The sequence below is a fragment of the Hyla sarda genome, chromosome 2 (genome assembly GCF_029499605.1).
Source record: "Hyla sarda isolate aHylSar1 chromosome 2, aHylSar1.hap1, whole genome shotgun sequence".
Taxonomy (NCBI): Eukaryota; Metazoa; Chordata; class Amphibia; order Anura; family Hylidae; genus Hyla; species Hyla sarda.
In genome coordinates this window covers 398,893,625-399,037,803 of record NC_079190.1, presented here as the reverse complement: position 1 = coordinate 399,037,803, position 144,179 = coordinate 398,893,625, and the positions used below count along the sequence as shown (strand labels likewise).

The following is a 144,179-nucleotide window of genomic DNA, read 5'->3' as shown; positions in this document are numbered from 1 at the left end:
ACAGTATATTACAGTTTAACCCCTTAATGATACTGGGCGTAAATTTCTGTCCTGGAGCCCTTGTACTTAACGCACAAGGATGTATCTTTACATCAAAAGAGGCATTCTGACTATGAAGTAAGCGCAGGAGCTGCACTCGCTTCATAGACGGCAGATTCCAGCTGCTATCCGTAAGGGTGGACATCGGCTGATGTCCATCATTAATCCATTAAATGCTGATCACGGCATCTGAAACAATTATGGACCTTACATTTACTCATCGGACCACCCGCAGCACAATCGCAGGGGTCCGATAAGTGAAAAATGTGACTGGACGTATCCTTACTTGCCTCCTGCTGCTTCAGGGATCTTCTTGTATAGACCGCCCACAAAGGCAGACTATACAAGTGTCAGGATTCGGCAGGCTGGAGGTGGATCCTCAGTGTCAGAGAGGGATTGGCATGGACCGTACCGGTGGACCGGCTCTAAGTTGCTACTGGTATTCATCAGAGCCCGCCGCAAAGCGGGATGGTCTTGCTGCGGCGGTAGCAACCAGGTCGTGTCCACCGGTAACGGCTCAACCTCACTGACTGCTGAGAGTGGCGTGGGACAGGAGGACTAGACAGAGGCGAGGTCAGACGTAGCAGAAGGTCAGGGCAGGCGGCAAGGTTCGTAGTCAAGGGCAACGGCAGTAGGTCTGGTAACACTGGTAAGGCAAACACAGAAACGCTTTCACTAGGCACTGAGGCAACAAGATCCGGCAATGCTGGGAAGGGGAAGTGAGGTTTTATAGGCATGGAGCAGATGGGAGCTAATTACACTGATTGGGCCAGGCACCAATTAATGGTGCACTGGCCCTTTAAATCTTAGAGAGCCGGCACGCGCGCGCCCTAGAGAGCAGAGCCGCGCGCGCCAGGACGTGACAGCCGGGGAACGGGATGGGTAAGTAGATTGGGATGCGACCCGCGAGCGGGCGCGTCCCGCTATGCGAATCGCATGCCCCCAGTGTAATCTGCCATTAGCCAGGACCCCCATAGATTAAAGCTAAGTCATATGGATCATTTAAGTCAAATGGGTCATTAGCAATCTCATTTAGAGTTGGAAGTGTTGTTAAAGTTTCAGTGCCCTCATGCCCTGTATTACTGGGCCCCTATGCAGCTGCACTTATATGTCCAAGCTGTACAAGTGGATCTATACTATAAAAATTATTTTTAATGATTATTCTATGTATGCAGTTGATTTCTAATAATGTTATATATTTTTTTTTCATTTTTCAAAATAAAATAATCTACTAAAATGAGTATTATTCTAAGATAATACAATATAATAGATATTTTTAATGTAATCATGATTGTAAAGAGGAGGATTGTATGTTTATATGTTTTCAGGTTTTGCACGGAATTTATCTGAAGGCAGCAATGCCAATTACACGGAATACGTGGCCACCCGATGGTATCGGTCTCCTGAGCTGCTCCTGGGGTGAGGATTATACTTAGTTTTGATCTTGAAATGCTTACAGAGAATCTGTCAAAGGAGAACAATTTCACTTTATGTGGTGGTCTATTCTTCTGGTACAGCACTGGTTTGGAGACAAAATCAGCAGGAATGCAAAGTGGCGGCATATAAAAATGCTCCTAAACTGCACATGTGATGGAGCGGAGGTGTTAGATTCCTTATCCTACATATATTAATATAGTAGTTATGCAATCAGTTTGGTTCACATATTTCAGTGTAGTGCAGAATTAATCTGTATATGTTAGGTTACAGCAAGGTGGAGTGGTCAGCTATGTTTGGCCCAAACCACATGCAGTAGTCATGGCTCTAAACTGGATTGTTGACAGCTGTGTGATTTTGTAGAAAGGAACAATTTCACCTCCAAACCTTGGACCAAATCAGTTTTGAAGGGGGATTCCCGTTTGCACATTATGGCATATCCTCTGGGACCTGCAACTATCTTGAAATCAAGGACCCCCAGCCCCCTTCGGCCTGCTTGCAACCACTGAAGGTCATTAATAAGTGGAAATTAGCTTTTTTATGCAGTTTGTGTAATTCCCCATGATGTGGATTGGATTTGCGCAAGCAGCAAACCAAAGCGAGCTACCCTGTTTTTGTAACTCCGATGTTACGAAGATGGTGGAACTGTGCTGTTTATGCAACCCCTATTAACCTGAAACGGAGTTACATAAGCTGTGTGAAGCAGCCTGTTCAGTTGTTTTCAGCTTCTTAAAGGGGTACTCCGGCTCCAAGACATCTTATCCCCTATCCAAAGTATAGGGATAAGATGTCTGATCGCGGGGGTCCCGCTGCTTGGGACCCCCACAATCTAGCATGCAGCACCCACCTGTAAGCACTGCTGGAAGGGCTGGAAGCTCTCAGTGTTTTGCCTCCCGACCACGGGGACGGAGTATCGTGACGTCACGACTCCGCCCCCGTGTGACATCACGCCCCGCCCCCTCAATGCAAGCCTATGGGAGGGGGCGTGACGGCCGTCACGCCCCCTCCCATAGACTTGCATTGAGGGGGCAGGGTGTGACGTCACACGGAGGCCGGTCGTGACATCACGATACTCTGTCCCCCTGGTTGGAAGGCAAAACACTGAGAGCTTCCAGCAGTGCTTACAGGTGGGTGCTGCATGCTAGAGATGTCTTGGGGCCGGAGTACCCCTTTAACCACTTCCAGCACCTGGCAAGAAGACCTAGACAGAGATTCTCTATCTCAACATACATGTATGTAGGTCCCAGAGGTAGGACCTGCATCTATCAGACATCCTCTGAATATGCTATTAATGTCCAGATGGGAATACCAGTTGAACACTAATTTGGCAGTGGGGCCTGTTTTTATGGCATATTCGTGGATATGCCATAAATGTTCAGGGTGGAATGCCCCTATAAAAGTTACGTGGTTTTGTGGGTAAAACTATTGTTTATATGTAAAATCATGTCAATTTACCAACTAGGTAAAATCCATGCCCACTGCTTATTGCTTTATGGTTTTACCTGAGGGTCAGTGAAGTGCACGTACCATGATGTTGTGACCTCTTTTAACCAGTGCCCTGCACCCTTCTATTGAACTTGCTTTTGCCTGTGGCCTCAGCATAACCAGTGATAAATATTTGCAGCATCACATAGATTCCCTGTGCCCACCTAGGGAAATGACTCTGATGCCTCCCTCCTTCCATCCATACAGAACATGTACATTTTTTATTAAATTGAAATCTTGGATGTTGTCACATGGAACATATCATCAATAATGTCTAATACGTTATAAATCAGCTTATGAGAATTAGACCCAAGTGGCGCGTTATGGCCCCAAATTCAGCTCCAAAGGTGCTTTTCTTCTGCTTGACTTTCTGAACCCTATTTCATTAGATGCTCGTTATTGTGGCAGAGCCCAGGCCCACTGGTCCAACCCTGAACGCTTGTTAGCCCATTTATTTAATTAAAAACACATCTGGTAGATTGGAGAATTGCCGGGGCATTGATGCAAATGAGGCCTTGTGAATGAATCGCAAAGAACCCCTAGTTATATTCATGGTTAGTGTAACATTTCCCTTTGCTCCATATACAGTGGTGTTGCTTCAGACTATTAAACAAAACCTTTTTACCAGATTTTCTGAGGTCTGCTCCCTTTCTGCCGTCCGAGAATCATTCTATCAAAGAGAATATTAAAATTCCCCAAAATAATTGGCACGTTCTATAGAGCCTGGAATTCTGCCAGCATTGTTCATTTCAGCCTGGGAATTATTCCAAGGAATAGCAAATTAATAAGCATTTTCTCTATCTCCGTATTACATCATTTCCAGGGTGATGGACTGTGTTTGTTTTCAAGGTGATTTTATGTTAATCATATTAAAAGAGTAACAATGAAATAAAGGCCCTTTTGCCATTGTCTTTTGCTGCGTAAACGTATAAAGATTGTCCTAATAAGGATAAAAGTGGAGACTTCCTGTTGAGCTCTAGTGGTTATACAGTAAGTAAAGGGACAGATAAAATAGTACACTACATATCGTACAAAGAAAAAGCATCTATTGGGATAATAGCTGACAAAGGCTGTGAAACAGCAGGTAACATGTATCTACTGTATGTCCCGTTCACAATGAATAGCCGATCCCTGTTTGGCTCCTTTTTTTTAGCACAAATAGGTTTCACCCCATTATCTTTATGGCCGCTTTAGTAGCTCAGATCAGTAATGGTAGAGATGCGGGGAGAGTTGTCACCTGTATACTGTCCTTATGGGGATAGAACAAGTTCTTCGGAAACTAGAGCAAGCCTTTGCTTCAAGCAGGAATAGGCTAATTTAATTAACCCAGATTTGCTTCAGTTTGTTACGGACTGTATATTCGCACCTTTTAAGAACCTTTGAAAGTAAGGCTGAAGTCACAGAACTCCGCCACAACATTGACGCTCGGTTCTGCTATACATGTGTGAAGTTTCACAAGCTGTGTTACAGCGGTTGCCGTAAATAACTTTTTTTTAAAGTTGGGGGAAAATTAAACATCTGGTTGAAACGTTTAAAAAAACAATAGGGACATTTATTAAGCTGCGCCAGTGGGGCAAATCCTCTAAGGCCACATAGTTTTACGCTGAACTGGCAGGATGCTTAAAAATCATCAATTCTGCATAAAAAATGTGTAACTTTAGAGGATTTATGCCCCTTGAGCCATGAAGGAGACATGAAGAAGGCTGGAAGAGGGCTTGGCAGAAAGTCACAGAAATATATGCCACCTGAATAAGTTGTATATATTTGTGAGCCAGGTACAACCACAGCCACATAGCCGCCGGATTTAGTAAGAGGTGTGCACCACTTACTAAATCCATGGAACTAAAAATAGATTATGTGTGGTGTACCAAAACTCCACAGACGATACATCTCCCCCACTCTCTGTACCTGCTTACAGTTTGCACCAGAAAACTGGCACACATGCTGTGCACAACGTGTGTTATGTGCTTTTTCTTGCAGCATCCCCTTAAGGGTCATAGCTGTGAAATAAAAGGGACGTGGCTTTGCCAGAACAAAGTGTGGCCCTTATGCAATTTGTATAACTCCCTTTGACGTTAATGGGAGTTGTGTAAATAGCAACGGGAGCTATGCTGCTCCAGTAGTGACCTTAAACGGGTACTCCGCTGCTCAGCGTTTGGAACAAACTGTTCCGAATGCTGGAGCCGGCGCCGGGAGCTTGTGATGTCATAGCCCTGCCCCCTCATGATGTCACGCCCCACCCCCTCAATGCAACGGCTGTCGCACTCCCTCCCATAGACTTGCATTGAGGGGGCGGGGGCTATGACATCACGAGCTCCAGGTGCCGGCTCCAGCATTCGGAACAGTTTGTTCCAAACATTGAGCAGCGGATTACCCCTTTAAGAGCATAACTTACGAGACCACGCCATTAATGCAACCTCTATGAATGTCAATAGGACTTCTGGTAGCCGCATGGCAGCTGGAGAAAACCTGGAAGCCATGTTTTAGAGAGATGGGAATAGATGGAATTTTCTGGATAAATATTTTTATATTTCAAAATGTTCATGGTGGTGAGGGGGAAGGGGGGAAATAGAAACACTATTATCCACATTCCACTGATACCCCAGCCCTCCCACTGACATGCAGGAAATGCTTACACAGCCAATCACTGGCCACAATGGTAACCCCCCCCCCCCCCCCCCCACACTCCCATCCAGCCAATGATTGTCTGAGTGGAAATTTGCTGAGTTGTAAGCAGTTCTCCAAAGCAGGGACCAGCATCAGCAACTGTACCAGCGGAGGATTGGCAGCAGGTAAGTAAAAAATGTTTCTGCACACACATACACACGTACACACACACACACACACACACAGACACTCACACGCACACTTTGAGCACTTTTAAGTAAAAAATGTTTCATCCAGAAAACCCTTTTAATCTTAATAATGTATCTTCTTGTCTTTATATAGGGCTCCATATGGGAAGGCTGTTGACATGTGGTCTGTAGGCTGTATCCTTGGAGAACTGAGTGATGGCCAGCCACTTTTTCCTGGAGAAAGTGAAATTGATCAACTTTTCACCATCCAGAAGGTGTTAGGGCCTCTTCCATCTGAGCAAATGAAGCTGTTTTACAGCAACCCTCGTTTCCATGGGATGCGGGTAAGTAGTACAGAAATGTCAATGGACATTTATCTGTACTCCCTATAACTGTGTATTTTTGTTGTCTTCTTATGTTCTTACTTAGACTCTAATATAGTAGACAAAAATATACTATGCTCTGGACTAGGGATCGACCGTTATTGATTTTTTAGGGCCGATACCGATAATCTGTAAACTTTCAGGCCGATAGCCGATAACTTATACTGATATTCTGGTATAAGTTATTGCCTATTTCTCTCTCCCCACGCCCCCCACCCACCCCCCGGCCCCGCAGAAGCCGCTGCAGATCATTGATTTAAAGCAGGCACCGCCGCCGCTGCCCCCCCCCCCCCCCCCCCCCACTGCCTATCCTCTGGCCAGAGACCGCGGCCGCCCACTTCTCTCCCCCTACCGGTCCTGAGTCCAACCACCGCCGCTGCCCCATTGCCTCCCCCATCCCCGGTTTTATAATTAAACTGTTCTTTTTAATGTTGAATGTGGCTACAAGTATAGCAAAGGATTGACATCACATTCTCAGGATTGACTTTTTAATGAAATATGTAATTTTCAACATTTTGTAAACCTGACATTAGCATTTTGAAAGGTAATATTAAGGTTCTGCAACCATCGTCTCCTTGCTAGTACACCCCGGCAATACACAATTTTTCCATTTCCTTGCCTTCGAAACCTATTATTTTTGGATGAGCCATAAATTACATGTTATGACACAGAACCGAGGAACAATCGTACCAGTTTCTCTGATTTATTGTACAATAACTGTACAGAAAGTCCTTCTTTATGTTTGTTCCAAAATTTTGTACACGGTCATACAAGTTAACTTTTTTACCTTTTTTATTTGAAAGGTTTGAGGTTAAGACACTTACTTTTATATGTGATTGTATTCGTTTTCTTATTAAACTAGAGTTGTAAATTAAATATACACTGCTCAAAAAAATGGAAAGGGAAGACTAAGATAACACATCCTAGATCTGAATGAATGAACTAATCGTATGAAATACTTTCGTCTTTACATAGTTGAATGTGCTGACAGCAAAATAACACAGAAATTATCAATGGAAATCAAATTTATCAACCCATGGAGGTCTGGATATGGAGTCACACTCAAAATGAAAGTGGAAAACCACACTACAGGCTGATCCAACTTTGATGTAATGTCCTTAAAACAAGTCAAAATGAGGCTCAGTAGTGTGTGTGGCCTCCACGTGCCTGTATGACCTCCCTACAATGCCTGGGCATGCTCCTAATGAGGTGGCGGATGGTCTCTTGAGGGATGTCCTCCCAGACCTGGACTTAAGCATCCACCAACTCCTGGACAGTCTGTGGTGCAACGTGGCGTTGGTGAATGGAGAGAGACATGATGTCCCAGATGTGCTCAATCTGATTCAGGTCTGGGGAAGGGGCGGCCAGTCCATAGCATCAATGTCTTCCTCTTGTAGGAACTGCTGACACACTCCAGCCACATGAGGTCTAGCATTGTCTTGCATTAGGAGGAACCCAGGGCCAACCGCACCAGCATATGGTCTCACAAGGGGTCTGAGAATCTCATCTTGGTACCTAATGGCGGTCAGGGCCCAAACATTGCATGGCAAAAACTATATGTGTTTAGTTCAGATTACCATGGGTTTATTACATGGTTATTGGCTGCATGTTTTTTGGGTTGCACAGTACACTACTGCAACATGTGAATCCAGCCCTACAGATCTCCAAATGCTCTGTTTTCCAAGTGGTTGAATAAGACAGAGACTGTCATTGAGATGGGGACATGATGTGTAAATTAAAAAAAGAAAAACATTTTTTCAACCAGTGTTAGGGGAGTAATACATGATGAAAGATTCAAAAGGTGATAGTAATGAATCATTGATGCAGAGACTAAGGCCTTGTTTACATGGTGGAAATTGCTTTCAATGGGATTCTGCTGCACAGTGCCCATGGCGGAATGTCTGCAGTGGAAACATCTGCTGCGTAAATTCCAATTCCAGTGTCCACAGAAAGAATTGACATGGCATTTCTTACTACAGAATCTGACGCATTGCCAAGTGGTCCAATCGGTCTGCAGAATGTCCGCCAGAAATTTTCCATAAAAAAATATGCTTTGTAAATGGGGTGAGGGTGCAATGAAAGGGCAGATGTTATTACCTTAGGGGCAGAGGGTATTAACCCCTTGTGTTTGTGACGTGTTTATTCTCTACACCACCCGAGGTATCGCCGCTGGTTCCTAGACCAAGCGCGGGGCAAATAATCACTCCTAAGCAAGGTTATGGAACAACGGCAGCTTTACTGAGGCAGACAGGTTATAGTCTTTACAGCTCAGTTAGGCCCAAGGAGATAACCAGTGACTTTGGAGACTTGCGGGCTCGCTGGGACTTGTAGTGGACTTGGACTTAATTATGCAATCCCACGCTGACTTTAGCAGGCTTGATAAACTTGACTATGATTGACTAGACTTCACCCCTGTGACTGCTTACCAGGTTTTGACTTTCACCTGAAGGGGTACACGGTGGCTGCGTGGTTAGTCCTTGGTCTCCCTTAGGACACCAGACACTCTCAGGTCTTGACTGTACTGCACCTCAGAACAGAACTCAACTACCTAGCTCCTCCCTGGTATATAAGGGAGAAATTTGGAGGACTCCCATAGGTCACCCACAAGTCACCTGGTCACTGACACCTTCCCTGGTGACTTTACAACAGGACTTAAAGACATATTCATTTAAATACAACACATTAACCCTTTATATGAACCATAGTGGGATGAGAGTCCTGAGGAGTGTGGGGCCAGGGGACTGGGACTGAGTCCACCTGAAAGGACCAAAAAGTGCACAGAAGGGTCACTTCTGTACTGGGCCACCACATAAATATACAGGCTGATAGAGCATATTTTAAAACCACTGTCATTTGCACCAGTAGAATTTTTTTCTGTCTCTTCTCCTTTACATAACCATAGAGTTATGTATTAAAATCCTTGCTGTTTGTTGCCTTACTAATGGATCTTATGTAAACAAGCACCACCAATTAAAAGTAGCTACCCTATTAGTATGTTAACACTGAGAAATCTTCGGCAAACATTCTATAGACAGCAAGTGCTGGCAGAACATGCTGGCGCTAGGACTGCATGGAAATGTGCTATATCAATAGACTTACCGTAAATGCCTTTCCGAGCAGATTCTGCAGAGGCCGGAATTAGAAATTTGACCATGTGCACAGTGCAGCAGAATCCCACTGAAAATAATAGGACTCTGCTACAACAGAATTTCCAAGTGGAATTTTTCTGAAATTCTGCCATGTGAACTAGGCCTGTAAGTCACTGTTTGACCCTGGGAACCTATCATGAATTACTTTCTACCTGATCCACCATGGGCAGCTTAAACAGGGACAGGCTCTTCTTTTTAACAGCATTCTGTGATTTACCCTAAAATTCTGTGGCATTTCAAATTATTTGTGGACTGAGACTGCAATTCTACAACTTTTAAGGAAATTCATTTGTATCTCATGTTAACATTGTAAATAAATACATGTATTCCCTATGAAATAACTATTCTGGGGCATCTTAGCTCTTTCTTGTTGTGTCTCTGTTATTCTGGCTAGAATTGTATGACCAAATAACCTACTGGATGTTGCCAGTTAACGGACCTTTCCCTACAATATCTAGCACCATCAGCTTTCATTGGATAGTGTCATACATTGTAAGAACACTACCCCCAGCAGGTAACACACAGTTGGCTATTTATTCATTAAAGAAGAACTCAGTCGAAAATTAACTTTTTCTCTATCCACAGGATGAAGGATAGGTGGCTGATCACGGGGTCACGTTCCTCGGGAGGAGACCCAGGCTCTCTAAATGAGCAGCGTGTGTCGTCTACTGGTAGATGGAACACGCTCCATGATGACTGAGTGCTGTACTTGGGTTGTTTAGGTGCTTCCATAGAAATGAATGGAGTGTGTGCCGGCTGCAGCACGCATTCCTCACTGAGCGCTGGTTCCCATCCCGGAGATCGCGAGAGGTCCCAGCGGTTGGACCTACCGTGATCAGCTGCCTATCCCCTATCTTGTGGATAAGAGATAAGTAAATTTTTGCCAAAGATCTCCTTTAATTTCTAGTAAGAATAACAGAGGAACAGAGTTATTTTGCAAGTGTTTATTAAAACAGGCAGGTCAGGAGAGGCCACATGTCCTTCCTAAGTGATGTTTCCTGTTTTCAGTTAGGAACCCTAGAAAATTAGAGGAACACCCCAGTAAAAATGGATACACTGTGCCACGACTAGTGCAGTGTCTGGGGAGTGTTCTTCATGACCTCTGTATATGCAAATATCTTTAGACCCTGCACTACACATAACATGGGTGTCCAGTGTTCCTGGATCCCCTTCCTGTATAGTATGTACAAGCCGAAGCACAGGCATGGACAAAGTCCAGTAAGTGAGGGTGGGCTAGCACTCCTCTGTGCTCTCTCCTGTCTGATAGCACTCCTCTGTGCTCTCTCCTGCCTGATAGTACTCCTCTGTGCTCTCTCATGTCTGATAGGACTCTTCTGTGCTCTCTCCTGTCTGATAGCACTCCTCTGTGCTCTCTCCTGTCTGATAGTACTCCTCTGTGCTCTCTCCTTTCTGATAGCACTCTTATGTGCTCTCTCCTGTCTGATAGGACTTCTCTGTGCTGTCTCCTGTCTGATAGTACTCCTCTGTGCTCTCTCCTGTTGGATAGGACTCCTCTGTGCTCTCTCCTGTCCTATCTAACAGGAATGTACACAGAGGAGTGCTATCAGGCAGGAGAGAGCACAGAGGAGTGCTATCAGACAGGAGAAAGCACAGAGGAATGCAAGCCCACCCTCACTTACTGGGCTTCAGCTTGGACAAAGCCATGATTTTATAAGCCATGATTTCTATAAAAAGGAACTAAAATGTTCTTATGAAGTAAATTAGAGAGGTTAATATATTGCCAAAATGTCCAACATATAAAACTATTTTGTATCTGACAGTGCCCATTTAAGTTCTTGCTCTTCCATCATTATATCACAAATTTAAAAACATGCTAGCTGGTGTCAGAATTTATCCTTAGAATGTTTATGAACAATAAAGGGATATCCCCTGTCCAGAGAATAGGGGGGAATATGTCTTCTTGCAGTGGCACAGAGTGCAGGGTGGACATGCCTCCTTCATGCATACTGTATGACAGTCTTGGAGATATACAAGTGTGGTGAGGGTGTGATGAGGGCAGATGTTATTTCCTTAGGGGCAGATGACATTAACCCCTTGTATTTGTGATGCCAGGTCGTGGTTTAACCTCTGCACCACCCGAAGTTATGCCGCTGGATCCTGGGCTAGGCACGGGGCAAATAATGACTCTGATGCCAAGTTACGGAACAACAGCAGCTTTACTGAGGTAGACAGGTGTAATAGTCTTGACAGCTCAGTTAGGCCCAAGGAGGTGATCAGTGACTTCAGAGACTCTAGGGCTTGCTGGGACTTATAGTGGATTTGGACAATTTGCTGCAGGACCACGCTGACTTGGTACAAACTGATCTAGACTGACTTGACTAGGACTGACTTGACCCCGTATGTAGCTTACCAGGTTTTGACGTTCACCTGTGGGGCACTGGATTAGTGGAAGCCTGGCTGCGTGGTTGGCCTTGGGTCTCCTCAGGACACCAGATACTCTCCCCAGGTCTTGACTTTACTGTAGCTCAGGTAAGACTAACTAGCTAGCTCCTCTCAGGGTTTAAATGGGGGAGACTCTGGAGGGGTCTTATAGGTCACCCACAATTCATCTGATCACTGGTACCTTCCTTGGTTACAAGACTTGGCAACAACATTTAAAGGCACATAACCTTATATATACATTATAATAGATAACACAAGGTATAATTAACCATTTACATTACATAGATTAAAGAGGGACTCAGAAGACACTGCAATAGAGTTCGCTTGACAGGACAGCAAGGGTTCAGGGGTGCAACTCCTGTACTGGGCCACCTCACAAGCATAGTACTTGGCTATCTCTGGCGCTCCCATAGAGAATTCATGAAGGAGTCCATGTTTGTCTACTCTGCACTCCAAACACAGGAAGATTTGGGTGCCGTTCTGGAGGTCCTAGGAGTCCCACTGGTCTGACCCCCTGCAATCAGACACACGTACCCTATTCTGTGGATAAGTGGATCATTTTTTAAATGCTTTTTTAAATTAACCTGCATTTTTGCATGTAAGTATTTTATGTTGCTCACTGTTGTCTGTTGACTCAGCATCTTGGGTCTTCCTTTCTTTCCCTTCCGGCAGTCTTCTCCTCCTCTTCACAGACACAGTCCTTCTAGCTCTAGATACAATGCTGACAGCCTGCCAGAGACTCAGCAGTGAGGCGCAAGACTAAGCATACCAGGGAGCCAAGGCAGTCCCTCCCCTTGTAAATAAAATGCTACCTTTTTCACAGCTCTTAAAGCGCCAATTCCAAGCCCTGCCCAATCTCCAGCATCAGCATAGGGGGGATGCAGGCTACAATAAACGAGACAATTGCTGCGCCATAAAAAAAAAACTGTCTTACATGACTTGGTTAGATAAAGGGGTGTGGTCTTGGTAATAACAGGATGGCTTCAGCCAAATGGACATAGTCTACATGCGCCATCGAAATGCACCAAAATTATGGCACTTGATTCTGGTTTGAAATAAGCCAACTAATAATTGATCAAAATTTTGATTAGACAGTCTTCAGATATGCCAGAATTATCAATAAAACCGATACACTTTTTAAAGCACATTTGAAGACTGGCCATCTAAATTAGACAGTTTTAATAAATTCGGGCTACTGTATCGAAATCAAAATATGTTTTCAACTATACTGCAAATCTGAAAACACCTTCCAATTCCTTTAAAGCAACCCCCCCCCCCCCAAGTCCTGTACCATCTTTAAAGCCAAAGAGGGCACTTACCTTGTTAATTAGTGTTTAAGATAATTGAATTGAAGCCTACAGGTGTTATTCTAGCTTTTAGCTAACGTGTTGCTAATGGGGATTTTTCTTGTACATTTGGGTGCTTGGTAACCTGTATGTTGCAGTCACATTTTTATAGAATCTGGAATCCTTTGAATTGTACCCAAAATCTCATCATCAAAGAACATTAACTCACACAGCATTAAACATTATTCAGCCTTGATCTTCAGAAATAAAAATGCTCGGTATCTTATAAAATAACGATCAAAACGAATAATCATAAGCCCTGGAGTTCCATTTTTTCGGGCGTTGCCTGGTATTCCTTTGTTTTATATATATATATATATATATATATATATATATATATATATATGTGTGTGTAAGTGTGTGTAGCCCCCACAGTATTTAGCACTGTCCTCCTGAGGCTGCCCTATTGAGATGTAGAGCTGTTATTATGATGTAAAATGTCTAGAAATAAAAACAGCTCAACCAATAACTAGGAGGCTGCACAATGTCACAGAAAAAAAGCTTCTGATGGCTGTTCTGGTTGTAAATTTATTGTAGTAATCACTAGCACGTTCCAAAGCCCCCTAAAAGCAATGTCAAAAACGCCCTCCAAATCCTGATTTGGCGTTTATATCGGGAAAATCTTGGCGTTTTCCTTCCATAGAAGTCTAAAGAAGTGAAAAAACGCCAAGAAAAACACCATGTGGGTTTCAACTTTGGCGTTTTTTGCCGGCGGTTTTTATTCTTTTTTTTACTTGATCGAAAAAAGTGATGGCGATACCTTTTTTTTTTTAAATAAAATTTCGTAGGGTACCATTAAAAAAAAATTCTAAAAAAGATACAGTAGCGATGGAAACATTTTTATTTAACAAAATGTATCTTTTTTAGAACTTCATTTTTATTAATTTTTAAACAGAGATCAATTCATGTGTGCAGACAGGGCACTAAAAATGTAGCTGACAATAATAAAAATGTAGTGTGTATGTGTTTTTCACTTTTTTTCTTATTTTTTAAAATTTTTTAGGTAGTACTACTACTCCCATGATGGGAGTAGTACCTGTACTAATGGACAGATCGCCCTGGGTCGGTTGCGATCCTTCTGTATAATTTATAGATGCGGGCGGCGGCTCTTCTATGGTCCCCTGCACTGCTGTATATATGCACCTATTCATATTTCCCGCAGAGAGCTGTGATTGGCCAGATGGTTCCAGCCAATCACAGCTCTCTGTGGGAAATATGAATATGTATATATATATACGTCAGTGCAGGGGACCATAGAAGAGCTGCCGGCCGTATCTATACATTATACATGAGGATCACAGCGGGTGTTAGGAGTGACATCCGCTGTGATCTTTCCTTAACTGCAGGTACTACTGATCCCAACATGGAGCACATTCTGCTCCATGCTGGGAGCTGTAGTACCTGCATTAATAGACAGATCGCAACAGGTGTCAGAAGTTAAACTCGCTGCCATCTGTCTATTAATGCAGATACTACAGCTCCCAGCATGGAGCAGAGTGTGCTCCATGTTGGGAGTACTAGTACCTTAAGTTAAGGACAGATCACAGTGGGTGTCACTCCTGACACCCGATGCGATTGTCCTATCTATTGCAGAGATGCGGAGCGGCTCTATACAGCGCTCGCATCTCTGCTCTATACTCCGGCCGACCAGTGATATGAATAGAACATCACTCATTCATATTTCCCGCTGAGAGCGGGGATTGGCTGCCACCATCTGGCCAATCACCACTCTTTGTCAGGAGTGACACCCAGGGCGATATGTCTATTAGTACAGGTACTACTACTCCCATCATGGAACAGTCTGTTATATGCTGGTAGTAGTAGTACTACTGAAAAAATGTAAAAAATAGAGGGGAAAAAAGTGAAACATACACACACACACTTTATTAAAAATTAATAAAAATTTCATTATAAAAAATAAAAATGTCATTAAATAATTTTTTTTGCATCCCTACTGCATCCTTTTTTTTTTATTTAAATTTTTTTTTTTTATGGTACCCAACAAATTTTTTTTAAAGAATGCCAAAGTGGCAAAAAAAAGGCAAATTCCACATAAAGGTAAAAATGCAAGAAAAAACGCAATGCAAAAACCTCCTAGCCAAAAACAGTTTTTTGATGCAAGGTTCTGCTAGCAAGATTACTCTTGCTGTAGTAAATCTTGGCCTATGTAAACGTAGATCTAGCAAGGAATTCACATAGTTGCTGGATTTCATATGTAGATAATGTGTAAACTGATAAAAGATGATGTCCATAGCTAAAAATATACTCCTATGTTTTCAGTGCTGTTTTTTTATTTTTTATTACTCTGGTGTACAGCCTTAAAGGGGTACTCCGGTGGAAAACTTTATTTTTTTTTTTAAATCAACTGTTGCCTGAAAGTTAAACAGATTAGTAAATGACTAATCTTTATCCTTCCAGTACTTATTAGCTGCTGAATACTACAGAGGAAATACTTTTCTTTTTGGAACACAGAGCTCTCTGCTGACATCATGACCACGGTGCTCTCTGCTGACATCTCTGTTCATTTTAGGAACTGTCCAGAACTGCATATGTTTTCTATGGGGATTTTCTTCTACTCTGGACAGTTCTTAAAATGGACAGAGGTGTCAGCAAAGAGGACTGTGCTCATGATGTCAGCATAGAGCTCTGTGTTCCAAAAAGAAAATAAATGTCCTCTGTAGTATTCAGCAGCTAATAAGTACTGGAAGGATTAAGATTTTTTAATAGAAGTAATTTACAAATCTGTTTAACTTTCTGGCACCAGTTGATTTAAAAAAAAAAAAAAAAAAAAAAAAAGGTTTTCCGCAGGAGTACCCCTTTAAATGACAACCTTATGCAGATTGCTTTAGTTAAATAGATTCTATTATGTAATGTTATTTTGTGAACATGTTTTAATGCTTCTTATTCGCTTCTAATTTCCTCCAGTTTCCAGCTGTCAATCATCCTCAGTCTCTAGAAAGACGATACTTGGGAATCATAAGTAGTGTTTTACTTGACCTCATGAAGGTAAAAATATATACTCCACAGTGTGAAAACTGTGGCATGTAGATATAGAAAGAAATGAACATTTTAGCATAAAAATAAAAAAAATGAAGTTTGAAACAAAACTTGTAAAGTAAACTGTAAATGCTGGATGCAGAATAGATGCTATGTAATGTTTATTAGAGGTGTCGCCGCTACTTTACTTGTCTACTATATTTCTAAGTTGAACTAGGTACAAACTCTCATGTAATAGATGGATAATACCAGCACTTCTAATGGAGAGGGAAAAATGGTGGATTTTATTTGGCACGTAAGTTTACAGCAGCGACGCTTCGGTTGCCTCACACAACCATTTTGAAGTTTTTTTGACACTCCATTAGAAGTGCTGCTGAATCTTTCCCTATTATCTATGTGGAAAGTCCGTGGCCTGGATTTCATCATCTTGCACCCGTCACCCTTTTCCTTTTTTGTGCTGCTCTCCTTAAGTGTTTGTAGATAAGAGGATTGTCTGATTATTATTATTTTTTTTTTATCTTTAAAGGGGTACTCCACTGCCCCAGGGTGCGGAACATTTAGTTCCGAACGCTGGGTACGGGCTGCGGGGGTTATGACGTCACACCACGCCCCCTCAATGCAAGTCTATGGGAGGGGGCGTGACGTACGTCACGCCCCCTCCCATAGACTTGCATTGAGGGGGTGTGACATCACAAGGGGTGTGGTCGTGACGTCATGACCCCCGCACATAGCGTTCTTAACTAAACGTTCTGGACGCTGGGGCAGTGGAGTACCCCTTTAAGAGCCAAGCTGGGCATAAAAATAACAATGTAGAACCCACCTTCTGTTATCCCCTGCCACCATCAACAGTGCCCTGTCCCGGCCTCTATCCACTTTCTGGTGAGGACTCACACAAGAAAATAGCCATAAAGCCAGTCAATGGCCACAATGGTGACCCACCTCAGGCAGTGATTGGCTGAGCCAGAAGCTGGGACTGTGTTTCATCAGAATGGTGGTGACAGGGGATTTTGGCAAGTGAGTACTGCTTTTTTACTTTTTTAACCCAGCTTGACCACTATTAAATATATTCTTTTTTTAAAAATTTCAATAAATCACCAGACAACGCCTTTAAAGAGGCCCCTAGACATCTTATCCCCTATCCAAGGGACCCCCGCGATCTCCCTGCTGTACCCGGTGTTCGTTTAGCATCGGGTGCAGTGCCGGAGGCTCATGACGTCACGCCCCCTCCCATAGACTTGCATTGAGGGGGCATGTCCGTGACATCACGAACGGGCGTGACTCTGTTCACCGGATGCCTGGGGTGCTGCAGCCGAGATCGCGGGTGTCGCCTTTGGATAGGGTCTAGGGGCGGAGTACCCCTTTAAATAGATACATATGTAGATAGCTAAACTAAATGAAAACATAGATATCAGATACATAATAGATAGATAATTACACTGAGAGAGACACATATTAGATATTTTCTCCATTCGCTCAAAAATTTAAAAGGGTACTCCGGTGGAAAACTTTTTTTTTTTTTTAATCAACTGGTGCCAGAAAGTTAAACAGATTTGTAAATGACTTCTATTAAAAAATCTTAATCCTTCCAGTACCTATTAGCTGCTGAATACTACAGAGGAAATTATTTTCTTTTTGGAACACAGTGCTCTCTGCTAACATCATGAGCCCAGTGCTCTCTGCTGACATCTCTGTCCATTTTAGGAACTGTCCAGAGCAGCAAATGTTTGCTATGGGGATTTTCTCCTACTCTGGACAGTTCTTAAAATGGACAGAGGTGTCAGCAGAAAGCTCTGTGTTCCAAAAAGAAAATAATTTCCTCTGTAGTATTCAGCAGCTAATAAGTACTGGAAGGATTGAGATTTTTTAATAGAAGTAATTTACACATCTGTTTAACTATCTGGCACCAATTGATTAAAATATATATATATATATATTTCACCGGAGTACCCCTTTAAGGTTGGAAACGACCTCAGTAATTATAGGGGTTATCCAGGAAAAAACTTTTTTATATATATATAAACTGACTCCAGAAAGTTAAACAGATTTGTAAATTACTTCTATTAAAAAATCTTAATCCTTTCAGTACTTATGAGCTTCTGAATTAAGGTTGTTCTTTTCTGTCTAAGTGCTCTCTGATGACACATGTCTAGGAAACCGCCCAGTTTAGAAGCAACTCCCCATAGCAAATCTCTTCTAAACTGGGCGTTTCCCGAGACAGGTGTCATCAGAGAGCACTTAGACAGAAAAGAACAACCTTAACTTCAGAAGCTCATAAGTACTGAAAGGATTAAGATTTTTTTAATAGAAGTAATTTACATCTGTTTAACTTTCTGGAGCCAGTTGATATATATAAAAAAGTTTTTTCCTGGAATACTCCTTTCATTTTTTTTTTTAGCTTTTTACAAATTTTCTGCTATGTAAAACTGAATGTGACACATAATGTTTCATTAATAAATGAAAAGATTTCAGGAATTTTTGAGCAGACGGAGATGTAGATAATGAGTATGCGCAGCAGGTAACCTCACATTTCATGCAACTGAGTTTTGTTTTTAATTGAACTTAACAGGTACCTCTCATAAAATAAACTTTTGATATATTTTAGAGTAATGAATGTTGAATAACTTTCCAATAGCATGTTAATGAAAAATATGCTTCTTTCTATTGTATTTTTCCCGATCAGTCCTGTCAGCAAGCATTTCTGACTCATGCTGGAGTCCTAAACACTCAGAGCTGCCAGCCTGCTTTGTTCACAGCCAAATAGGCTGGGAACAAAGCAGGCTGGCAGCTCTGAGTGTTCTCCTCTGTGAACAAAGCAGACTGGCAGCTCGTAGTATTTAGGACTCCAGCATGAGTCTGAAATGCTTGCTGCCAGGACTGGTAGGGAGACCCCTAGTGGTCATTTCTTCAAAGTGGAAAATTAAATAGAAAGAAGCATATTTTTTAATAACATGCAATTGTAAAGTTATTCTGCATACATTAATCTATAATATATCAAAAGTTTTTTTGATGAGAGGTACCCTTTAAGGAGGACATATCATAATTATTCAAATTGTCCAATCAGAATAAAACTACTTTGCTATAACATCTGGTTGTTCGTCAGTTGGCATTTCATACCACAGACTTCAGGTTATGGTGAAGAAAAATACAGTACATATCAGATAAAGGCCATATTTACTAATACAATGGCAAGTTAAACGCCAGACTCCAAAGTCCCATAGATAATGAACTGAACAGCATTACACATACTCAACCTCCAGTCCATTTTGGTGGGAGTTTTAGGAGTCTCATTCATTAGGTCACGATGGGTCAGTTGGACCTTCCATGATCATACACTTATCCCCTATCCTGTGGACAGGGAATAAGTCTTAAAGGGTGGGAAAAAAAAATCATATCAACTGGCTCCAGAAAGTTACAGATTTTTAAATTGTTTCTATTAAAAAAATCTTAATCCTTCCAGTACTTATCAGCTGCTGTATACAACAGAGGAAGTTGAGTTGTTCTTTTCAGTCTGACCACAGTGCTCTCTGCTGACATCTCTGTTTGTGTCAGGAACTGTCCAGAGCAGGAGCAAATCCCCATAGCAAGCCTCTCCTGCTTTGAACAGTTCCTGACACAGACAGAGATGTCAGCAGAGAGCACTGTGGTCAGACAGAAAAGAACCATACAACTTCCATTGGAGCATACAGTAGCTGATAAGTACTGGAAGGATTAAGATTTTTAAATAGAAGTAATATACAAATCTGTTTAACTTATTTAGCCAGTTGATATGAAAAAAAATTTTTTTTCCCGTCACCCTTTTCCTTTTTTGTGGTGCTCTCCTGAAGTGTTTGTAGATAAGAGGGTTGTCTTATTTTTATTTTTTTTTATCTTTAAAGGAGTACTCCACTGCCCCAGGGTCTGGAACATTTAGTTTCGGATGCTGGGTACGGGCTGCGGGGGTCGTGACGTCACACCACGCCCCCTCAATGCAAGTCTATGGGAGGGGGCGTGACGTACGTCACGCCCCCTCCCATAGACTTGCATTGAGGGGGTGTGACATCACGAGGGGCGTGTCCATTTTCCACCGGAGTACCACTTTAATGATGGAAAACCCCCTTTAAATGTACAGCATGCTGACAAGCAGCACATTGGCCACACTATATATAAGATTAAAGGGGTTATCCAGGAAAAAGCTTTTTCTTATATATCAACTGGCTCCAGAAAGTTAAACAGATCTGTAAATTACTTCTATTAAAAAAATCTTAATCCTTTCAGTACTTACGAGCTTCTGAAGTTAAGGTTGTTCTTTTCTGTCCAAGTGCTCTCTGATGACACGTGTCTCGGGAACCGCCCAGTTTAGAAGCAAATCCCCATAGCAAACCTCTTCTAAACTGGGCGGTTCCTCGAGACAGGTGTCATCAGAGAGCGCTTAGACAGAAAAGAACATCCTTAACTTCAGAAGCTTGTAAGTACTGAAAGGATTAAGATTTTTTAATAGAAGTAATTTACAGATCTGTTTAACTTTCTGGAGCCAGTTGATATATAAAAAAAAGTTTTTTCCTGGAATACCCCTTTAAGCAAAGTACTGGAACTCCAGTCGTTGTACAGGGGGGATTTTTCTGCAGCCTGAACATTTCTCTCTACATTTGAAAGAAGCACCGCAAGGTCAAACTGTGTTCTACACAATTAATAAGCAGCAGCCTGTGGGACCCTTTGTATAAAACATTTTGGATTGCTTGTATTCTTCTGGGAACTGGTATTTAACCTGCCCAAGTATCAGGTAATATGTCCTTTTGATCCCACTTTATTTTGCTTTTTACAAAAATCCAATATGACAGAGCAAAACTTTTACAAAAGAGAAGAAGTCCACTTAATGGTCATTGGAGATGGTATCCATCCAGGATTACAAAAACAGAGCTGATTTCTTCCAAATACTGCACCATGCCTGTCCTCATGCTGTGTGTGGTTCTGCAGCACAGTTCAGTCGAAGTGAATAGAGCCAAGTTGTCATACCACACCGAACCTGAGGACTGGTGTGGTGCTGTTTTTAGAAGAAATCAACTCTGTTTTTCTATTCCTGGATAATCTTTTTAAGCTGGAAAACTGTTAAAGATGTTATCCAGCTTTTATATATATATATATTATTATTATTATTATTATTTATTATTATATATATATATATATATATATATATATATATATATTTTTTTTTTAAAGACCCCAAGTGCATTAAAATACCAAACCAGCAGTTTCTCGCCTCTCAGGTCTCATGCTTATCCTCTCCCCAACCACCCCCCAATCAGTCTCTGGTCAACATCCCTACCTTCCTTTCAGAGTGGACATCATGAGACCGTCGCAGCCAATCAGTGGCCTCAGCAGTAACAAGCCAGACTCCAGACATCACCGTCCAATGATGAGAGCCATGTTGCCTGGAGTATGACATGTGAACACTGAGGATATGCTGGTTGGCTGAGGAGGTCATGTGACATCTCATCCAAAAGGAAGACCAGGGTGCTGACTGGAGCCTGAATGGGGGATCAGTACTGGATGGGAGAGGTAAGTAACTGCTGGTTTGTTATGGATGGGAGAGGTAGGTAACACCCCTTCAATGCAAGTCTATGGGAGGGGGCGTGACGTCCGTCACGCCCCCTCCCATAGACTTGCATTGAGGGGGCGTGGCCGTGACATCACAAGCAGGGGTGAACGTGATGTGACAAGCCTCCGCCCCGCATTGCCAGTCATCCGGCATGGAGCGAAGTTTGCTCCGTGCACCGGATGTCTGGGGTGCCGCTCCGAGATTGCGGGGGTCCCCAGCGGCAGGACCCATGCGATCAGACATCTTATCCCCTATCCTTTGGATAGGGGATAAGATGTCTAGGGGAGTAGTACCCCTTTAAACTCCAAGCATTGCTATGCTGCTTTAGAGTTCAAACCATGCTGCAGTCTTAGGTTATATTTCCACACATATTCAGCCCTTTTTGTGCTTTCGGTCTGTGTTTTGATCTGTTAACCATTTTGGGTCTCAAAATAGCTGTTTTATTATGAGGGAAACAAATGTGCCCGCAAATGATACTTTCTCTGAATACTTTCCCCCCTTTCACATCCAGGTCTTTCTTTTCATGATTGTAAATGAAACTTTGTTTTATCTAGAACTTATTGAAGTTAAACCCATCTGATAGATATTTGACGGAACAGTGCTTGAACCACCCAGCATTTCAGACTCAGAGACTCTTGGACCGTGGTGGGAGCTCTCCATCCAGATCATCCAAGAGAAAAACTCATCACACAGACACCAACTCTTCAAGCAGGTCATTGTCTCTTTTAGTAAAATGATTTATTTCCTACAAGATAAAGAATTGATCTGGCACTTTAAAAATATTACCTATAAAACAGGACAAAAATAAGGGAAGTTGGTAAAATCACTTGAGTAATGTTTTGAACTAATCTCAGAAATGTGTTTCCAAAGATTGTTTTAGAAGTGACATACCGGTAGTCATCGAGGGAAGGGATACTGTGTTTATTGTGCGGGAATCATGAGTAAGTTACTGATAGGTTCACATTAGATAATAATGCTTTATTTAAAGGGGTACTCCAGTGGAACACAATTTTTTTTAATCAACTCGTGCCAAAAAGTTAAACAAATTTGTAAATTACTTCTATTTAAAAATCTTAATCCTGCCAGTACTTATCAGCTGTTGTATGCTACAGAGGAAGTTGTATAGTTCTTTTCTGTCTGACCACAGTCTATGTCAGGAGCTGGAACAAATCACCATAGTAAACCTATCTTGCTCTGGACCTAAAACAGACAGAGGTGTCAGCACTGGGGTCAGACTGAAAAGAACTTCACAACTTCCTCTAGAGCATACAGCAGCTGATAAGTACTGAAAGGATTTATAAATAGAAGTGATTTACAAATCTAAGCAGAAAGGAAAGGTGCAATGTCCGGCACTGCTGCTGATACCAAGGTATTGGGACGTGTTGGAGTTTTCCCCGAAGTTATGGTTATTTACAAATCTGTTTAACTTTCTGACACCAAGTGATTAGAAAAAAAATGTTTTCCACCCGCGTACCCCTTTTAGGCACTTCTCAGTTTGAGGGTAGGTTAGGAGATATTGGCTCTCCAACATCAAATGGAGAATCTGAGTGCAGCGCGGTGGGAAAAGGGAATCCCACCCTAAAGAGATATTAGTTTTTTTGTCCCCTCCCCTTGTATATGATTATCAAAACTGTATTGGAGAACAGATCTCGCGAACATGTTACAGCGCAGTTCATTCTGCTTATAGGATTTTATTTTTAGCGGTAAATTTTTCAAAAGGGTAACACATCTGTATTCATCTAATAGTTGCAGTGTAGTTTTTTTTCTTCTCTTATTTACTTTGTAAATTTTATTCTTCAGGAAGCCGTCAACTAAAAGCTCTCAGTCACACCACAGATCAAACAGTAAAGATGTACAATCTCTTTCTGTTGGACCAAAAAGAAGTGAGGAATCTCACCCACCAAATGAAACTTTTATCAATGGAAGTCACCCAGCAGGATCTCACAGTCCAACAGTTCACCCAAAAAAGAGCAACCAAAGTGGGTCTGGTAACAAGGATTTATCCAATAACAATTTGCCACACCTCCTTAGCCCAAAGGATGCAAAGTCTAAGAATGAGTTTGATTTTGGTGCTGAGCCAAAGACCATTGAAGGGCCAGGAACAAAGTACATGAAATCGAGTTCACGTTCCCAGCACAACAGGCATTCATTCATGGAAGGTAAAACTGGCAGCTTACAACCAGGTGAAAAGCATGCCCGCCATAGTTACATTGATACCATCCCACAGTCTTCAAGGAAAAGTGGTTCTTATATGAGCTATTCAAAAAGTCATGGCGTTCTCACTGATTCAAAGTCAGTGGGAAATCTTAGTGAAAATAGAGGACAAGGACTGGAACCCAACAGTAGATATTTTCCGTCTAGCTGTCATGACTTAAATTCTCCCACTAGCCCTGCTGGACCTAGGCATGGGGACAATAGAGCTATGTTAAGCCCCTCTGGAAGGACTGCTAGGAAAGAAGGAACTTTGGAGTCAAGGAGACCTACCACAAGACATTCCAGAACTATGGAGGAGCTAAAGCTTCCCGATCAGATCGATGGTACTCACACTCACTCATTGTCAGCTCCACATGAATCCTTTTCTTATGGCCTAGGTTACACTAGTCCTTTCTCCTCTCAGCAACGCCCTCACAGACACTCCATGTATGTGAGTCGAGACAGAGTGAGGGTCAAAGGAAATGACCAAGGACTAAGTGTCGGGCAAGGCATGGCATCTAGAGCGAACAGTCTACAGTTGTTATCTCCTCAGGTACAACATCGAACATTGACCAGATCTGTTGGTTCGTCACGTGAAGATTGCACAGAAGATACTGCTAGGGTTGGTTACTTTTTCGTGCATGCATGTTTTTAAGTTTGATTTTATAGTATAACTATACAGTGCATCAAGCTTTTTGGTTATCTGATGTTAAACCTATAAGTTGTCCACATTTCTTAAGAGGAGGCAGTAGTAGCAATACCGAGTATCTTCTAAGTTCAGTTCAAATATTTAAACCATATACATATGTATAATTATTTTAATGGTACCATAAATGGAGACAGAAAGTAGAGTCTGGCTGACATATTTCTCATGTGTATGTAAAATGTAGAATTCAGTAAATATAACACTGGCTTGATGGGTATAGTTGGAAATTCTAGTTTTATAGTTTGTTTATTTATTGGCTACTTATATACTCCATGTGTATGGGTAGGAAGGGTCATCAGTTGCATTTTGGCATTCTGGGCCATTTATTCATAAGGATCAGTTATCCCCATTGGCTAGTATTTAATATCTAATTCAATTCACCATTAACATAATATGATAAATATTGCCCAACTTACCTTCCCCCATCACCTACAGCTTCTGTCCGGACAACAAGAAATGCCTGCTCAGCCAATCAATGGTGGCAGCAGTGAACCACCTTAGCCACAGTTTGGCTGGACAGGCATTAAAGGGGTTTTCTCTGAAGCATTATAATTGTGTGTGCTATATGCGAATGAGTATAGAGGTATCTGCTGGGAGTTCCTTGACCAAGGAAGTGTCCTAAGTTCTGGGTGGTGGATGGAGACCAGGATACTGCAAACTCCCCTCTCCCCAAACCCCTTGCTTTTCATGATTGACATATCAAGGAGTGGAAGGAAAGGGTTTTGGGGGGTTTGCTGCTAAGAAACAGTATACTTTCTGGGTAGAGGAAGAGACAGAGGAGACCTGTATACTTATTGCTTATAGCAGCTGAGATCAGCAATACAGTAATATTTAAACTTCACCAGGACCTATTTAAAGCAGACTTTTCATCACGAAAACATGATTTTAATTAAAGTAGTCATTAGGATTCCGGGCATATCTTTTATATTGCTTTACCCCTTCCTACCCCCAAGATATAAACCTTTTTATCACCACCCACAAGTCCGCTTGCATCTGCCTACTCTGTTTGACTGACATGGGCTGGACTTCCCTGGGCACTTTTGCTGTGCCTCATTTACATATGAACAAAAAGGCTTATATCTCGGCAGTTTAAAAATGTATGGAGATAGAAAAAGGTATTTCTATAATATTGATGACTAGGACTATGCATACATATGCTTATTTACACCCCTGTTTTCCTGCTGACAGGTCTGCTTTAAAGGGGTACTCCGCCCCTAGACATCTTATCCCCTATCTAAAGGATAGGCGATAACATGACCGATCGCAGGGGTCCTGCAGCTGGGACCCCCGCAATCTATGTGCAGCAATCGGCATTCGTTTAGAATGCTGGGTGCAGGTGGTGAGGGTTGTGACATCACAGCCACGCCCCATCGGGACATCACATCACGCCCCTCCATGCAAGTCTATGGGAGTTGCGTGATGGCCGTCATGCCCCCTCTCATACACTTGTATTGAGGAGGCGTGGCGTGACGTCACAAGGGGGCGTGGCCGTGATGTCAAAACCCTCACCACCTGCACCCAGCATTCTAAACGAACGCCGAGTGCTGCACCAAGCCTTCGGAACAAAATGTTCCGAACGCTTGGGGAGTGGAGTACCCCTTTAAAGAAAAATCAAATGATTTGGGCTAATAGAGCAGAGGAGACGGATTTACAATGTACCTATATTATCCCTCTCCTCTGGGCTGTTTTTGGTAAGATTCACTTTTATTAATATGCTACTAAGAGCATAAGGTGCACTGGGGCCATTACTGTACCATTAGGTGCACTGATCCGCCTGCCATCTTCTATAACCACGCCTTCTCATGAATATTGATCCGGCCCTCTGCTGTGACAAAACCAGATGAATATTCATGAAAAGCCGCTATTACAGCAGTAGGCGGGCAGATCGATGCACGTCGACGTACATTAACACTATTAATGTTGCACAAAAATGGCGCAGCTGAAAGGGATATTACAGGTACGTTGTTAAAAACTGCCCCTTCCCTATTAGCCCATATTAAAAGGTTCGATTCTATTCTGCTGTCAGTTTCACTTTAATGTTAACCGCAAAACCTCAGATTTTCTTTAACAATCAATGTGTAAGGTTCTAAGATGTATAAGATCAGAAGACAAATCTTACGTTTTACCTATTATATTTTCTTTACATCTTAACAAATTGTAGCGTTACGTCTTTAGTATTTGTTAAACACATTTTCTTTTTTAGGAACTACCTTCCCTTTAAAGGTCACTAATTTTCAGGGAGTGTAAAAATTTTAGAATATAGCAAACTTTGTTTCTGCAAAACATCTCTATTATCTTGCACGACTGAGCATACTATGTATTTCTGTGGAATTAGTTTATAATGGAGCTCCAGCCTAGTTTTCGACAAGCATGCTTTTGTATTCTCTGTTTCAATGTGCGCTTTGCTTTGCCATTCTATATTTGTTCCATTTGTAATGCAGTTTCTTAAAACAGAAACAAATGTATTATGGTAATAAGCAACACTCTTAGTGTTTGGTGTGTGAGGGAGTAGGTGTTAGCGTGTGGGTTTGTGCAGATATTTTCCAATTACTTGTACAAATTGTATGGCATTTTAAGTAGTCTCTCCCAATGACAAAATGCTTGAGATTGGCTTTCAATAAAAATACTTTAGTTTTACATTAAAACATTGTTATTTTCAAGAATGTTCTAGTTTTCCAAGAAAATCAAGGGTATTATTCCCCTTTTGTGAAGTTGTAGAAGGTTTGAGGTTGTCTTACACTAAAGACATTTATTTAGGAGGGATCTATAGGTAACTAAGTTGCTGAGTTGGGCAGTAGAATGACCAAGTATTGAGACAGATCTTAATGGGTAACTGCCCTATAGGTCAGTAAGTAGTGCAGATCATTAATGCCCTCTACACTACACTATGAAGTGCCATTTACTCCCCTGTAGATGCACCATCAAAAGAGTTAGCTCTAGGATTTTTGTTAGCTTTAGAGGGGTACTCCCAAGGAAAACTTTTTTTTTTTTAATCAACTGGTGCCAGAAAGTTAAACAGATTTGTAAATTACTTCTATTAAAAAATCTTAATCCTTCCAGTACTTTTTAGGGGCTATATACTACAGAGGAAATGCTTTACTTTTTAGATTTCTCTGATGTCATGACCACAGTGCTCTCTACTGACCTCTGCTGTCCATTTTAGTAACTGTCCAGAGCAGCATATATTTGCTATGAGGATTTTCTCCTGCTCTGGACAGTTCCTAAAATGGACAGCAGAGGTCAGCAGAGAGCACTGTGGTCATGACATCAAAAAAACCTAAAAAGTAAAGCGTTTTCTCTGTAGTATATAGCTCCTAAAAAGTACTGGAAGGATTAAGATTTTTTAATAGAAGTAATTTACAAATCTGTTTACCTTTCTGGCACCAGTTGATTTAAAAAAAAAAAGGTTTTCCACGGGAGTACCCATTTAATAAATAAATAGGTAATAGTCCTTTTGAAATCCCACACAAGTCATTGTTGTGGATTGCAGCATAGTGGCTGTGCAGGGTTCGGCATCGACTTCACTTTCTCACCACAGTCCACAACAATGGCGCTTGCACAGGATTTCAACATTACGTACTCTATGACCATTTTGATGTTTACCATACCCTTTTACAGGTGACTTTACTTCCTATCTATCATACTTAAATATATTTCTCTTCTAAGATAAAATTGCAGACTTCATTATAAGGACGGAGAACTCTATTTCTGCCAAATGTTTTTTTTTTTTAACCAGTGACTAAAACTCTGTCTTGTGTGTCGTTGTGCAGTATGCTTTTGTGTATTATGTTTTATTTAAGCTAAACATGTTCCCCAGGTAACTTTTGTGCTGTCTTGCTTCTCCAATTGTATGAACCATTTGTTTTATTTGCTGTTAGCAGGCTGACCCAGCTCCACCAGAAGGGACCATCCACTCAAGACCTCTAGCTAAAGAGCCCAACAGAGATGGCGCAGCTTCATTTCATACGCGACAAAAGTCTGAGGTCTGAATCACGTAACAGGGATATCAACAACCAACCTAAAATTTAAGCTTTGCCAAATATGGGTATATCAGGAATAATCACCAATTATCTGTATATTTAGCAACAAAGTTTTGTAAATTCAGGCCTCAGTGCTTCACAGTAATACCAAAGAGTACTTTGTCCTCATTATGTCTTAAAGTAGTAATATGTGGGTGGGCACTGTTAAATCACTAATAGAAAAAAGTGTTGATGGCAGGAGTAGTTGTCCAGTTAGCCAGAAGAAGTGTGTGTAGTTCCTGCAGCTCAGAGCACATTTTTCGCTAAACCATCTAGCCCACACAGTGAACGGTGCCAGCAGTGGACCCATGTGGGAAGCAGTCAGTAAAATAGATTCCAGATCCAAGTGCCTAAAGTTAAAGAGTACCTGTCACTAAACTAAACTTTTAATATATTGTTCCTTATGTAATTATAAGACACTTTGCTATTTACTTGCTGTTAAAATTCTCAACCTTTATATGTTTTTAATTTGATTGAAAAAACGGCCACTAGGTGGCTCTGTTCTGTGTTCTGCGCAAGTCAAACAGTTAGTTTGGTCTCCTCCCGGCCTGGCAGGAGACCAAACTCAGGTAGTGTGTGCAGGGCATGGTGGGGCACATCTCTCACAGGCTTCAGGCACATGGTGACTGCTGGGAAACACCCACTTTCTCCCGCCAGGAGCTCACACAATGTGAGCAAGGGGAAAGGTTTGATACACATTTTTTTAAAGCTTGGAAAAAAAAATGTAAGGGCAAAAGGGGTGTTAGGAGTAGTTAGGGAATGTAATCTGAGTTTTTTTTTAAATACGGTTTGATGGCAGGTCCTCTTTAAAGAAGTTTTATACTAAAATGTAGTTATAATACCAGAGCCAAAGATAAAGAATGACATGACCTATCTGCATCCCCTTTCTCTTCTGTCAAAATGACTAACAACCACATTGTTTTGAGACAGCATTTCCCTAGTGATTATTCAGTTCAAGGTTGAATCGTCACTAAATTAAGAACAGAGGGGAGAAAGTGGCTTACTGTCTCATTACCACATTTTCTTAATAGTACATTTGGATGGAGAAACTATTAACATCACTAAGCCCCTAAGTAAGGTCCGCCCCTGAGGGGTAAAAATTAATTAGGAAAATTAGTTTGTTAAAAGTAGAGTAAGCAGAATTAGCAGTACAGTAGCTTGTCTTTTTGATGTCCCTCATTTGCATGAAAAATAATCAAAGCCTGCTTGCTTTGCAAGATATTTGTGCCTTTGTAATATGTTACTGTGCTTCTGTCTTTTTACTGGAGAACAATAGCCCTGCTTTAAATGTTGTCTAATCTAGCTTTTCTGTATAATCTAGCTTTTCTACCTGATATTCGGTAGGCACTCTGAAGCCATTGTTATTTCTCCCTTTTGCTGCACCCTTCCCCCACTCAGTCACGCTTGATTAACTAGTATAAAGCCAACATACCCTAGGCCTGGATGTATGGTATTTTTTATTTTTTTTTTTATTTATGAATGAAATGGCCCCAAAAAAACTTTCTTGCAATCCCACTGTAAAACTGTACCTGCCATTATAAAAACAATTTTGACATGCCCTAGAGACGTGTCAAAGTTTTTAAATCAGTCGGGGTCTGTGTGTTTTCAGATCCCAACTGATCACTAGAATGAGGGAGAAGAGAAGTAAGCAGTCACTCGCTTCTATCTCTGCCTTCAATGTGAGCGGGTGGTCTCATCGACTTACATTATGCGACCATCTTGGTCATGTGACGCAGAGCCAGGAGAGAACACACTAAGGGAGAGATTTATGATAATGTTGCTGAGTTGCCCATAGCAACCAATCAGATCGCTTCTTTCATTTTTCAGAGGCCTTTTCAGAAATGAAAGAAGTGATCTGATTGGTTGCTATGTGCAATTCAGTACAATTCAGTAACTTTTCCTCTAGACAGGTTTTGAAAAATCTCCCCCTAAGTGTGCATTTCTCCCTGCTCCATCTACTAATGTGCCCAGACCCCATACAAAACCGTTTAAATGTCCCAACAAAATAATGACAGTGCCCATTTAAAGGACATCTGCAGCCCAAATACACTTATCCCCTATCCACAGGATAGGGGATAAGTGTTTGATTGCAGGAAGTCCGACCACTGGGACCCCCATGATCTCCCAAACAGGGCCTAGGCATTGCTGTGCTGTGCTGCAGCTGATGCGAGTAGCGTTGACCTCACTGGGGTTGACGGTACGCCTCCTCCAGGCCCCCTCCCCATACATCTCTATGGGAGAGACAGGAAGGCATGAACGCTGCATCCCCGCCTCTCCCATAGAACAACATGGAGGAGGCGTGTCGGCCGCAACGTCATGCTGCGGCCGGCACACCTCCTGCACGGGAGAGCCATGGCCCGTGCGGGAGATCGCGGGGGGTCCCAGTGTTCAGACCCCCTGCGATCAAACACTTATCCCCTATCCTGTGAATAGGGGATAAGTGTATTTAGGCTGCAGATGTCCTTTAACTTTTATTTTTGTTTATTAACAGTAAATACCACTAAGCGTGGAGTGTATATACATGTGTACCAGAATTTAAAAGCAACCATATCATCAGTGCTGGTAAGGGGCCACCATACATTGTGGAAAGACACCATAAGTTCCATCAATTTATATGGAAACTGCCATCATATGGTCCGTAAAACAGATGTACCTAGGACTGACTGTGTACAACACACTGTAATTTACACACTATTTTAATAGGAGCATCATTTGAAGTCAGGGGCACATGGTAGGTACTGACATTCCTGCCATTTGTCCCAGATTTCCTTTAATAGTCAGGAGAAATTGTGACAGTGATCCAGAACAACTGTGGTGAACATTGGCTTCCTTGCTATGTTTTGCCCAGCTAATTTTATGACCATCAGCAACTCTGCAAAGTTATTGTATTATGTTACTGAACATTGAAGGCCCAAAATGGGGAACTTCTGTTGCTCCTGGCTACTTCTCTTTACAGCCTTGCAGGTGTTGTGAGTAGAATGGCATAACTCCTACACTGGATTTGGCATGTTCCTGGGCTGACAAGAGCTATTACTCTTTTCTTTTGTTTTGGAGACTCTAAGGTCCTTGCAGTCGCACCTAATGATCATGCAACAATGGACATTTTTATTGATATGCCATCCTTTAGAAGAATGAGAGCAATGCAGTAGCTCCTGAGCAGAGCTGTAGCTAGTTCCTTTTGCGCCAGAAGAGAAAGCAGAAGATTATGCCCCAAATGTCTCAAGCCTTCCCCACATACAATGGCTCAAGCCTTCCCCACATACAATGGCTCAAGCCTTCCCCACATACAATGCCTCAAGCCTTCCCCACATACAATGCCTCAAGCCTTCCCTACATACAATGCCTCAAGCCTTCCCCACATACAATGCCTCAAGCCTCCCACACACACAATGCCTCCAGCCTCACCCACACACAATGCCTCCAGCCTCACCCACACACAGTGCCTCCTGTCTCACCCACACACACAGGGTTGTACATGGGTGACAGAGGGGTGTATAGGGGAGACATGGGTGTACAGGGGTGTAGAGAGGTGACAGAGGGGTGTACACGGGAGACATGGGTGTACAGGGGTGACGGGGGTGTACTTGCGTGACACAGGTGTCTACAGGGGTGACATAGGGGTAATGAGGGGTGAGAGAGGAGTAATGATGGGTGTAGAGGGGTGACAGAGGCGTGTACAGGGGTGACAGAAGGGTTTAGAGGTGTGACAGAGGGGTAACAAGGGATGTAGAAGGTTGACAGAGGGATGACAGAGGGTTGGTGCAGTACCTGAAGCCAGTTGCAGATCCAGAGTCTAGTCTCGGGAGGGGCAGTATCAGAGTATTTTGCAGAAAATAAGGCGTTGCTAACAGAACCCAGAGGATACTGAGTTTGAGCAGTGGCAATGCTAGGGTTGGTGTCTCCTGGTGCGGTAGAAAAGGGTGTGTCATCTTTAACCACTGGGGTGTCCCAGCACCCCTGCTGGGGCACCCTGATTGAGATTCATTGACCAGTGTAATGTGTGCTGGACATCTTTGGCCAATGTGCCCCCTTGCAGCAGCGCGCCTGAGGCGATTGCCTTATTTGCCTTATGGGAGCTACAGCCCTGCTTCTGAGGCCTAGCCTTACTTTGAAGCCTATGCAGAATGTAGCACTTCATTAAATCAATAGGTTGTCTATATAAATTAAACAAGACTGGACCGAGCCATTAATTATAAGAATCTTTTGGTGCATTTCTAGGTTGAATTTACGAATATTTGGTTTATTTGGCAGCATAGGTTTACTGCTTAGCTGTCTAATTGATCAGCTCTATTAATCTGATCCCAATGTAAAATAGCTGTTGTGTATAGGTGACAGGTGCACTATTAAATGTGCATTAGTTTTTCTGTAAAAATGGGTCACATCTGTATTTCCAACGGGAAAGCTGTTTGTCTTTGAAACTGGTACATTGTGTCAGAAAAGAACAGATGTATTGAGTTGTTCTGGTGCGCTGTTCAGTAAGTATAGTGTTAGACATTTATTAGACTGCATACTGTACACTATTGGCCTTCATAAAGTGACTTTAGTATAATGGAAAACTTTATTTAGCACAGTAGCACTCTGTTTATAGTGGGCCAAATATGGATTATACCAGCAGACTACACAGTCCTTGGATAATTATGTCCCCCATGCCTCCTTTGTGATAGCCTGCCCTATAAGCCAGAGCTGCACGCACAATTCTGCAGGTATCTGACCTTAGTATTACTTGCTTCTTCTGAGTCTGTACAGAATTTGCTTTGATCAAAAAAATAGTATTTGCAATTATAACAACCACTTGACATTTGCCTGTCCAGGTTTATGTTGGCTTACTTTAACACCAAAAATGTGTGGCAAAATGTATTGCATCTTTGGTGCATTGTAGCACATTTAAGCCACGCCTTGTTTCAGTGAAGCCACTCCCACATTCTGCCATGCACCCTTATTGAACAAGCCAGGAAAGTATCTAAAAAATGTTCAAAACACAAAAAATTTGGTGCAGGTGATTTTTTTCGCCACAAATCGTACCACATCTTTGCACACACTTTCTGTATGCATTTTCTGTACATTATTATGGAGGCAACCTTACTTGAGGAGTTACTCAGCTCTGTTTATAACATTTCAGAGATATACTTTACAGCTGCCACATGGAACATAGAAACCATAGACACACTGTCCTTTGTGGGAGGGTATACTAGGCATGCTCTGTGACCTGTGCAGAGGTCATTGTGTAGGTAGGAGGAGGGTAGGAACTGTAAAATGTAGTCATGGGTGGACCCTGTGTTATCTGCCTCCAGACAGGGGAGCAGTTTCCTATAGCAACCTACAAGATTTCCACTTTCACTTTTTAAAAGGGCCTCTTAAAAATTAAAGAAGCGATCTGATTGGTTGCTCTAGGCAACTACTCCACTTTTCCTATGCATAGGTTTTTATAAATCTCCTTCATGGTTTGGTAATACTCTCCCAGGAGATGTTTATGCTTTACAGTATGTGTCCACCCAGTGGTTGCCATCTGAATTCCAGGCCGGTTTTGCTATTATACCAGGATACAATATTGAATTTGTATAATCAGAAACTGATTAAAACTTATTAAAATGTGCTGAAATGTAAGGGTTGGACTTGGACACATCTGTATGTCATATATTCTATGATGGGACCTCAGAAATCAATTAACAATCATAATAATTGTGTTTGTGATTTTAAGGGAGGACCATATCATGACACACATCCAGATGATCCATCCTCCAAAGAAAACCGCCATATATACAGTGATACAGTCTCTAGACGGGTCGGCAGCTTCTACAGAGGTAAATATATAGTCGTAAATTTATATACTCTATTGTCGTCTAGTTCTGTGTCAGAGCCTTCATAGTTACTCAAAATGTATTTTCCCAGTAAAAAGCCTCTCAAAAAGTAATATTGTTAAATCCAGAAAAAGTAGTTGCCATCAAATAAGACTTATTTTCATTGTTTCATTTGCCCTTCGCTGCTCTGCTACCAGTAACTTCCACATGAAATATTTTTAACCACAGAAAGTGGAGTGAATGAGATTTGGATGTTTTATTATGCATTATGGGCATCTTGACTATGAGTGTCAATCAGTATACTTGGGAGCATTAAAAGCTCTAGTGACTACACAAATGTGTATATATATATATATATATATATATATATATACAGATCTGGTCTTAAAATGTGATAACTACAGTGGCCATGGTATCTTACACCTATAGACTGTGAAACATCAGTAGTCTGTATTTGAGAGAAAGAGGGCAAATTAATTTGGAAGTTTTTTCTGACTTTTGATGCACATAACAGTTTTTTCATCTACAGTTCCATCACCTCGGCCAGAGGGAACTTTCCATGAAAGTAGTGTGTCAAACCGAAGTTCTTCACATCCAGTCGACAGCACCGCAGCAACAAATCACTCGAAGAGACAGACTACTTTTGATCACTGGTGAGAACTCCTGCTCATTCTTTTCTCTTTATACTTACTGAAGACGCATCAATACAAATACAACTACACTATTGTCCAATATAGTATATATGTGTAATCATTTTGTTCAATTTAAATTTTTATCAGTTTTGTAAAAAAAAATATACCAAACCTTTAAGTGTATCTGTTAAAGGTGTACTCTGCCCCTAGACATCTTATCCCCTATCCTTTGGATAGGGGATAAGATGTCTAGGGGCAGAGTACTCCTTGAAGTTATATGAAAAATGATTATAGTTCAGCAGTGTCCACAATAATCATTTTTCTAAATGCTTTTAATGTTCAATTCAGTGTCTACATACTAAATAAAGCAGCAGTTGTCCATTCTCTCCGCCGCTCATTACTGTGCACTAGGAGATGGAGCCTCCTGCTTCCTCTCTATAGCACCGTAACCTTGAGAGACACGTTTGTTATGTGATTCTACGGCACTTGGTCTCGTGCTGCCTACAGATTCTATGATGGAGATGGAGTTTATATGAGTGGCCTAAAAAAAACAAACAGAAAAATATGAGTGGCCTAATGCACAGTTATCAGCATTTGGGGGAGGGGACTGCAGTCGCTTTATACAGGTATTAAGACCTCAATTTGAAAATTGAAATCATTTAGAAAAATATTATTATGCATACTGCTGCACTACAATAATTTTTTAAGAAAAAGAAGGGTCATCCAGCACTCGGGATTGCAGTTAAAATAAATTTAGCTTTATTTGGAAATCTTCAGACAATGGTCACAACAGAGCAAAGTGACTGACGCATTTTGCACTTGCGTGCTTAATCGTAGACTAAGTCTACGATTAAGCACACAAGTGCGAAACGCGTCAGACGCTTTGCTCTGTTGTGACCATTGTCTGAAGATTTCCAAATGAAGCAACATTTCTTTTAACTGCAATCCCGAGTGCTGGACGATCCTTCTTTTTCCTATACTATTATCTGGCCGAGGGCGGGACCGGCACGTCCGCACACAGATGGTGCAGTAATTCAGAGAGGTGGTTAGCGGTGTGCAAATCTACACAGGCACTATAATAATTTTTTATGTAATTTAATAGGTACACTTTAAAGTTGTAACCTTATTTAAACAAGTACCCATACAATATGTTGGTAAAAGGAAATGTCTTAGTCATCTTGTAATAAAATGCTTAACATACAGTTCAACTCAACCAGGGTCCAATGTTTTACAACAGGTCATGTTTAAAAAAGTTCCACTCCACAGGACTGAGATGGAAGAGGAGGCTGTGTCCATGTTTTATTATGACGCTTATGTTCTATGGATATTAATAACCATACAATAATTATTTTTAACTATGTCTGGGTTCAGAAACTGTGCTTGTGCCATGTCCACTCCTTTTTTCCGTTGACCTCTGAGAGAAGAGACATTCTAGGTGTTTGATAGACTCAGCTGGAGATATCCTATTATCTTTGATCCTGTAGACTGGAATGTTTTAAAAAATCTCCTACAGTAACATATTGGGTCCTGGTTGAGGATGAAATGTGTCTTCATTTTACAGTGTCCAGTAATTGCTTCTGTTCATATCACTATTCTGACTTGTAGCACTTTTTATAGTTTGATATAGTTTTCTATTGTGTCTGTAAAAAAAATCGGCTTTCTATGTTTTTTTGAAAAATTACTGATATATTGATATTTTACGACCACTGACAGGGTTCATCATTTAGCCCAGTCATTACTGCCAATGGGACACAATAACCCATACTCAGAAATTTGGTTGAATAAAAATGATAGGTAAAATCAAACATGAAGATTGATGACCCCTAATAATGGTAATATTTGCCCATTCTTCTCAAAGAAGAATTCTTTTCAATTATTGATAAGCAAGATAAGCAAAACTTAAAGGGGTATTCCGCCCCTAGACATCTTATCTCCTATCCAAAGGATAGGGGATAAGATATCTGATCGTGGTTGTCCTGCCACTGGGGACCCCTGCGATCGTACCACGGACATCCGATGCACGGAGTAAACTTCACTTTTTGACACATGACTAGCGATGCGGGGCGGAGGCTCGTAACGTCACTGTAACGCCCAGCTCATGACGTCATGGCTATGTTCCCTCAATGCAAGCCTGTGGAGGGGGCGTGGCCATGTCCTCAAGAGCGGGGCACGGCTGTGATGTCATGAGCCTCCGGCGCTGCCCCCGACACTCTAAACAAACACTAGGACCCCCAGTCAGACATCTTATCCCCTATCCTTTGGATAGGGGATAAGATGTCTTGGGGCAGAGTACCCCTTTAAAGGGGTTATCCACCATAAGGTGATTTTAGTACGTACCTGGCAGGCAGTAATGGACATGCTTAGGAAGGATCTGCGCTTGTCTTGGGGCTAAATGGCTATGTTGTGAGATTACATAATACTGTGGCTAGCATTTTGTGAACTAGTATTTCCTGTTTGTTTTCTTTTTTACCTACAAATCCCATAATTCCATTTTCCTCCCTCCCACTTATCAGCCACCCCACCCATTGAAACATAAATGAGCTGCATCCATTCACAAGACCTGTGATTTTCAATCAGGGTGCCTACAGCTGTTGTATTAGTTGCAGATTGATCTCTCCCACCAAGCGATCGCTCCACCCATTGAAGCAGACAGGCTCCCTGTCATCAGCTGACTAGTGAGTCAGGTCTCGGGCTCATTGCAACCTGGGAAAAATCTGAGACAACAGTCATTTTGTATGCTGTTAAAAATAAATATTGGCGTGAAAATCACAGAAGAATTGTGAGAAAACCGTCACACACAGGTACAGACACTATATTATGGACTACACTAACTTTACAGCCCCTGTAGCATAGTCAAATAAAAAAAATCCTGGAATACCCCTTTACATTTTCAAGTATGAGAATTTTATACTCTAGCCAAACAAAGGCCATGGGAATATCTGGACCTTTGAATGTTAGATGTTAAATCCATTGTTCCCCTTTCATGGTTTTGAATCTAATAAATGTTTAGGATTGCAGTCCTCCAATAACTGATGAACTAGAGCATCCTGTTTAGAATGAGATGACTCCCTGGAAATCTTGCACATTTCCATGTTCCCTTATACAGTACTTCTCCTCCACATTTCCCTTCTTTTAGTGTTGACTTAGATATACAGTGGTCCATCAAGGTTACAGTATTTTCAACATACAATGGTCTTTTCTGAATCATTGTACCTTGAAACCAGACTCAACATACAATGCTATGGACAGTCCAGAGCTGTGAAATGTGTCAATGGCTGAAAGAACTGAACAATCAGAATGGGCATTTTACTGGTAAAACACCTGTATTACTGAAGTGCCTTCTGCTCTACTGTTTACCTTTACCAGGGATCGCTGCTCCTTTGGAGCTCCTGGCAGCTCCATTTTACTTTTTTGGGACACTGTGTACTGTACAGGACCATGAAGAAGCTACTGTTCTCTACATAGTGATTTACAGTTTCCCTTAGCTATTTCTTTCTTTAAAGTAGATGTCCGGCGCAGACTTTTTCTTTTCCGTCCTGCCCGGGCTGCAACCTCCATATGTTCCCCCGGAGCTCCGCAACAGCTGATCGTTCGGCTGGGCTGTCTTCTTCCTACTTCCTTTAGCCCAGTATGTCACACAGCGCTTCAGCCTATCACCGGCCTCAGCGATGTCCCGCCTCAGCCGGTGATAGGCTGAAGCGCTGTGTGGCGTACCGGGCTAAAGGAAGTAGAAAATAAACAGCCCGGCCGACCGATCAGCTGTTGCGGAGCTCCGAGGCAACATATGGAGGTAAGTGAAAGTTTGTTTGGTCTGTTTTTTGCAGCCCGGGCAGGACGAAAAAGAAAAAGTCTGAGCCGGACATCTCCTTTAATTTGTAAGGACTTGCTTTATCTGTATTAGTTATCTACTTATTTTTCTTTATTCCTCACTTTTTTCCCATTTTTGGATGGCATTTTGTGGCTTCAGAACCAATAACTGTAAGTGCCTTTATCACTGGTCATAGTAGGAGTGTTTTTCCATCTTGCTATATAATAATAGGGCACAGATACCAACTATTAAATATAGTTTGCAGGGAAATGTTGCTCCTTTTGATATTCTGTTGCATTTGTTACACTCATATTTAGTTTCCCAAGAAATAAGATATCCCTTACGATCTACTGTAACCTGTAGGACAACCTGCCTGCAAGTATTTTATTTCCCCAGAGCACCACAACTGGAGAACCAAAGCATTACATGGTGCCTAATGAAATCAATTGGCCGTGAATGCAATACACCGACGTGCTTGGTTCTCCATGGAGAGACATTCTTTGTAGCTAATTTCTGCTCTGATTAATAAAGGGCGGTCCTGGACCCGGAACTTGCTTCTCTTGATGTAGAAGCCTTTGTGATGCATTTTTTCTAGGTCAGACAACCCCTTTAATGTATTGGACTTTTTTTAGGTGATGTGTTTTTGAATAACTAGTCTTCTTTTATGACAATATTATCCAACACACAACAGATTGTTAACTGAGATTTCAAGTAAAATCGCTGTCCATTAGTTAAAGCGTTACTGTCATTAAAAACCACTATTGACCTGTCGATCAGACATGTCAAAAGTTTTTGGTTGCACCAGTCTTCTGAGAATCACTGCGATCATGAGTTATTAGCTGGGAAAATGGGAGGCATTGCGCTATGTTCCCCAACTGGCAGAGAGATCAGTACATAGACTTCTATGGGCTACGGTGTGTGATGCACATTCACAAGCTGCGTCCTTAGGCTTTAAGTACATCATGGTTACTGTCATGAAGAGGAAGCAGCTGAAGAAGTTGTGTAATGCTAGAATTATTAACATTATCTTTTCCAAAGCTATATTTGCCATTGATGCAGAAGAGCAAAACAAGATCAGTACCGGGCACAGCCTTTGTGGGAACCCAGGGTTGGAGTCTATAGTTTTTGGATTATGACACTTTTTATTGATCTCAAATGTATGAGGCACTTTGAGGTATACTACTTTTCATTAGACAAATGAAGATTGTATCCATAATTTTGTTCCCACAAGAGCTTTACAGGTTCCTGGTCTTGTTATTCCTTTTTTAAATCTGAAATCCCAGTCGGTAATCCTAGTCCAAGTATGACTGTGCCACTGATATGATTCTACATGCTTCATAGGTTGTTGTGTCATTTGCACAACCATAATTGGTCTACAGCACTTTGTCTTTGTTATTTTTGGTACAAGTCTTCATGTGACTACTGTAGGGCTCAACTATTCCCCACTGTGTTAGTGGCTACATATATAGCTCGCTGTGAGTCCACTACTCGATGTGAAAATCCATATGCAGTTAGATTAACCCTAGTGGTGGCTGCATGCAGTTAAAATCAGATAAATTCTAATAAAATAAGGCAAACATTGCTCCCCTATGCAAATAATATAGTAATTCTAATACTGTATTATAAAAATAGAGCTGCACAGAATCTTGACCAGACAGGGAAATGACTGACAGAATTTTTCAATTTCTTAGAACTTTCATTGGAGGTTGTGACCATTCAGAATTTTACTATCTAGCTCTATGATCTTTGAATGCACTCTTGCCTTTTTTTATTAAACATTAGAATTCTTAAATACTAGTTTTTTTTTATGTTTAAAGGGGTACTCCACCCCCAAGACATCTTATCCGCTATCCGATCTCAGCTGCGGCACCCCAGACATCCGGTGCATGGAGTGAACTTCGCTCCGTGCTGGATGACTGGCGATGCGGGGTGCGGCTGTGATGTCACAAACCTCCGGCGTTGCAGCTGAAGCTCTAAACAAATGCCGGGTGCAGCAGGGAGATCACAGGGGTCCCCATCGGCGGAACCCCTGTGATCAGACATCTTATCCCCTCTCCTTTGAATAGGGGATAAGATGTCTAGCGGCAGAGTAGCCCTGTAAAGATATAAGAGGTATAAGCAGGTAACTAAATGACACATCATTTAATAATAGTAAATTGCCCTGGTAACATAGTTACTATACATATTGATAATTGTAGCACATTTACGTCCATAAATTCTATATTTCCACAGATATGTTTTGAAATGATATTCTGAGTTCAGAGTGTCCTAAAAATAATTGGAAAGGAGCAGTGTTAGGAAATGTGATCAAGTCTTCACTGTCAGCACCAATATTATCTACGTTACAAATAACAAGTCGTAATAGCAGTTCCCTGTAGAGTTGGACAGAAAGGTGCACTACGAACATCTGCTCTCCGTTGTATTATTTATTGGCACATGGCTATGCCCAGTGCACTCGCCTGATGAATTTAAACAAGTGGAGCTAAGATAATCAGTGTATTTCCCTGTGTTAGGAAGGGAAGCTTCAAAATGAGGTCACTGGTTGGGACTCTTAGCAGTCATTACTCTTGGGATTCCTGCTATAGCTGCTGAGTTAATGCTGTGAATAATTGAACATGCTATCATTTCTGAAACTCTGGTATATTTCTAGTCAAGTTGTTAAACTGCTTAAAGGTGCAGTCACGTAGACCCCTAACAATTCCTGTTTTTACTTCACAAGCCAAATGTCTTTATATTTTATTACTGCAGTGTAAGCAAAATAAGCTTCTGCAGAATAGTAGGGTCAAAATAAAGTGGCATAGAATACAGCCACAACTGTATACAGTACATCAAAGCCAACCAAAAAGAAAGCCATAAAGAAATTAAATTTTTTTTTGCAAAATAATACAACTCTTTATTAAAACATAGAATAAAAAGGACATAATGGGAGGATAAAACACAAGAGCTACAGGCACAGAAAGAGAGGTGATGGTAACCTAAAACATCATGGTAAAATACAGTTACAAAGAGTATAAAAACAGATAAAAGTATCCAAGAAGTCACAGCAGAAAGTACATATGCAGGGGAATCCTGCAAACAAAAGATAGCTGGACCAAAACAGTAATGATAGTAAAGATGACTACCACAGTGCCCCACTATCAAGGTAAAAAGAGCACATACACAAACTGTTTACCTGCCATGTGTGTTGCCAGAAACTACGCACCTCCGTATCCCAACGTGCATTTTGCACTAGGTCTTCATCAGGGGTGAAGAGAGTCCAGTCCCATATGATGAGTCACTTAGACCAGATCTGTCACTTTCTTCCTCTTACTCTAATAAGATATACAGTATCTGTAATTTTTACCAACATTTTTTACCAAAGTTTGTGTATAAGAATTAAATCATTTTACACCATGTATACGGTCTATGTTTGCCATGTGCATCATTTTTCAACAATGCTGTCTATGAATATTGGAGCCACTAAGTTACATCTGTCAGAGTTGTTTGTAGGGGAGTACCCTGATGTAACTTGCATAAAATGCAGTGTAAAAAGAGCCTAACAACATTGAATGCTGCACAAGGGACATGTCCTATACACATGACAGGATAAATGGTAGAAAGGAATATGCGATCACTTTCAATGATAAAGGCATTAAACCATTACTGCACATCATTTATACCCGACAAGACACAGATATGGTAAGAAAATAGTTCTAGTTTTATGTATTATTTTTTTCTTTTAGGAAACCAACAGAAAAAAGCCATTCAGAACAAGTTAAAGAGAAAGAAAAGCAAAGTTTTTTTCGAGTCATAAAAAAGAAAAAGAAGTCCCAAGCAGTGAGTCTATTGTTTTGTATTACTAATGTTTTCTTTTTTATATAAAGAATTGTTTGTGGCTGAGACTAGCTGTAGGGAGGTCTTCATGCTAAAGCTTTGAGTAAATGATGTGATGTGGAAGAAATCGGTAAATTCTGAATCCTATAAAGATAGGATTCACATGAAAAATGTTTGGAATGTTTTCATAATGGTAGCCTGGGCCTCAAGCACACATTAGAGCCACATGCTGGAGGTTCTGTTATGGCATATTGAGTTCCCAGGAACACTGTTTGCTACCATATTGTAAGCTATGTGGCACCAGATGCCAGCGATATTCTTCCCTAGAAGATATCCTGCTGGAGGAGAATATCACCATAATAATGCCCCATGCACATGGCAGTCCATGCTGAGTGTGTGACCGTATGGGTCCATAAGCCATTGTATTTCATCTTATGCTGCTGTGTGTGGCACTGTATGTTTCCCTTCGAAGCAATGCATCTAGAGGGGCATCTCCAAGAAAACCTAGAAAACATTCGCTCTAAAAGAGTAATCTTCCATAAAAGATTTCAACTGCAAACAGAGGGTTTTGTGTAATAATGCTGACATTTCTATTAGGTTAAAGGAGTACTGTAGCGCATAGTTTTTTTAATCCCATTGTGCCCAGGCTGCAAAAAGTGAAAAAAACTAACTTTAACTCACCTTACGCCTCTCCCCTCAGCTCTTCTGCCTGCGATCCCGGTCTTCCTCCATCCTCACGGATTGTCACAATACGGCCAGCAATGTCCCTGTGCCTTTGATAGGCTAAGAGCAGTGTCATGTACGGAGCCTTGCCCTGCCTTCTCCCTGCTGCCCGGGCTCCTTACATGACACAGTGCTTAGCCTATCACCGTCTAATGCGGGACATCGCTGCGGCTGGTGATATGCTGATCGCAGTGTGACGATCCATGTGACGATCCAAGCAGGAAGAAGACCAGTGGACAGAAGAGCTATATCTGCTCAACTGGGGAGCGGTGGAAGGTGATTTAAAGTTTTTTTTTTTTTACTTTTTCTTTAATATAGTATATATATAGTATTAACATTTTTGTATATTTGCACAATAAAAACATATTTATTGGGGGGGGGGGGTAAAAAAAAATCTTAATTTTTTATTTTTCAAACATTTTATGGAGAACACATGGTGTCAAATAAAAAAAAAAATCATAAATAAATAAAAAGAAAAACAGTTAATGGTGTAATGGTCAATATGCTTTTGGCTGCTGAGTCCAGTGGGCGGTCCTAATCAGTGAGCAACATCCATCTTTGTAGACATGCTCATACAGAGAACTTTGTACTTCATTGAGGGACAATGTCCACTGGACTCCAAAACTCTGAATGAGAAATGGTGATACAGTTGCTATTGACCATAGCATCAAATGGGGTAAGTTGCTTGGTTTGTGCTGTGGTATACTGGACAGTTGCCCTGAGATCACAGTGGGGGATATACAGATGTGTCCTTCCTTACCAATTCCTTAAAGAGTTCTCCACTGCCCTGTCTTCCGGAGCTCCGCTTGCAGCGTCCGGAAGTTTATTACTCAGGACGCTGTGTGCGGGCTTCCGTGTTCGAGGCCGCCCCCTCGTGACGTCACGCCCGCCCCCTCAATGAAAGTCTATGGGAAGGGGGCACGACCGCTGTCTCGCCCCCTTCCCATAGATTTTCGTTGAGGGGGCGGCCGTGACATTACGAGGGGGGCGGCCTCGAACACGGAAGTCTGCACACAGTGTCCGGAGTAATAAACTTCCGGACGCTGCGAGCAGAGCCCTGGAAGACAGGGCAGTGGAGAACCCCTTTAATATATCCCAACATGTGTTTGTCAAAATGAAAAAAACATGATATCATGATACTCTGTCAGAAGATGTATAAGCTATTTATCTACTAATGGCCACCCAATTATATAATCTTTAACTAAATTCATGGACAGGTAAGGGTGGACACATCTCTACCCATCATCCTTGAGATTAAGTACCTGCCAGCAAGGGTGATATGCAAGTGGGCATTAAGAGGTTAATGCGTCCCTGTCATTTGAAATAAACTTATGATATGTCACAGAAACATGTCAAAAGTTTTAATCTGCCGGGGTCTATGTTTTCAGACCCCCACGATATTTAGGTTTAGCTGGGAGAAGCGTGCAGCTGATTGCTCCTTTCCCTCGTTCGTTGCTCTTCCTGTCTCTTTGCAGGTGCAGTGCTCAGCCACCACACTTCATCCAACTCAGTCCAACAATCGGTGAGGGTCTGAACACCCAGACTCTGGCTGATCAAAACTTTTGACATGTCTCTGTGACATTTTTCAAATGACAGGGACACATTAACCCCTAATGCCCAATGATGTCATTACAACTTCTATCTTGCTAAATCTTTTTTTCACCCTACCCAATCAATCTATGATGTTGTATCCTTTAGGACAGCTTAATTTTCCTGGTCATTTTATTGTAAAAAAATAACTGGAGAAATTTTAAATTCTGATACTGATACAGTGTGCTTCAAGAAGGCCTGAAAACATTTAGCATTGGTATTAATGCTGCATCCTTGCATTTAGTGTATTTGTATCTTATATTGCAGACAGAATCAACAGATCCTGAAAAACCGAACATCAAGAAAAGCCTCTTCCCACTTTTTAGTTCAAAGAACAATTTAAAACGTAGCTCTTCTTTGAAAAAGCTCCCTGTAGTCAATCTGCCAATGGTATTATTTTCATTAAATACGCTGGCAATAAAACATTAATACCTCTCCCATCACATGAAAAAGCATTGGTTTGGGCTGTCAAGAGGGTTTCTATCTTTTTCCAACTTCCTGATCTTACCAGACTTTGAAAGAACTTTTATCGAAACAGATGGAGCAAAATGTTCTAATTAACAAAAAAAATGCCCATCTCCGTGGCATAGCCTCAATTGGCAGCTTACTTCCTCTACCCTGCCATTAAGCACATTACATTGTTTTTTACATTACATCCCTAAAATATTAACATGCTGCAGTACAAAAAGTTCAAACCTGGTCAGCGCTTGCAATAAATTAACTCTTTGCATTAGTTTAATGCTTTTTATTGGAATTGCCTAACTGTAGCGGGATGTTGAACACTGATTGTTCAGCTTCTTGTTTCCTACCTGCTCTTATCATAGCATTGAGAGCAGAGAGGGCTTTGAGTAGATCGTGCCTCTGTTATTGTGCAGCCAAGCAGTACTCTCTATAGTCAGGCAGAGCACTTTACAAACTCTTAGTCCTACCTCTTAAAGGGGTATTCCGGGGTTAACTAACTTTCAACTATCCTGCCCATTATGAATAATGATGTTAGTTTTACATTTACTTGCTATACTGCTCTGCCGTGAATCGTCTTCTTTTTCTTCATTATATGGTCCCCCCAGGTCTATCGTTTCCTTTCAGGTCCTGATGACATTCGTCTCACAATCCTTTGCGGCTCAAGGCGGCAGCTGGTATCAGGGGGCTTGGCTATTTCTTGTATTTCCTCACAAGCTAGCTCCCTGATGACATTTGCGGTTCCTCTGTACGTTCTGACATGCTGGTGTTCCCTACGCAGATTGCCGAGATCACGGGACGCCAGGACGTACAGATGGACCGCCAACGTCATCAGGGGGCTGGCTTGTGAGGAAATACAAGAAATTGCCAAGCCCCCTGATACCAGCTGCCACCTCGAGCCGCAAAGGATTGTGAGACGAACCTCATCAGGACCTGAAAGGAAACGGTAGACCTGGGGGGAGAATATAATGAACAAAAAGAAGACGATCCACAGCAAAGCGGTAAATAAAGTAATTGTAAAACTCGCATAATTATTCATAATGGGCAGGATAGTTAAAAGTTAGTTAACCCCGAGATAGCCCTTTAAGTAGGAGTGCAGGGAGGCTGCACAGGAAAATGCTTTCCCTACGCAGGGGATGTTTTAAGGTGTAGGCTTGTGCTGCTGCACAGCTTAAAGCTTAACAGTGTTTCTAGATACCCCACACTGTCTCAATGATCTTCACAATTGCTTTAACTCTCTAGTGCAGTTATGTAATATATTGTTCAATAATGGACTATATTCTTTGTAATGCAGCATGGGCATATGTCGTACATATCCATTAAAAAGAGTGCATGTAGAAAGAGAAACATTTGTCATGACATTTTTGATAAAGGAATATATATATATGGCCAGCTGTATCATACAATACAGTTTTTAACTTAAATGGTACTTATGCATACACAATTGGAATTAAATATATTAGTCCTAAAGAGTTCATCTGGATTGGAGGCACATATGCTAATATAAAAAGATGTATTGTCTGGTGCCTGAGATAAATTCTTCTTCTGTGCTTATATGTATTTACTTCCATGGGAAGAGTGGAATAAGTTACTTTAATACCCTTTGTAACAGTTATTTGTTTTCTCTGAAAATATAGGATTATGCCCATTATAATACGATGTATATTGTATTCAGACCACTGTTGAGGGTGGACAGTCAGGAGGCCCACATACACATGAAATCATTGAGAAATCCCAATCGACAGGTTCTTGCAACTTTTATCTCAAGTATTTAGTAGTAGTTTGCCTAGAGAGAGCAAGCTGAAGGCTATCTGCACCCAGTTGATGGGCCGTAGGGCATTTTAATTCCAATTATACCTTTAGATTACTCCTGCTTTCAATAGGAGTGAGACTATATAATGGAATTGCAATTCTTTAACATGCTAGCGTGTGCACCCCCAATGCTTACTGTATATACACTGTAATTCCTGTATGACAAACAACATGCATTTACACATTAAGCAAAAAAAAAATTGTAAGAATAATGCAAAACTACAACTCCCAGCATGCCCGGACAGCCACCGGCTGTCTGGGCATGCTGGGAGTTGTAGTTTTGAAACCTCTGGAGGTCCGCAGGTTGAAGACCACTGCAGCCTTATTCATCATCCAGCCCCCCCCCCCCCCTTTTGTTTTGTACTCACCTCCCCTCGGCGGGAAGTTCGGGTGAGCTGGTCCATGCCATCTCTTCTGCAGGGTCCGGTGGGGATGGTTAGTCATTGCGGGCTGTCCATTTTCACCGGGGGGCCCTCTTCTCCACTCCGGGCCCGGCCCGGACTAGTGACATTGCCTTGACAACGATGCGCATGAACGTCCCTGTGCGTCGTCGTCATGGCAACGTCACTAGTCCGGGGCAGGCCCGAAATGCGGAGAAGTGGGCCCCCCGGTGAAAATGGACAGCCTGCAACGACTAATCCTCCCCACTGGACGGTCCCTGCAGCATAGATGGCCCGGACCAGCTCACCCTAACTTCCCGCCGAGGGGAGGTGAGTACAAAACAAAGGGGGAGGGCTGGATGATGACTAAGGCCACAGTGGTCTTCAACCTGCGGACCTCCAGAGGTTTCAAAACTACAATATGCTGGGAATTGTAGTTCTGCAACATCTGGAGGTCCGCAGGTTGAAGACCACTGATGAAGGGATTGACAGGCAGTGATGATGAAGGGGGGGGGGGATGACGGGGGTCTGGATGATTACATGGGGGGGATGATGTATTTCCCACCCTAGGCTTATAGTCGAGTCAATAACTTTTCCTGGGTTTTTGGGGTGAAATTAGGGGCTTCGGCTTATACTCGAGTATATACGGTAAAACCCACAAATAAACCTACACTCCACTCTAAGTAAATCAGGGCCATTATGTTCTGAAAGTTCTTCCTATCACTTGTTTTTATCATAAATTCTTTTAATTTTACCCATAGCAGCGTCCAATTTTCTTCTTAATCATTCTCTCCTCTGCTTAGAACTAACAGCATGTAAAAGCTTTGGGAAGCGGTGAAATCTGCATGCCAAATACAGAAAAGGATTGAAAAGAATGAGCAATATGTGGGTTGAATTCTACCTGAAGGGGAATCTTATTGTAGCTTTGTTATGGAAACGCATTGTGCTGTTGCAGTAGTGTTATTTTCTGGCTTGTTTTGGATCTAAAATCATCATTGATTCAGTTGTGGTCCTGTGAAGAGCCATTCTCTAGGGAACTAAGAACATTTATTGATTCCAAAAGTGATGTATCTACCTGGCCTGGATGATTTAATGCCCATTTATCATTCAATTTGGCGTTCTAAAGGCTTAAGAGAAAATAACACAACAGAAACAGAAATAGGCCCAGATTTATCAAACTTTGTGAAGGAAAAACCTGGAGTGATTTTCCCATAGCAGCCAATCACAGCTCAGCTTTCACTTTACCACAGCTCGTTAGCTGAGCTGTGATTGGTTGCTGGGGAAAAATCTCTCCAGTTTTCCCTCACAAAGTTTGATAAATCTGGGCCATAATCCTTATTATTTTGATATTTGCCAATCCTGGAACCCTTTACTGTGCCTAAGTAAACATATAAATGTAGAACTGATCCAAAGGACCACAAACAGTGCTGCTGCGTTTGCTTTTTTTCTTGTTCATATCTGAGCCCTGTATTTTATTGTGACATAGATGCCTAATACAGCTGGTCAAGATCATCTCAACATACAGAAAAGCGTCCACTCATCCAGTCACAAAAGCAGCCGACACAAAGAGTGGCGTCCAGACAAGATGGCAGAAATTCACTCTCATGTAAGTACTTTGCCAGTGTTTTGCTACTGAAATTGAGATTTTAGGACCGTTATGGAAGGAAAAACCTTTCTTGACCTTCTTTAAAGGGGTACTCCGCTGCTCAGCGTTTTGAACAAACTGTTCCAAACGCTGGAGCCGGTGCCGGGAGCTCGTGAAGTCATAGCCCTGCCCCCTCAATGCAAGTCTATGGGAGAGGGCGTGACGGCTGTCACGCCCTCTCCCATAGACTTGCATTGAGGGGGCAGGGCTATGACTTCACAAGCTCCCGGCGCCGGCTCCAGCGTTCGGAACAGTTTGTTCAAAACGCTGAGCAGCGGAGTACCCCTTTAAGTACCCTACCAGTGAACAACTGTAAAGGGACTAATAATCTTCGAGCCATTATCAGTTTACTCTGCTTTTCCTCAAATTTGAAGGGGGATATATCACCCAGCCAGTAACTGGTACAATTTTTATTTTTTGCAAAGTGAGTGTTTTGGTGCCCAGACCACCATCACGCCATCAATAGATACTTTTTGTATGTCTCTTTGACATTGCAGAAGTTTATTAAAATGAAACTTTATGTGTGAAGAGAAATGGGATTTGGAGCTCTGCAGCTGTATATTATAATACTTAAGTTCCATAATAGGCACATAGGGGGAGATTTATCAAAACCTGTGCAAAGGAAAAGTTGCCCATAGCAACCAATCAGATCCCTTCTTTCATTTTGCAGAGGCCTTGTTAAAAATGAAAAAAGTGAGCTGATTGGTTGCTATGGGCAACTGGACAACTTTTCCTTTGCACAGGTTTTGATAAATCTCCCCCACAGTCTGGATCCAAATCTCAAGAACAGAGTCACCAGCCACATCCGAAGGGTATGTGCACACTGAAGAATATCGACCAGGAGAAATCCAGATCTGAAATTCTACGCACAGCAGGCGCCGCTGATATCATTTGATGCTAGGACCGCCTAAACATGCTCTTTTACCATTAACAACAAGGCAGTCTGGTATTTTTCTGAAATAATGAGCATGTTCATTCTTTTGGTGCATCTAGAATCCAGAATTTCTGCAACAGAGAATCTGCAGTGTGCACAGTGCAACAATACCCCATTAAAAACAATGGAAGTCTGCTGCAATGGGAATTCCGTTTACAGTAAATCCGAGCAGATATTTCTCAGTGTGCAAATATCCTAGCTATGAAATGGATATATGCTGCCATCTTACATCATGCTGGATGTTATTATGTAAGCAAGCAGCAATGTAACATGTAGATGTCTTGTGTATTATGGAACAGCAGGGGAAATAGGCATAGAAGGATAGAAGAAGCAGTAACAGGAATTAGGTATGACTGCGGGCAGGCTGGCTGTGTGAGACTGTGGTTACTGATATGACACAGACATGTCAAAATATTTGATCAGTCAAGGTCTCAGTCCTGAGACTCCCACTGATCAGGAGAATGAGCGGGGAGTGGTGCACAGTAGCCAGAGATCACTGCAAGCCAAGAAGTTAAAGGGGTATTCCAGGCAAAACCTCTTTTATATATATCAACTGGCTCCAGAAAGTTAAACAGATTTGTAAATTACTTCTATTAAAAAATCTTAATCCTTACAATAGTTATTAGCTTCTGAAGTTGAGTTGCTGTTTTCTGTCTAACTGCTTTCTGATTACTCACGTCCCGGGAGCTGTCCAGCTCCTATGGGGATATTCTCTCATCATGCAAGGGATATTCTCCCATCATGCACAGCTCCCGTGACGTGACCTCATCATTGAGCAGTTAGACAGAAAACTTCAGATGCTAATAACTATTGGAAGGATTAAGATTTTTTAATAGAAGTAATTTACAAATCTGTTTAACTTTCCGGAGCCAGTTGCTTTTCCCCACTCGTTTTCTTGATTGGTGGGGGTCTCAGCACTGTCTCTGTGACATTTCCAATGACTTTAGCCCTCTTCAAGCAGCTATCCTCCTGTAGCAGGTAAATCCTTTACAAGCAGGAAGTTTTCCTGTAGCAGACTAATCCTTTAAAGGGGTACTCTGCTGCTAGGCATCTCGTCCCCTAAGATAAGATGTCTGATCGAACACTGGGGCACAGGAGTACCCCCACCCCCATCATATAGGTGATATATTTATAGTTCAGACATTTACGCACGCAAAGATACCAAATATGTTTATTATTTATCGTTTTTTTCCCGGCTTTTTTGTATTAATATGGGGAAAGGGGGTGATTTTAAACTTTATTGGGGGAGGGGCTTTATCCCTTTTTTTCCCCTTTTTTAAATTTTTCTTACATTTATTTTACACTTTTTATGTCCCCATGGGGGACTATTTATTTATTTATTTATTCATCAGATTGCTAATACTGTTCAGTGCTATGCATAGGGCATAGCACTGATCTGTATTATTGGCGATCTTCTGCTCTGGTCTTCTGAAAAGCAGATCAGTGCAGAAGACCCCGGGAGACGAACGGAGGCAGGTGAGGGGTACGCCATCTTGGCTGATCTGATCTCCGCGGCAGTGCTGTAGTCGATCAGATCAGCCATTTTAAATGCTGCACTGCCGCAGATGCTGAGGGGATGCTGTCACGCCACGTCCCATAGACTTGCATTGAGGGGGCAGAGCATGACGTCACACGGGGGCAGAGCCATGACATCAGAATGCTCCGGCCCCGTGATCGACAGTAATCAGACCCGGAGTGAACACGCTCCGGGGACTGATTTAATGGGGTGCGTTGTGCGAGATCACGGGGGTCCCCAGCGGTGGTACCCCCGCGATCAGGCATCTTATCCCCTATCCTTTGGATAGGGGATAAGATGTTTAAGTGCCGGAGTACCCCTTTAAGGGTTTAAAAGCAGCTGTGTCCTTCTCTAGTAGATTAACCCTTTAGAAGTAGCTGTGTTCTCCTCTGCAAGATTAACCCCCATAGGTTGTTATGTCTAAGTCTTTTAGGCTGTTTTATACACAGGGAAATCTTATTACAAGGCTAATAAATAATGTTCTTTAGGAAGTAAAGTTCGGGCCCTTGGCAGTAAGGAAAACATCCGCTTGATGTGCATCTTGCTGACTCACTGCTCATTTGGATCCATTTGTGCAGAAATATACCAGATTTTTTTTATTCGCTTTTGGTGAATTTTTTCAGAAAAATAGGTGAATCCATTCTCTTGTTGTGTTAAATGAACCAGAGACTCTGTAAAACGCAGAACAGACATATTGATTGGCTTACCCGAAATCCTGGCTAGATCTAGGCACAAAGCAGCACCCCTCTCACAATTGGTACACCCCAGAGGAGAATCGGATTCTTGCTATGCCAAATAGAAAGTAACCTGTTTCCCTGTCATAAGGCAGATCATCGAGTTTGCTAATATGTATTTGAGAAAAGTCTTATAAAATCATCTACTATACATTATTACATTTTTTTCAGAACTGATGGGTCTTGAAATGCACACAATGGGGTAGATGCACTGCAGATTGAGAACCAGCAAATCTAATCTCTGTTTAAATAATGTAACACATTATTAGAACACATTTTAGCACACTTTGCTTGGCCTTTGATGTTATTTATAAATTTTACACATATATATCTCCATTTGTTTACAGAGTCAACCATTAAAATCTCTCTGGAAGCTTCTGCACCCGTCTTCATCTTCAAATCACTCGGCACCACCTGATCCAAGATTTCATCCTTTACCAAACCAGCCACCTAAAACACCTTCTTTTACAGAGGCCAGAATACATTCAATGAGTCAACCTTCCAGCTCTGTCCATCGTCAGGAGCCACAGCCAAAAAGCCGATCTGGACTGCAAATTCCAGGACAACCAGAACCTCTGTGGCATGTCTCCCCAGTAAATAGAGGGACTAATGAGGGAGCTCCATTCCCTGACCAACTGGCCTCCAAGCCTGGCCAGAACGGGATGCCTTTTAACCGGACAAAAAGAACCAGATTGCCAAATTTAAATGACTTAAAAGAGACAGCTCTTTAGTTGACCCATGTGCAGAAAGCGGCCTATACGAGAAATGAGTCTTGGGTGAATGTTGATTTGGTGAAGGAGCTTCAAAGGATGTATAAGCAAGTACCTATAGTTATATTGATTATGTGCAATATGCTTGTGTGAGGTTACACTGTGCCGCAAATCCACCCACAAATACTTTTGTTGATTGTCCGGTTACCTGCTACCAGTTTCTTTGTGACATTAGAATGTGCAATAAAAGAAAAAGATATTATCAAAATCTACAAGATTTTACCTGCCCTACACAATGAAAAAGAATGGCGCCAGTATATTTATATGTCACAAATGAATAGCCTTATCCAGGGAAGAAATCAATATTTTAAATACCTAATGCTGTAAAAGTGGGTTTATCCAGAGTAAGAGATTTTTAAGGAACTAACACTTCCATATTTGATATTTTTTGTAATATTTATTTATGATTATTAACATAAAGTCATATCATTGTTACAATGTCAAGTTATTTTGAGCTGTTTAAAAAACATTGTGAAGCCGTACAACAGCTAAAGTAGTTTATATGAAAACTTACAGTATAACATTTATATATTGCATTAAGAGTATTATATATATAAAAAATATATATATTATCTGCACACTCAAACATTTGTGTGTGTAGTTTGTTTATATGTTAAATGACTGTCATTTTTATAACTACAAGCATATAGAGAAGAAAGTATTGTTATGATGACAACTCTGCCATATTTTTATACATTTGTGCAGTATTAATGTACTTCTAATAAAAGGGAGTAAACTAGAGCTGTCAGTGTGCCTGCAGCGGTGTGAATCTTGTCTGACTACAAGAGCAGGGCTGAAGGTTACCAGTGTTAGGGAGGGTGTACACCACGATTTTCTATACAGTTTTTGGATACGTTTTTTTTTTTTTTTAAACCGCATGCAACCGTACAGCAAACCGTGGCCATAGACTTTCCATTCAAAACCGTATGCACCATATTGTATACGGTTGTCTCAGTTTTTCACACCACATGGTTTTTTACTTTTTTTTTTTCTGGACAGAAAACCGTGGCCTACCGCGGTTTTTGGTCCAGGTGAAAAACCGTATTGACTGTATACGTATTTTTTTTACATGGGAGTCAATGGGAACCGTACAGACCTGTATGTGTGTACGGTTCCATCCAGTTTTTATCATACGGTTTTTGACTTTGCACAGTTTTTTTTCTGGAATTTCAATCAAACAAGTGAAACTTTATTCATAATGGATTGAAAAGTTCAAAACGTATACGTTTTTCTTCTTAAAAAACGGATGCAACCGGACATCATTTTTCAAACCGTATACGGTTTTCAACCGTGTACAGATAAAACTTTGTACACACGTTTTGATACAGTTTAGTCAGGTTTTGAGGAATCCGTTTATTTGATAAAAACCTGATAAAAAAAACTGTATTGCAAAAACGTGGTGTGAACCTACTCTTATTTGGATGTTTGCTTATGTTATTGCTAAGAATTTCTACTTACTGAAAGTCACAATGACCTAACTTGACGGACGATATTCCTTCCTCTCAGCCTCAAAGGCATTTTGCCTTGTCAGTGACTAGTGCTTGACATATATTCAATTTTCCAGTTTTATATTGTAGGATGTAGACCAAAGATACCGAATACAATTATAATATTCATACTGAAAATTTGGCATTTTCCAAAAAATATATATAGTTTATGTTACTGTAACTTTAGTCATAGTATTGTCTAATAATGATACTCAAGAATCTTTTTATTTTACTATATATATGTATTTCTATCCACCTTATGCCTAACTATCTACTGTATCCAAAAAAAAAGTAGGATTGCATCACTTAGAACTGATATTAAAGGGTTATCCAGGAATTTTTTTTTTTATATCAAATGGCTCCAGAAAGTTAAACAGATTTGTAAATTAAACATCCACAAAAGCAAAAGGAAAAGGGAGAGTGCTCAAGGAGCAATATCACCCTATATCAACAACAGAGCGATCCTCGGTTACCTATGTCAATGTCTCCTGCGGGGTGCATATAGGAAAGTGTAAAGTATCCAATATAGACAAAAAGAAGGGCACGTACGTGCACTCACCGCAAAGCAGAGATGATCGGGTCTGGAAGTCCGGTGCTGGGTCACGGCATAGGCGCTGGTGGGTGGCGCTCGGAGGCTACGCCGGCAGTTTCGCACGTAAGTGCGTGCGAAACTGCCGGCGCAGCCTCTGAGCGCCACACACCAGCGCCTATACCGTGACCCGGCACCGGACCTTCAGACCCGATCGTCTCTGCTTTGCGGTGAGTGCACGTACGTGCCCTTCTTTTTGTCTATATTGGATACTTTATACTTTGCTATATGCACCCCGCAGGAGACATTGATATAGGTAACCGAGGATCACTCTGTTGTTGATATAGGGTGATATCCTACCTGTCATAGCTGTAGACAGAAAAAGTCCATATTGATCTATCTATCTACAGTATCTATCTATCCATCCAACAATTTACAGTCGTGTGAAGAAGTAAGAAAGTTTATTTTTAACTTGGACATACCAATATTTGATCCTCATGTGAGACTAACATATTATCTTATTGGGAGTATCTTGCTATGTAAAACATAAATTGATTAAACATTTATTAAACGTAATATTTACTTCTGCAAAAGAACTACACTGCATATGCCCTTTTTTTTACATTTTACTGTTCAAGCCCTTTACAAGGTTAGGGCCCAGCATTGACCCCTGTGGTACCATACTACTAACAGGGACCCTGTTTAAACATGCACCTTTTTTTTTTTATCACTGATCTGTTTACTTACCCACTTTCGTACATCCTCCCTGTCATTGTCCGCCTACTGTTTAAGCAGAATATCAAATGCATTTTCAAAAATCAAGATATGACATCCAGTTTTAGCCTATGTTCACACTGCGGAATCTCCGCTCGCGGAATTCCGTGAGCGGAGATTCCGTCAGGCGGCCGAAAGCGAAAATTTTTTGGTGGTAGGACTGTGGGGCACTGCCCGTCACCATTGATGGCTATGCAGTACTCGTGGAATTCCATGCAAAGAATCCCCCACACACACAGACACACACTAAGGCACACTCACCTGGCCTGCACATCGCTTCTCCTCTCCGGCAGCGGCCTGAGGAGTGACGTCACTGATGTCCTCCTGCGTGGGTCTGTGGAGGGACGTCACTTGTGCGACTTCCCTCGTCAGACCCGGGTTGGCCAGCTGCAGACTCACTGTCTAAAGTCCCCCCTGCGCTATTATGCACCGCGGCTGTTTTAGATCAGTGAGCAGCGGCGGCGCAGAAGCAGGGCCAGCCCTACCATGAACCTAGGAGGCACAAAAAAAGGGGGGGGGGCAGCAAAGTGCCGCCCCTGAAAAGTCCCGCCTTGGACCAATGGTCCCACTGGGTCACATGGTAGGGCCGGCCCTGTTCCTCTAAAATACATGCACCTCTTAAGGTGTAAGTTTAAGATGCAGTTTTGAGGACCAGTTAATAAAGTTAAAGGCATCCTTAAATTTTTGAATTTTGCCTTTCTGAAGTTCAGTGGTTTTGTGCCTCCTCCAGAAAAAAATGCTATTTAAAGTTAGGTGAACACCCCGTTTTTTTTCTTCCATCTTTCCTTGATAGATTTACTAAAATATATAGAGAGCTTTTGTCATATTGCAAGGTCCACTTTTGGCAGAGCTTCGGTCTACTAATCTTAAATAGGCACAGTAACAGTATGTCACAGAGACATATCAAAAGCTTTGATTCATCGGGGTCTGAGTAATCAGACCCCGACAGATCGCTGAACACGTTCTTTCCTGGCTTTAAGCAACATGATCGAGAGGGTCACATAATGCAAGCCTATCCAGAAGCACAAAAGTTCAGACAGCACTAGCAGCCTTAGGGTGCTATCACCCTAATCCAACTAATGATCCAACTGATCCCAATTATGTGAATAGGACAGTTCATCTTTATCAGGCACCTCAATTGGGACCCGACTTGTTAAGGGTCCGATCGACTCTTTTTTTTTTTTGAGCCAATCGGACCCTGAAACAGGTCGGATGCAAATGGCTTTTAACGGGTCATGACGGACCCCATTCACTTGCATGGGGTCCATCAGTGACCCGGTAATTTTACAGGATGTTAGCGGGGAAAAAATTGTGCTTGCACTATTTTTTTCTCCGCTAAACTTCTGCCCGGACTGCCGACAAGGCCTAAGAGGGACATAACTGGATGCTGGACCACACACAACTGATGCACTTTGCCGTCAGTTGTGTCCACAGTTGAGCCCAGTTCACTGAGCCAGATCATCTAATTTATGTGACGGTGCCCATAGTAGTCATCTAACTTCAGCAGTAACAGGTAAAGACCTGATTACACCGCAGTTATCCATGCAAAGAATGATTTGCTTGGTATCAGAACCTAATTAATCAAAGTGTTTGTCTCTAGGACATGTCCAAAGTTTTTCATTAAATGACAGGTTCACTTTAAGTCTGCTTTGGTGCGATAAATAAAAATCATAGGGTGCGCAAAATGCTCTTCCAAGCTGAGCACGTTTCATAGACTGTGAGGGATGGCTGCTATGAGCAGCTGGGACCCACCATCTAACCCATTAGGTGCTGCGATCAATAAAAAAAAAAAAATTAGCCCTTATACAGAAAAATAAAAAAGCTATAGTGGTCAGAGTAAGGCAACTTTAAGCATACTTATTTTCTTTAAAAATTTAAAAAAGTAGTAAAATAAAACAAAACCTATATAAATATATTGGGTATTGTTGTAATCACATTAACCTACAGAATAAAGATAATAGCCCTGATTTACTATTGGAAACCCGACATGTTTTGTCTGGTTGTGCACCAGATTCTGGGGTATTGCGCCGTAAATTCTGTTTGCGCCAGGATGGGCGCCAGAATTGAAAAAAACAGACTAACTCCATTTTACTTGGAAAACCCGAAAACGGGGTGTGGCCACCGGGAAAACTGGATGTGGCTGCCGAAAAGAACAAAAAAAATAAAAAAACAACATATTTACTAAGGTTTCCACAGAAAATGTAGCGGATTTGAGCTGAAAAAAAAACTATAGATCAGAGCATGTGTAAAAAGAAGCAAAACGTAGAGAAAAGTGCAAAATGTAGGGAAACCATATATAAATATTGTGGAAAAAAATTGTAGGGATTTAAAACCCCCAAAAGAAAACTGCACTCCACTCTTAGTTTAATCAGGGCCAATGTGTCATTTTTACCATTAAGTGCACCCTCAATTTCACCTTCCAAATATATGTATTTTTTTCTTTTGTTTGACCGTACATTTTGTGGTAAAATAAGTGATGTAATTACAAAGTACAATTGGTTCTGCATAAAACAAGCTTATATGGCCCTGTAGATGGAAAATTGAAAGAGTAAGTTCGCACTTACAAAGTTTTCCGTCCAGAGCTTCCGAGTGGGGCCAGTGCTACTGAATCAGTCTGCACCAGGACCATGCGGACATTGCCATCCCCATAGACTGCAATGTCTGTGGAGCGGATTATGCCTAAAGAATTGACAAGTTCATTCTTTTGGAGGCATAATTGCTGCAGCTAAAACTCTGTAGAAAAAGGGAAAATGCAAAAATAAAAACTGACTGTGTTATAAAAGAGTTAAGAGTTAAAACAGGCAATGTTTAATGATTTGCACCTAAAGCTAATTTAAGGTCTGACATTTCTCCCTAAAGAAAAGGGCATAACTGTGGATTTAATCCATTTGTTATTGTTTTTAACCTTAACTAGCTGTCTTTATTTATATGTCTAATGGGGAGATTTATCAAAACCTGTGCAGAGGAAGAGTGGTGTAGTTGCCCATAGCAACCAATCAGATTGCTTCTTTCATTTTCCACAGGCCTCTTTAGAGGCCTGTGGAAAATGAAAGAAGCAATCTGATTGGTTGCTATGGGCAACTGCACCACTCTTCCTCTGCACAGGTTTTGATAAATCTCCCCCTATATGTATATGAGTAAATGAAGCTCAATACTGATATGTCCATATATGTTTAAAAACTTTAAAAAAATCGTTACATGGAATGGCCTTACTTTTTTCATGACTGTATCTATCCAATTATTCATTCATTCATCCATCTATCCATCCATACAATCAATCTGTCTACCTATCTCAGAGGCAGAAAAGCCCAATGCAAGAAAAATACACTGCTCAAAAAAATAAAGGAACACTTAAACAACGCAATGCAACTCCAAGTCAATCACACTTCTGTGAAATCACACTGTCCACTCAGGAAGCAACACTGATTGACAATCAATTTCACATGCTGTTGTACAAATGGAACAGACAACAGGTGGAAATTATAGGCAATTAGCAAGATACCCCCAATAAAGGAGTGGTTCTGCAGGTGGTGATCACATACCGCTTCTCAGTTCCTATGCGTCCTGGCTGATGTTTTGGTGACTTTTGAATGCTGGCGGTGCTTTCACTCTAGTGGTAGCATGAAACAGAGTCTATAACCCACACAAGTGGCTCAGGTAGTGCAGCTCATCCAGGATGGCACATCAATGCGAGCTGTGGCGAGAAAGTTTGCTCTGTCTGTCAGCGTAGTGTCCAGAGCATGGAGGCGCTTCCAGGAGACAGCCCAGTACATCAGGAGACATGGAGGAAGCCATAGGAGGGCAACAGCTCAGCAACAGGACCGCCACCTACACATTTGTGCAAGGAGAAACAGGAGGAGCACTGCCAGAGCCCAGCGAAATGACCTCCAGCAGGCCACAAATGTGTATGTGTCCACTCAAACGGTCAGAAAAAGACTCCATGACGGTGGTATGAGGGCCAGACGTCCAGAGGTGGGGGTTGTGCTTACAGCCCAACAACGTGCAGGACATTTGGCATTTGCCAGAGAACACCAAGATTGGCAAATTTGACATTAGCGCCCTTTGCTCTTCACAGATGAAAGCAGGTTCACACTGAGCACATGCGACAGAGTCTAGAGACACCATGGAGAACGTTCTGCTGCCTGCAACATCATCCAGCATGACCGGTTTGGCGGTGGTTCAGTAATGGTGTGGGGTGGCATTTCTTTGGGGGCTGCACAGCCCTCCATGTGCTTGCCAGAGGTAGCCTGACATTAGGTACTGAGATGAGATCCTCAGACCACTTGTGAGACCATATGCTGGTGCAGTTGGCCCTGGGTTCTTCCTAATGCAAGACAATGCTAGACCTCATGTAGCTGGAGTGTGTCAGCAGTTCCTGCAAAAGGAAGGCATTGATGCTATGGACTGGCCTACCCGTTCCCCAGACCTGAATCTGATTGAGACCATCTGGGACATCATGTCTGGCTCCATCCACCAACGCCACGTTGCACCACAGACTGTCCAGGAGTTGGTGGATGATTTAGTCCAGTTCTGGGATGGCATCCCTCAGGAGACCATCCGCCACCTCATCAGGAGCATGCCCAGGCATTGTAGGGAGGTCATACGGGCACATGGAGGCCACACACACTACTGAGCCTCATTTTGACTTGTTTTAAGGACATTACATCAAAGTTGGATGAGCCTGTAGTGTGGTTTTCCACTTTGATTTTGAGTGTGACTCCATATCCAGTCCTCCATGGGTTGATAAATTTGATTTCCATTGATCATTTTTGTGTGATTTTATTGTCAGCACATTCAACTATGTAAAGACGAAAGTATTTCATACGATTAGTTCATTCATTCAGATCTAGGATGTGTTATCTTAGTGTTCCCTTTATTTATTTTTTAGCAGTTTATATGGACCCCTTGTTATCCAATCTCACATTAGAGCCCTGCCTTAAGTCTCACTACCAGAAATAGATAAACTCATGTGATCTACCTTATATGCAATCTACACAATAGGAAGCTTCTTTTAAAATCTAGCTATCCAAATCTCTTTCCCCCTTCCATGTGTTATCCAGCCCAGTTTATCATTAAAGATCAGGGGTTTTTAAGGTGATTTTACTTTATACAGGATTAGTTTGACCTTATACAGTAGGCAGAAATAAATGACATTTTTACTAAATAGTAGTCACCATCAAAAATAAATTACTATAATAGCATTATATACCTATAATAATTACCTTTTATCACAATACAGTGGTCCCTAAAGTTACAATATTTTAGTTGTTCCAGGATGACCATTGTATTTTGAAACCATTGTATGTTGGGACCATAACTCTATTGAAAACTAGTAACTGGCATTATGGTGTATTCTGTACTCCTCTTGTTTTGCACTAAAGATAGCAGCTCTGGGGTGACATAATATGGAAATAAAGGCATACATCACTCTTAAGAGACAGACCAAACCTTTGACTAGGGAATTTCAAACACATTGATGGGCTTATTGCAAAGACTTTATAAATTTCCATTCCCCTTATCATGTTCATATCTAGAGATGAGCGAATTTTTAAAAAATTTGATTCGGCCGATTTGCCGAATAAAAAGAAAAAATTGTTCCCATTTGAATAACTTCACAAATTTTATTAGTAATGTATTTTAATAATGTGTTTAATAAAGTGTGTGTGTGTTTCACTTTTTCTTCTCTATTTTTAATTTTTTTTTAGATAGTACTACTGCTCCCAGCATGGAACAGAACGTTTCATAATGGGAGTAGTAGTACCTGTGCTAATAGACAGATTGCCCCGGTGTCACTCCTGACACCCGCTGCGATCGTCCTATATAATGTATAGATGGGAGCAGCTTTCTCTAGATAGGACGATCGCATTGGGTATCAGGAGTGACACTCGCTGTGATCTGTCCTCAACTGCAGGTACTACTGCTCCCAACATGGAGCACAAATATGAATTAGTGATGTGAATTCTATTCACATCACTGGCCGGCCGGAGTATAGTGCAGAGATGCGAGCGCAGGTGAAAGCCGTTCCATCTCTGCAATAGAAAGGACAATCGCATCGGGTGTCAGTAGTGACACCTGGAGCAATCTGTCTATTAGTACAGGTACTAGATATGTGTCAAAAATCAAGAAAAAATTGTAAAAAACATTTTAAAAAAATTCAGATTATGCCACCATCAGATTGGTGTCCTTCATTTATAGCAGTGCATCCATTTTAGGATACCAAAGTCTATGGATACTTCACTTATAGAATATGTAAGGCTCAGTTCACACCTTAAGCATCACCACTTAGCTTGGGGATCCATTACTGTTCGTAATATCCGGATTCATCCCTATGGAGAAGATTTCCTACAGTTCGCACAAGATGCACTATAATAGTCCTACTGTAAATACATCAAGTATATATCTTATATAAGTGCCATTTACTATAGATGATGATGCTTAGATACAATTCACACTGATGTTGCTTTTTCTATTAATTACTCATGCTAGGTAGTTCCGTTCACGGATTCCAAGCGCAATCCACACTACCAATGCGTTGATTATTGCAATGACCACAGCATATATTACCGACACAGTTTACACTGATATAGCGTTTCCAATTATATGGTGATATTATGTTATTTATCTTTACAACTTATAGAAGTAGTATACACTGCCGAGATATTACCGCAATATACACTCTGGATATAGTTCACAGTCTGTGCTTAGCGTAGCATGTACTTGGAGCATAATACACACTCTTATTGCATTTAAATAAGATGACCACAGCGTATATATGTCGAACACGATTTACACTGACATAGCGTTTCCAATTCTAAGGTGATGTTATGTATTTTTATTATTATTCACCCACTCAAGACGTGATTCACACTGCTGCTCTGTCAGTGCTTTCAATGACCACAGTATATACTCCGAGATAAGTCCACAGTCTGTACATAGCATATACTCAGGGCATAATTCACACTGATCTCGCGTTTGAATTCAAAAGTGGAAGTACAGTATTTAAAATTCACCAACAGTGATTGTGAATACTTCTACTTTTGATCTCAAATGCAAGATCAGTTCAAATTATGCCCTGAGTTTATGTGAACTTATCTAGGAGTATATACTGTGGTCATTGAAAGCACTGACAGATCAGCAGTGTGAATTACTGTATTTATCGGGGTATACCACGCAACGGCCTATAACACGCACCCTCATTTTACCAAGGATATTTGGTCAAAAAAAGTTTTTTACCCACATATCCTTGGTAAAATGAGGGTGCGTGTGTGCATGTGTATACCCCGATACACTGTTTCTGACCCCGCAGAAGCCCCCAGGAAAGGCAGGGGGAGAGAGGCTGTCGCTGCCCGCTATTCTCCCCCTGCCTTTCCTGGGGTCTGGAGCCCTGCTGCCGCCGCTTCTCTCCCCCTGCTATCGGCGCCGCTGCCCCTTCTCTCCCCCTGGCTATCGGTGCCACTGCCCCTTCTCTCCCCCTGGCTATCGGTGCTACTGCCCCATTGCCGGCGCCGATAGACAGGGGGAGAGAAGGGGCAGCTACACCCATAGCCGGCGCCGCTGCCCCGTTGCCTCCCCCATCCCCGGTTGTATATATACCTGTTGCCGGGGTCGGGTCCGCGCTGCTTCTGGCCTCCGGTGTGGCGTCCCCTGTGTCGTTGCTATTCGCTGCAAGACGCAATGACGAGTGACGTCACTCGTCATTGCACCGTGCAACGCATAGCAACGACGCAGGGGACGCCACACCGAAGGCCAGAAGCAGCGCGGACCCGACACCGGCAACAGGTAATTATACAACCGGGGATGGGGGAGGCAACGGGGCAGCGGCGCCGGCAATGGGTGCCGCTGCCCCTTCTCTCCCCCTGTCTATCGGCGCCGCTGCCCCATTGCCGGCGCCGCTTCTCTCCCCCTGGCTATCGGTGCCGGCAATGGAGCAGCGGCACCGATAGCCAGGGGGAGAGAAGGGGCAGCGGCGCCGATTGCAGGGGGAGAGAATCGGCGGCAGCAGGGCTCTAGACCCCAGGACAGGCAGGGGCAGAGAAGCCGGCAGCCACGGCAGGTCTCTGCACCTGCAAAAGCCGCTGCAGTTCATTGATTTAAAGCGCCCGTTTTAAATCATTGAACTGCAGCGGCTTATCGGCGTATAACACGCAGGTAGACTTTAGGCTAAAAATTTTAGCCTAAAAAATGCGTGTTATACGCCAATAAATACGGTACGTCTTGAGCGGGTGAATAACATCACCTTAGAATTGGAAACACTGTCAGTGTAAATCGTGTTCGACATAGATATGCTGTGGCCATCTTATTTAAATGCAATATCAGTGTATTCACACACCTAATGGAACCCTAAAAATGTGACCCACTGTTGCAGCTGCTCTGTAGATGTACTGGTGGTGGCGGTGCTATCTTGTAAAAGATACAGTTCGATGTATATATAAAAATAATTGTAGAAAGTAGACAAGCACACTCACCACGTTGGTTGCTTTATCTGTGCTTTTATTCACACGAATACAGAGATGCAGATGCAGGGGAATGACAGAGGAGGGAGGTGCGTGCGGCCAGTGTGTATTATGCTCCAAGTACATGCTACGCTAAGCACAGACTGTGAACTATATCCTGAGTGTATATTGCGGTAATATCTCGGCAGTGTCTACTACTTCTATAAGTTGTGAAGATATATAACATAATAGCAGCATATAATTGTAAACGCTATATCAGTGTAAACTGTGTCGGTAATATATGCTGTGGTCACTGCAATAATCAACCCATTGGTAGTGTGGATTGCGCTTGGAATCCGTGAACAGAACTACCTAGCATGAGTAATTAATAGAAAAGGCAATATCAGTGTGAATTGTATCGAAGCATCATCATCTATAGTAAATGGCACTTGAAGATATATGCTTGATGTATTTACAGTAGGACTATTACAGTGCATCCTGTGCGAATGATGTCTTGCCAACTGTAACGGAACCCTAAGCTAAGTGGTGATGCTTAAAGGGGTACTCCGCTGCTCAGCATTTGAAGCAAACTGTTCCGAACGCTGGAGCTGGCGTCGGGAGCTTGTGATGCCCCATTGTCACGCCCCCTCCCATAGACTTGCATTGAGGGGGCGGGGTGTGATGTCATGAGGGGGTGGGGCTATGACGTCATGAGCTCCCGACGCCGGCTCCAGCGTTTGCAACAATTGGTTCCAAACGCTGAGCAGCGGAGTGCCCCTTTAAGGTGGGGATTTTTGTTGACCCTTACATATTCTATAAGGGAAGCATCCATAGACTTTGGTATCCTAAGATGGAGGCACTGCTATAAATGAAGGACAGCAATCTGATGGCGACCTAATCAGAATATTTTTTTATGTTTTTTACAATTTTTTCTTGATTTTTGACACATTATTGCTATTTTTATACTAGCATAATAAAAGCTAAGTTTTAAGGTTCCCTGTACAGTCACTATTTTTTTATAACTTTTTCTTGGAGACCTAATTTACCTATATAGTAATATCAGTGCCCCGTATTAGTACAGGTACTACAGCTCCCATCATGGAACAGCCTGTTCTGTGCTGGGAGTAGTAGTACTACCTTAAAAAATGTAAAGAATAGAGAAAAAAATAAGTAAAACACACATACACATACTCTTTATTACACACAATATTAAAATACATTACTAAAAAAAAATATTATAAAAAATATATTATTTTTACATTTAAATGGCCCCTTTCTACATTTTTATTATTGTCGGCAGGTCCCTGCCCGCCCACATAAATAGATCCCTGTTTAAAACTTACCATTAACATTTTTTTTTCTTTCAATTTTCGGGATCGGACAGAGACCAGAAAATTCTGCGCTCAATATTAAAAATGAATGAGGAGTAATTGTGAAGGACGATGTTATTGTAATTAATAATTAAAATTACATTGTCCTTCACAATTACATTAAATACATACATACTGTACATTTTTGACCCAACCATCTGCCTCAGCAAATTACAATTTGAAGTATATTTGATTTCTGATAGAAGACCTCTGTAAATTTATGGATTTTTGGTAATTTAGGGAACCTCAGCCTTTTTTTGCCTACTGTATTATACATATTACTGATATCCCTGTCCTCATCTCGTCTCTGACCCCCGCAATTATTCATGGTAGCACATCTAAATGCCTGAAAAAATGTAAATAAATCGGGATAAAAGTAAAGTAAAGTGAAAATAAAAAAAAATTATGATTTAGAACAAAAACTAGAAAAAAAAATTATGAAATGCACTCCATTCATTTTTAATATTGAGCGCTGAATTTTCTGGTCCCTGCTCGCGCCCAAAAATTGAAAGACACAGAGAGCTGTGATTGGCCTGATGGTTCCAGCAAATCACTGCTCTCTGCAGGAAATATGAATAATAGGTATATATACGGCATATACTCATACTACAGTGGTACCAGAGAAGAACGGCCGCCCGCCCACATCTATACATTACACAGGACAATCGCATCGGGTGTCAGAAGTGACATGAGCTGTTATCTGTCTATTAATGCAGGTACTACAGCTCCCAGCATGGAGCAGAGTGTGCTCCATGTTGGGAGCTGTAGTACTGGCAGTTAAAGAGTAGCTCCCAACATCCTATATATTTTTTGTTCTGTCCCTGCCTTTTGCCCATCTATCCCTAACCCCCTCCCTGCTTTGAATTTTTACTATATTAAAAAGGTATTTTTGTCTGCCTAGTCACTGATGCCTGCTGGGGCCGACTTCCGCCCTTAGTGCATCTACACAGGGTGCCTCCAGCTGTTTCACCACTACAACTCCCAGCTTGCCCTGACATCTATTGGCTGTCAGGGCATGCTGGGAGTTGTAGTGGTGAAACAGCTGCAGGCACCCTGTGTTGAAAACAATAAGTTAGGGCCATGGGTGCGGCGCTACCCCGTTCCCTCCGTCCGTCCCCCCCGGTGTTAAAACCCCGAGCCCCGCTCTCCCCCAACTCCCGTACTGAAACCCGATCCCCGCAACCCCCGTGTTGAAACCCCAAGACCCGCTCTCCCCGCAACCCCTGTGTTGAAACCATGATCCCCATACATACAAACAAACTGCAGAGTCCTGCAGCATCAGTGGCGTGGTGCGGGAGGAGTGGCCGGCATCTGAGGCCAGGGAGCCAATGCGCCGCCGCCGATCTGTCTGATTGACAAGCAGGGAGCGAGCGCAGGCTGAATGAATTCGGACCGATTGCCCGGCCGGCATCAGTCCGAATTCAGGCGTGACATCATGCCAGCCTGCAACCGGCCACTAGGAGGGAGACCCCTAGTGGCCGGTTTTCAAACATTATTTAAAACATAAAAAAAAAAAAATTATGAAAATATATTAGAGATATGTTGTACTACATATGTACTACAACATATCAAAAAAAAAGTTGATGACAGTGCCCATTTAAGGACAGATCACAGCAGGTGTCACTCCTGACACCCGCTGCGATTGTCCTATCTATTGCAGAGATGCGAATGCAGGAGAAGGCCACTTGCATCTATACATTATACAGGACAATCGGAGCGGGTTTCGCTAATGAAGAAATTCATTATTTTGAATCGAGTCGAAGTCCAGATTCGGTCCGAATCGAATTTTTCATGAAATTCAGAACGAATTCGACTTTGTCCGATTCGATTCGCTCATCTCTATTCATATCCTCCAATATTTAAAAATTAGAATGGTTTATTCCCTCCAATCCAGTTAACCAGTTACAGATTATTTTGACCCAAATTACACTGTTTACAAAATGCACCTTTTTGGTATTGGTGAATAGGCTTGTATTATATTGACCAGAAGGAATTCTAGCACCAAATTATTTACTATGTTTGTTAGGACATCGACACCACAGAGTTGTCTGTTCTTCAGGGCCACCCTTTCTACTGTACAATCACTTCAGAATAATAGTGATTGGGTCGCTTGTAGTGAAAAGGTTAATTGGAACATTTGTGAGTTAAGTACCTGGTAGTTTATTCACCTCAGGCTATAGCATTCTTTATCACTGCTCGAAAAATAGGCACCCTGATATCCTGATACACAACAACTCACACTCTCCCCTTCCCTGGGAAGCCTTGCTGCTCCACCTTCTCAACTCAGAATCTCAGCAGATATTGACCATACCATGTGACCATATCTATGCAGGTCCTTCTAGGTCAACAGGCCCTGCACACATTTGTGCCAGAAATCATTAAACTTTGAGGTTTGTGCTATGATTCACAGCAAAAACATGACATAAAAAGTAATATACCTCACATCTTTATGCATAACATCGCTAAATATCAGACCTTAATCAGGTATTTTCATTATAATCATGATTAGATTTCAGCAAACCTTTCAAAAGTTCAGCTCGGCACGCTAACCATATTTAAAAAAAAAAAAATAGTTTGGTTTGCAGCAAACAGGTTCTCATCGAAGCAATGAAATAAACCTCAAAACTACAGAGCTCTAAAGTCCTCTATAACACTGCTAGGTTCACCTAGGATACCTTCACACAGGTGGACTTATTTGCGGGTTTCCCGCTGCTTATTTGAAAGGGGGCGGGCTCTTCTCAGCTGTCCACAGCAGATTTTCCGCTGCAGAAATTCGGCTAGCTCTTTGGCTCTTTGCGGTTGTCCACAGCAGATTTTCCACTGCGGACTACCGCAAAGAGCCCGCCCCCTTTCAAATACACAGCAGGAAACCAGCAAATATATCAGCCAGTGTGAACGTACCCTTAAAGTGGTTTTAAGGTAATGTCAAAGTTACAGTGACATGCGGTAACCCATGTTAAAGGGGTACTCCCGTGGAAAACTTTTTTTTTTTAAATCAACTGGTGCCAGAAAGTTAAACAAATTTGTAAATTACTTCTATTAAAAAATCTTAATCCTTCCAGTACTTATTAGCTGCTGAATACTACAGAGGAAATGGTTTTCTTTTTGGAACACAGAGCTCTCTGATGACATCATGACCACAGTGCTCTCTGCTGACATCTCTGTCCATTTTAAGAACTGTCCAGAGTAGGAGAAAATCCCCATAGCAAACATATGCTGCTCTGGACAGTTCCTAAAATGGACAGAGATGTCAGCAGGGAGCACTGTGGTCATGATGTCAGCAGAGAGCGCTGTGTTCCAAAAAGAAAACCATTTCCACTGAAGTATACAGACCCTAAAAAGTACTGGAAAGATTAAAGTTTTTAAATAGAAGTAATTTACAAATCTGTTTAACTTTCTGGTACCAGTTGATTAAAAATAAAAGTTTTCCATGTTAGTACCCCTTTAACTAACAACTTTTTGTGAATGTGAAACACACTGCACTAGCTGAATTTTTGGGTTTTTCTTAATACTAAAATACAGCTGTATAAAGTATCCCTAATTGTTGGCTCATGCCATGATGGTGTAAGAATGCAGAAAGAGATATCAAAATACACAATGGATTTTTCCAAGCGCTTCAAAAATTCTCTCTTTTAGGAGTTTCAACAGGATTGGTGTCCTGTTGAAATACCTTTTTTTGGAGGGATCATGGGTGTATGTGAAGGCCTGTTGTAGTAGTAGCAGCAAAGGTGATTGTGGACTGGTGGTAGTTGTAACCAGCAGACAACAAGCTGTGATGGACTGGTTGTAGTTATACTAGCCAGCGGACTGGACAGCAGGTAGTGGTGGACTGGTGGAACTTGTAGTAGCCAGTGGACAGCAGGCAGTGGTTGACTGGTGGGAGTTTAAGTAGCCAACAGACAATAGGCAGTAGCTGACTGGTAGTAGTTGTAGTAGCCAGCGGACAGCAGGTACTGGTGAGGGTTATAGTAGCCAGTGGACAGGACAGCAGGCAGTAGTGGACTGATGGGCATTGTAGTAGCCAGCGGACAGCAGGCAGTGATAGAGTGGAGGGAGTTGTAGCCAGCGAATAGCAGGCAGTGGTGGACTAGTTGAAGTTGCAGCAGCTAGGGAACAACAGGCAGTGGTGGACTGGTAGTAGTCATAGTAGCCAGCCAACAGCAGGCAGTGGTAGACTGGTCGGAGTTGTAGAAGCCAGTGGACAGCAGGTGTGGTGGTAGTACTCTCTAATCAGTAGTATCTTGCAAAAGGGGTTTTCAATTCCTTACTGATATATGCCTGATTCATTTTAACAAACATGAGTGTATCCACATTGCTGGCAGAAAATTTTGTTCACGTAGGGGTAATGACGATGCCTGCTGGGCTGAACACTCTCTCTGATGCTTCCTCATTCTCCTCATCCAACTTCTTCTCAAGAAGAACATCTTGCTGAAAGCCAGGTGTAAACTTTCCTCCATCCCTCCTTTCTAAGCCATCATTATGAGCATTTGCTCCAGAAGAAATATCTGCAGTATAACATCACTAATGCAACTGTTGTCCTTGCTGATAAATGTTGTTACCTTTTTAAAAGGCCCAAGTACATGACAGGTGTTTCTAATTAGTTGCCAATGCCTCAGCTGAAAGTCACACTGACTCTAAAAAGTCTACTGCATTAGGAAGTTTGTCACCGCTTTGCACTACTGGTACAGGCGATCAAAAAGAGTGTAACATTGAGTTCTTCTACCACGTTGGAACATATTGAAGCAGTGTTAAAGAAGACCCTTTTGGCACTGTAGTTCAAGGAGGGCATGTATAAAAGCATAAGAACGGCTAAACCAAACGCACACTTACCCACTAAAGATACCCGGCACTGCCCGGCTCAAGCACTAGTCCTTCAAAAAATGACGCTCACCTTCAAGCAGATCCCATATATTCAGTATTCGGCTGTGCTCACTGCAGTAATGTAACAGGTAACCAAGCATAGCTTCTTCCAAGAACAGAAAAAACGCAGGGCACTCACCACTTAGCTGAAAAATACTTCTTTTATTCAGTGGATCATTACATCAATGCGGTAAGACGCTCAACAGGGATGTGTTTCGGGGCTACGGTCCGTTTCTCGCGATAGTTGCGCTTCAACAGGCCCACGTCATTCTGCTCAAGAACATGTCTTAAATAGTCTCACCTGACTTTGCCATGGAAACCCCAAAACAACTAAACCTCGGTAAGTAAATTAAAACCATTCTAAAAACAATATATGGACAAGGGGAGAGCAACCTTACAAAAGTGCATTCAGCTCTGTCTTATCATTAAGACCTATATGGCCCATAGATTCCAGACGTAAAATCCATCTGGTTTCTTTTCTTAGCAGCAGTTCATCTTTGTTCCAACCTTCGTTAGCATATTCTACCCTTTCAATGCCGGTAAATTTGAAGGGCTCTGCTTCTCCTCTATGTGTTTCATTGATATGTTCAATGAAGCGCAGAGCTCCAGCTCCGGTTTTAAGGGAACCTTTGAAAACTTATAAGAAAAACAGAACTATTGGTGATTTGTAAAGAAATCAGAAACAAAAAAAGTCGCAAAAAATACAGATTGGTTGTCTGAACAGAGACCGAAAGGCAATTTTGCCTGCGGTTCCTGTTCGTTCTGTCACCTAAATTCTAGAATGAAAAACATCAATTTGAATGGGTATAATATAGAAATAAGACAATTAATAACTTGCAGATCATCCCATATTGTGTATGCACTCACCTGCAAATGTTATCGTTTCTATATTGGAAAGACTAAAAGACCTTTGTTGCATCGAATCCGTGAGCACGTTCGTTCCCTTAAAACCGGAGCTGGAGCATTTACCGGCATTGAAAGGGTAGAATATGCTAACAAAGGTTGGAACAAAGATGAACTGCTGCTAAGAAAAGAAACCACATGGATTTTACGTCTGGAAGCTATGGGCCATATAGGTCTTAATGATAAGACAGAGCTGAATGCACGTTTGTAAGGTTGTTCTCCCTTTGTCCATATATTGTTTTTAGAATGGTTTTAATTCACTTACCGAGGTTTAGTTGTTTTGGGGTTTCCATGGCAACGTCAGGTGAGACTATTTAAGACATGTTCTTGAACAGAATGATGTGGGCCTGTTGAAGCGCAACTATCGCGAGAAACGGACCGTAGCCCCGAAACACACCCCTGTCGAGTGTCTTACAGCATTGATGTTATGATCCACTGAATAAGAGAAGTATTTTTCAGCTAAGTGGTGAGTGCCCTGCGTTTTTTCTGTTCTTGGAAGAAGCTATACAAACGCACACTTACCTGCACATAAACCGCACATCACTGAGACCGCCACAATCTTTCAAGAAATGTTTGACAAGAAGATTTAACGCATGTGTTTTGCAAAGAGAGTGTGTCATGCCACCGAGATGCAGGGCAGCCACGATGTTTGTGCCGTTATTGGCGACCATGTTTACCAATCTCAGATTACTACCAGAGAGTCAGTGTGAAACCTTGCAGACAGGACAGCAAATCCTCTGCTGTGTGGATTTTCCTACCCAGGCTTAGCAGACGTTATACAGCATAGCAGTGTTTGACATTGCACTGATGAAAGGAGGGAGGGGAGGGGAAGCTTCACTCTTCCCTCTGGAAGGATGCAAGATGTCCATGAAGGAGGACCTGGATGAGAAGGAGAATAGGCGACAAGAAGTGTCAGAAGTTGAACTGGATCCCTGCAACAGTGCAAGTGTCCCTACTATTTCCTGGCCTCGTTGCGATGGAGCCTTGTTCTGCAAGATGTTGACCCTGTGGGCTGTAACAGACCCTGTGGGCCTACTTACCCTGTCCATAACTGCTGCTTCAAGTATCTACCCTGGCCATAGCTACTGCTCCAAGTATCTACCCTGGCTTGCACTGTGCTGCACACCGACAACTGCACAGAGTGGCCCACCCTCTCCACCGCATTATTGTACAAAGCGGGTACATCTTTTCTTTGGCAAAATAATAGTGACTAGGAATGAACCAGTCTGCCTTGGCACACTATATGCTATCCTTCTGCTTAGCTCTAGTGGGGGGAAACAAAGACATAAATTATGGAATAGACCATCTAGGATGGACATTTCCACCACGCCATGTAACTGTAGACGATAAGGAATCCACTGACAGCTAGCTTAACGTCATATCGTCAGACTCTTCTTCCTCCTTCTGAAATGACCATCAACCAGTCCACAAGTGTCTTATTATTTTCCGACACAACACATTGACAAAGTGACAATTTTCCTTGCTGATGCTGCTACTACTACCACGAGGCACCAGGCTGCTGCTGCTACCTGTACTGGGCCTAGGCAAATGAGTATTTATGTTAAACCCTGGTAGAAATACTATAAGTTTGATTAAACCCAGAAAATACAGGTAAGGGTGGGTTCACACCACGGTTTGTCCCCACGGTTTTTTTCAGGTTTTTAGTTAAAACCATATTCCTCAAAACCGGACCAAACTGTATGCAACTGTTTGCTTAAAAAGAAACCATATACGGTTTGAAAATTTTTGATCCAGTTGCATGCGGTTTCATACGGTTTTTAACAATTGCATCAAATACAGTTTTAAGATTTTTGTTCTTTTTTAAATAAAGTTTCAATTGTTCTATTTAGAATACTTTAGAATCAAAATGCGCATGTGCTAAGGTAAAATCGGATTGAATCGTAGACACATACGATTCACTGCAGTCACAGAGCGAATGCAGAGCGAGCTTCCTGCTCCCTATAGCTCTGTGTGTGCTTGAAGTGGCAGATTTCCCGCCAGCAGTCACAAACTGACACAGAGCTACCCTGCCACAGCAGGGAGCCTACTCTGTAGTCACTCTGTGACAGCTGACAGCACATCCGTAGCGTCAAATACACTGCGGATGCGATGTGTGTGACCCTACCCTCAAAATGTATTTATGTTAAAGTAAAGGTCAGCCCACTTTTTTGTTCAGCTTGCTTTGTATTGTAATGAGATACCATTTATGGGCTTGTTCTGTAGTGACACTGCTGGGATCTGTAGTGCACCAACTGAACTCAGTAATGTAGGGAGGTGACAGAAGGTCACTGAGGTCAGCCCAATGCTCAGTGCTTTGCTCAGCTTACTTTATATTGTAATGGGATAGCATTTATGGACTTGTTGTGCAGTGACATTGCTGTGATCTGTAGTGCACCAACTGGACACAGTAATGCAGGGAGGTCACAGGAAATCACTAAGGGTCATCCCACTGCTCAATGCTGTATTTCACATAATGCAAGCAATGATTAAATAACCTGGGGTCATGTAATCTTGCTGCTAGCTGCAAGGTATACTGGGTTTTGTGCGAAGCTGAGTTCACCAGGCTCAGCCTGCTCATCTCTAATCATAAATCAAGATGCAGGTGAGACCAGAGCCATTACACATATGATATATATACATGCACACTGTCATGTAAATATTTTTTGCAAAATGTTTCAATGAAATGGGGCCAGCTCCAGAGACCCATAGTCAAAATCATAGTCCGAAGATTAAAAAAGTAAAATGGCGCAGCATGCCATTATATGGTGGCAATTATATGGTGAACAATTATATGATGAAATCCAGTTTACTAAGACCAATATTACCAATAATACCAGTATACCAGGAGGAATATAATCACTATACATATTACCACCATGCTGTTACTGACCAAATCCTGTATACTGAGACCAATATTACCAATATTACCAGTATACAAGGAGAAATATTATCACCATACATATTACCATCATACTGTTACTGATCAAATCCTGTATACTGAGAACAATATTACCAATAATACCGATATACAGAGAGGAATATTTTCACCATACATTTTACCATTACACTGTTACTGACCAGATTCTGTATACTGAGACCAATATTACTAATAATACCTGTATACAAGGAGGAAATATTATCACCATACACATCACCATCATACTGTTACTGACTACAAGGAGGAAATATTATCACCATACAGTATATATTACCGTCATTCTGTTACTGTACCGCCCCCCTCCCAAATCATTTAAAATAAGTAACACAATTTCTGATCATCGTCGTCCTCTTCCGCTGTAATAATGCTTCCTTGAAGTCTCGCACAGTAAGTAGGCATATTCCCCACAGTAGAAAGGTAGGTATGTCCCACAGAAGTTAGGGTGCATTCACATTCACACCACGATTTGGGGCATAGAGCGGGATAATTAAAAAAACGTGTGCTACTGTATCCCCGCCGTACCCCATTAATTTCAATGAGCCGGATAGAGTCAGCTAGTGACTCTGGTCGGATCATTTATTAATTGTATCTGTTTTTTTCTTTTGCTGGTCTTAAACAGCAACAGACCACAGCTCATTAAAATGAATGGGGTATGGTGCAGGTACGGCAGAATACAGCAGCAGACAGTTTTTAAATTCGCCCACCGGGTCCGGCTGCCGCATGTCCCAAATTGTGATGTGAATGCACACTTAGTTCCTTTATTAGGTAGTTCCCCCATAGGCAGGTATATAAGAAGATAGGTAAATACATTCTTAGGTAGATTCATCTCCCCCCTCAAGTAGTTAATTGTGCTGGTAGGTAGGTAACTAGTTAGGCAGCTAGCTTTGTAGGTAAGTAGATAGGTAGGTTGCTAAGTAGGTAGGTATTCAAGTAAGTAGGTAAACATGTAGGTGAATATATAGGTAGGTGTTCAGGTAAGTAGGTAAGCAGTTCAGTAAATAAATAGGTAGGTAGATAGCTATGTGGGTAGGTAGCTATGTAGGTAAAGGGAATCAACACGGTAAAGGAGGAGAGCATATTTAAATTAAAAGAAGAAAAACTACCACAAGAGGACATTGTTTTAAAATAGAGGGGCACAGGTTTAAAAGTAATATCAGGAAGTATTACTTTACTAAGAGAGTAGTGGATGCATGGAATAGCCTTCCTGCAGAAGTGGTAGCTGCAAATACAGTGAAGGAGTTTACGCATGCATGGATTAGGCATAAGGCTATCCTTCTTATAAGATAGGGCCAGGGACTATTGATAGGATTCAGATTATTGGGCAAACTAGATGGGCCAAATGGTTCTTATCTGCCGACACATTCTATGTTTCTATGTAGGTAGGTTGGTAGCCAGGTAGCTAACTATGTAGGTAGGTAGGTGGGTAGCAAGATAGTAAGGTAAATAGTTAAGTAGGTAAATTGGAAGATTGCTAGCTAGATAAGTAGGTAAGCACGTAGGTAGCTATATAGCACATAGGTAGGTAGGTATGTAAGTAGGTAAATGAGTAGGTAGGTAGGTAATAATGTTGGTTGGTAGGTAGGTAGATTGGTAGCCATATTGTGAGGTAGGTAGCCATGAAGCCAGGTAGGTAGCCGTGTAGTGAGGTAGGCTGTCATGTAGGTAGCAATGAAGCCAGGTAAGTAGCCATGTAATGAGGTAGGTAGCCATGAAGTCAGGTAGGTAGCCAAGTGGGAAGCCATGTAGTCATGTTGGTAGTTCTGAATCCAGTTTGGTAGCCATGAAGCCAGTTAGGTAGCAGGGTAGGTAGCCATATAGTTATGTTGGTAGTTATAAAGTCAGGTACTCCGGGATGTAAAAATTGTGTCCCAGACTGCCGCCAGTAAATAAAATAAAGGGATACATACCTGCCCCGCTCCCCTGGTGACTCCAATAACCTGTTTTGGCCTCTGCCGCGATCCTCTTCCTTGTTGCCGGTGGTCGATGAGTCATACATCGACCACAGCAAAGTCCTGCCTCAGCTGGCGATAGGCTGAGTGGCAGTGTGACCAGTGTCGAGACCAAAAACGTCACACTGTCGCTCAGCCTATCGCAGGCCGAGGCGGAACTTTGCTGCGGCCAGTGATTGGCCGAGTGCAGTGTAACCCACCGGCAACCAGGAAGAGGAGGCCGAAACGGGTTACCGGAGGAGGCAGGTATGTATCCCTTTATTTTTTTACTGCCGGCAGTTTGGGACACAACTTTTACATCCTGGAGTACTCCTTTAAGCAAGGCAGTGGAGGAGGAAAGAAAAAAGTGAAAATGGGAGCTGGGAAACAGTGGTGGTGTGTGCCATGTTGAATTGTTAGATGAACATTATCCTGGTGAAAAAATGGCAGTTGGAAGCAATGAGAGCCATGAGGAGAACACATGTGGCCATAGGACATCATGGACATTGCTGAAATGTTAGTTTCCCTCGTATCACTACTAGGGGTGACCGACTGTCATATGTGATGGCTCCTCAGATCATTACACCCACAGATGGGGCAGTGTGTAACTCCACAACAAAGGCAGGATTTTAGTGTTTACCATGAGGCCCTCATACTTGAACCTGACAGTCATCAGATCCCAAGCTGAAGGCAATAAGTATACAGTGTGTAGCAGTCCAGGTTATTTTCACATTACCACTGCAAGCAAAGGCAATGATGGCTGGCTACCATGACAGGACATGTAATGGTGCCATGACACTAAATTCACTTCTAAGTGCCTCAGAATTTTTTGGGTTGAAACGGGTTCTTGAAAAATATTTCTGCTCCTTGGTAACTGAAAAACCTGCATATGAAATGGAACAAATTGTATACAGATGTGGATGACGCTCAAGCTACTAATACTTCTGCTAAGGTACAGATGACTCTTGCATTTACTATACTGTGCATTACTTTTTGTTACAAAAGTTTCTATATATGTTTTTGTACTTGTCTGTCTTATGACCATCCTATTTTCTCTGTTTGTCAGCGCTTTCTTGCTCTGATATCATCATGTTATCTGTTATTTATAGATTATATGTAATTTGGGCATTGTGTATTCTGTAAGGGTTTGTTCACACTGAGGGAATTCCCCAATGAAGTTCCCTGCTGAAGTTACACAGTGACGTTGTTGAAAATGGCTCAAAATCAGGGCTTATTTAGCTTGGAATTTGTTGTAAAAATTATCAATAAAATTCTAATTCCCATTAATTAAGGGGCTTTTATGCCAAATGAACATGTTCAATCTTCCAGCAGAATCAAATTCCTCTTCCTCAGAAGTTCGAAAAAGGAGCTTCTGACTTGTAAACTAAGCAGCAGAATTCCATTGAGACACAGTTTACCGAAGCCAGGTCAGAGTAAAAGACTGGTTATAATACCACCATTCGTCAGTCTAGTAGTTTACAGAACTTAAGGTGGGAACTCCACTGCCCCAGCATCCGTAACATTTTGTTCCGGACGCCAGGGCAGTGGAGTACCCCTTTAACATTTATTTGATATGCAAATAAAACAATCCCCACAAACACAGAGTCAATGGGGGAGATTTATCAAAGGATTTAGACTGGTTTTTCTTGTCTAAATTTGTCGCACAGAAAGTTGCAGTCTAAATATGTGCGACTTTTCTGCGACTTTTGCTCTAGAGGATTTTTAGAACATGATGCATTCTAGTCTATTTTAGACTGAAATGCATTGAAAAATGCATTGGTGCTGAATTTATCAAAAGCGACTTTTCAGCGACAAGTCGCATAGGCTGAAAGTACGCCAAAATGTCAGACCATGTTGGAGCAGGTTTAAATATAGACTAAACCATAGATCATGCAGTCTGTGCACAGAATTTATCAAGAGCTGTGCGCCATTTGATAAATTAGGTGCACAATAGACCAGACTAACCCTCTGTAGTTTGGTCTATATTGATGCGGGACATAGACAACTTTGATAAATATCCCCCAATAGGTCTAAAATGGACTCCAACAGAGCCCAGGTGTGGAAAGTGAATGGGTAGGCTAGGTTCACATCACGATTTAACCATCCGATTATCGGAGCGTAAAATCGGATGAAATCGGATTGCAAAAAATCGTGTACAATCGTTTGTAAAAATTTCTTTGCTATCCAATTTTAAAATCGTATCTAAAAATCGTACAGATGAAAATTCCATCCAATTTTCGATAAAAATCTGATCCTGTTTTTAAAATTAATATGTGTGCCGATGGCAATAAAGTTTTAGATATTTGAAGTGTATTTGAAGTCTACTGCGCATGCGTACAAAAAAATCGTGTGCGATTAATCTGATCTGATCGCACAGTCACACGATTCCATGTGATTTACATAGACTTCAATAATAAAAAAAATCGGACACGATTTCGATCCGATTTTTAATCTGAACGAAAAATTGTGGTCAACCACGATTTTACCTCCAATCTTAAATCGGGCAAAATCGGATGCGGATCAAAACTGATGCATTTGTTGTCTATCATTAATGAATGTAAGTCAATGGATATGACTTGGCATGCAGATTTGTACGATTTCAAACTAACTATAAGCACCTATGTCAACTGGCATCTGCATAGTTCATATGGATGGTGAACTAATGCTACAGAATCCATTAAATAATATGGTATCCCATGTGTAGAAATATTCATAATTCCATAAGAATCCCATTGAGGTCAACGGGAGGCTGCTGCAAGTGGAATCTCTGTAGTGTGACCGAGCTCTAAGAGCTACTATTTATTATACTGGATGCATGCTCCAATGTTTCATAAAGATGCCATTCCCTAAGGCTGCATTCACACCTCGTTTTTACGTTACGGATGCTGGATCCGGCTGGGTGAGGGGCAAACCCGGCTCTCCCATACCCCAGCCAGACCAGCGCTGAAATCCATCTACTTTAATGAGCCGACCGGAGTCAAACAGTGACTCCGGTCGGCTTATTTTTGACCCGTATGCGGTATACTATGGTTTTAGGTCCGGTCACAAAACCAGATACGGATCAAAAATGAGCCGACCGGAGTCACCGTTTGACTCCGGTTTGCTCATTAAAGTAAATGGATTTCAGCGCTGGTCCGGCTGGGGTACGGGAGAGCCCGGTTTGCCCCCGTAACGTAAAAACAAGGTGTGAATGCAGCCTTAGAGAGAAATATTACTGATCTAAAAAGGAGGGTGATATGTTTATGTATGGACATGGCTATTGTTTAAAAGGCCCAGAAAATTACACAGTAAATTCCCTGACAAGCAGCTGTATTCTCCTCCTTCTCTCTGTTCTGCTAATAAGACCATAAAGTATGAAAAAAATAGGACTTTGTAATATTGTTGTAGGTCAGTGCTATTACAGTGTTATACCACTTCCACAAGAGAGTGCACATTAGAATAAAATGAGCCATATATTTGGAGAAAATAGTGATGTTCTACACTGGAAACAGGTGATTCCACATTTCGAATAACATTTATTCATACTTATTATCTTTAACTGCACCTTTTTTCACATCTACAAGCCATTTACAAAACAAATGTTCCAAGTGACATAGCTGCTAAGACTTTATGACCTGATCCAACAGTATTTACTTTTCAATCAGATGATTTATATAATAAATTGTCAGCAGCTTAGCTACATTTGCTCATGCATTCCAGAAGCTCCATTCGCAGAGCGATGCGGACATGCCAACCCAAAGGGATGATCCTTATGAAGCGGGATATGATTGGTGGTCGAAGGAAATTTTGCACTGTAGATGTTCGATCCGAATTTCCATAAAAGACCTAATAAGGAAGAGAATATTGTATATAATCCTGCTTTATTAATACATACACAAAAGATTAATATATTTTACTATTAGATAGTAACAAAAAGTTTTCCAGGTTAGAAATAAATTGGGGGAAATCCGTGCTACTCCCTCTAGATAATGAACTAGAGATAATGATAGAAAAGTTAAAAATTCTGAAAAAATCAGAGAGCTTTACATATTTGGGAGTTAAAATTTCTTCAAAAATTTTTATTTTTCGAAAAGATAATCTTATGCCTTTTGTGAATAACTCAACTAATAAAGTAGGGATTCGGAATAAAATGCCCTTCCTGATGTCTAAAAAATCAGCAATAGTTAAGATGGTCATTTTGCCCCAAATTTTGTTCCTATTTAATGCCACTCCAATATAGGTGGGAAACTCTTGGTTTAGGAAACTTGAAGTACAACTTGGGAGGCTACTTTGGGGAAGAAAGAGAGTGCGGTTGAAATATTATCATATCATCAAATTTGTAATTATATTATACAGCTGTTAAAGATAATCAACTGGAAGGAGTCAGCAGTTTAAAAAAAAAACTGATTAAAGACAATGGGCTAGTTAATATTTTTGAATTCTTAGAATTGGGTGATTGGGAGCAAAAAGATGTATTGGATGTATTATTGAACAAATTTAATAAAATATGGAAAGCATTGAATGGGAAATTAATAGGGATAAATAGTAGAAATTTCACGCCACTGTGGGGGAATAGAAATTTGAAAGAGTTTTTGACCTGCGAAAGCACTTATTGGAGGAAATTGGGGATATTAGGGGTTAGTCAAATGTTTGAAAATGGAATTTTGCACAGCTTTCACTACTTGAAAGAAAAATTTGGGATGAAGGATAATTACATTTTAAATGATATGCAAATTAAACACGTGGTAATAAGTACAGTAGATAAAAATATATTTAAGATTAAAACTCATGCATTTTTTTAAGTATTGACAAATTGGAATATAGGGAAAAAGAATTTGTCACGTTTGTACAAACAATTGAATTTGTGGTTGGGGAAGTTGGTTGGAAAAGCAATGAAAAGATATGGTTAAAAGAATTAGGGTGTTGCAGAAGGAAGTATTTCATAATATTGGGGTAAATGCAAATATGGTATCGTTAAATATGCAGCACAAAATTTTACAGTTCAGAGTGTTACATAGGGCTTATTATACTCCCATTCAAATGAAGAAATCTGGTATCTGTAATTCATCAAAATACTTGAAGTGCAGTAGTGAAGATGCCGATTTCAGACATAATGGCCCTCATTTACTATTGCAAACCCGACATGTTTTGTCGGGTTGTGCACCAGATTCTGTCACATTGCGCCCGAAATTCTGTCTGCGCCAGATTGTGCGCCAGAATTGAAAAAACCCTGTCTAACTCTCCATTTTGCTAAGGAAACCCCGAAAAATGGGCATGGCCGCCTGGAAAAGGGGTCGTGGTCTCCAAAAAGGGGCGGGTTCCCAACATTTTCACAAAAACCCAACATATTTACTAAGGTTTCCACATAAAATTTGGTGGATTTGAGCTGAGGAAAACCAGACAGATCAGAGCATGTGTAAAAAAAAAAGCAAAGTGTAGGGAAAGTGGAAAATATAGGGAAACCTTAGTAAATACCGTGGAAAATAATTGTAGGGAATTAAAACCCACAAAGAAACCTACACTCCACTCTTAGTAAATAAGGGCAAATATGTGGGATTGTCAAGTAATTGCCAGGTACTGGGAACAGGTATTGACAAATATTGAAGGGAAAATTGGGAAAAGGACCCCCCAAACCATAGTTTCCACAGTTCTAGGAGGTGTAGAAAATATGGGTAATGCTAAGGAATTTGTATGCCGGACCTTATTTTATGCAAAATTGATAATTCTCCGAAATTGGGTAAAGGTGGAAGGACCTAATGTAATGGAGTGGCAGAGAGAGAGAGATCCAGAATGTTATGAGGAAGGAGAAAATTTGGGTAAAAGGGAAGGAAGGCAAGGCTAGATGGAGTAAAATGGGGAAATATTGGGAATGAAGAAACTGGTAATCAAATTAAATTAATAATTCTATCTTTTATTTATTTATTTATTTATTTTTTCGCCTCTCATGGTCGGTAGGGTGGGGGGGGGGTGAAAGGAATAAAATGTAAAAAAATTAGTAATGTATTAGTGTTAATACAGTAATGGATCAACAGATTGTATGCATATGAGCATAATTTCTTGTCTTGCTGTAATTTTTATGAAATTTTCTCAATAAAGTGCGTCTTAAATATTCTGTAAGTGTAACTGCTGTTTCAGGTGACTTTTCAGAGTACTCTGCCATGGAATAGTAGTAGTTCTGGCTATTTTAAAGCTTGTAAATGGGATTTTCCACCAGTTTTCTAAGCTCTCACTGGACTTCTTCCCTTTCCCTCATCTTTCTTCCCAGCCCATAGATTTCTTCCCAGCCCTTATCCTTTGTCTGTTAAAATAATTATTAGCAGTGACATACGAGTGAATGATCCATGCAGGAAGTAGGGTGAAAAGAAGTAATCATCAGTGGAGAAAGCATTTTTCCTCTAATAACATGTATTACAGAGTGTCAAAATTGTTTGTGTATTGTTAATTGATTCAAAGTTTGTTATAACAACTTAACCCATTTAAGAGACATAAACAGTGGGCACTTTGTTTCTCTTCTTTTAAACGCCTTTTTATTAAAGGGGTGGTCCGTCAAAAAGCAACTTATTTCCTATCCTCAGGTTAGGTGATAAGTTTCTGATCACGGGAGGCCCATCTCCTGAACGGGCCATGGCTTTCTGCAAGGAGCATATGCTACAGACGGCATGCACTCCATTCTTTTTTTTTATGGGAGCACCGAAGAGACCTCAATTCAGCAAGCGCTCTTTGCAGAGAGCTGGGAACCGTTCAGGAAATTGCGGAGGTCCCAGCAGTGAGACCGCCCACAATCAGACACTTATTCTCATCCTGTGGATAGGGGATAAGTGGCTTTTCAGTCAGAATCATACTGAGCTCTCTTGGATGATATAGGCTGCAGGATGCTAAACTCAGAATTACTGCCTAAGATATTTTGTGTATGTACTGCTAAATTTATATAACACAACATTAGGATGCCATCTTTTTTTTAAGCAATATTAGTGCATACTTACTCGGTTGTTTCCAGTTTGATCTTTGTAGTAAACCCAATTCAGGCTTTCTTCAATCTTGTACTGGACACTGTACTTTGTCATCCATTCATCCGTGTCACATCTTCCTTGGGTCATAATTCCAGAAATAACTTTTAGTTCTTTTAGATCAATCTGAAGCCATTGCCCATTGTCTTGAAATTTGGATAACCATGCACACCTTAATTTACAGAAAGAGAACAAAGCAGTGTACTGTCAGTCGCCTGTACAGAATGTGAAGTGACAGCTCTAACTTAAAGGGGTTTCCGAATTATTCTAAAAGACTGTTACTGTGTTAGCTCAAAAATTATTTATACTCGCCTGTTTTAGCCTCACAGCTTTTAGGACCACCTATCAAGCCCACCTACTGTTTTTGTTGACTTCCCTGCTTAGCATGCTTTGACTAGCACTCCGATGACATGTCCGGCTACCCTGCAGCCAATCACTGACCTCGGTGGTAGTCAGACCACTGAGGCCACTGATTGGCTGCAGTGCGTCCCAGGATGACATCACTTCTGGGAAGTAAATAAGGACTAATATAGATGAGTATATTTTTTATTTGATCACAATAACAGGCTGTAAAAAGTATTTTTTATACTTTGGACAACCAATTTAACCAGCCCTCAACCAACCCCCCTGGGCCCATATCTCTATTTTTTCCACATGGAAACTAACAATGACACAAAATCTAAGCCAAACATCTTTCAAGTGTTACTGTCATTAGAAACAACCTTTTCCCATTTAATACTTCCTTAAAAACGAAACATTTTCCTAATATACTAAATTAAAATATGTTATTGCTAAAGAGGTGAAATAAATGTTTAAAAACATGGCCACTAGGGGTCTCTGCCTATTTAATTTTGAAGATGAACCCTGGTAGCTAGGGTTCTTTGGTCCTGACTAACAAAAAAAGGATGGAAATTCTGAAGGGATGGGTAGTGGGGGTGTGCTTTTCTCTCTCCTCTGCTCATTCAGTACAGTGTATAATCCAGCTTTCAACTGTGTGAGGAGAACACATGTGAGATGCAGACAAGATGCAGACAGCTTGCAGCCTCTTCAGGAGGGGCATTCATATCCACAGTTACATGCAATACAAGGTGCTAAACTATTATTTATATGCAAAATGGTTTTTCTTTGGTCATTTTATGAACTTATTTCTTCTGTATTTGCACCATATAGGTTCCAATGGCTGCTTTAGGGTTATAAAATAATATAATAATATAAAAAGCATGCACTTTGGTCACAAAGCTGTGAAAATGTAAAAATCAAAATTTTTTGGCACAAAATGCAGGTCTTTCTTTTGTCCTTGCGCCATATAGATTCACATGGCTGCATTAGAGTTATATAGAGCATGCATGGCTGGATTAGAGTTTTATAGAGCATGCATTTAGGCAGAACATGTAAAAATATTTGTGTAGACCTCATGACAAGATAGAGGGGAGGGGGAGGAGAGGAGGGAGGGGGGGAGGAGAGGAGCTCATCATACTCCAGGGGAAACACCCCCAGCCTCTGAGATGAATGCAGAGAGACTCATTACAGGAATACATGCATATTATTATGTATACCAGTCTTAGGGCACACTACTACATTGATTTAAGTATTTTTTTAAATGTTCTTACTAATGACAGTAGCGCTTTAATACAATATACTTGAACTTAATTCTGTTGCACTTTCACCAGCGTGAAGGGGTCATCTTACTAAGTGTCTCTATCCAAGCATGCCCCCCAATTGGCTTACCCAAATCCTTGCCCATTAAGTCGGGCCCTGTTTGGAGTCCAGGATGAGTACCAGCCTGTGTATTGTTCTTGGTTGGAGCAAGTGATTTGATCTGATCCGACAGCTCCTGATTCAAATCCCATAGCTTTATGATAAGGACATTCTAAAAAACAGGCCCATCAAGAATATACATCATATGTATGTAGGAGACAAGACCAGAAATAAACAAATTGGGGCAGATATACTATTTTGGCATAATCTTAATTAGTAATTATAATTTTAATTTCACTTCTGCTTTAAGGATAACACCACAAGATTAGCACCTTACCCTGTTCTTTCTTTTTTTCTGCTATATAGTCTACAGATGTGACAGTCCTCCCCATTGAATCAGTGGTACTTTACACAGCAATTGCAAAAAAAAAAAAGTGGGGTTTTGTCTCCACGGGTCACTTTCCGTCTCACTGCACAAGGCAAACTCCACGGACTCACTGTATAATGGAGGTCATCTTGTGCTGTGAGGTGAGCAACGCAGAGAGACAGGCTATGAGGCTTCTCCAGTCTCCTTTTAGACATCGGGGTTAGTGAGGTGAAGGGGTGCTTGGGACAACATTTCTTTTCATTTTGACATTAATTTCAGCTTTGTGCATTAATATGTGTGGGATTTATTGCTATCATCGCTTCAGACATTTGGGCTCTATATATAGAATGGTAAATCATTCATATTATAAGCCATCTTTTGTGGGCACTATCAATTTTTTTGTATATACATGAATTATGTATTCAATTAAATATATATTTTCCATTATATATTTTTTTTTTTTACAGTTCCTTGGGATAAATTGTACAAACCATCTGTATTCCAGTGTCTACATTTCTGAGCATGCTTATAAATTGGATGATATAAATATTTTTCTAGATGTAGATGAATTGACATTGTATTGCATATCAGTATTAATTGCATTTAACCAATTGAAACTTTTAAAACCTCCCTGCAACAAGTTGAAAATTTTATAATGACAGGGACACTTTAAAGGGGTACATCAATGGAAAACATTTTTTTTTAAATCAACTGGTACATCAATGGAAAACATTTTTTTTTAAATCAACTGGTGCCAAGAAGTTAAACAGATTTGTAAATTACTTCTATTTAAAAATCTTAATCCTTCCAGTACTTATCAGCTGCTGAATGCTTCACAGGATGTTCTTTTCTTTTTTTGAATTTCTTTTTTGTCTGACCACAGTGCTCTCTGCTCCCACCTCTATCCATGTCAGGAACTGTCCAGAGTACAAGCAAATCCCCATAGCAAACCTCTCCTGCCCAGAGGTGTCAGCAGAGAGCACTGTGTGTAAGACAAATTAAAAAAGAAAAGAACTTCCAGTGGAGCATACAGCAGCTGATAAGTACTGGAAGGATTAAGATTTTTAATTAGAAGTCATTTACAAATCTGTTTAACTTTCTGGCACCAGTCTCAGGATCCGGACTGGTATGCAGAGAGAACACTGGAGGTGGATCCTCTGTGTCAGTGAGATGATGGCGTGGGCCGTACCAGGAGAACTGAATCTAAGGGGTCACTGGTTTTCACCAGAGCCTGCCACAAAGCGGGATGGACTTGCAGCGGCAGGTAACCCCCAGGTCGTTCCACCCGATAGCGACTCAACCTCACTGACAGCTGAGACAGGCGCGGTACACAAGGACAAGGCAAGAGCAAGGTCGGACGTAGCAGAAGGTCTGGGCAGGCAGCAATGGTTCGTAGTCAGGGGCAACGGCAAGGGTCTGGATACACAGGCTTGGGATACACAAAACGCTTTCTCAGGGCACTATGGCAACAAGATCCGGCAACGACAGGAAGGGGAAGTGGGTTTTTATATGTTTTTAACTGATTGGGCCAGGCACCAATTAGTGGTGCAATCGCCCTTTAAATTTCATAGAGCCGGCGTGAGCGCGCCCTAGAGAGCGGGGCCGCGCGCGCTGGGAGGGCAGTGAAGGAGGACGTGGTGGGTGAGAGACACGAGGCGCGATCCGAGAGTGGGCACGTCCCGCACCTCGGATTGCGTCCCCTTCGGGAACATGGAAGCAGCGCTCGCGGTCAGCGGTGCCGACCGGAGCGCTGCATACAGAAGCACGCCGCGGGTGCTCCGGGGAAGTGGCGTGACAACCAGTTAATTAAAAAAAAATGTTCTCCACCAGATTACCCCTTTAAGTATAACATAAAATTGAGTAAAATGAGTCACATTTATTGATTATATTAATTGCAGTGAAAGAGAAATTCAAGGACAAATTATTCATATTTCTCTGTCCATTGACAACATATTAAAAAGCTGCTGGCTCAGGATGGCAATTTCATTCACGGACACTTGGCGACACTTCAGCTAGTTATTACCTGGCATACAATCTAGTGCAGTAATTCTCGATGATATTGATCCACTTCCCCCCTGGCAGTCACATTTGCAGGCTTTAGTATGCCACTGTGGAGACCAAATAGAAATAAAATGTGTAGTATTACTAAATATTATGATTTTATGTACATAATGTATTAATGCTACAAAAAACTATAAAATGCTCTCTTTCTAATGTATTTGGGAAAATATTATATAATGGAGTTCTCAGCTTCTCGCAGACGGTAATTGTTCCACTGTTCATACTGTTACAACAAATCTTAGTCAATTAATTTGTATGAACATTTTGCACAATTAATAGATAATGTTGGCTTTTTGCAAATGACATATTTTAATGTCGCTATTTTTGCTGTAGTACTCCTTAGTAGGAGTTACTGTAAGGCTATGTTCACATGACATTTATACATGTGTATTTCACTGCAGAACACAAAAACACAGATGAAACCCACCAATACCTCATCCCATTGGGAAATACACTCCATAGTTCATACAGTGTGTATTTTACACAAGTAATTTGAAATATACAGGTGACATGTTTTACACTTGTAATGGGCTACAAATAAAAACAAAAACAGAAATACCCATAGTAAACAAACAGTAAGTGTGTATTTTTTGATAATTAGTTTATTTTAAGCAGCATTGAAAGTTTCAGCTTCTAAGATACCGTATTTTTCGTCATATAAGACGCTCCGGCATATAAGACGCAACCAATTTTAAAGGATAAAAATCCAGAAAATAAAGATTCTGAACCGAATACAATTTAAAGTATAGGACAGTGATCTTCAACCTGCGGACCTTCAGATGTTGCAAAACTACAACTCCCAGCATGCTGGGAGTTGTAGTTTTGCAACATCTGGAGGTCCGCAGGTTGAAGACCACTGGAGGAAGTAGTATTCACGTGTCCTCCTCGGACCCGTCACCGTTCGTTACCGCTGCCCTGGATGTCGCTCTCCATCACGGTCGCCGCGTCCCCGGGGTGTCCCCGTCGCTCCGGAACGTCTCTGCTGCTCAGTATCCTCGCTCTCCGTCATCACGAGCACGGAGCAGACACCGAGGAGGCAGGTAAGGTCCCTCCCGGTGTCCTGTAAGCTGTTCGGGACGCCGCGATTCCACCGCAGCGGTCCCGGAAAGCCCGACAGCAGCCGGGTTAGTGTCACTTTCGCTTCAGATGCGACGGTCAGCTTTGATCGCCGCATCTGAAGGGTTAATACAGGGCATCACCGCGATCGGTGATGTCCTGTATTAGCCGCGGGTCCCGGCCATTGATGGCCGCAGGGACCGCCGCGATAGGACAGGGTTTTAATGTGTATTGGCCGTATAAGACGCACCAACTTCCCCCCCCCCCCCCCCCCAAGAAAAAGTGCGTCTTATATGGCAAAAAATACGGTATGTCATGTGAACATTCCCTAATACAGTGTTTTTCAAGCACGGTCCTCAAGACCCCCTGGATTTCCTTAGTCTTTCACAGGTGATATAATTCTGGTCAGGGAATCAGGCATCACCACAGTTATATCACCTGTGAAAGACTAAGGAAATCCTTAAAACATGATCTGTTGGGGGGATTTGAGGACAGCGCTTGAGAAACACTGCCCTAATAGGCTACATGATGGCCTTTTGTTGGACTGTCTAAACTGTCTAACCTAAACTTTAAAGGTACAGGAAAGGAGAGAAGTTTCCTGAAGGTCAACCACCAATGCCTAAAGAACTCAAACTGGAAGAAACAAGATTTTCCGGTCTGATAAATCCAAAATCAAAATCCTACAAGTTTGCAATACCACCAATCGGCTATTTGAAGTGGTTGGGTGCTGGAAGGAATGGAGCAGCTCTTTTATTTACTTTAGTCCTTACTCTTGCACGTAGAACAGTCACAATTTATCTTCTTTGTACATAAAATTAACCAAATCTAACTACTGGACTAATAATCCCACATGATAGGAGCTAGTAAAATCAAGTGCTTCAAACGATCAAAGGAGATCTATATAACATGTTTAATTTGTCTGACTGATGTAATTATTTCTTTTTTTCTCATACAGAAGGAAATGAGTTCTAGGAGTTGTCTGTCGCCTTTAATGGCCATAGAACCTACTTTGCCAGTGAACATATGAATGATTTAGAGATTAATTTGCAAACTTCAGATGGGCCTTCTTGAGCAGGAAGACCTTGCGGGCATTGCAGGATTTCAGTCCTTCATTGTGTAATGTGTTACCAATTGTTTTCTTGGTGACTATGGTCCCAGTTGCCTTGAGATCATTTTACAAGAACCTCCCATGTAGTTCTGCGCTGATTTCTCAATGTTTAAACTTTTGCATGGTGCCTCCGACCAGAAAGATTGACTTTTTTTTGTGTTTATTCCATTTGTGAAAAATCGCACCAACTATTATAAACATCGTACCAAGCTGCTTAGCACTGGTCTTGTAGCCCATTCCAGCCCATTCTACAATCTTGTCCCTGACATCCTTGGGCGCTCTTTGGTCTCAATCAAGGTGTTCGGAATCTGATTGTTTTGTTGCCTTTTATAAAGATAGCAAGTTGAGATTAGGAGCTGTACTTTTAAGAGAGTGCTCCTAATCTCAGCCCATTATTGATATAAAAAATACCAGGGAGCCAGAAATGTTGCTGATTGATAAGGGATCGAAAACTTATTTAACTGAGAACAATTCAAATCAATTCATAACTTACATGTTTTTGTGTTGATATTCTGTCTCACTGTTCAAATAAACCTACTATAAAAATTATAGACTCATCTTTTCTTTGTCATTGGACAAATGTACAAAATCAGCTGGGGAGCAAATCATTTTTTCCTTCGCTATATGTGTTTTCAGATTGCAGAACTGAGTTGTTATGTTGAAGGCCACTGTCTCAAAAGTAATACCCCTTTCTCTACTAGTAGCACCAGAAGTCCAGTGGTATCTATCATAATGAGATATTTACCCATTAAAATTTTTGATCTTGGGACCCTCTATATCTGTTAGTACACTTCTACAGGTTTCCTAAGCTATCTAAATATCTTCTTAAATTTGAGATGAGCATGTGTAAAGTCTAGGGTTATGATGTGAACAGCGACAAACAGTAAATGCTAAAAAGGGAATCTTACCTCATTGGTAACCAAGGCTGGGGAGATAAAATAAGAAAAGTCGTAATTATATACACTCTCATTACTATAACACACACCATAATAGTTCACTGGAGGCAGTGGTTCTTTATAATCGAATTTAACTTTTACTTATAAAAGCACACCGAAAAGGCATTTTTTGGCATTATTGGGTACACAGGGTTGGAACACAGCAGGCAGTTATTTCCATTAAAAAACATTTTTGGCAAAGGCAGGGAATTAAAAATACATAATTACCATATAGAGTCTTCACAACCCCACACACTTACTTACATTACTTAAAGGCATATTCCCATCTCAGCTAACATAGTTAACCCCTTAAGGACCGGAGGTTTTTCCGTTTTTGCATTTTCGTTTTTTGCTCCTTGCCTTTAAAAAATCATAACTCTTTCAAATTTACACCTAAAAATCCATATGATGGCTTATTTTTTGCGCCACCAATTCTACTTTGTAATGACGTCAGTCATTTTGCCCAAAAATCTATGGTGAAGCGGGAAAAAAAATCATTGTGCGACAAAATTGAAAAAAAAAACGCTGTTTTGTAACTTTTGGGGGCTTCCGTTTCTACGTAGTACATTTTTCGGTAAAAATGACACCTGATATGTATTCTGTAGGTCCATACGATTAAAATGATACCCTACTTATATAGGTTTGATTTTGTCGGACTTCTGGAAAAAATCATAACTACATGCAGGAAAATTAATACGTTTAAAATTGTCATCTTCTGACCCCTATAACTTTTTTATTTTTCCGTGTATGGGGCGGTATGAGGGCTCATTTTTTGCGCCGTGATCTGAAGTTTTTAACGGTACCATTTTTGCATTGATAGGACTTATTGATCACTTTTTATTCATTTTTAAATGATATAAAAAGTGACCAAAAATGCACTATTTTGGACTTTGGAATTTTTTTGCACGCACGCCATTGACCGAGCGGTTTAATTAATGATATATTTTTATAATTCGGACATTTCCGCACGCGGTGATACCACATATGTTTATTTTTATTTTTATTTACACTGTGTTTTTTTTTTTATTGGAAAAGGGGGGTGATTCAAACTTTTAATAGGGGAGGAGTTAAATGATCTTTATTCACTTTTTTTTTTCACTTTTTTTTTGCAGTGTTATAGGTCCCATAGGGACCTATAACACTGCACACACTGATCTTTTACATTGATCACTGGTTTCTCATAAGAAACCAGTGATCGATGATTCTGCCGCATGACTGCTCATGCCTGGATCTCAGGCACTGAGCAGTCATTCGGCGATCGGACAGCGAGGAGGCAGGTAGGGGCCCTCCCGCTGTCCTGTCAGCTGTTCGGGATGCCGCGATTTCACCGCGGCTATCCCGAACAGCCCACTGAGCTAGCCGGGATGCTTTCGGTTTCACTTTAGACGCGGCGTTCAACTTTGAACGCCGCGTCTAAAGGGTTAATAGCGCGCGGCACAGCGATCAATGCCGCGCGCTATTAGCCACGGGTCCCGGCCGTTGTTAGAGGCCGGGCCCGACCCGCTATGACGCGGGGCCACGCCGTGGCCCCGCGTTATAGATCGGGAGTGGACACATGACGTTCCAGTACGTCATGTGTCCTTAAGGGGTTAAACTCATAGGGCATGCCAAGTTAAATGTTTTTGCAAATACATTAATTTAGCAAATTTGCCTACTTCTGATATTCCTGCTCCTTTCCTCCCTTTGTTGACAGTTTATTGCCTAGGTTACTGACCACCATTACACTCTAGAAGTGGGGGTCTGGCTCATTGTCTAGGTTACAAACAACCACTCCACTCTAGAAGATATATATATATATATATATATATGTGTGTGTGTGTGTGTGTGTGTGTGTGTGTGCATGTGTAACTTTCTGGCCACTTCTTCTGTAGGAAAGGAAAAGATCTGGAATATCAGGAGAAGGCAAATTTGTTAAAGGAATTTTGTGCCCTACCAGTTGAACTATGTTAGTTTATATAGGAATACCCCTTCTTTAACCACTTCCAGAATGGGTTTGTTATTCAAATAATTTTTGTATCATGGTTTGCATGACACAACAGGCTTTATTTTTATGTAATTTTTATCATAGTTAATACATTTTTGTTTTCATTTAAGGGGAAAACGTAGAAATGAAAAAGGAAATGTGTCTAATTTTAAAAGTGATGGTAGAATAATGTTTTAAATTGTGTCCATGATGGTCATTACTGTATAGGTGATGTATATAAGGGGTGGTGAAAGACATAGTCTGGGCTGTATGTTTTTTTTTTCTTAGATTTATTTTTTATTTTTCATTTGACATATGTAAATTTATTGTTTTACATGTTGTGTCCTCCATTAGGTCGTGAAAGACCTTTGGGGGCATTTTCTCACTAAAATACATTTTCACACAGCCCCCTGACCTTGAGCTGATCTGGGTCTTCTAAGACCCAGCAGCTTCTACAGATACGTGGCATCTGTCATCACATGTTCGCGTGGAAGTAGGAAGTGATATTTCTTCCTCATTGAGCATTATATATACAATGATCAGGAAGGCCGGGACGGTAATACACTGACACAGACTCTACTCTAGCAGTGGTGTGATCTCTCTGTGCCGCTACATTATTCTGCACTGCCATATTAAAATGGCCGTGCAGAGGTTAATCAACGTCCGCCTGGACGTTCAAATTCTACAGATGGTTGGCAAGTAGTTAAAGAAGACACAGTATACAAAAGATAGTGAGGAGCACACAACAAGGAAAATGGAAGTGGAAGGAAAATCAAAGCTCTTATATAAAATAAAATAAACTTGAATAGGGCAAATTACATATAATAGGGTACACAAAGTTTTTTTTTACTCATTCCTCGGGTAGTAAGGTAGTCTCATGAAGAATTCTGATTATAGACAAGAGAACTTGTAGAAACCTTTGTGTACTTTATACTGTTTTGTGTTCTGTACCTTAAAGGGGTACTCCAGTGGAAAACATTTTTTTTTAAATCAACTGGTGCCAGAAAGTTAAACCGATTTCTAAATTACTTCTATTCAAAAATCTTAATCCTTCCAGTACGTATCAGCTGCTGTATGCTCCACAGGAAGTTCGTATCTTTTTGAATTTCTTTTCTGCCTGATCACAGTGCTCTCTGCTGACACCTCTGTTCATGTCAGGAACTGTCCAGATTAGGAGTAAATACCCATAGCAAACCGCTCCTGCTCTGGACAGTTCCTGAAATGGACAGAGGTGTCAGCAGAGAGCACTGTGGTCAGACAGAAAAGAAATTCAAACTGAAAAGAACTTCCTGTGGAGCATACAGCAGCTGATAAGTACTGGAAGGATTAAGATTTTAAATAGAAGTAATTTACAAATCTGTTTAACTTTCTGGCACCAGCTGATTGAAAAAACTTTTTTTTCCCACTGGAGTACTCCTTTAAGTTTTTTTTCCCTTAAAATGAAGGGTACTTTTTCAACAGGCTAATATAGGGTGAATAATCTGGTGAATTCCTTAACAGGAGGGTTTCCAAGCTACAGTTCCCAAAAGTTTGGTGTGAGGTATGCTCAGGGATGCAGCATTGTCACCAGGGGAGTAGACCAGATGCAACAAGCCAAGGTGCGAAACAGGAGCCCTGGAGCAAGTCAAAAGTTAGGACATGGAGTAACTCTGCAGGTATCAGGAATAGTAACCAATGGGTAAAACAAAAATATAGTGAGGCCTAGCCAGGACTTAGGCCGAGGAGTAGCACTACAAGTAAAAGAGCTGACATCTAAGGGTCTAAACACAAGTGTAGTTAGAAATCAAGGAACAAATGTGGTGAGGGTATTGGAAGGGCAGATGTTGTTAACTGTTAGGGCAGATGATATTAACCCTATGTGTTTCTGATGCCAGGGCGTGGTTATCCTCTACACCACCCGAGGTATGGCCATTGGATCCTGGGCCTGGCCCGGGGCAAATAATCACTCCGATACAAGGTTACGGAACAACTGCACTTTACTGAGGCAGACAGGTCTTAAAGTCTTTACAGCTCAGTTCAGGCCCAAGGAGATGCTCAGTGAATTTTAGGAGGCTTGTTGGCTTGCTGGGACTCGTAGTAGAACTGAACTGACTTGTGCAACCCACACTGACTTTAGTAAATGACACTTGACTATTTTGACTAGACTTCTCCCCTGTATTTGTGTTTACCAGGCTTTGACTTTCACCTGCAGGGGTTACTGGTGGTGAATGCGTGGCTACGTGACTAGGCCTTGGTCTGCCTCAGGAACACCAGGTCTTCACTTGACTGTGCCTCAGCATACACTGGACTCTACTCTAAACTGACTAGCTCCTCCCAAGTATATAAGGGAGCAATTTGGAGATGTCCCATTAGTCACCAACAAGTCACCTGTTCGCTTGCACCTTCCTTGTTAACAGAGGTCTTCCAAACAATATTTAACCCCTTAAGGACTCAGCCCATTTTGGCCTTAAGGACTCAGACAATTTAATTTTTACGTTTTCATTTTTTCCTCCTCGCCTTCTAAAAATCATAACTCTTTTATATTTTCATCCACAGACTAGTATGAGGGCTTGTTTTTTGCGCCACCAGTTTTCCTTTGTAATGACATCACTCATTATACCATAAAATGTATGGCGCAACCAAAAAACACTATTTTTGTGGGGAAATTAAAACGAAAAACGCAATTTTGCTAATTTTGGAAGGTTTTGTTTTCACGCCGTACAATTTATGGAAAAATTACATGTGTTCTTTATTCTTAGGGTCAATACAATTAAAATGATACCCATTATTACATACTTTTATATTATTGTTGCGCTTAAAAAAAATCACAAACTTTTTAACCAAATTAGTACGTTTATAATCCCTTTATTTTGATGACCTCTAATTTTTTTATTTTTACGTATAAGCGGCGGTATGGGGGCTCATTTTTTGCGCCATGATCTGTACTTTTTTTTGATACCACATTTGCATATAAAAAACTTTTAATACACTTTTTATAATTTTTTTTTTATAAAATGTATTAAAAAAGTAGGAATTTTGGACTTTTTTTTATTTTTTTTCGTTCACGCCGTTCACCGTACGGGATCATTAACATTTTATTTTAATAGTTCGGACATTTACGCACGCGGCGATACCAAATATGTCTATAAAAAATGTTTTTTACGCTTTTTGGGGGTAAAATAGGAAAAAACGGACGTTTTACTTTTTTATTGGGGGAGGGGATTTTTCACTTTTTTTTTACTTTTACTTTTACATTTCTTTACATTTTTTTTTACACTTGAATAGTCCCCATAGGGGACTATTCATAGCAATACCATGATTGCTAATACTGATCTGTTCTATGTATAGGACATAGAACAGATCAGTATTATCGGTCATCTCCTGCTCTGGTCTGCTCGATCACAGACCAGAGCAGGAGACGCCGGGAGCAGCACGGAGGAAGGGGAGGGGACCTCCGTGCGGCGTTCTGAATGATCGGATCCCCGCAGCAGCGCTGCGGGCGATCCGATCGTTCATTTAAATCGCGAACTCCCGCAGATGCCGGGATCTGTATTGATCCCGGCACCTGAGGGGTTAATGGCGGACGCCCGCGAGATCGCGGGCGTCGGCCATTGCCGGCGGGTCCCTGGCTGCGATCAGCAGCCGGGATCAGCCGCGCATGACACGGGCATCGCTCCGATGCCCGCGGTTATGCTTAGGACGTAAATGTACTTCCTGGTGCGTTAAGTACCACCTCACCAGGACGTACATTTACGTCCTGCGTCCTTAAGGGGTTAAAGGCACAAGTACCTCAAAAGAGGAACCAGCATATAACATAAGACATGATTTAACACTTTAGAGTCTGTAGGAGGGATGTGGACCCAGGGGAACACTAAAAGGGACGGCCAGGTATACAGGTGGACAACTCCTGTACTGGGCCACCACACAAAGGCAATAGACAAAAATTGCAATCCAAAGACACTGAAACAAAGAGTAAGGAAAGTGGAACCTTAAGCACCAGCCTACAGGTGACAGAACCATAAGACAGCCTTAAAACAGGCTACCAAACCTGGCATCATTTGTCTGCACAATGCAGGAAGATCTTTGCCAGAGCTAGAAAATAAGAAGCATCCAAGCAACTGGACATGGTTGTCTACGGGAGATATGGCCCTTTAATAGGATGCAGAGCTTGTTTCTTGTAAGAACAAAGTTAAGGTGTTATTGCAGCAAGACATAAGAATGCCCCTAAACATACAAGACCTTTTTAAAACATGATACTCATCTAAAGACTTTCCCAAGACCTAATAAATTAAAGTAAACAATGTTAAGATATCAACTCCAAGTGAGAACATTACTTGGAAATATATATGGCGGGATGGTAATTCGTTCCAAACGACCCATCATTTGTCGAATCCATCGTATGTTGAGGGATCCGTGCAATGTAAAGTATAGGAAGCTGTACTCACCTGTCCCGCCGCTCCGGACCAGGTCCTCACCGCTCCCGATGCTGTCCCAGGGGCTCCCGATGCTGTCCCGCTGCTCCGGTGTCTTCTTCGCGATCCTCCGGCTTCTTCCGCATCTTCTGCAGGGTCCGGGCCTTGCTTTCTGGTGACGTTATTACACTGCTGCGCCGGCACGGCGTGCGTAGTGACGTAATAACGACGCCGGAAAGCGAGGCCCGGACCCTGGAAAAGAGGCAGAAGATGCCGGAGGATCGCGAAGTGGACCCGGAGCAGCGGGAATAGGTAAGTGAACCTGCCCGGGATGCTTAAACTGCTATCCGACAGCAGCTTAAGCATTTTGCGCTGTCGGATAGCAGTTAATGCGATGGCCCCGACATATAAAAGCATCGTATGTCGATGCTGACATCGACATGCGATGGCCTCTGAGAGGCCATCATATGTCGATTTTATCATATGTCGGGGCCATCGCATGTCGGGGGGGTTACTGTATATCATTTGTCTCTACCACGGCAATCACTTCTAATCCACTTTCTCCTGTAACCGGACTACAAGGTACTGTGTGTACAATCTGGCAGTAGTCCTAGAGGTTATCATTATGTGAAGAAATATTCTCTTGCTGCAGCACATGTTTATGGATAACAATATAACACTTTTATACAAATAAGATGTATTTTATGAGCAGAATGAGAGATGTTGTGCAGCCATGGTCTGATTTGCTCTATTGAGGTACTTGTGCTTCTTTCATTTTTGAAAAGGCCTCTGAAAAATGAAAGAAACAATCTGATTGGTTGCTATTGGCAACTCAGTCACTTTTCCTCCGGACAGGTTTTGATAAATCTCCCCTAATGTGTTTACTTTATAATACTTGTCTAACTACACTGCAGTCCCAATATTTGTCATCTTTGGTGGTATCATTTAGAGCATTTCTACTTTATCTGAATTATGAGTAGGGAATCGGTTATATAGTGTAACATGCACCCTTTTTTTCTTAAAAGTACAGGTCCACCCAGTGCCACAGTGAAAATTAAACTGGTGGAGCATGTGCCTCGAGTGCTGGGTGCAGAGGGGGATACTAACTCTGGCAACCTCCCTGATTTTGCAAGAGCTTTTACACACAGATCGAGGGCAGCAAACTGAATACTTGTCTTGGTTGACTGAAAAGTCTAGCTAGGACACTGAAATTACCTTCAAAATGCAGAAACTGAACAGGGACATCCCAGTGTATGCTAAAAAAAACAACCTGAAGGGATATCGGAAAGCAATGTCATGTGGGGCCCCTTCACATGTTAGGAACAATTTTTTTTATAGCTACTACCAAAACTCTAAATTCATACAGTGCTGCATAGAAGACTGAAAATGCACATTAGAAAGTAAAATTTAGTTAAAAAATGTAGTAAAAAATACATTAACCTTCCTTGGCATTCTGAGCACTGAGCACTGCTACATTGTCAGGACTCCTATACACTAACCGACAAATAATGGCCACAATACAAAAGTAGACTGGTGAGGACCAAGCACGGTAGACATGGAAGAGGGACAGATCAAGACTTTTTTTTCGAATTCAAAAACGTTTTATTGCAAAACCCAACATATGCATGTAATCCACCAATGGAGCACAGAAATATACATTGCTCATCATCGAGAACATAGTACAGGAAAATGAGTAATATCGAGGTCACATATAAATCAACAGGAACAAGGATGGGAGTAACAAGAGGTCGAGAGCAGCGGCCTTGGCATGGTAAATAGGAATAAAATACAGTGGTCCCGAGGCAACACCCGCAACGTATGAAGCGGCCTGCGACACATTACATGATAGAGGGCAGGACTACATGATAAACCATAGTAAAAAAAAAACAAAAAACAATGTAAACCAGCGAAAGAAAAAAAAAAGAAAAAAGAAAAAAGGGGGAGAGAAGGACAACATGAGACACACAAGGGATAAGAGGGGAGGACAAAGAACAAAGTAAGGAAGAAGGGAGGGAGAAAAAAAATGAAAAAAGGGGGAAAAGGAAAAGAGAAAAAAAAAAACACCACCGCCAGTCTGAGGGCATAGATACAACCAGGACCTCTATCAGAAAAAAATAAGGGGCGGAAAGTACCGCCCTAGGACACCCAGGAAAGGGCACAATACTCATGAGAATCTAAAAACTCCGACCATGGCATCCAACGTAGCAGAAAGTGCTCAGAGCTCGAGGCCACCTCCACCATACATTCCTCCATCCCATGAATAGAGAGCACCTCCCGAAGCCATTCAGTAACAGTGTGGGGCTGCACCGACTTCCATTTTCTCGGAATAACTCTATGTGCCGCCGCCAGCAGCAAGCAAACCATCACTTACAAAGAAATTTCACCTGACCAGGGAGCATAGATAATAAGATGACCTGGGGAGAATGCTGGAGGGCAATTCCCGTCACTCTAGTAACAATATCTAAAACCCCCAACCAAAAAGGAAGGAGGAGAGGACAATCAAGCCAGATATGGGACATGGTTCCGGGAGCTGAGCCACACTTCCAACACACATCCAGAACCGTCGGAAAGTAATGGTGCAGCAATGACGGCACACGGTACCACCGAGATAACACTTGATAATTTTTTTCCTGCAGCTTCACAGATACATAGGCTCCATGAGATAGTGCATAGGCCTTCTTCCAGACCTGCGGATCCAAAGTACAGGCCAGCTCCCGAGACCACCCAGCCTGGTGGGCCAGCGGCAGTGACTGCACACTACGAAGCAACATTGCATAAATCACTGACACCAGATGGCCTGGGGGATCCGAGTCAAGACTCAAAGGGAAGGGGAACACTATGAAGGCCCAGTGTCTGTTTCCAAGTACTATAAAAGTGTGTAAGCTTGGTATATTGCCATAACTGTGCCGGAGTAGGGAGACCACCCTGTAGGACCTCAGCCATTGATTTAAAAGAGCCAGAATGGAAAACATGAGAGAAATCAAAGACAGTGCCCTTAGACCTACCCAAAAAAGGACTCACCGACCCAACTGGAGAGAAGTCAGGATTGTCATGAATAGGTGTCCAGGGACCGTAGGGGTGCCGGAGACCCGCCCTGCCGAAAGAGTGGTGGCACATTCACAGCACAACCTGTGCAATCAGCGGGAGACTCGCTATATGTGCAGCAGTCCAGTACGTCACATGCGTCCAAGGGAGCATCATGAGCAGAAGCGGGAACAGCAGAGTCTCCAAGTGAACCCAAAGTTTCCCCTGAGAGGGATGGATTCAGTCCATGATGGGTAGCCACAGCAGAGAGATAATAAAGGTAGGGTTCTGGGAGAGCCAGACCCCCCTCGGCCTTAAGACGTATCATGGTCTGGCGGCCATACGATAACCCGAAGAACCCCACACATATTTAGAGAACAGTTTCGCGAGGGCCTGAAAAAATGGCCGTGGGAGAAGAACGGGTAAAGTCTGGAAGAGATAGAGAAGTCTCGGCAAAAGATTCATTTTCATAATGTTAACCCTTCGGATCCACAAGAAGTCCCGCCTGTTGAAAAAGAGGAAAGTAGAGGATCAAAGTCCAAGTCATATATGCGTGTAAGGTTGCCCGGGACCTGAACCCCCAAATTCCAAAAGGAGGATGTCGCCCACCATAAGGATAACTGCCTATGAAGGGAGGAAACCCCCAAAGAGCCCAAGGAGACAACAAGGGCAACACTCTTAGAAAGATTGAGATTATAATTGCTATAGCTACTGTACTCCTCTATAAGCAAGAGCAGGGCCGGCAAACTAGACTCAGGGCTAGTGACATAGAGCAAGAAGTCATCAGCAAATGCAGCACATTTAACATGTTCCCCCTGAATCTGTACCCCCTTGATGTCCTCACATTGCCTAATAGCCTGCAGAAAATGCTCCATAACTAATACATATAAAAGGGGGGAGATTGTTATGGGGGAAGACAAGGCCCCGTTAATATAGAGCAAGAATATTTTGCAACATCATCGGGCCCAAACCCGTTCTGGAGGGACAATGCGGTTTTCTGCAGATAGGCCAGAAGAACCTAGGAGTCCCCAATCGACCTTGGAGTGGGCAAACTCAGACCATAGAGGTCTGCAAAGTATGATCGAAAACTATCCAATATCTAGGAGGTGAGATGAACCAACTCCCCCCTGGGCGACTTGAAAGAGGGTATATGTAGGAAAGCACGCCTATGCCCGAGGGCCCAGGCTAACATTCTCTCCTCCCTGTTACCCCACTCATAGGTTACACTGGAACAAATATGATGCTACCTGTTATATTTCTTGTCAATACAGACCTGTATCTCCCTCCGGACTTTAAGCAGGTCTCAAAGGACCTCTTCTGAAAGAGTGGATTTATGCAGAGACTCTAGAGAGTGTAATTGAGAGAGCAAGTCCTGTAGTTTTTGGGATGCCGGCACTGTGTTTAATCAAGGTACCACTAAGCACGCATTTCAGCGCCTCCCACAGAAACTGAGGAGAGGTGGGGTCGCTCGCGTGATCCAACACTAAATTAGATATCGCTGCTTTCAAATCTGCTAAACAAAGAGAATCAGAGAGGAGCGATTCATTGAGTCTCCACGCATATTCCCTTCTCGGGCCACTCGGAAGGGACAGGTCACAAAAAGCCGGGGCATGGTCAGAAAACACAATAGAACCAATAGAAGCAGAGAGTATTTGAGGGAGAAGACAGTGACTGACAAAAATATAGTCCAGTGTACACCCTACGAGCATGAGAATAAAATGTATAGTCATGTGTGTCCGGGTGAGTCAGTCTTCACGGGTCAGATAGCTGCATAGTAAAGAGCAGGCAACGAATCTTATTCAGCTGCGTGAAAGACACGGCAGAGGTCCCAGAGGAACAATCTAAGGAGGGATTCAAAGATACATTAAAATCCCTGCACACCATCATCGTGCCCTGTGAAAAAACTGTTAAATCATCCAATGCCTTTTGCAAGAAAGACAACTGACCAAGGTTCAGAGCATGGATATAAGCAATAGTGTAGGTCTTCCGCTGAATAAAGCAAGTGACAAAGACATAACGATCTTCCTCATCCACTTTACAGTCTAAAACCTGAACCGGGAGAGACTTGTGAAACAAAATGGCAACACCCTTCAACTTCTGTGACTGATTACTACTATGGTACCAAGTGGAGTAATATTTATTTCGGAAAACAGCGGCATGGTCTCGAAGAAAGTGAGTCTCCTGAAGACATACTACAGAGGCCCTCTGGTTATGCATGGAATACAAGATCTTTGCTCTCTTCTCAGGGATATTAAAACCCTGAATATTCAGGGACGTTATCTTAAGTGACGCCGAGTAGTCACTGAGCATAGAACAGAGCATATCCACTGAGGAGAGCAAAGAACCTGCAGCTACAAAAACAAACCAGTGGCTAGGCAGATAAACCAAGACATAGCAGTGAGAGGGGAAAGGTGGAAAGAAGAACCACAAAAGGGAGGACAGGGGTGGAAAGGAAGGGAGGAAGGGAGGGAGAAGGGGGGGGGGGGGCAAAAAGACAACATGACAAAAACACAAAAGGAAAAACAATAACAGCAGAATAAACAGTATGTCTGCAAAAACACTGAGTCAAATAGCACTAGTCTAATAGCAGGCAGGCTATAAACCTGCCATAACCTATTGAAATTGGAGAGCAGGAGCTCCGATGCCAAGCACCGGCAGGGGGACATAGGAAAAAAATAAAATAAAGGGGTAGAAGATGCTCAGCAAAGCAGGGCGTAGGACAGAGAGAAACAAAGGAGGCATCAAAGAAAAAGAAAGAAGGCAGAGAACAGGACCAGCGGAGAAGGGAGAATGAAACAAAAACAAGAAGGCATGCAAGTTAACAAAGCACAGGAAGGAGGACATGAGGATGACCCCCAGGTTCAGCGATCCCTTCATCCGCCAGGGCCATCACCCGATCCAGAGAGGCTACGAGGGTGGCGGCGGGAGCACTGAGGCCGCAGAGAGAACCGTTCAGACTGGGATTGCCTCATCCTGGGTTACAGCAACTGCAGCGAAGAGAAAGGATCCGCTAACAGCTCCTCCCATCCTGGGAGCGCCATTGGAGCGATACCAAAAGTCTGAAGAAACTGAGGGAGTTCCTCCAAAGAACGCAGGGTGGCAGACTTCTCCTGGTGATGAGCATAAAGAGCAAATGGAAATCCCCAACAGTATAGGATATGACGAGACTGCAGTTCATTGAGCAGGGGTTTCAAGGAAGCACAAAGGCGGAGAGTATGTCTTGATAAATCTGGGAACAACTAAAGCTTGGCACCATCAAAGTCAATCTCCTTCAACTGACGATCCTTCCGCATAATCTCCTCCTTGACAGAGAAATAGGGAATACGACAGATCACGTCCCTGGGTTTGGCTGGGTCCGAGCTGGGAGGCCTGAGGGGTCGGTGTGCCCGGTGAATTTCAATAGGAGACTACGCAGGTCAGCCTAGAACAGAGTTGAAGATATCGGTCAGCGTCGGTAGAAGATCATCCGCACGAGTCGCCTCTGGGAGATGTCGGAGTCTAATGTTATTCCTGCGGCTTTCCTGATCGTCCACATGAGAATGCAAAAGCCTTTGGTTCACCGCCTGCTGCACCACAACAAAGCGAAGTTCCTCCATTGATTGCTGGGTGGTGGAGCGGAAAGATTCCAGAGCCCCTACTTTGGAAGATAAGGTGTCCACCTCCGTCTGCACCACTTAAAGATCTTGCTGCCATGAGGACCGCAGCTCCTCTGTGAGCGCCACAAAGTCATGTTTAATAGGTAGAAAAGACAACAGCGCCGGCAGCTCTGGGTGAGATTGCAAAATTTAAGCAAAGATCCCTGTGGTCTGGTGTAAGGCAGGTGCGCCATAGGTTATGGTTGATGCTGAGGCACATGTGACAAGTGCGGTTTAGCGCAGGTCTCGGCAGCTGTTGTAGGTACATGCCAGGGGCTCCCCCCCTGAGGAGCTCCAGGAGGGGTTCGGGGATGGCTGAGGGTGTCCTTCATCTGGGCATGGTGGCTGGAGGGCCTGATGACGAGAGGAGAAGGCCACCAACAAGGGGTAGAGAAGAGGTGACCCAGGGGCGGCAATGTCAGAGGACAGGGCAACCATTTCCAGCAAGGGCAGCACAGAGTCACAGTTTATAAAAGGCCCCCAGAGTTTGCAGGCACCCCCAGGAGGTAAAGGGGGGGGGGGGGGTCTCAGTGGCCCAAGTTGTATCCGGGCGGGGGCTAGACTGGGGGGTACCTGGACAGTAGGGTCTAGGCTGTAGCGGGGTGTGAAGGCCTCCAGGTCCCACAACTAAAGTGGGCTGGATATGCGGGACCACTCCCGGGAGCAGTGGAGCTGCGCCTGCTGCGGTGCACAGATCCCCCACAGGTAAGTCTATAAGCAGGGGAAGAGAGGGCTGGAGCAGTGGTTCTGGCTGCTTACCAGCATTCCGGGCTGCAGTTGGCTCGTCCCCCCCGGACGAGACCAGTAATGGTGCCCGGGCTCCGGCGCAGTGCACTGCAGGAGGCGGAGCTTCCAGCGGGGAAGATGGACCCAAAGATGGCAGTGGCAGGGGGAGGCAGAGTCTGGCGGCTCCGCAAGCGGAGCAAAGAAATTGGAGATGAGCACCCCTGATGCCCGAGAGCCTGAGGGACCTTTAATGGACTTGCAGGAGAGTTTCTTGCCCATTATGAAGGCAGGTCAGTCTCCAAAAAGCCGGGCAGCAGTGGAGCTCAGCAAGGCACGTCTACTCAGCGTGCATGGCAGACTGCGCGAAAGGCACCTGCTCCTCTACCAACAACCATATCCCTCCTTCCCTTTAGTTACCAATAATGACAGACAACTGATAACTTTCTTAGGTGGATGTGGGGGTCGGCCAAAGCTTTATTAACTCCGTTAATTAACATAACATTATCCTCCAACCTCCTGTAGGTTGGTAACCGGAGAGGAAGCACACTGCCAGCCGTCCGGGATTAGCCGACGGGCAACTCAGCTATCCACCTCCCTTCTTAATAAACTAACTCCTGTACCGCCAGCTGTGACTAAAGAAAAAGAAAAAGAGACCGAAAACAATGCCAAAGCTACCACAGATCACAACTCACAACATGATATACAGTTCTACAAAATTGTGAAACAAAATTGTTTTGTTTTGTTTTTTTTATACATTTTAACTTTTTTTTTTTGCATAAAACAGGGGGTTACAATAAAAGAGAACATAACAAAAAGAGGGCGGGAGGGTGGGAACTCCTGCTGGATAAAGCCGGTAAGAGGAAGGGGAGGGGGGAAAACACAGTGTTATATACCCACATTGCCCAACCCCTTCCTCCCTGAGACTCCACTCCCTTTATTAACCCCCGATGGTCAACAGCCCTCCCTGCTATATTAAAGGGAATACGGGGAGGGGGGCTAACTTACTGAGGGCTGCCATAACAACCCCTTCTCACAGTCCGTGCCACCTGGTCCTAACACGGCCCGGTGTCATTCAAACCATGCCCCCCCCCCCCCCCCGATCAAAACTTTAGTGTGGAATAAGTATATATCTATGAGAAATAATTAAGGTTTTATATAGAGGTTATGGAAATCTGATGCTGGAACTGACTCTTGACATTAAAGGCCAGAATGTTTCTGCATATTATTTCAAGCCAACCAGGATTGTTTATAGTTTAATCTGTAACATTTGCCTATTTTATGGGAGGAAACTCAATTTAAAGGGGTACTCTGGTTTAAAAAAAAATTTTAAATCAACTTCTGCCAGAGAGTTAAACAGATATGTAAATTACTTCTATTTAAAAATCTTAATCCTTCAAGTACTTATCATCTGCTGTATGCTCCACAGGAAGTTCTTTTCTTTTTTAATTTCTTTTCTGTCTGACCACAGTGCTCTCTGCTGACACCTCTGTCCATGTCATGAACTGTCCACAGCAGGATAGGTTTGCTGTGGAGATTTTTTCCTGCTCTGGACAGTTCCTGACATGGACAGAGGTGTCAGCAGGGAGCACTGTGGTCAGAAAGAAAAGAACTTTAAAAAGAAAAGAACTTCCTTTGTAGTATACAGCTGCTAATAAGTACTGGAAGGATTAAGATTTTTTTTAAATAGAAGTAATTTATAAATCTGTTTAACTTTCTGGAGCCAGTTGATTTTAAAAAAAAAGTTTTCCACTGGAGTACCTCTTTCAGTACAAATACTTTGTTCAGTTAACTTGGATGGGATATCTAGAGCACTAATAGCAGTAGCTATGGGACAAATTTGCTTTTCATATGTTAGCAAAATGATATTGGTATCCACTTAAATCAGAGGTCCCCACTGCAGTTTTTCAGAAAAACCAAATAAACCACCAGTCATGATCAGTGTTTTGCGTGCCTGGAGAGGTCACCGACTTTGCTGGACTTGGTTGATCAATCTCTCACTAATTGTTTATAGGGAGAAATCTATCAACCAAGTCATTCAGGCTTAAAGGGAATGTTATATCTGAAAATTATCTATTGTTAAACTCAAAGTTTTTTGTTTAAAGGAATTTAAAACTGCTGATAGAAACAGGGGAAATTACACTGAAGATTATGGTACTGTATATACTCGAGTATAAGCCGAGTTTTTCAGCACGATTTTTCGTGCTGAAAACACCCCCCTCGGCTTATACTCGAGTGAACTCTCTGCCCTCAGTGGTCTCCAACCTGCGGACCTCCAGATGTTTCAAAACTACAACTCCCAGCAAGCCTGGACAGCCATCGGCTGTCCGGGCATCCTGGGAGTTGTAGTTTTGAAACATCTGGAGGTCCGCAGGTTGAAGACCACTGCGGCCTTCGTCGTCATCCAGACCCCCTCCCCCCTTTAGTTTTGTACTCACCTCCGCTCGGCGGGACGTTCGGGTGAGCTGGTCCGGGCCATCTGTGCTGCAGGGACCATCCGGTGGGGAGGGATAGTCGTTCCGTGCTGTCCATCTTCACCGGGGGGGCCTCTTCTCCGTGCTTCGGGCACGGCCCCGGAATAATGGCGTTGCCTTGATGACAACGCACCGGGCAGTGGTCTTCAACCTGCGGACCTCCAGATGTTTCAAAACTACAACTCCCAGCATGCCCGGACAGCCGATGGCAGTCCGGGCATGCTAAGAGCTGTAGTTTTGGTACATCTGGAGGTCCGCAGGTTGAAGACCACTGTTAAATCAGACATTGACAAGCGGTGATGATGAAGGGGTGGTGTGGGATGATGACAGGGTAATGATGAAGGGGGGAGGATGACAAGGTAATGATGAAGGGGGGAGGATGACAGGGTAATGATGAAGGGGGGGATGATGACAGGGTAATGATGAAGAGGGGGATGATGACAAGGTAATGATGAAGGGGGGATGATGACAGGGTAATGATGAAGGGGGGGATGATGACAGGGTAATGATGAAGGGGGGATGATGACAGGGTAATGATGAAGGGGGGGATGATGACAGGGTAATGATGAAGGGGGGATGATGACAGGGTAATGATGATGAAGGGGGGATGATGAAAGAGTGATGATGATGAGGGTGTTAATGACGGGGGTGTTAATGACGGGGTTCTGCATGATGACAGGGGGGGGGATTATGTATTTCCCACCCTAGGCTTATACTCGAGTCAATAACTCCTGGGTTTCTGGGGTGAAATTAGGGGCCTCGGCTTATTTTCGGGTCGGCTTATACTCGAGTATATACGGTACCTTTAACTTGGCCCTCTGGTACACATTTTAGGCCGTTTGGTGTACTGGGGGCATTCGTATACCCTAAGACACACTGATTTGGCCGCCCACCGACTTATTTGAAATCAAAACATAAATACTCATCCGCTCCTCTTCAGTGGCCTTGAAGTAAAACTGTCACCCTGATCACCCACACTCAACCCAATACACAGGGTTATAGTGTGGATGACCAGGAGTGCAAAGAGGGGTAATTTACCAAATTCCATCCTGTGGCTCCTTTGATGTTGCCTGGCGAAATTCCCATTCTCAATTCGGTTACCTGCACGCAGGAGGCGGGCCCCGATGGCTGTCCGCCCCCTTCTTCTATCTGCCTCCTGAAACAATCTGCCTCTATTAGTATATTCAAATTCTGCACTGTGCTCTGAGGAAGGAGTGAAAGTGCAGTAAGTTTACAGACGACTCTCAAGTCCTAGTAACGTGAGAGCTCTTCTTGCCAGAGCGGATGCGCTTCGGCCTCAGAGTGCAGCACTCACGTGTCATCCGACTCACGTCACGAGGAAGTGGGAGCTGTTTGTAAAATAGGCATGGAGCCTATAATACACTTTCTATTTATCACTTATTTTCTTTGGTTCTATTTAGCCTTCATATGGGTCTTTTCCTTTTTCTCTTTATATAAAATTCACCCTGCATGGATTGAGTGACTGCTCTTTGCTTTACCTTTTTCTCAACTGGGATTTTACATTTATTCCACTTCACTTACCTGGTGCTTGTTGTCCTTTTCTGCTTACTGATCTATACTGTTTACTTGTCACTCTGGCAACTGCTCTCAAGCTCTACGCCGATAAGAACCCTGGCGCGATGATGTAGATCTGAGGCCGGAAGAAACACGCACTCACATGCAAAACTGCCGGCGTTGCCTCTGAGCACTACCTAGATGCGTCCACGCTGAGACTCAGCTTCCCGTGACCCGGACCCCAGAACGCAGTGACCTTTATTAAGCGGTGAGTGCACATACACCAGTTGTACCATATTTCAGTATATGCACCCCGCAGGAGGCACTCATACAGATCGCCGAGGTTGAACTTCACATTTCATACAGGTGAAGTTGCCGCCCAGTGTGCCCTCCCCTTTCTGTCTTGTATACTAGTTACACACCAGCCTAATATCTTATTAGGCAGAAATGCCTTCTTTCTTCTGTTATCAAACTTTACCCCTTCCTTCCACTCCAGCTACTCAAATCTTTTTCTCTGAAAATCAGCAGCTCAGCTTTGTCCAGAGGGAGGGGGGAGCTCTGCTCATCAGCTCTTGGAGAACTGCAAATCAGAGATAAAGTCTGCAGAGCAGAAATCTGCTGAAAAATACCATAGTACTGCTCCTTGTGTACCCACACATGGCAGCTTATCCTGAATAGTCACCTGCAATGACAGGTGCAGTTTAAGTAAGGTCACTACAGAGGAGAAGCTCAGCATTTTAACTATTGGATCAAAGGTTAAATAGGCCAGCGTTTCTCAACCCAGTCCTCAAGGCACACCAACATTCCGGGTTTTTTCAGTTACTCCATTGGAATAGAACAGGGAAAATTTTAAATCCCGGACTGTTGGTGTGCCTTGAGGACTGGGTTGGGAAACATTGAAATAGGCTACAGTGCTGTTTTTTTTTTTGTTTTTTTTTTTCATTTTTTTTTTTTTTTTAGAAAACAGTTAAATAAGTGAAACATAGAAAGCAAATATTTTCCACTTCCTGTATAAAATGAATACAGTAATGTTCCCATGTTAACATCAGACCTTTTGTAGATGTGTCATTCTCACCATCAGCTGGTGAATCATCTTGCCAAGATTTAGAACCTTGAGTCACTGCAGAATGAAGGAAATTGTTAGCTCAAATATGACACAAAAACATCAGACATAAGTAACAGAAAAGATATTTACAATCTATAATGAAGACTGTAGACAACAGTATACCTGCAACCTAGATGGGTATAATCAGACATGTGAATGAATAGTACAATAGTACTTGTATCAGTCACTCAGATTATAGTGTCCGCATACAAATACTGTATATAGGGGTTCACATTACCCCCCAACATATGGAGTGGTAGAATTTCTGATGTGCGTCAAGCAGAGATCTGCTGCCTCATATGGCACGGCAAATATAAATCTTTGATGAAGCGTCTGACTAACATAGCATGTGTCCTCTCCAGTAACCAGATAATGAAGCTTATTCATCATATGGTGGACAGAAGACGTTTAGTCTATGGACCACGCTAATGATCTCTCCATAGAGGTAGTCAGCTTATTCACGTTTGTTATATGATAATACTTTTGCATATATTTGCTTTTCAAGTGCCCATTAAAATAATATTTTGGAAGAAGAATGAGAAATAATATGGGCTGAGTCAAGCTGTGTATCATTAGGAGAACCTGAGCATGAATCTTGGATTTAACAACCTTTAGAAAGAGTGTAATTAACAAACAGGAAAATTCAAAAAATAATTCAAGTAGTGCGAATATCATACACATCATAAATATATATCATAAAGATCATATATGACTGTACAGTACTAGGGCCACCTACAAGAAAACATAGCACAGCATAACTGATACAATGTAAGAATAGATGTCACAGGGAGTTGCAGAATGCTTAAAGGGGTACTCCAAAAGATAGGGGATAAGATGTCAGACCGCGGGGGATCCCGCCACTGGGGACCCCCGCAATCTCGGCTGCGGCACCACAGACATCCGGTGCACGGAGCAAAGTTCCAGCCGGATGACTGGCGATGCGGAGGCTCGTCATGTCATGGACACGCCCCGCTTGTGACGTCACTGCCATGCCCCTTCAATGCAAGTCTATGGGAGGGGGCATCACGCCCCCTTCCATAGACTTGCCTTGAGGGGGCATGGCCATGATATCACGTGCGTGGCGTGATGTCACAAGCCTCCGGCGCTGCACCCAACGCTCTAAATGAACTCTGGGTGTGGCAGGGAGATCACGGGGGTCCCCAGCGGTGGGATCCTTGCTATCAAGCATCTTATCCCATATCCTTTGGATAGAAGATAAGATGTCTAGGGGCCGAGTACCCCTTTAAACTTGTGGCATTGGCTGTCTTGACTACAAATTAATCTCATAAAAAATTATGACCAACTTGCCTGCCAATTTTGAGACACCCAACTTTCCATTTTACATCAGCGAACAGAATAACTAAAAACAAGCAAGCCCTAAATTTAAAGCAGACCTGTCAGTAGGTTTTTAGGGTACAAAGTAAGGGCATGGCTGTTTAGGACATTAGACCCTGAATCCTAACATACCTCTCATGAGTTAATTGACGGCTCCAGCATTAAGATATCAGAATTTAAATACATATGCAAATTCGGCTTTGGAGCCCAAAGGGTTTTTACCCGGCTGCTGGACCCAGCACAGTTGGCCCCTTCTCCAGTTAGTCACTACAAAAGTAACTACAGTAACCTTCTCTTCCCACGAAATCTGTAGTAAAATGTTTTCAGTGCCTGCATGGAGCAGTTTCATTATCAAGACTTAAGTGTCCCTGTCATTTGCAAAAATGTTTAATATAATGTAGATTGGTTGAAAGAATTGTATATTTTTGGGTGAAAAAATGTTTGTCCTTGCAGCTATTGGCTGTATGTCTCTGTGTGAAGACAAAATACAGGAAAAGTGGGTGGACAAGGGCTCTGTGCAGGCTCCTGGCTTGTCAATCATCCTGCTGTTTGAGTTAGGGGTGTGTCACAGAGCTTCAGTGCACAGATCCCTGCTTGTCCTCAATATACAGAGCCCTGCTTGTCCTCAATATACAGAGCCCTGCTTGTCCTCAGTGTACAGAGCCCTGCTTGTCTTCAGTGCACAGAGCCCTGCTTGTCCTCAATATACAGAGCCCTGCTTGTCCTCAATATACAGAGCCCTGCTTGTCCTCAGTGTACAGAGCCCTGCTTGTCCTCAATATACAGAGCACTGCTTGTCCTCAGTGTACAGAGCCCTGCTTGTCCTCAGTATACAGAACCCTGCTTGTCCTCAATGTACAGAGCCCTGCTTGTATTCAATATACAGAGCCCTGCTTGTCCTCAGTGTTCAGATCCCTGCTTGTCCTCAGTGCACAGAGCTCTGCTTGTCCTGAGTGTACAGAGCCCAGCTTGTCCTCAGTACACAGACCCCTGCTTGTCCTCACTATACAGAGCCCTGCTTGTCCTCAGTGCACAGAGCCCTTCTTTTCCTGAGTGTATAGAGACCTGCTTGTCCTAAGTGTACATAGCCCTGCTTGTCCTCAATATACAGAGTCCTGCTTGTCCGGCCCACTCTTCCTGTATTTTGTCTCTGCATAAAGACACATAGGCAATAGCTGCAGGGACAAAAATAAACAAATTTTTTAACCAATGTATTACAAATATACATATAATGTTATTATCTACTAATTTATTATATAAAAGGTTTTTGCAAATGACAGGTACAAGTAATATTTCTTTTGTAGTATATCACATTTATCTGCTGCCCAGGCTCCTTACATGACAGTGCGCTCAACCTATCACCGGCCGAGATGGGACATCGCTGCGGCCGGCGATACGCTGAGCGCAGTATGAGTCACCGAGCCCAAGAAGCAGACCAGCACCGGAGGAAGGGGGAAGGATACCGATATTGATGCAATGGGGGAACATAGGAAGGTGAGTTAAAGTTAGTTTTTTTTTAGTTTTTGCTGCCCAGGCACAGGGGAAGTGAAAAGTTTTGTGCCACAGTTCTCCTTTAACCTTTCTAATATACTTCATAAGAACGTTTTCTTTCCTTTTCATAGAAATTATGGCTTATAAAATCATGGCTTTGTCCAAGCTGAAGCACAGGCATGAACAAAGTCCAGTATGTGAGGGTGGGCTAGAGCACAGAGGAGTCCTATCAGACAGGAGAGAGCACAGAGAAGTCCTGTCAGACAGGAGAGAGCACAGAGGAATCCTATCAGACAGGAGAGAGCACAGAGGAGTCCTATCAGACAGGTAAGAGCACAGAGGAGTGCTATCAGACCGGAGAAAGCACAGAGGAGTGCTATCAGACAGGAGAGAGCACAGAGGAGTGCTATCAGACAGGAGAGAGCACAGATGAGTCCTATCAGACAGGAGAGAGAGCACAGAGGAGTTCTATCAGACAGAAGAGAGCACAGAGGAGTCCTATCCAGGGGCGTACCTAGAGCATTTGGCACCCGGGGCGGACCCTTTGTTTGGCACCATTCCCCGCCCCCCCCCCCGCATCCCCCCTTAATTACACCCCCTCCCTCACCCCCCCTTAATTACACCCCCTTCCTCCCCCCCCCAGGGGCGGACTGACAACACCCGGGGCCCCCGGACCAAAAATAGGCAAGGGCCCCTGCTAGTCTCTGAAGCTCCTCAGTCTTCTGCTATGCCCCTATTCCACCCAAATCCCACACCCAATAAACTAAAATTAATATATGTAAGAAACACTTTAACGTAGGTAAATTTCCATGACCAATAATACTGGTATACAAGGAGTAAATATATACCACCACACAATAACTGGATAATACCGCCATACTGTACTGAATAAAACCAATATACACAGACCAGAATAATATACAGGATCTGTATACAATATAAGTGATTATATACAGGACCATATGGCGGTAGATATCAGCTGTGCACAGGATGTGTATACCATATAAGCGATAACAGTTACATTTTGGGACTCACAATTACATCTCTTCTGATCAGCAGTGTCCTCTTTTCTTCTCCGTCCGGATAAGACCGCCATGTGGATCTCTTAACATCTGCAGGACAAACATGTCAGACTCTGCATTTTTCAGTGCGCTCTTCTACACAATCTTTCAATCTATAGGCCCACAAACTGCAATAATGCCCTCCTTGGTTTCCTGCACAGTAAAAGGGCAGGTAGGTAGGTAGCAAGGTAAATAGGTAGGTAGATGAGGAAGCCAGATATGTAGGTAGGTGATAAGCCAGATAGGTAGAGGGCTAGCTAGGTAGTTAGACAGCCATGTATGAAGGCCAGGTATGCACATAGTTAGGTAGCTGGGTATGTAGGTAGGTAGATAGCCTGGTATGTAGGTAAGTAGTTAGGCATCCAGTTATAAAAGTTAGGTAGATAGCCTGGTATGTAGGTAAGTAGTTAGGCATCCAGTTATAAAAGTTAGGTAGATAGCCTGGTATGTAGGTAAGTAGTTAGGCATCCAGGTATGAAGTTAGGTAGCCTCCCCTTCCCTGTAGGTATAGGCAGCAGAGTTAACCCCCCCTTCACTGTAGGTAAAGGCAGCAGAGTTAACCCCTCCCTTTCTCTGCAGGTATTGGCAGCAGAGTTAACCCCCCTTCCCCAAAAGTATAGGCACCAGAGTTAAACCCTCTTCCCAATAGGTATAGGAACAGAGTTAACCCCCCTTTCTCCTTAGGTATAGGCAGTAGAGTAACACCCCCCACCCCCTTTCCCAGTAGGAATAGGCAGAGTTAACCCCCCTGTTCCCCATAGGTATAGGCAGAGTTACCCCCCCCCCTTTTCCCCATTGGTATAGGCAGTTACCCCCCTCTTCCCCATTAGTATAGGCAGAGTTACCCTCCCTCTTCCCCATTGGTATAGGCAGAGTTACCCCCCTCTTCCCCATTGGTATAGGCAGAGTTGCCCTCCCCCCTCTTCCCCATTGGTATAGACAGAGTTACCACTCCCCCACTTTCCCCATAGGTATAGGCAGAGTTACCCCCCTCTTTCCCATAGGTATAAGCAGGGACCCCCCCCCTCTTTCCCATAGGTATAAGCAGGGCCACCCCCCTCTTTCCCATAGGCATATGCAGAGTTACACCCCCCCCCTTTTTTCCATAGGTATAAGCAGGGACACACACACCCTCTTTGCCACAGGTATATGCAGAGTTACACCCCCCTTTTTTCCATAGGTATATGCAGAGTTAAACTCCCTCTCTTTCCCATAGATATATGCAGAGTTACCCCCCCCCCCCGCTCCTTTTTCCGAAAGATATAAGCAGGGACACTCCCCTCTTTCCCATAGGTATATGCAGAGTTACCCCCCACACACACTGTCCCCATAGGTACAGGCAGAGTTACCCCCCCCTCTTTCCCATAGGTATAAGCAGGGACCCCCCCCCTTTTTCCATAGGTATAAGCAGGGACACACACACCCTCTTTCCCATAAGGTATATGCAGAGTTACACCCCCCCCCCCTTTTTTCCATAGATATATGCAGAGTTACACCCCCCCTCTTTCCCATAGGTATAAGAAGGGACACACACCCGCTTTTTCCCATAGGTATATGCAGAGTTACACCCCCCTCTTTCCAATAGTTATATCCAGAGTTACACCCCCCTCTTTCCCATAGGTATATGCAGAGTTACACCCCCCTCTTTCTCATAGGTATATGCAGAGTTACCCCCCCCCCCTTTGCCATAGGTATAGGCAGAGTTAAAAAAAAAAAGTGATACTCACTTGATGTCCCACGCAGTGATCTCCTCAGCAGCAGGGGCCCGCGTCTTCTCCCCTCCACAGTACAGGCGATGATGAGTGACGTCAGGAGGTCATGTCTCCTCTGTGTAAGCTGCAGATGCGGCTCAAACAGAGGGGACACCCTCTCCTTTATGTGCGTGTATCGCGCATACAGGAGAAGGCAGCGCTGTCTGCTGGGGATCTGGGACGAGTGTCCCAGATCCTCAGTAGCGGCGGGCCCTTAACCTGGCTGTTCAGTCAGTCCCTGGCACCCCCATTTGTGAGTGGCATCATTTGTGAGCCGCCCATCCGCCCCCCCCCCCCCCTTGGTACACCACTGGTCCTATCAGACAGGGGAGGAGTCCTATCAGACAGGAGAGATCATAGAGGAGTCCTATCAGACAGGAGAGAGCACAGAGGTGTTCTATCAGACAGGAGAGAGCACAGAGGAGTTCTATCAGACAGGAGAGAGCACAGAGGGGTCCTGTCAGACATGAGAGAGCACAGAGGAGTACTATCAGACATGAGAGAGCACAGAGGATTACTATCAGACAGGAGAGAGCACAGAGGAGTCCTATCAGGCAGGAGAGAGCACAGAGGAGTCCTATCAGACAGGAGAGAACACAGAGGAGTCCTATCAGACAGGAGAGAGCACAGAGGAGTCCTATCAGACACGGTAGAGCACAGAGGAGTACTATCAGACAGGAGAGAGCCCAGAGGAGTCCTATCAGACAGGAGAGAGCACAGAGGAGTCCTATCAGACCGGAGAGAGCACAGAGGAGTTCTATCAGACAGGAGAGAGCACAGAGCAGTCCTATCAGACAGGAGAGAGCACAGAGGAGTGCTATCAGACAGGAGAAAGCACAGAGGAGTACTGTCAGACAGGAGAGAGCACAGAGTAGTCCTATCAGACAGGAGAGAGCACAGAGGAGTACTATCAGACAGGAGAGAGCACAAAAGAGTGCTATCAGACAGAGGAGAGCACAGAGGAGTACTATCAGACAGGAGAGAGCACAGAAGAGTGCTATCAGACAGGAGAGAGCACAGAAGAGTGCTATCAGACAGAGGAGAGCACAGAGGAGTACTATCAGACAGGAGAAAGCACAGAGGAGTACTATCAGACACGAGAGAGCGCAGAGGAGTGCAAGCCCATCTTCACTTACTGGACTTTGTCCATGCCTGTGCTTCAGCTTGGACAAAGCCATGATTTCTATAAAAAGGAGATAACATTTTCTTATGAAGTATATTAGAAAGGATAATGTTTTGCCAAGATGTACAACATATGAAAAGATTTTGAATCTGACATTGCCCATTTAAGTTATCTGCAGTCTGGTGAATCTTTAAACTGTAAAGTTTACAACATCCATTAGTTGGTTTCCTTTTACGCCGTTTGGCATTAGAGAGACATGCCTCCTTATCCCGAGCAGCAGTCAAGAACACATTGAAAAAGTCATATAAGACAGTTGTTGATGCAAGTTGGACCTGCACTGCTGCAGTCCCTATCTGCATGTCTGGTTGTTATGTGGCTGGACGCTTTTTCACCTTCCCCTCTGGCTCTCCCCATGGTGCAGGGTGCTGTCTCCTTCTCTTTCTGTGCCAAACCTTGTGACCCATTTATGGATAGCTAATGTGGACTTTCTAAGTCATTACTTATGTGATACAGGCTAGACTTGGAAGAATCTAAGGAGTTCTCTTGTTTTGACCATTAACAGCTTTATTGTAATAGTATTGCTTGCATTACCCACTTAGTAAATTATCTGTCACAGGAGGATGGGTTATATTAGGGTCTTCTTATTTCTGCTTATATCTTTTAGCTGTCTCACACCTGCCTATGGGGTCGTTTCAGTTTGTTCATTGCACTACTGTGCTTACTGAGACTTTAAGTAGATTGTCACCTTTAACCCTTTCCCAGTCTGTATATGTTTAATCCCTTTATTTTTTTATAATTGCAGTACAAAATAAACCTGCAAATTGTAGCTTTATTTCAGCTTCATAAGGTAAAGTTGCAGAATACATTATGGGCAGCACAATGGCTTAGAGGTTAGTCTTTCAACAGTGGGGTCCTGAGTCTGAAGTTTGTATGTTCTCCCCATGTTTCCAGGTAAAAGGGATATACCCATCTGATGAAGTTCGTAAAACAGTTCATTCTGCAGTTTTTGGCTTCCAACCAGTTTTGGCCAGTGCAAGCAGGCCAGGCAGGACCATGAGGTCCTTATTTTAGAGATAGGAGGGACCCATATCTATCAATAATTTATTAACGTTACGGTCAATATGACATAAATGTCCAGATGGCAATACCCTTTAAATAATTTAATTTAGAAACTGGGATGTGTGTGACCAAAATATTGTAAATGACATTGTTATGGTCCCCATACACTTTAAGACAAAACTGTGAAACTCTTTAATGTGTATGATGGTCACCCGACAGATCATGTTGGATTTCAAATGCTCATGTTTTCTGGGAGATAAGCCACCACTATAGTTGTCTGGCAGCAGCTCACCTCTCCTTTCCTCATTCACATGAAAGTTCAGCCAAGCCGAATGTTTATGTGTATGGGGTGAATGAGAAAGAGAGCTGAAAGGTGTATTAGCACCAATGAAAACAGGAATTGAAGTGAATAATATGTATGTGCTATAAAAACAGGAAATACAGTTAGATTCCTACTGGTATTAACAAAAATATGTGATATGTAAGGTTCTGGCTGTTGAGACCGCCAATAATCGTAAAAATGAATTTGCTGATGCTTATCCACCTACCTATCACATTGACTAAAGTGTTAAAGGAAACTGTCATCAGTGTCACCTGCACTAACCTGTCTTGTTTTGTGCTCTGATTCTTCCACAATCTTCCGTCGTATCTTCTGCTCCGGGGCCAAATTGGTGCATGAATGGAGCTTCGTGATGTCACCGCTGCTGTTTTCTAGTAGTGGGACCTAGCAGGCAAACAGCAGCGGTGATGTCATGAAGCTCTGCCTATGCTCCAAAACGGCCCCCAGCCGTTTACAGCCAAAGATTGTGGGAGAATCAGAGCACGGAACGGGACCAGGTAAGTATGGTTATCATCAGTGTACTGACTGTACCAGGATAGTGAGGGTGAAACTGATGACAGATTTCCTTTAAAGTTGAATGGCTGCCAGCTCCAGGTGGTTAAAAACAAAAAATACAGAAATGATGAAACCCTTAATCAAAGCTTTTACCAGAAAACAAATGTAAACAGTTTCAACATTTTGCTCAAATAAGCAATTTTTCCAATATTTGCTTAAATTTTTCACCAACACCTACATAAATACCATTAACACATTTCTCCTATGAGGTAAATTGAAATGTATTTGACTTTTTTTTTTCTTTTTTTTTAGTTAACTGAAGAAATTACCAGTGGTAAACCATAAAAAAGACGTGGAATGTAAGGGACATTAAGGAGTTATTTCTTGTATTGTTCATTTGTCCTATAAAGATTGATGAGTTACAATGCACTTTCATCAGGAGTTTCTCTTACCTTCCAGCCAAAATAGAATGAAGAGTAGTGATGTCCCTCTATGGAAATGCATTTCTCTCTCGCTCAGGAGTGTCTGTGGTGAAGAACGCTGTATGGAGTGAGATTAACCTAATTCGTTCATCATTAAGCACCTTATGCCTCCTGTCTTAGCATGCTGTGAAGGGTCATCGAATCATTGGACACATTACTGCCATTTAGAGAATGAACCAATGAAAAGCTTTACTTAAAAGTCTTTGATCGGGTCTAGATAGCAGAACAGGTAAAACAATACTTGTGCAAAATATACCTACTGCACATTGACATTATAGTCGTCAAACAAATACTCATACGGCCATCTGTGTTATCTCTATTCCTGGAGAGTGATAAATGCCAAAATATTTCTGTTTAAACCTATGGCTACCAAATTAATCCTCTATACATGTTCAGTGAGACTAAAATTTAGAAAAAAAATCCAATACATTTTAAAGCATACCCAGATTCTGGAGTGTTGTTCCAATTTTTGTGTTTAATAATTGATCTGGATGGAAAGCCTGAACCCATTATATTCCTGCCTACCTAGAGTTGCACTGCATGAAATTCGGATTTATTGTCTAAAGTAGAGTTGGGCTGTATCTACATGGGGAGCGTGCCACTGTGCTTGGGGTAAAGATGGCTGTGTTAGAGTCTTTAAACTAGTGCTACTTGGTACTTCTAAGAGAGGGGAAAAAAAACAATTTTAATTAACCGGTGCCGAAAAATTATATAGATTTGTAAATTTCATCTATGTAAAAATCTTAACCTTAGAGCTGCTTTATTCTCTAGAAGTTGTGTAGTTTTTTCCAATCTGACCAGTGTGCTCCACCTCTGTCCATGTCAGGAAGTGTCCAGAGCAGGAGCAAATCCCCATATGAAACTCTCCTGCTCTGGACAGTTCCTGACACAGACAGAGGTGGCAGCAAAGAGCACTTAGGTCAGACTGGAAAGAACTGTGTAAATTCCTCTGGAGTATACAGCAGCTGATAGTACTGGCTTGAAGAAGTGCCGGTGAAGCACAAAACCGTGCAGTCTCACCAGCCCCCCCTGCCACCTTCCCTGCCCTCTCTTGCGATGATGTGTGTGGAATAAAGAGAAGCTGTTTATCTGCAGTTTTGGTGAGTTGCTGAGTCTTTTCTTCTCTTATGTTTTTATGCAATTTTGAAATTAACTGGTGCCTGAAAATTATATAGATTTGTAAATTTTGTCTATTTTTAAATCTTAAGCCTTTCATGACTTATCAGCTGCTTTATGCTCTCGAAAAAGTTGTATAGTTCTTTCCAGTCTGACCACAGTGCTCTCTGTTCCCATGGGGAAACATAAGGGTGTCCAGCTTCACAGCAAATACTTTTAAAATTCAAGCTTTAATAATTCCATTAACTACACGGGAAATCCATAGGTAAAAACAAACCAGCCGACGCATTTCGAGCTTATTTCAAGCTTTTAATCATGGCAAATTATGAAAAGAACACTGCTTACTTATATATCGAGGCTACATGTTGTATTAACCAGGAACCTCCCATGCAGACGGACTGGCATGTGACGACAGATCCAGTGGAGGAGCAGGTGGAAGCTCTCGATATGTGTGTGCCCAACACAGGGGTATAATGGCAATAGTAATCACCCATATCGGTAAATGGGAGTAACCGCGGAAGTTAACAGAAAGAATGTATATGTAAGGGTCCATGGAAACAGCCACACATACACGTGTGTGGCATACCTATATAGTTGCCATGGACAAATAGACTGCGGGGCAAAACGGTGAGTAAAGAAATAAAGGCAGAGAGTATGTACTAGTATGTAGAAAACATGGTTATTACATAAACACTGTTATGTACCGCAATAATATGATACATTAAACTCCTATAATGTATATCATAAGAAGTCTAGGGTATAGCAACCTATCAAATGTGTCATATATACTATGTAAAACCCCTAGACACTTCCCATAATAATAATATGATAATGTCTACATAAAATAAGCACGTATTTGTTTATCTAGCCATAGTATAAACTTAGATAATGGGGCCAGTGCAAGTTAAGAAATATAGAAAAAATTTGATTACAAGTAATAATTATGAAAATGAAAAAATAGATGGGGAGAAATGTAGACTCATACACTATAAAGGTTGACTAGCGTTAACAGAAGTAATGATGTCAATACACAAATACGCGCGCCAGCAAACACAATTTAAGGACTAAAACAAATACAAAAAATTTTATACACAAGAAATAAAAAAAACTCAAAAATCAAAACATGAAAAAAATTTATCAAAATGCATATGGATGACGAGAAAAATTATATATATGAAAAATAATAAAAAATAATAATTAAATGAACATAATTAGTCAAAAATAAATATTAATGTTCAAAAAAGAGGTATTTAGTTGGAAAGAATTTTTTAACGTTTATCTGCAGTTTTGGTGAGTTACTGAGTCTTATCTTTGCTTATGTTTTTATGCAATTTTGAAATTAATTGGTGCTAAAAAATTATATAGATTTGTAAATTTTGTCTATTTTAAAATTTTAAGCCTTTCAGTACTTATCAGCTGCTTTATGCTCTAGAGATAGTTGTGTAGTTCGTTCCAGTCTGACCACCGTGCTCTCTGGTGCCACCTCTGTCCATGTTAGGAACTGTCAAGAGCAGGCGCAAAATCCCCATAGCAAACCTCTCCTGTTCCTGATACGGACAGAGGTCAGCCGAGAGCACTGCGGACAGACTGGAAAGGACTATACAACTTCCTTTGGAGCATACAGCAGCTGATAAGTACTGGAAGGATAAGATTTTATAAATGTACAAAACTGCATGATTTTCTGGCACCAGGTGATTTAAAAACCCTTTTTTTCTTCCGAGCACCCCTTTAACTTTAATTTTTGCTTTCTTAACTCAAGCACATAGAAAAATCTATTGCCTTGCCCTTAAGGAAGTGGTCTTCAAATTTTGGCCCTCCAGCTATTGCAAAACTACAACTGTCAGCATGGCCGGACAGCCGTTGGCTGTCTGGGCATGCTGGTAGTTGTAGTTTTGCAATATCTAGAGGGCCACAGTTTGGAGAACATTGCCCTAAGGCATAGCATCTGCTTTTTGACATGAATTTCCACTCTGTATGCCGTGGATTTTACTGTGGGTTACGGACACAGATCAGCCACAGGATTTACAAGTGGATTTAAAAGTAATAGGATGTGGTTTGGGAAATTCAGGTGTAAACGTCCATTATCAAATGTTGCTTCTATGTGTCTGTTTGATTATAGCCAGGGGCATAGTTATAAGGGGTGTAGAGGTAGCAGTCGCACCGGGGCCAAGGTCACGGTGCCTAAGGCCTCATTCACATTGCCATCGGACGTCGCTATTCGGAGTTCCAGTCGGCAATCCGGCCAGGACGGGAGATTAGCGGAGAAAAAATAGTGCAAGCGCTATTTTTTTCTCTGCTAAATTCCTGTAAAATTACCAGATCACTGACGGACCCCATGCAAGTGAACGGGGTCCGTCAAGACTCGGTTGTAGCCGTTTGCATCCGACCCGTTTTAGGGTCCGATCGGCTAAAAAAAAAAAATGAGCCAATCGGACCCTTAACAGGTCGGATGTGAACCTAGCCTTAGGGAGCCCCAAAGCACATCTCCATAAGAGACTAGTTTTATAATTGGCACATGGGGCCCTGTTGCAGAGTTTTGCCTCTGACTATACCAAGGTATAATGCATCAACATGCCTGTAATTGTTTCATATCGATAATATTTTACTGCAATAGGCTGCTTAAAGATTCTATTGCACTGTGTGTTTGATGCATACACTACACACATATACTCTGTACAATTAAATTGCCCTTGTCATAAGAGGGCTAGTGACAATAAGAGTGTTTGCCCCTATTATATTTATTCATCATAGGTACATCCTGTGCCGCTGGCCATCTTTTTGAGTTCATTATGAGTTAAACATCATTATTAAAGGTCACGTTTTAATGTTGGGTTGAATTAAGGGTATTTGTTGCCTTGAGGCAAATTGAGATTTATGTTAATTGATTTCAACCTAACCTCCCTACAATGTCACGCTCTTCTTTTAAATAGAATTTGTCATCCAAATGTGAGGACACTCATAGTTATAGTGGGTTTCCTATCACAGAAAATTGGGGATTTTCCTAGCCTTGGTGTAGGAAAATGTAGATTTTATTAAAGACAAAAGGCAAATGTTATGCTTTAAACTTAATTTTTACTGCTCCAGCAGCAACCAATCACGTAACAGAAAAAGAGAAAAAATGTAATAATATGCAAATGAAGGATAGAATGGTATCCAATCAGCATGCAGCATAGTCTATAAAACCGTTGTTCATCACAGTAGCTTCCTTTTTCTTGATGCAAACTGTAAAACTCAAGAGGATCTGGAACATAACCAAAGTAGTCAAACCGGAACTGAAGAGAGATGAGTAAAATCCAATCTTCCAGACACTAAACTGAAATATAAAACAAATAGGGTTGGGTTATAAGGATGGGATAATATTCCCCTTTTGTCTTTAATAAAATCTATATTTTCCTACACCAAGGCTAGGAAAATCCCCAATTGTATAACAAGACAAAAGGCTTCAAATTATGGATTTTTAAAGCTAATATATCATGTATCATGATATAAACAGAACGCAATCAAATAAGTACCATAGAAACATGGGATTCTGGTCTGAAATAAAATTTGCGAAAAGTAGATTCTGGGGACCAATCTGCAGCTTTGAGGATATCAGATAAGGATCCCCCTGATTGAAAAATTTTACATGACATAGTGCCTCTAGTAGAATGAGCGACAAAAGAAGAGGTGTCAATGCCACCTAAAGACATAGCAGTTTTTACCCATCTAGCCAAGATAGGAGAAGAAACAGGAAGAACAGGATATGAGATCATTGTCATGCCAAGAAGTGAGGAGATTTAAAAGAATAGTAACATCCCAGGTGGAATGATACTTGGAATTAGGAGGTCTTTTGAAACAAATTCCACGTAAAAGTTTACAAAGAGGAGGATGTTTACCTATAGGTAAAGAATGAATGAGATTGTGATAGAAAGATATAGCTGAACGATATACATTGATCGTGTGATATGCTTTACCTAAATCAAAGGATTCATAGAAAAAATTTGCAATGTTATTTAAAAGTGCATGTATTGGATCCAGATCTGGTTCCATGCACCAATGACACCAGAGGTTCCAGGCAGAAAGATAAGCTGTTCTTGTACCTGGAGCCCAGGCTTCTGAATGTTTTGAGACGATTGTGAAAGTCCAAGGTCAGATCCTTCTGACCCGATATGAACCATGCCATTAGGTTGAGGAGTCCTGATAGGATAAGAGGATGAGGACAGTCAGACAGATCGGGAAGAATGGATTGGCTGGATTGAAGAATCCTGGGAAAATCTATCGTCATGCTCAATATCTGGGGAAACCATATCTGGGTATGCCACCAGGGAGTGATCAACACCAGAGTTGATGATTGAGCCATTGCATGTAACAGAACTTTCGGTATTAGAGCGAAGTGAGGAAACACATACAGTGTGTCCAATGGCCAAGTGTGAAGAAAGACGTCTGAGCCTAGGGCTTCAGGATCTGGACACCAGCTGAAGAATTGGGGAACTTGGTGGTTTAAACGGGATGCGAATAGGTCCAGATGAATGGGGCCCCAAAGAAAATTGATCTGATTGAAGATATTGTGATTTAACATCCAATCGCTGGAATCGCTGAGATAAGGGAACTCCAGTCAGCTATTGCATTGGATATTCCAGGGTGTCTTCAGCACTTGCCACCTAAGAAGACTTGCGTACCTCCCCGTTTAAGACTCCGAGTCCGGAAATGGGGTAATTGCTCTCTATGGGCCGGTCATGCTGGAATCCGTAAGTCCATTCAGCTCATCGCCCGACAATATTGGTGGTCCACTCTAAAATAGGATGTCGTTGATTTTGTCCGATCTTGTTCAGTTTTGTGCCTGGTATAAGACCCCCCCCTGTTCCAAGCCTGCTGGTCTACTTCATCCTTTGCCAGCTCCAGAGCAACCCTGGACCGATATTGCCATGGACTTTATTACAGATCTTCCACCTTCTGGCAGAAAAACGGTCATTTGGGTTGTTGTGGATCGATTTTCTAAAATGGCTCATTTCGTCCCATTGCTGTGATTACCCTCTGCACTACAGCTTGCCAACTTGTTCCTCTGCCAAATCTTCCGCCTGCATGGATTGCACGCCCATATTGTCTCCAACCGAGGAGTGAAATTTGTCTCTAAGTTTTGGAGGGCCCTCTGTTCATGCCTTCAAGGTAAATTAGATTTTTCTTTTTGATACCACCCTCAATCCAATGGACAGGTCAAAAGGGTAAACCAGGTCTTGGAAGACTATTTCCGCCATTTTGTTTCCACTTGCCAAGACGACTGGGCCGACCTGCTATCCTGGGCCAAGTTTTCCTACAACCATAAGGATTCCGAATCCACTGGGTCTTCTCCTTTCTTCGTGGTCTATGGACTTCATCCTCGTCCTCCTTTACCCCTGTCCACTTCCTCCGGAGTTCCCATGGCCAATGATCAAGTACAGAACTTTGTCTCCATCTGGCAAAAGACTTGTGACTCTCTTCAGCCTGCCGCCACTCAAATGAAATCACAAGTGGACAAGAAAAGACGTCCTCCTCCCGAATTCTCTCCGGGGTAAATGTGGCTGTCTTCCAAGTTCATCCGTTTTAAGGTACCATGTTATAAGCTGGGTCCTTGCTTTTTGGGTCCTTACAAAATCAAAAAATGTTTAAACCCTGTAGCTTATTCTCTCCATCTGCCTTCCTCTCTCTGGATCTCAAATTCTTTTCATGTATCCCTATTAAAACCTGTTATCCATAACCGCTTCTCTAAAAAAGTCATCACTCCTACTCCCATTTCTGGTACCTCCAATGTTTATGTCGTCAAAGAAATTTTAGATTCCAAGCTGGTCAGAGGAAAATTTTTTCATTTTTTTCTTGTAGATGGATTTGGCCCAGAGGAAACATCTTGGGAACCGCAGGACAACATTCTGGACCGTGACCTTATCCACAAGTTCTTGTCCACAAAAAAGAGGGGGAGACTAAAGGGTGGGGTACTGTTATGTCCCGTGCTCCAACCGCTTGCACTGGCCGCAAACGCAATGTCCCCGGCTGCTGGCGGGGTTGGGATTCGTATCGCGGGACGCGCCTGCATGCGAATCCTAGCCCATCACTCACCTGTTTGCCTTACCTGTGTATCCAGACCTTCCGCTACGTTATTTGACTCCACACCTTTGCCGCTTGCCTTGACCTTCTGTTACGTTTGACTATGCTACTGCCTTATCCTTCGGTACCTCGCCTTGCCCAGCTACCTGTGTGGTCGAGCCGTGTCGGGGGTAGCGCAGAGGGGCAGGAAAATATGTTTCAACTGACAACCAGCTGAAGCTCCTACATCATTACAGGCGGGTTGAAGCAAAGCCGCTGACCCGGATGCAGTGACGCAGAAGGAAAAGGAGAGAGACAGCGTGCACATGGAAAGGAATGGCGACACTGAAATATATATAAGCTAATGAACACCGCTGGTAAAGCGGAGAAACGAGATGCCGACAGCCCAAATGGGGTGAGGGGAAAACGATGAAGAATATGAGAAAGATAAATGAACAAGGAATATATACAGTCATGGCCGTAAATGTTGGCACCCCTGAAGTTTTTCAAGAAAATGAAGTATTTCTCACAGAAAAGGATTGCAGTAACACATGTTTTGCTATACGCATGTTTATTCCCTTTGTGTGTATTGGAACTAAACAAAAAAAAGAGGAAAAAAAGCAAATTGGACATAACGTCACACCAACGGGCTGGACAAAATTATTGGCACCCTTAACTTAATATTTGGTTGCACACCCTTTGGAAAAAATAACTGAAATCAGTCGCTTCCTATAACCATCAATAAGCTTCTTACACCTCTCATCTGGAATGTTGGACCACTCTTCCTTTGCAAACTGCTCCAGGTCTCTCTTATTGGAAGGGCACCTTTTCCCAACAGCAATTTTAAGATCTCTCCACAGGTGTTCAATGGGATTTAGATCTGGACTCATTGCCGGCCCCCTTAGAACTCTCCAGCGCTTTGTTGCCATCCATTTATAGGTGCTTTTTGATGTGTGTTTGGGGTCATTGTCCTGCTGGAATACCCAAGATCTCGGATGCAAACCCAGCTTTCTGACACTGGGCTGTACAGTGCGACCCAAAATCCGATGGTAATCCTCAGATTTCATGATGCCTTGCACACATTCAAGGCACCCAGTGCCAGAGGCAGCAAAACAACCCCAAAACATCATTGAACCTCCACCATATTTCACTGTAGGTACTGTGTTATTTTCTTTGTAGGCCTCATTCTGTTTTGGGTAAACAGTAAAATTATGTGCTTTACCAAAAAGCTCTATCTTGGTCTCATCTGTCCACAAGACATTTTCCCAGAAGGATTTTGGCTTACTCAAGTTCATTTTGGCAAAATGTTGTCTTGCTTTTTTATGTCTCTCTGTCAGCAGTGGGGTCCTCCTGGGTCTCCTGCCATAGCGTTTCATTTAAATGTCGACAGATCGTTCACGCTGACACTGATGCTTCCTGAGCCTGCAGGACAGCTTGAATATCTTTGGAACTTGTTTGGGGCTGCTTATCCACCATCCGGACTATCCTGCGTTGACACCTTTCATCAATTTTTCTCTTCCATCCATGCCCAGGGAGATTAGCTACAATGCCATGGATTGCAAACTTCTTGATAATGTTGCACACTGTGGACAAAGGCAAATCTAGATCTCTGGACATGGACTTGTAACCTTGAGATTGTTGATATTTTTCCACAATTTAGGTTCTCAAGTCCTCAGACAGTTATCTTCTGCTCTTTCTGTTGTCCATGCTTAGTGTGGCACACACAGACACACAATGCAAAGACTAAGTGAACTTCTCTCCTTTTTATCTGCTTTCAGGTGTGATTTTTATATTGCCCACACTTGTTACTAGCCCCAGGTGAGTTTAAAGGAGCATCACATGCTTGAAACAATCTTATTTTTTCCCAATTATGAAAGGGTGCCAATAATTTTGTCCAGCCCATTTTTGGAGTTTGTTGTGACATTATGTCCAATTTGCTTTTTCTCCTCCCTTTTTTGGTTTAGTTCCAATACACACAAAGGGAATAAACATGTGTATAGCAAAACATGTGTTACTGCAATCCTTTTCTGTGAGAAATACTTCATTTTCTAGAAAAATTTAAGGGGTGCTGTTACGCCGAGCGCTCCGGGTCCCTGCTCCTCCCCGTAGCGCTCGCGGCGTTCCTCTCTCTGCAGCGCCCCGGTCAGACCCGCTGACCGGGAGCGCTGCACTGACACTGCCGGCAGGGATGCAATTCGCATAGCGGGACACGCCCGCTCGCGAATCGCATCCCAAGTCACTCACCTGTCCCGGTCCCCGGCTGTCACGTCCTGGCGCGCGCGGCTCCGCTCCTTAGGGCGCGCGCACGCCATCTCTCTAAGATTTAAAGGGCCAGTGCACCAATGATTGGTGCCTGGCCCAATGAGTCTGATTAGCTTCCACCTGTGCACCTGTCTATATAACCTCACTTCCCCTTCCCTTCCTGGACGGATATTGTTGCCATCGTGCCAGTGAAAGAGTTCCTTGTATGTCCCAAGCCAGTGTTCCAGACCTCTTGCCGTTGCCCCTGACTACGATCCTTGCTGCCTGCCCTGACCTTCTGCTACGTCCGACCTTGCTCTTGCCTAATCCCTTGTACCGCGCCTATCTCAGCAGTCAGAGAGGTTGAGCCGTTACCGGTGGATACGACCTGGTTGCTATCCTGCTTTGCGGCGGGCTCTGGTGAATACCAGTAGCAACTTAGAACCGGTCCACCGGTACGGTCCACGCCAATCCCTCTCTGACACAGAGGATCCACCTCCAGCCTGCCGAATCCTATCAGGTGCCAACATTTACGGCCAAAACTATATATATACATATATATATATATATATATATATATATATATATAGTAGAAATATGAGGTAATAATGTATTAAGGACAAGAATACCCATATGAAAATAATATTACAATAAATACAATAAGTAATTAACAGGAAATATACAGAGTAAACAAAACCTATCTTGCATGTTGCCACTGGCAGCAGCAAGAAATAGGAAGCTACTGTAATGGACAACGGTTTTATAGACTATGCTGCATGCTGATTGGATACCATTTTATCCTTCATTTGCATATTATTATTTTTTTTTCGCTTTTTCTTTTACGTGATTGGTTGCTGCTGGAGCAGTAAAAAGCAAGTTTAAAGCATAAAATGAAGCCTTTTGTCTTTTCATAAAATTAATGTTTGCCAATTCATGGCTGCAGCTACACATATATTTTTCAATACAAATTTTACTCTAAAACATGTCGATATTCATATTCCATGGGCTAAAAAGTAAACAATACATTTTAGCCTAGAGGGGGTGGCAAGTTTGGAGACTACTGCATCTTCAAACATTTGTAGTGAACTTAAAGGCGTACTCTGGTGGAAGTTTTTTTTTTTTTTTTCAAATCAACTGCCAGAAAGTTAAACAGATTTGTAAATGACCTCTATTTAAAAATCTACATAGAAAGTTGTGTAGTTCTTTCCAGTCTGACCACAGTGCTCTCTGCTGACACCTCTGTCCATGTCAGGAACTGTCCAGAGCAGTAGATGTTTGTTATGGGGATTTGCTCCTGCTCTTGACAGTTCTTGAGACAGACAGAGGTGTCAGCAGAGAGCACTGTGGTCATACTGGAAGGAACAACACAATGCTGACTGTAGCATACAGCAGCTGATAAGTACTGAAATGGTAAAGATTTTTAAACAGAAGTAATTTACAAATCTGTTCAACTTTCTGGAGCCAGTTGTTTTTAAAACATTTGTTTTCCACTTGTTTTCCAGTGGATTGCCCCTTTAAAACCCCCGTTATGCCTAGGAAAGAACCCTGAATCTATAAAAATGGTAACCACCACTACTTCCTCCTCAGGTACATCCAGGCGCCACCACATACAGTATAGGATCAAAGTAAAAAAATTACTAATTTATTAAAAGTATAATGTGTTTCAAAGCCGCCTTCTTCCTCAGGTATATGTAAATACGTGTAACCTGGATCACATGACAAAAAAAAACTACAAATGAAATTCCAACCTTACAAATGAGATCACATACACCTGAGATCATTGAGATAGCTAAAGGTTCTACGCCTGGGAGCACTCTTGTTTACTATTGGGCTGAATTTTTTGAAAGGTTGGGATCAGGAATATACTGATAGCGCCTTTTGGATTATTAACATGTCATTTTACCACAGTTTTGGAAACTTTCAGCAGAAAAAGACAAAATGCAGTCAAATGTGAGAAAATGCAGTAAAAATGCAATGTGAACACAGCCTTAAAACATCAAAACTTCATCAAACACCTTAAATTAGATTATAGATCAATGCACATAATGTGAACTGATCTCAACCCACTTATGGGCCTAATGAGTTCAGTTGGGTTATCTTTAGTACCAGCAGCCTGATTAGATGACCAGGTGCAGTGATCAAATGACCCACCCAAAGCCAGAGGATTCATGGGAAATGAAGGCAGCATTACATAACAATTTTTTAGCATGGATTTACATCCAAAATGAAGCCTAACCCATACCTGCTACATCAGCTAAAATAGGTAAGCACAAGGTACATCAAGGCATTCCAATCTGTGTTGCAACACATTAGTGTGTCGGCAGGAGTCTCCAGGGGTTTGACAAGACCATTCTGTTTGCCGACAACAACAGCCGCTTATCACTGTTCTCAAGTGGCCACGCCATACTGCCTGATCTTACACTGGCAGCCGGCACCTCAGCAATTTTAAGTCACTGAGCAGGGGTGGCTGTTAGGACACCTGATCAGTCATGCCCCTGACGTTGTGCCTGAGAAGCGAGCAGGAGACATAACTCATCAGTTGCCAGTTCTGAGCGGGAGACCCCAAACCTGCACCTGGGCATGCAGAGACACAGGAGGTTCTGAGGCCAGCCGTGTGATCTGGCACAGGGGGTGATAAAGTAGCACAGGGGGTGATAAAGTAGCACAGGGGGAGATGAAATGGCACAGGGGGTGATGAAGTAGCACACATGGTGATGGAGAGGATGATGAAATGGCACAGGGGATGGCAGCCACATCTGTAATGTTGTTACTGGAATTTACGATATTATACATGTAGTCTACTATTGTGGCACTGTAGAGCTCCCACAATGTTGGTGACCCCCCCCCCCCCCCCCCCCCCTCCCCGGCTAACATAGAACGCACAATATAAAATACATGCAATTTGACGTACAGTGAAGAGTGCATCATAAAACCAGTGTATGACCAACATGAAAAGTTTGGAAAGCTCTGTTCTACAATAAGCAAATTAAGCACATTGCAAAACATAAAGGTTTGCAAAGATTTTGTGTTCGGTAACATATAGAGATATCTCAGAAATTAACCCTTCAGGTAGAGATGAAACATCTAAAATTGTTAATAAGTGAATGTGAGTCCAACAGGAAGGAGAGGACAATAACAATGGCCCACATTTATCATTGTAGGTGTAAGTGAAGCATTTTTTTCTGATTTCTGATCTGATACTGTAATGTGTAGGAGCACAAAATGTATTAAATGTTCACAGAGCATTTGATAAATTTTGTGCAGGTAAACATTTTCTGAAATTTCTCTCTACACATACACCAAAAAGCTACGCCAGGTCTGGGGTGGTGTAGTTTTAGACACTTTTCAGTGGCTTTGCGCCTTTTTTGCGCCCAAAAAGGCGCAGTTCATAAATTTCAGTCCACGGCATACGCTGAATTGAAAAGCGTGTACTGCTACTCCAAAACATCTGGAATGACTAAAATATTCTACCACCAAAAGGCGCAAAAGAACACACAGTGCGCCAAAATAGAGCCTTTTGTACGGAGAAAAAAAGGTGTAAACTCATTGATAAATGTCGGCCAATGTGCTCTAGAATCTTTTCTAAACAGAGAAAGTGACTCAATGCTGGATCCACCTCGTACTATACGGCATTGTTGAATCTTTAGAAGGATCACTGAACGAAATACTTCCCTTCACTAACACAGAACTGCCAATACCATACTCAGCAATTCGGTCTCCTCAAGTGCATTATTTTACATTTTAAAACATTAAAATGCAGATTGGCCACTTATCTAGTAAAGCTAAATATTTGGCCTCCTTTACTTGCGTTGACACTTCTTTGGACCACATACATATTGTGAGTTCCTACAAACAGCATCAAGTGTAAATTTCATGCTTGAAGTCAAGTCCAGACCTTTTATCTCCCTAATTTGTTGTGAAATAGTGAGGTAACAGGCAGCACCAGTCCAGGAAATCCATACAGGTCAATTGTCCAATGGCTTTTAATCCCTTAACCCCTTCATGACCCGGGTTTTTCTGTTTAAGCGCTTTCGTTTTTTCCTCCATACCTTTAAAAAATCATAACTCTTTCAATTTTACGGGGATAATAAATGGTAGCAGTCCTGCTAGGCTAAGGGTAATGAATAGCACAGATAAAGTGGAAGAAAGTATAAAAGAATATACAAGAAAATTGTTCAGTAATAAAATAACATTTATTAAACAATTGTAATGTGAGGTCTTTAGCAGGGCCCTTACTTTAGATGGATCACCAAATATTAAAATAATTTGTAAAACGTGCTAAAATGCTATATATATAGTATACAATAGATGCATATATATACTGGATAGGTCACATTTGTAGTAATTCCCCTGTGGAAGAATAGGTTGGGACACGGAGTATCACAGTCTCTGTGCTGTGGTTAGCGCGGTGTGCTGGTAAGTACTGAGTGAATATTTTCGCACAGCGTAAAATGGGAAAATAGGAGACTTTGAGCGTCAGTGATTTAGTATTGCAAATTGCTGACACAGGTGGCGCTGTGCCGGTAAGGTGGAAGCCCCCTATTTGGTGACCACTCTACCCTGTCGGCACAGGGCTGCTGGATGAGTGATTTTGAGTGGTGTAGTGGTTAAATGTCATTCATGTGCGCATTGCAGTTGTTAGGCTGTGATTCGATTCAGCTGGCCAGCGGTGTGATCATACCCGGTGGAGCGTGTTCTGCAGTGGCTCCTGAATTGTAGGTACTCCGATATGTCCAAGATTAGGGTGTTGGTGTATGCAGTCTTAGGCTAGACGCGTTTCAGGGAACCACGTCCCCTTTTTCAATGGCGATAAGGATGGTTGACTGAATGAAAATGCCTTGGAATTGTGGCGTTTTATAACAAATGCAAGAAATATGTCTAATCTGGTGTTTTATAACAAGTGTGTATACGTCATCTTGGTGATAAGCAAACTCCGGACTAGGATCTTTATGGAATATACATCACCTGATATTGGAATTTGAAATAAAATACTTTCCCACAACGTAAAATGGGAAAATAGGAGATTTTGAGCATCAGTGATTTAGTATTGCATATTGCTGGCACATGCGGCGTCGTGCCGGTAAGGTGGATTAAAATGCAGAACTGTGATACATTCAGTAGCAGCGCTCGGCAGCGCTGGAAGCCCCCAATTTGGCAACCACTCTACCCAGTTGGCACAGGGCTGCTGGATGAGTGGTTTTGAGTGGTGTGGGGGTTAAATGTCATTCATGTGCGCATTGCAGCGCTGGAGTCCTCCGCTTTGGGACCCTCGTTAAACTAAAAAGACAAGGGAGAGCGCTCCATAGCGTAATACCACAGGTGCAGGGTCCAGAAGGTAAAATAGGAAATACCCTTACCGAATGTTGTTGTGTAAGCTCACACACAACAGTGGTCAGCGTGGGTGAGAGACAAGATCCAGCCTGCAGCCTTCCCATCCAAACAAGACAATGGCAAAGAAAAGACTTCTGGAGCTGATGGGATTCAATGGCGCTGGTCAGGAGTAGACACGTCAGGTAGGTAAGAGAATGACTTTATTCAAACAATGTAATGCTTTTCACCTCAGGTGCGGCTTCATCAGGCATGATGAAGATGCCTGATGAACCCGCACCTGCGGTGAAACGTTTTGCATTGTTTGAATAAAGTCATTCTCTTACCTACCTGACGTGTTTACTCCTGACCAGCGCCATTGAATCCCATCACTTCCAGAAGTCTTTTCTTTGCCATTGCCAAGCTGGATAAAGGATTGGTACTATGTGCCTCTTACCGGCAATACAAATGATGTGGTTGCTGGGCTATGATCCGATTTGGCTGGCAAGTTGTGTGAAAATAGCCGGTGGAGCGTGTTCTGCTGTGGCTCCTGAATTGTAGGTACTCCGATGTGTCCAAGACTGGGGTGTTGATGTATGCAGTCTTAGGCTAGACGCGTTTCAGGGAGCCATGTCCCCTTTTTCAATAGCGATAAGGATGGTTGACTGAATGAAAATGCCTGGGAATTGTGGCGTTTTATATCAAATGCAAGAAATACATCATCTGGTGTTTTATAACAAGTGTAAAAAAATATACGTCATCTTGGTGATAAGCAAACTCCGGACTAGGATCTCTATGGAGTATATATCACCTGACATTGTGCTCACCATTTATCAGTGTTCACACACACACACACACACACACACACACAGTCTAACTTATTAGTCACCAAATCGAGACATTTAATACATGCTCTTCATGTGGAATCCACTGTAGTTTGTACAATTCTCTGCAGTGCCACTCATGTATCCAGGTTTGTAACATCCAGCACAGCCAGCATATATGTATCCACCCATAATATCCATTACAGTTAAAATACAACAGACTAAATAACCTATTTGCATCGATCCGCAATTATTATCAGATTATTTATTAGAGTTACAGTCTACATTATCTGTATACACATCTGCAGCAATTTTCATATTTAGACTACACCACATAATACCCAACAGGTTAAAGTATTTCCTTGTCCCTATTTATATGGAACGTGCAGTCCAAAGCTTCATTTATGTCTATTCTTCTGCATCATCTATATCACTGAACTACATTTCCCTCTTTTCTTTTCTACCACTGTTTTCCATGTTTTTTTTCCTGTTCAGTAATGACATCTGTTTTAATTCAAATTCCAATATCAGGTGATGTATATTCCATAGAGATCCTAGTCCGGAGTTTGCTTATCACCAAGATGACGTATATATACTTGTTATAAAACACCAGATGATGTATTTCTTGCATTTGTTATAAAACGCCACAATTCCCAGGCATTTTCATTCAGTCAACCATCCTTATCGCCATTGAAAAAGGGAACGTGGCTCCCCGAAACGCGTCTAGCCTAAGACTGCATACACCAACACCCCAATCTTGGACATATCGGAGTACCTACAATTCAGGAACCACTGCAGAAAACGCTCCACTGGGTATGATCACACCGCTGGCCAGCCGAATCGGATCACAGCCTAACAACTGCACTGCGCACATGAATGACATTTAACCACTACACCACTCAAAACCACTCATCCAGCAGCCCTGTGCCGACAGGGTAGAGTGGTCACCAAATAGGGGGCTCCCAGCGCTGCCGAGCGCTGCTACTGAACGTATCACAGTTCTGCATTTTAATCCACCTTACCAGCACAGTGCCGCCTGTGTCAGCAATTTGTAATACTAAATCACTGACGCTCAAAGTCTCCTATTTTCCCATTTTACGCTGTGGGAAAATATTCACTCAGTACTTACCAGCACACCGCGCTAACCACAGCACAGAGACTGTGATACTCCGTGTCCTAACTTATTCTTCCACAGGGGAATTACTACAAGTGTGACCTATCCAGTATATATATGCATCTATTGTATACTATATCTATAGCATTTTAGCACGTTTTACAATTATTTTAATATTTGGTGATCTGTCTGAAGCCAGGGCCCTGCTAAAGACCTCACATTACAATTATTTAATAAATGTTATTTTATTACTGAACAATTTTCTTGTATATTATTTTATACCTTCTTCCTCTTTATCTGTGCTATTCATTACCCTTAGCCTAGCAGGACTGCTACCATTTATTATCCCCTTATTCACTATTGGCCCTTCGGGTTATGTGCAACGCAGTATCCTTGGCTTGGGTATTCTGTTTTATGTGGAGCTCCCGCACTTGATAATTTCTTTCAATTTTACACCTAAAAATCCATATGATTGCTTATTTTTTGCTCCACCAATTCTGCTTTGTAATGACATCAGTAATTTTACCCATAATCTACGGCAAAACGGAGAAAAAAATCATTGTGCGACAAAAATGAAGAAAATACTCAATTTTGTAAATTTTGGGGGCTTCTTTTTCTATGCAGTACATTTCTCGGTACAAATGACACCTTCTCTTTATTCTGTAGGTCCATACAATTAAAATGATACCCTACTTATTTGGGTTTGATTTTGTCGTACTTCTGGAAAAAATCATAACTACATGCAGGAAAATTTATGTTTTTTTATAGTAAAGTTTTAATGAAAGTTTAAGTGCAATACAATAACAGCAGAAAAAGGAGAGAAACAATAAACAACAAGAAAGGTAGTCCCCAACAACATATAAAAATATGCAGTGATGTGTTCCGACATTAGCATCTACATATAGCTTAACGGTAGCGTAGCATGACCTGTCAATACAACAATAATAGAGTATGCACAATAGGTGGGCACTACATGGGTGTGTCAGAGCAGTGTTATTGGTAAAGTAGTAAGGTTATGCAATCATGGGATAGATGACAATAACCTAACAGCAGAAGCAAACATCATAGTGGAACACTCTGGTTACCTTTAGAAAGATGAGTGGGGATAGGGAAAGGTTAAAGGGGTACTCCACCCCTAGACATCTTATCCCCTATCCAAAGGATAGGGGATAAGATGTCAGATCGCCGCGGTGCCGCTGCTGGGGAGCCCCGGGATCCCCGCTGCGGCACTGCGCTATCATTACAGCACAGAGCGAGTTCGCTCTGTGTGTAATCACAGGCAATACAGGGGACGGAGCCGCGTGACGTCATGGCTCCGCCCCTCGTGACATCACGGCCCGTCCCCTTAATGCAAGTCTATGGCAGGGGGCGTGACGATTGAAAGGGGTGGGCCGTGACATCACGAGGGGCAAAGCCGTGACGTAACGATGCTCCGGCCCCTGTATTGCAGGTCATTACACACAGAGCGAACTTGCTCTGTGCTGTAATGATAGCGCAGTGCCGCAGCGGGGATCCCGGGGATCCCCAGCAGCGGCACCGCGGCGATCTGACATCTTATCCCCTATCCTTTGGATAGGGGATAAGATGTCTAGGGGCGGAGTACCCCTTTAACCTCTTAAGGACCAATGACGTTGTGGAACGTCATGGCACCCTGGGCTTTAAGGACCAATGACGTTCCACAACGTCATGGCATTTTCCGGTCCCTGCCGCTCGCCGGGCAGAGATCGGAACCGGATGCCTGCTGAAATCCTTCAGCAGGCATCCAGGGCAAACGCTGAGGGGGGCCATGTAGGCCCCCCATGTGGGCGATCGCCGCAAATCGCAAGGAAAATCGCCCTTGCGATCTGCGGCGATACCGGGCTGATCGGGTCTCTGGGACCTGACCGCCCGGTAATTTTGCTTGTTCCCGGCTGTCACAGACAGCCAGGACCATGCTAAAGCATAGAAGCGAGGTGGCAAGCTTGCCACCTCCTCCTATTCCCTGCGATCCGTCGGTTAGTTAACCAACCAATCGCAGGGGGGGGGGGGCGGTTACTTCCTCCCGCCCTGCCCGGCCCCTGGAAGTCCGGAGAGGACGGGAGGAAGACCGGAGGACGCAGCGGGGGACGGGGGAGTGCTGGGGACCGTCCCCGGTACTTACCTCGTCCCTGAAGACCCGGATCCAGAAGAAGACGGCGGCGGCGACAGGTGAGTAGATCTTCAGCCGCGGTCGGGCCCTTTACAGCAATGCACGTCGCCGTAAAGCGACATGCATTGCTGTATTGGGACCCTGTATACTACAACTCCCAGCATGCCCAGACAGACCTTGGCATCTGGGCATGCTGGGAGTTGCAGTTTTGCAACATCTGGAGGTCCACAGTTTGGAGACCACTGTGCCCTTCCAGATGTTGCAAAACTACACATCCTCAGCATGCCCTTACTGTCCAGGCATGCTGGGAGTTGTAGTTCTGTAAAATCTGGCCCTTCAGATGTTGCAGAACTACAACTCCCAGCATGCCTGGACAGTTTTGGCATACTGGGAGTTGTAGTTTTGCAACATCTGGAAGGGCACAGATTGGGAACCACTGTATTAGTGGTCTGCAAACTGTAGTCCTCCAGATGTTGCAAAACTACAACTCCAAGCATGCTGGGAGTTGTAGTTCGGCAACATCTGGCTCTAAAGATGTTGCCAAACTACTATTTCCAGCATGCCTGAGAATGTTTGGGAGTAGTGGTTTTGCAACAACTGGAGGCACACTGGTTGGGAAACATTGTCTGTTTCCTAACTCAGTGTTTCCCAACCCGTGTGCCTCCAGCTGTTGCAAAACTATAACTACCAGCATGCACTGATAGACTGTGCATGCTGGGAGTTGTAGTTTTGCAACAGCTGGAGGTTCCCCCCCTGTGAATGTACAGGGTACATTCACATGGGCAGGGGGCTTACAGTGAGTATCAGGCTGCAAGTTTGCGATGCAGCAAATTTTGCGCGGCAGCTAAAACTCGCAGCGGGAAACTCGCTGTAACCCCCCGCCCGTGTGACTGTACCCTAAAAACACTACACTACACTACACTAACACAAAATTAAATAAAAAGTAAAAAACACTACATATACACATACCCCTACACAGCCCCCCTCCCCAATAAAAATGAAAAACGTCTGGTACGCCACTGTTTTCAATATGGAGCCTCCAGCTGTTGCAAAACAACAACTCCCAGTATTGCCGGACAGCCGTTGACTGTCCAGGCATGCTGGGAGTTTTGCAACAGTTGGAGGCACCCTGTTTGGGAATCACTGGCGTAGAATACCCCTATGTCCACCCCTTTGCAAATCCCTAATTCAGGCCTCAAATGCGCATGGCGCTCTCACTTTGGAGCCCTGTCGTATTTCAAGGCAACAGTTTAGGGCCACATATGGGGTATCGCCGTACTCGGGAGAAATTGCCTAACAAATTTTGGGGGGCTTTTTCTCCTTTCACCCCTTATGAAAAGGTGAAGTTGGGGTCTACACCAGCATGTTAGTGTAAAAAAATAAATTTTTTACACTAACATGCTGGTGTTGCCCCATACTTTTCATTTTGACAAGAGGTAAAAGGGAAAAAAGCCCCCCAAAATTTGTAATGCAATTTCTCCCGACTATGTGAGGGCGCACAACAAGGCCCAGAAGGGAGAGTGCGCCATGTACATTTGAGGTGATTTGCACAGGGGTGGCTGATTGTTACAGCGGTTTTGACAAACGCAAAAAAAAAAAAAACAACACATGTGACCCCATTTCGGAAACTACACCCCTCACGGAATGTAATGAGGGGTGCAGTGAGAATTTACACCCCACTGGTGTCTGTCAGATCTTTGTTCCAAAGATCTGACAGACACCAGTGGGGGGTAAATGCTCCCTGTACCCATTGTTACGTTCCTCAAGGGGTCTAGTTTCCAAAATGGTATGCCATGTGGGGGTTATTTTGCTGTCCTGGCACCATAGGGGCTTCCTAAATGTGACATGCCCCCCGAGCAAAATTTGCTCTCAAAAAGCCAAATATTACTCCTTCTCTTCTGAGCATTGTAGTTCGCCCGTAGTGCACTTCAGGTCAACTTATGGGGTACCTCCATACTCAGAAGAGATGGGGTTACAAATTTTGGGGGGTACTTTCTGCTATTAACCCTTGCAAAAATGTGAAATTTTGGGGGGAAGCACACATTTTAGTGAAAAAAAATGTTTTTTTTTTATGTATGCAAAAGTCGTGAAACCCCTGTGGGGTATTAAGGCTCGCTTTATTCCTTGTTACGTTCCTCAAGGGGTCTAGTTTCCAAAATGGTATGCCATGTGGGTATTTTTTGCTGTCCTGGCACAATAGGGGCTTCCTAAATGCGACAAGCCCCCGAGCAAAATTTGCTCTCAAAAAGCCAAATATCACTCCTTCTCTTCTGAGCATTGTAGTTCGCCCATAGTGCACTTCAGGTCAACTTATGGGGTACCTCCATACTCAGAAGAGATGGGGTTACAAATTTTGGGGGGTATTTTCTGCTATTAACCCTTGCATAAATGTGAAATTTGGGGGGAAACACACATTTTAGTGAAATTTTTTTAAAATTTTTTTACACATGCAAAAGTCGTGAAACACCTGTGGGGTATTAAGGCTCACTTTATTCCTTGTTACGTTCCTCAAGGGGTCTAGTTTCCAAAATGGTATGCCATGTGGTTTTTTTTTCCTGTTCTGGCACCATAGGGGCTTCCTAAATGCAACATGCCCCCCAAAAACCATTTCAGAAAAACGTACTCTCCAAAATCCCCTTGTCGCTCCTTCGCTTCTGAGCCCTCTACTGCGCCCGCCGAACACTTTACATAGACATATGAGGTATGTCCTTACTCGAGAGAAATTGGGCTACAAATATAAGTATACATTTTCTCTTTTTACCCCTTGTAAAAATTAAAAAATTGGGTCTACAAGAACATGCGAGTGTAAAAAATTAAGATTGTGAATTTTCTCCTTCACTTTGCTGCTATTCCTGTGAAACACCTAAAGGGTTAAAATGCTGACTGAATGTCATTTTGAATACTTTGGGGGGTGCAGTTTTTATAATGGGGTCATTTGTGGGGTATTTCTAAGATGAAGACCCTTCAAATCCACTTCAAACCTGAACTGGTCCCTGAAAAATAGTGATTTTGGAAATTTTGTGAAAAATTTGAAAATTGCTGCTGAACTTTGAAGCTCTCTGATGTCTTCCAAAAGTAAAAACACGTCAATTTTATGATGCAAACATAAATTAGACATATTGTATATGTGAATAAAAAAAAAATATTTGGAATATCCATTTTCCTTACAAGCAGAGAGCTTCAAAGTTAGAAAAATGCTAAATTTTCTATTTTTTCATCAAATTTTGGAATTTTTCACTAAGAAATGATGCAAGTATCGACAAAATTTTACCAATAACATAAAGTAGAATATATCACGAAAAAACAATCTCGGAATCAGAATGATAGGTAAAAGCATCCCAGAGTTATTAATGCTTAAAGGGGTAGTCCAGTGGTGAAAAACTTATCCCCTATCCTAAGGATAGGGGATAAATTTGAGATTGCGGGGGGTCCGACCGCTGGGGCCCCCTGCGATCTCTCTGTACGGGGCCCCGGCTCTCGGCCCAGATAGCGGGTGTCGACCCCCGCACGAAGCGGCGGCCGACACGCCCCCTCAATACATCTCTATGGCAGAGCCGGAGATTGCCGAAGGCAGCACTTCGGCTCTGCCATAGAGTTGTATTGAGGGGGCGTGTCGGCCGCCGCCTCATGCGGAGGTCGACACGCCCCCTTCCCGCGGGCTGTCGGGGCTCCGTACAGGAGATCGCAGGGGGCCCCAGCGGTCGGACCCCCCGCGATCTGCAACTTATCCCCTATCCTTAGGATAGGGGATAAGTTGCTCACCACTGAGTCACCACTGGACTACTCCTTTAAAGTGACAGTGGTCAGATGTTCAAAAAACGCTCTGGTCCTAAGGTGTAAAATGGCCTGGTCCTTAAGGGGTTAAGGGAGAAAAGCCAAGGGAAGAAGTGGGAAAGGAGGATTGGTAAAAGTCAGGAGGAGTGGGGAATAAGAAATATAAGAGAGGAAGTAGCTAGATAGGCAAACAAGTATCAGAGAGAGAAAAAATAGTTGATAAAACAACTAGAAACCAGTCCTCAAGGTATATGTAAGGGTAAAGTAAAGGTAAGGTGAAAAAGAAAATAATCCAGATATCAATTAAATCAATGCATTTATTAGAAAGTATATGGTGGTCACTGCACCTTGCATGGGACACAAAACACAGCCTGGAGGATAAAATGAGATTAAAACAGTTAAATAAATAAAAATAATTAATAAAAATAGGGAAAAATGGGGAAAACTTGCAACTATACGTTGGTATCGTATATTAAATATTAAAAATCAATAATTGTCAATGGGCTTTCACTGCTCAGTTGGTCAAATGTCTCTTAAAAGAACAAAAGGAGAGTCCTCTATACCTCTACTGAAGAAAAGGCCCGCGGCCTTGAAATGCGTCTAGAATTGATTACAATACTTGCATCTATCTATATCCACTACCATATTTCAAGAATCCAGCCCAACATAGAACTCTATTTGCAACTGCTGGAGACCCTATCTTTGGGACCACAACCACTTCACTGCTACTCTATGCGCGAGTAAGCGCCTAATCACATGGGGCACGCTGCAAGTACACCCACCACTGCCCTGGCTACACCGCTTTGTCTGCGCTACCCTACTCCACCAACCAAGGACCCTCGGCATACCTGTGAGGCCGGAGCCATCCGTGCCAGCCGCGGACCTTGAAAGGAGATCACCATCAACGTTACCCACAGCGCTACATACCACACCTCCGGATACAGGAGACAGAGACCGATATTGCTTGAGGCCTGATACCTCCGTGCTACATTTCCGAACCAGCTCTTCAAGTGATACCAGCGATACCAGCGGTCACAAGGGTGGTGAGTAGTGCTGTGCACCGGACTCTGTTATTCTCCTTATTTTCTGCATCTGCGATACAGTTTGCATTACTGTACCACCAACGGCTGATACACTGCATATTGATACTGTATCACCAACACTGGATACACAGCATTGAAAGGCTATTACTATGTACTGTGACTGTTACAATACAGGACAATTTGCTGTCAGCATAGCGTATCTAGCTATTGGAATCTCCTTTTGTTCTTTTAAGAAACATTTGACCAACTGAGCAGTGAAAGCACATTGACAATTATTGATGTTTAATATTCAATATACGATACTGAAGTATGGATGGAAGTTTTCCCTATTTTTCCCTATTTTTATTAATTATTTTTATTTATTTAACTGTTTTAATCTACCGTATTTATCGGCGTATAACACGCACTTTTTAGGCTAAAATTTTTAGCCTAAAGTCTGTGTGCGTGTTATACGCCGATACACCCCCAGGAAAGGCAGGGGGAGAGAGGCCGTCGCTGCCCGCTTCTCTCCCCCTGCCTTTCCTGGGGTCTAGAGCGCTGCTGTCGGCGTCGCTGCCCGTTCTGTCCCCCTGACTATCGGTGCCGGCGTCCCATTGCCAGCGCCAATAGCCAGGGGGAGAGAAGCGGCGCCGACAGCCAGGGGGAGAGAAGGGGAAGCGGCACCCATTGCCGGCGCCGCTGCCCCGTTGCCTCCCCCCATCCCCGGTGGCATAATTACCTGAGTCGGGTCCGCGCTGCTCCAGGCCTCCGGCGTGCGTCCCCGGCGTCGTTGCTATGCGCTGAACGGCGCGGCGCATGACGTCAGTGCGCCGCGCCGTGCATAGCAACAACTCAGGGGACGCACGCCGGAGGCCTGGAGCAGTGTGGACCCGACTCAGGTAATTATGCCACCGGGGATGGGGGGAGGCAACGGGGCAGCGGCGCCGGCAATGGGTGCTGCTGCCCCTTCTCTCCCCCTGGCTGTCGCCGGCACCGATAGTCAGGGGGACAGAACGGGCAGCGGCGCCGGTAACCAGGGGGAGAGAAGGGCCGGCAGCAGCGCTCTAGACCCCAGGAAAGGCAGGGGGAGAGAAGCGGGCAGCGACGGGGTATACACGCGCACACACGCACCCTCATTTTACCATGGATATTTGGGTAAAAAACTTTTTTTTACCCAAATATCCTTGGTAAAATGAGGGTGCGTGTTATAGGCCGGTGCGTGGTATACCCCGATAAATACGGTAATTTTATCCTCCACGCTGTGTTTTGTGTCTCATGCAAGGGCCCTGCAGGGACATTGGACACCAGTGACCACCATATACTTTCTAATAAATACATTGATTTAATTGATAGCTGGATCATTTTCTTCTTCACCTTACCTTTACTTTACCCTTACATATACCTTGAGGACTGGTTTCTAGTTGTTTTATCAACAATTTTTTCTGTATTCTATAGACCTTTAGGTGAAGGTAACACCAATTCACCTCAGGTATATTTTCCCACTGAGTGAGCTACACTATTCTTTTATATTAAGTATCAGAGAGATCTTACCTAGCCGACTGGACCAACTCCACCGACCCTTCTGGCGATACAAGGTGTATGTTTTGTGAAAGTGGTGAGGATAATTGTCTAAGTAACAGTCAGATATGGTAAGGAGGAGGTACTAGATGTGAAAGGGAATGAATTATTCTAAGTGGAGTCTTTGTAAAATCAGGGGATGACATGAAGGACAGCCAAGGGGACCATACTGCATGGAATTTATCGTGTTGGCGCTTCGAGTCAGCCAGAAGTTCCTCCATGCGACACGTATGTGAAACTTCCCAAAGCCAGACAGAAAATGTTGGGGGGTGTTCAGACTTCCACGATCTGGGTATTACCGCTCTATCTGCCATTAAAAGGAAATTAGCCAATTTAGAGGACGCAGGAAGTGGGGAACGAGGGAGAATGGATAGCAAGATCACAGCTGGACATTTTCGTAGTGATATAGATGTCAGAGTCTCAATCGTGTTAAGGACATTCAACCAATAATAATTCAGTTTCCGACAAGTTAGCAAAATATGAGTCATTGTACCTTCGTCTT

At 42.6% G+C, this 144,179-nt stretch overlaps 2 protein-coding genes and 2 long non-coding RNA genes across 15 annotated transcripts in view; 2 read left to right on the top strand and 2 right to left on the bottom strand.

The window, feature by feature from the left end:
* The window catches only part of CDKL5 (cyclin dependent kinase like 5), a 358,007-nt gene extending 304,128 nt beyond the window's left edge, over positions 1–53,879 (top strand). For 3 of the 10 annotated variants that reach the window (XM_056558769.1, XM_056558771.1, XM_056558770.1), the window contains exons 9-20: positions 1,368–1,458; positions 5,908–6,097; positions 15,960–16,040; positions 22,161–22,318; positions 23,407–24,421; positions 28,384–28,488; positions 34,223–34,325; positions 34,837–34,975; positions 42,485–42,578; positions 45,156–45,278; positions 49,026–49,145; positions 52,716–53,879. In XM_056558769.1, the coding sequence (XP_056414744.1) occupies positions 1,368–1,458; positions 5,908–6,097; positions 15,960–16,040; positions 22,161–22,318; positions 23,407–24,421; positions 28,384–28,488; positions 34,223–34,325; positions 34,837–34,975; positions 42,485–42,578; positions 45,156–45,278; positions 49,026–49,145; positions 52,716–53,099 (2,603 nt within the window). In that variant the 3' untranslated portion in view covers positions 53,100–53,879. The remainder of the gene's footprint in view (positions 1–1,367; positions 1,459–5,907; positions 6,098–15,959; positions 16,041–22,160; positions 22,319–23,406; positions 24,422–28,383; positions 28,489–34,222; positions 34,326–34,836; positions 34,976–42,484; positions 42,579–45,155; positions 45,279–49,025; positions 49,146–52,715) is intronic. The other 7 variants (XM_056558772.1, XM_056558774.1, XM_056558773.1 and 4 more) reach the window with 7 other exon arrangements.
* Positions 39,971–49,019, bottom strand: LOC130356808 (uncharacterized). 2 transcript variants are annotated; one of them, XR_008889001.1, is made up of 3 exons: positions 48,615–49,019; positions 41,935–42,073; positions 39,971–41,030 (listed from the first exon to the last, which is right to left on the bottom strand). It is a non-coding gene; the product is annotated as an uncharacterized LOC130356808 (long non-coding RNA). The 2 variants fall into 2 exon arrangements; XR_008889002.1 differs by having other exon boundaries at positions 41,965–42,073.
* A 25,923-nt stretch (positions 53,880–79,802) lies between the features above and the next one.
* On the bottom strand, positions 79,803–118,711 carry RS1 (retinoschisin 1). Of its 2 annotated transcripts, XM_056558766.1 has the most exons (7): positions 118,508–118,711; positions 109,347–109,415; positions 90,544–90,560; positions 87,434–87,518; positions 85,074–85,215; positions 83,322–83,517; positions 79,803–80,184 (listed from the first exon to the last, which is right to left on the bottom strand). In XM_056558766.1, exons 1-7 carry the CDS (start codon positions 118,557–118,559, stop codon positions 80,032–80,034), a joined length of 714 nt encoding a protein of 237 aa, XP_056414741.1. In that variant the 5' UTR covers positions 118,560–118,711; the 3' UTR covers positions 79,803–80,031. The 2 variants fall into 2 exon arrangements, with proteins under 2 accessions (XP_056414741.1, XP_056414742.1); XM_056558767.1 differs by lacking the exons at positions 109,347–109,415; positions 118,508–118,711 and adding an exon at positions 105,315–105,366 and having other exon boundaries at positions 79,804–80,184.
* LOC130356805 (uncharacterized) lies at positions 104,433–118,628 on the top strand. Its single transcript, XR_008889000.1, has 3 exons — positions 104,433–104,599; positions 118,368–118,414; positions 118,515–118,628. It is a non-coding gene; the product is annotated as an uncharacterized LOC130356805 (long non-coding RNA).
* Positions 118,712–144,179: the final 25,468 nt, after the last annotated feature.

Bases quoted from the DNA above. Each gene is read 5' to 3' on its own strand.
- RS1 (XM_056558766.1), bottom strand. From the start codon at position 118,559: ATGCATTTCCATAGAGGGACATCACTACTCTTCATTCTATTTTGGCTG. The intron at 109,416-118,507 runs GTAAGAGAAACT...TTCATTCTGCAG, and splicing joins CATTCTATTTTGGCTGGAAG to TGACTCAAGGTTCTAAATCT. The intron at 85,216-87,433 runs GTAATAACTAGC...CCTGTTTTTTAG, and splicing joins TGCACTAGATTGTATGCCAG to AATGTCCTTATCATAAAGCT.